Source organism: Sciurus vulgaris (genome assembly GCF_902686455.1).
Source record: "Sciurus vulgaris genome assembly, chromosome: 17".
NCBI lineage: Eukaryota > Metazoa > Chordata > Mammalia > Rodentia > Sciuridae > Sciurus > Sciurus vulgaris.
This window is the reverse complement of record NC_136478.1, coordinates 30,733,313-30,855,208: the sequence shown is the minus strand read 5'-3', so window position 1 is coordinate 30,855,208 and position 121,896 is coordinate 30,733,313. Positions and strand designations below refer to the sequence as shown.

The following is a 121,896-nucleotide window of genomic DNA, read 5'->3' as shown; positions in this document are numbered from 1 at the left end:
GCTTGACTGGAAGGCTGGAGCATCTACTTCCAAACTGGCCTATTCCGCATAGCTGGGGTTGAAGGCTAGGGGGCCTTGGGTCCTCAACACATGGTGAGAACTGCAGAATTCTTGGTACATAAAGACACCTTCCAAAAGACCACCAAACTCCTGCATGGCTTCTAGCATCTTAAGGCTGAATCCCTAGAATGATGCCCCCTCTTAATCCCCATCAAATATCTGGTAGAAAAAGCTCAACAATGCTAGGAAAATTTATCATTTATACCAACCAAAACCTAAATTTAGGTCTTTGACTTCCCTTTCATAGTACATTTGTAGAAAGGACTTATAACTGTGAATTCTTCCTCTGTCCTTTTGAGATACATGTGAACCTCTTACAACACAGGAGGTCTTAAGGACCTGAAAGCCCTTGTTTTGAAATGTAATCATCAGGAAGGCTAGGGCCTTCTTCTAGTCTCTGTGGGAGGATAGCATCCTGATTTTTATAACAGCTAGCAGATCCAGCTGGCCTAAGGCATTAACAACATCAACCCTTTGTCATTTTTCACTTGAGCCCTGTGTCCCCCTCCCCCTGCCCCACTTCACCTCTCTACTCCTTCCTTCTCCCTTTTAAATACCTGGCATCTTTGTACAAATTGGAATGAAACTCAGCTCTTTCCCTTTACCATCAGCAGCTACTGAGTAAAATCCGTTTTCATGTTTTAACCAATGTCCAGCTTGGTTTATCTTTGACAATAGGTTTACTAATGTGACCTGGGCTTCTGGTATACTGTGGTATGGCAGATAAATTCAGAGCAGTGGGGATAGAGGAGGGAGAGAGAGAGAGAAAGAAAATGAACATGTGTTAGCCAGGTGAAAGACCTGATGCATTTTATATGCCTGTGCAAATCCAAGTCCAAAACAGTTACTAATTTCTGTGAATTTTGCTGAAGGTTTCATTGTGTCAAAATTGTTCCTGAGGTAAGTTGTTACTTATTTCCACTTCCCTCTTTATTTGAAGATTTCTGTCCCCTCTTCTTCTTCCTGCCATTATAGCTTCCATACTCCGCCTTTTGTCCCAGTACTTCTTTCCTTCAGTTTACATACCTAACTTAACAAAACAAAAAATAGCAAAAAAGCAATGCCTTACAGCTGTTTTCCATGAAAGCGTTTTATACTATACCTAATAATAAAGAGGACTGGCAATTTTAAAACTTTTTTATTTGGAAAAAAAGAAGATAGGAAATAAAGTGATTCAAGTTCACTAGAAAAGTGAAAAGAAAAAGTAAAAGAATAAAAATAAAGAGGAAATAAAGTTAAACCAATTGAGTGGTTGAGGATAGCACACATGTAACAGTGAATGCAAATTTGTCATGGTGGGGAGGGGATGGAGAATTACTGCATTAAAAAAAATCCAATAATTACTTGAAAGGTTCACACAATATTAAAACATAGGAAGAACTAGAAATTAGGAGCGGTGCCGAAGTTTGAATTTAGGCGACATGCTCTTCCTATTATATTTTGGACAAGGACATCCAGACGATAAGCAGTATTTCTGGGAACAGTTTGGATACTAAATCTTCTCCTGTCAATGTTTCTTGAACTTTTCCCCTTCAGAACAGCCTTCTGAATGGTCTCACGATGGGGATATACTTAATATACTGAGAAGTACCTTGTATTTCATTCCCAATAAAGCAACACAAGCTGATTTTTTTTTTTTTCTTTCTCATGATTTTTGGCCTCCGTGAGCTTCCGGCTTGGACTACATTTCCCAGCAGGCCCGGCTCAATACTACGGGTGCCTGCATGAAGTCAATCGCCGGTGGCTGCGACGCAGTCGCGGTACAGGCGACTGACGGGCGGGCGCTTCGCTGTTTGAATGGCTACGGGCCCTGGCCCTCACCTCACCTGAGGACCAGCTGTCCAGGGGTGCGCTATGCCGTCCGGAGGCGACCAGTCGCCGCCGCCCCCACCTCCTCCTCCAGCGGCTGCAGGCTCGGATGAAGAGGAGGAGGACGACGGCGAGGCAGAGGACGCCGCGCAGCCGGCTGGGTCGCCGACCCCTCAGATCCAGCAGCGGTTCGACGAGCTGTGTAGCCGCCTCAACATGGACGAGGCGGCGCGGGCCGAGGCCTGGGACAGCTACCGGAGCATGAGCGAGAGCTACACTCTGGAGGTGCGCTCGGGGGAGGAGGCGAGGGGCTTCCTGGGCCTAGTCGGCGCGCCCCGCCGCGGGGATGGGTTGCCGTCTCGGTCGGTGTCGGACCCCGCCCGGCAGGGACCCCCCGACCGACCCGGGATTCCGGGGCCCTCGGGTCTCCGGGCCCCGGGGAGCGTGTGTTCCTCTCTGCGCACCGTAGTGCTGGAAACCGGCTCTTAAAGGGCTCTCGGCTGCTCTGGAGGTGGACTCTCTCTCGTCGCTCCTGTGTTTAGGATGGGGGTACACCTTTGTCCCCCAAAGAGCACAACCAAGTTGAGGTGGCGCTGGGGTCACGATTACCAAAAGTGGGCCTGTGTGATCATCTCAGCCCCCCACCCACCACGTTGGGGGAACGAACAGGTGTCGTTGTCGGGACCGTGGGAAGAGTGGGAGAGATGGGTCCCTGCTGGCGCAGCGATGGGCCGGATTACAGGGCTGGGGTCTCTAGTCCTCCCTCAGTCGTTTTCAGTTTCGGCCCTACCGGATTACCTTTGTCGGGGTGTTGCATCTATTTAAGTAAAGCTGCTGTTAAGTGTCGGGCTACGTGTAAACAAATTAAGACAGCTCTTCCCCTGGCCAAGAAGTGGACTTTCTGGCTGCCCGGACGTAGGCATACGCCTCCATTTGTTGCTAGGAATCGGGACCGCGACTACCTTGAGGATCTTTGTGGTTGTCGCCGTGATACAAACGTGTTTTGTCCCTTTCTTCAGACGGGGGCTTGCAGATGAGAAAAATAGCCTTTCTAGCCAGTGGCTGTCAACTCTGTAGGCGCCTCCCCTTCACGGGCCAATGGGAAGTGACACGGAAGTCCGGACTGTTTGTCGGCTTTTTGCCTGTGCGTGTGGCATTCAAACGTGAGGCCATTTGATTTTCTCCAGTAGTTTTACTTGTAGCTTGTGGAGAGAGTAGGGCAAATAGACTCAGAATACGAAGGCCTACCTCCCAAGGTGTAATTAACTGTGACATGCTGCTTTGGGTATGTGTCTTAAATCTATTGACTACTTAAAAGAAAAAAAAAATCTGATAGGGGCTGGGGATGTAGCTCAGTTAGTAGAGTGCTTGCCTTGCATGCACAAGGCACAAGGCCCTGGGTTCAATCCCTAGTAACACACACACACACACACACACACACACACACACACACAAATCTGATATTAATAGAATTTCTTTTTTATTTTTGCGGTGCTGGGGATTGAACTCAGGGCCTTAGTGCTTGCGAGGCGAGCACTCTACCAACTGAGCTATCTCCCCAGCCCTAGAATTTTTTTTTTTGGTGCTGGGGATCGAACCCAGGGCCTTGTGCTTACAAGGCAAGCACTCTACCGACTGAGCTATCTCCCCAGCCCCTTTAACAGAATTTCAATCCGATCATTCGTTCCCTCTCCCCATTGCTCTATCTATAGAGAAAAGACAGTAATGATGCTTTAGAACCTGACAGATATGGGTGACTTTGGACAAATTACTTGACCACTGGAAAAATTCAATTTTGTTATTATGTGAACTAGAGATATTTGTACTCACCCCACAAAACTGTCTTTAAGGTTAACTAAGGTAATGTGTGGCACATAGAGCACTCATGCATACTGCTTCAGAGTTTACTAAATATATTGAGGTGAATGTGGCAGAAGAGGCTACTTCTCTGGGTGCTTTCCTATAGAAGACTCTTATGGCTTAAAGGACATAAATGCCTCCAAACAAGCTCTAATTTTACCCTCAAGATATTCCTATAAATTAGAACAAACATTACCACCATACAGTTTAGGTATTTCAACTCATAAAGACTGTCATGTTAATTCTAGTTAGCTAAGCAATAGATGTTAGTGAATTATTATTTTTGGTACTAGGAATTGATCGCAGAACCTTGCACATGCTAAGCAAGGGCTCTACTACAGAGCTTTGTCCCCAACCCCTTTTTAAAAAAAAAATATTTTGAGACATGGTCTCACTAAATTGCTCAGTCTGGCCTCAAACTTGTGGTCCTTCTGCCTCAGCCTCCACAGCTGGGATTATAGGCATGTGCCATCCACACCAGGCTTAGTAAATTAATTTTGAAAATAGATTTGATTAGACTTTAATCTCCCTTCTTGGCCCAGAGTACCTGATAAATGCATGAATATTTATTTATGTACCAAATATTTCTTCAGTATACATTACTTGCCACAGTATTCTAGGTGCTAGGAATATATTAGTGAACAAAACCTAAAATTCCCTGCCCCTGTAGAACTTATAGTCTGTATGGCTGAAAGGTAACATGGGATGGGAATCTCATGGAAGTGTACAATGGAAAAACAAAGCTCACATGATATATTTAATACAGAATAATGGTTATAGAATTTTATCTTTGATTTTAATTTTTTGGTACCAGGAATTGAACTCAAGAGTCACTTAACCACTCAGCCATATCCCTAGCCCTTTTAAATAAAATCATTTTATTTTGAGACAGGGTCTTGCTAAGACCTTAGGGCCTTGCTAAATTGCTGAGGTTGGTCTCAAACTTGTAATTCTCCTGCCTCAGCCTTCCAAATTATTAGGATTACAGGGTGTGCCACTGTGCCTGGCTCTTTGATATTTTTATATTTTCTTTCCTTATTCCTTTTTTTCCCCCTTCAGTACTGGGGATTAAATTCAAGGTACTTTACCACTAAGCTACTTCCTCAGCCCTCTTTATTTTAAATTTTGTGTTAAAATTGTGTATTGCCCCGACAGGCCTCAAACTTGCTACCCTGCTACAGCGTCCTGAGTCACTGGCAGAGTAGCTAAGGACTGAGCTGCTAAGGATTGGCACAGCTGGAGGGCTCTTTGGGCATCTCTCTATGTATGCCTGACCACATTGTATAATCCCTCTCCAGCATTTTGACTTAAGGTAGTCAGACTTCTTACATGTTGGTTTAGGACTCACAAGCATGTGTCCTGGAAGACTGCGGTGGTATCACTTCCACCTGTGTTATTAGTTGAGGTAGTTAATCAATTTAAGGGGACTCAGACCCCTGCCCAGGTTCAAGGTGAGGAAACACAGACCCCCTACCACTCATGGAAGAATGTGTCACATTTTATAAAGAGCATGTGGGATAGTACCATCTTTTGAGAATACAGTTTCTGTAAGCATACTCTTTCAATTTAAACAAGAAATTTTGTATTGAAATATGTATAGTTTATTATCTAAAAATCTACTTTATTTTACAGGGAAATGATCTTCACTGGTTAGCATGTGCCTTATATGTGGCTTGCAGAAAATCTGTTCCAACTGTAAGCAAAGGGACTGTTGAAGGGAATTATGTATCTTTAACAAGAATCCTGCGATGTTCAGAGCAGAGGTAATTATATTAGTTTGAAAAGTAGAGTATAACTAATAAAAAAAACTTATAAATCATAGTGATGAAAAGAATTCTTTGTTATTCTCTGAGCCTCCGGATTGCTGTATTTGGAAACTAGGTCATGATTTTCCTTTAGCACTTCAAAGTTAGTATCCATTATATTTTACTAATTTGGTGAAAATATTTGCATTAAATGTATTAGGCACTTGTGTGGAAGAATTTGCTTTTGAAGGTCATGTGTAGTAGGTGGAGAAATCTAAATAAGAATATTAAGAAACTTTAGGAAACCCTCCAGATTGAAAAGGTAAATAAAATATTAGTAATATGGTATTATGCTTATAACTATATATACAGGACTTGTATCTTAATGTATATACATGGAACAGGTATTAAAATGAAAGGGTGCATATTCTCTGACTCTACTTCTTGGGATGGCCCCTAAATAAATTCTTGAATGCATGAAAAAGGATGTGTATTACAGCATTTTTGTTATGAAAAATTAGAAACAATCTAAATTTCACTTGGTTATAGAATGAATGCAAAAAGTCATGGTATGTTCATAAGTAGGAATGTTAGCAATTGAATGAATTAAATCTGTATCAACATTAATGAGTCTCATAAGTGTTGACTTGAAAAACAAGTTGCAGAAAACTACTTAAAGTGATTCCTTATATATAAAATATGAAACGCATGCAAAAGATATTACTTAAGTTTATGGATCTGCATATTTGTGTTCTAACTATGAAAACACAGATGAATAGGAAGTAGACTAACTTCAGAATGGTGGTTATCTTTAGGGAAGAAGGACTAAGGAGGGAAATGGGACTAAAAGGAGTAGTACAAATGGGAATTTTGACTGCTTATATAACGTTTTTAGTTCTTAAATCTGAATTAAACATGGCAAAATGTATTTAATATGTTAATATTTGTTAATCCTGGAAGTTGGATACATGTTTGCTGGTTATGTTACCTTTGTTCATTTTTTTTTTTATGTTTTAAAATATTTCATAATTTAAAAGACAAACCTCAGGTAGCCAGATACAGTGACACGACCCTGTAACCCCAGTTAGTTAAGATACTCTCAAGTTCAAGACCAGCCCGAGCAATTTAGCAAGACCTTGTCTTACATTAAATAAAAAGAAATTTTTTCATACCAATGATTGAACCCAGGGACACTTAACCACTACGCCACATCCCCAGCCCTTTTTTATATTTTATTTAGAGACAGGCAGGGTCTTATTAAGTTGCTGAGGCTGGCTTTGAACTGGCAATTGTCCTACCTCGACCTCCTGAACTGCTAGGATTACAGGTGTGCACCACTGCACCCAGCTCAACCTAAAAAATTTTTATAAGGGCTAGGAATGAAGCTTAGTGGCAGAGTGTATGCCTAGTTTGCATGAGGCTGTGGGATCAATCCCCAGTACCAAAACAAAACAAAACAAACAAAGAAAAACTTACAAAAAAAAATTCCCTCAGGGTAAGAATCAGAGTAATGAACCAATCTGTAAGATATTAAACTAAGTCAAAGACATGAGTTGTGACTTTATGTCACTGTCTAAATGTAATATTATTTATTTTTTATTTTACTTTATTTTATATTATTATATTTTATTTTTTGTGGTATTGGGGACACTGTACTATTGAGCTACATCCCCAGCCAGTTTTTTGTTTTTGTTTGTTTGTTTGAGACACGGCCTCACTAAGTTGCTTAGGACCTCACTAAATTGCCTTGGCTCCTCTTGCCTCTGCCTCGAATATCACTGGGATTACAGGCATGCGCCATCACACCCAGCTAAATGTAATATAATTTAGTGCAATAATTTTGGTTTACTTTTAACTGTTTATATTGATATAAATATACTTCACTTTTGTGTTAGTTATGAAAATGCCTCATTTATATCTTTAATATCAGCTTAATTGAATTTTTTAACAAGATGAAGAAATGGGAAGACATGGCAAATCTACCCCCACATTTCAGAGAACGTACTGAGAGATTAGAAAGAAACTTCACTGTTTCTGCTGTAATTTTTAAGAAATATGAACCCATTTTTCAAGACATTTTTAAATATCCCCAAGAGGAGCAACCTCGTCAACAGAGAGGAAGAAAACAGAGGTAGGGTTTTATATCTGTTTCTTGGAAATAAGTGTTTGTCTTTTTGTGTTACAGTTTTGATACCTCTGTTAATTTTGCTAGTCTTAAAAAAGAAATGTGATTTCATAAATAATCTTTTCCCCAAGAGTTTTCTTTTAATAATAATTTTTACTTTTTATTGTGTGTTAGCTATGAAGAGTTTGACTTCTTTCATTTTGCACATGTATGGAATCTTTGTTTATATAAACTTTGCCATTTTATTTAGTCAACCAAAAATTCAAACTGCACAAGTCAGAGGTTAGGGATTTTCAGCAATTAGGTATCCTTGGTATATACCACATATTGACTGTTATATTTTCTATTATTGACTAGGCTGTTCTTTAATTTGACTTTTATGTCAAACTGAGTAAAAAATAATCCCTTGAAATGACTTCTATGTATTTTAATATTTATTATCAATAAGAGTACAGAAACTGGCCTGGAGGAGAGGCTAGAAGAACTAAAATGATTATGAATTTGTGCTTTCTGATGAGCTCTGCAAAGTCAGTAACTTACTCTGACTCATTGTCTTGTATCTTATAGCTTTGGGCAATCAGAAAGAATTTTTTTGTAAAATAGAAATGGAAATTTGTTTTTAAAATAGAACTTGATAAAGAAAGTACAGGAAAAGGTCTTATGTTTGACTAGAATGAATAATGTTTGCCTCTCATTATATGGAAAAGTTTTCCTAAGCTGTGAAGGATGTTTACAATAAGTACAAACTTTTGAAATTATAACAAACCACAGTTTTATATAGTTGACACTGCTGACATGGAAGCAGCTGGTCTAGTTTGCTTGAAGTTTGGGAGAGTTGACTATTTACAAATTGTTATTCTAAACTTTAGATACCAGCTTTGTTTTGAGTTTCAGCAAGACCAGTGTGATTGTTTATAGAAAGATAAAAAAATATCTTTTTTTCTTTGGAGTGTCTAGAAACTGATTTTATATTGCACATGATTTGGTATTTATTAGGATATATACACTACCTACTTCTATTTAAGAAAATTAAAACTGGGCACTGTGGTGCATGCCTGTAATTCCAGAGACTCTGGAGGCTGAGACAGGAGGATTACAAATTCAAGGCCAGTCTTGGGAATTTAGTGAGACCCTGTCTCAAAACAAAAAAATAAAAAGAGCTAGGGATGTGACTCAGTGGTAGAGTACTTCTGAGTCCAGTTCCCAGTACCACAAAAAAAGGAGGGATACAGAGAGAGATATAGAGAAAATAAAATTATAAAATTAATTTAAATTTTTGTGTTTGGTGGGGTACTATGGATTAAAGGCAGGAGCACTCTAACACTGAACTACATACCCTGCCCTTTTATTTTTTATTTTGAGTCAGGGTCTGGCTAAGTTGCCCAGACCGACTTTAAACTTGTGATCCTCTTTCCTTAACCTCCTGAGTAAATGGGATTACAAGTCTGCACCACCTTGTCTGGTTTTTTAAGATTTTTATATCACTTTCTTTTCTGGTGCTGGGCATTGAACCCAGGCCCATGCACATGCTCTACCAGTGGACTATACCCCCTAGTTCTATAACACTCTATACTTTTTATTATCACTTTCTTCTTAAAATAATACTAGCAATGCATGGTATTTACAGAGCATTTATTATGGGGAGCAAGGACTCTTATAAAACATAAACATACATCACTCAGGTAATCTTCATGACAGTCTTATGAGGCTGATATTGTTGTTACAGATGGGGAAAATAAGCCCCTGGGAAGTAATATGGCCAAGTTCACACAACTGATGAGTGTGGAGTTATCACTGAAACTAAGGTAGTCTGATGGCAGAATCCTGTGCTTCACTATGACCATATGCTGCATCTCACACTATAATTTGAAAGTCACTGAGTATTTATTGAACACTTACCTACAGGAAGTACTTTGTTAGGTTTTATGTAGAACACAATATTCAAAAACAAAACCCCATAGATTCTGTCTTTCAAGAGTTTACAGTGTTGTCAAGGTAATAAGGCAGATAAAAAGACTCCAGTTTGTACAATACATCATATAACAAAAGAAACCTGAATGCAGTAGATAAGAAAAATATAGGATTCCTCAAGTAAAAATAAATCTAGATGAGTCAGTCAGGTAAAGAATGAGCTAAGTAAAATAGGTCTTGAGGGATAGGCAGGATTTTGACAGGTAAATTTGGGGATAATAGATAGCCTCTATGCAAAGGAGAAACAATAGACAGAAACAGCAAAGCAAGAAGAAATTTGGCAGCAAGTAGGTTAGTCAAGTTTTTTCTGGGTTCTCAAGTTACAGATCCAGAATTTAGAGAGACTTAAATATTAAGCTGAAAATTTTGAATTTTATCTTAATGGGCAACCAAAGCTAAAAATAATGTATCATGTGCTGTGGTAGGGAAGTTACTTTAAAGCAGAGCACCAACTTAATTCTTGCCATGGACTGCTGAAGTAAGTACAGTATTATACCCAAGTAGAATAATCTTTTGACAGATGAAGGACTAATGCCCAGGGAGAGAAGTATACCCAGCTAATGATGGTGCTGCAACTAAACCCAGTCTCCTGATCATCTTCAGGTATTTTGCTCTTCTTGGCACCCTGTTAGAATAAGACTTGGAATGTGGAGATCACAGATATCTTGCCTAAACATTGGCAGAGGTTTTGTTAGAAAAGCCAAATTTAAAGCAGATCTGATCAGACAACTTGGCGAACATAACAAGTACTGTCAATGAATGGAAGTGTAGGGCTTGTAGGAAGACCAGAATTTATCTTAGCAAGATCATGTATGATTTGACACTGTCGGGATTATTTTTAGGGAGATATATTCTCAGCTATGAAATAGGGGATATGGGGAAATATCTTGCTGCCTGCAGGGATCTTAAAGCAGCATTAGCTCCGATAATGTCATAAAAATAATAATTGTTTTTCATTTTATTTCCTACCTTATGTATATTGACCTCAAAACTTTAAAAATTTTTCAGATATTTTTCTTTCTGAGATGAGCTATTTCCCTGACTCCCAGTTATTTCCTCCTGGTGTTCAGTTGAGGCAGAATTTCTTGCACATTTTCCCTGTGAGGCTGAATCTGGTATCACTCCTCTAACCGTGGGTTTTGTTTCACACCTAATTTGCAGTCATTTGGGATGTCTTTTTCTAATTCTTCTGTTGTCTCATGACCTTTTTTTCCTCCCCCAAAGGCGACAGCCCTGTACGGTGTCTGAAATTTTCCATTTTTGTTGGGTGCTTTTTATATATGCAAAAGGTAAGAAAGAGTAATACTTATTTACATATTAAGTAGTTTATTTAAATTTTCAGGTATTTATTTTATCAGCCTGTAATATGTATTAGGAAGAGATCCTCACTGAAAATTTTCCCAAGCATTTTAATCCTAGATTCTTTTTTTAAAAAGGTGTTTTTTTAAAAGGATCTTTTGTAATTCTTTACACCATACAGATCTTCTCTTATTAAATGGAGAATCTTTTAATTTTGTTCTTACTCAACATCTTTTTGACCCAAAGTTGTCTTCTGAATTTCAAACTGAAAACACCTTATTCTTTATATGCTTGTAATTTGAGCTATATTTTCATGCTGAGTGGGACTGATCAACCTAGAATAGTTCAGATTGCTTTTTGCATCTTGTTCAGATAAATATATTTAACCAAAGGTTAAGTGAGATTTATTTTCTCTCCCTTTCTTATCCCATTTCACTTATTCAAGATCTGCAATTACAAAAGTACATTTCTGTTAGGTTTTTTCCTCTGTATTTCCACTTAGGAATAATTCTTAGATAGCTAAAGGAGAAAAAGAACGTACAGCTAGTTATGTAGCTTTTTTATATTATGTGGTATATCTTTGCTCATAAGATAGCCCAATTAAATGTAAAGTTAAAAACAAAGTATCATAGAGCTGGAAGGATTTTCACAGATAAGGTGGTTCGCCTTTATCTGTGGGGGATTTGTTCCAAGACCTCCAAGTGGATGCTTGAACCCACGAATAGTTCTGTATCTCATGTGTACTGTTTTTTCTTTTACATACCAACATAAAATTTAATTTGTAAATTAGGTACAATAAGAGATTAACAATAATAACATAATAAATTAAAACAGTTATATAAGAGTTACATGAATGTGGTCTCTCTCAAAATATCTTATTGTACTCTAGATCTTAGCAACTTCAGCATAAAATTTTTTTTTCTTATTAAGAACTTTCATCTTTTCACTTAAAGGTAGCACTTTAGGGCTTCTCTTTGGCATATCCAGGTTGCTGGCATCACTACTTTTGCTCTTTGAGGTTATTATTAAGTAAAATGAAGGTGAACAGAAAAACTGTTATACTGTGACAGTGGATCTGATAACCAAGAAGCCTACTAGTGGATGGATAATGCATACAGCATGGATACACTGGACAAAGGGAGCATTCGTGTCCTGGGTGGAACAGCCAAACAGCAAAACAGACTTCATCATATTATTCAGTACAGTATGCAGTTTAAAACTTATAAACTGTTTATTTCTGGAACTTTTCCATTTAATATTTTGAGACTGTTGACTTAATTTCTGAAATTGCAGACAGTGAAACCATGGATAAGGGGGGATTTTTATAGAAGAGGTCCTCATTATTAGATCATGTATATCAATTTACTCACTTTAAGATTAGGCAACTAAGGCTCAGAGACTAGGAACAGAGTTAGAATTTGAACCCAGACCTCCTGGCTCCTGGTTTCATACTGAATATGAAGGCTTCTAACAAGGTTGTGTCATGCTGTCATCCAGATGTGGTTTGTTTATTACAACTGGTCTTCTCTAGTTAGGTGACAGGCATCCTTACTTCCTTGAGCTGTGTGCTTGATTGAAAAGTCTTTCTTCTGTCAAATGTGAGCTGTATGCTATCCATCACTGTGGCAGCTTTCTCTAGTAGAGATAAAGGGGATGTGATCTAGGGTGTGAAATAAAGGCTTAGGAGTCTATGAACCATTTTTATAATGGCTGCAACAAGTTTTAGCTTGTGTGGCTGATATTATATGTGATAGTAATCTTTTCAGATGATTGTATTGGGAAGGTATGTGTGACTCAGGAGTTTTATCTGTTGTTTATGTGTGCTTAAGAGTAAATGTATTTGGTACCATATAAACTATTAAAATAATATTTATTGCCTTACTTGATCAACTGAGGTGGTGTATTTTTTGTCACTTCAGTTAACTCAGTGTTTGAATCTTATTAATTCAGTCTATAACAACTTTATCATAGCTTTGTCCTTTCACAAATCCACCACTGTGGGTTTTTTTGTTTTTGTTTAGGGTTGTTTGTTTTTGCTTTTTGAGATAAAGTCTTGCTATATTGTCCAGGCTATCCTTGAACTCATGGTTCTCCTTCCTCAAGTAGCTGGGATTACAGTTCCGTGCCCCAGCTCCACTATGATCTTTTTTTCTTTCTTTCTTTTTTTTTTTTTTTAAGATACTTTTAGTTGTAGATGAATACAATATCTTTATTTTTTATGTGGTGCTGAGAATTGGACCCAGTGCCTCACATGTAGCAGGCACTCCACCACTAAACCACAAGCCCAGCCCTCCACTATGATCTTTTATGATGCAGTAGAATCTTTACTCAGAAAGCAGCTTAATTAATTTTATTTGGTTCTTGACTTATTTGGGGGTATGATGGCTTCTATAGCCACTTTTCCTCATGACTTTCTCTGCAGCATATGGGTATCCCAGACTCTCTCATTCCTGAAAACTAAGTAACTTTTTGCTTGCTATCTTTGTTGACTTCATATGGTTAAGTACACACCAGTGACAAGTTTGGGCTTGTCACATGAAGAGCCTTGTGGTCAGAAAATCAATAGGTACCGCTTCTTATTTTACAGGAAATCTCAAATCTTCTCATTCCTGATAAATGAGCCAAGTATAGAGGTTAAACAGCTTTTCATCTAGCTGTTCTTTGTTGATTGAAAGATACAGTATCTCACAGGTGAGATTTATTTGTAAGGTCAGGATTTGAAATAGAAAGTATGTCACATTGAAACAGACCTAGAATTTAAATTAGAAGCTGATCCTCAGGGACATTTCAGCTTTTTGTCAGAAATTACAGTGGTTTTTCCTCCTCTGGCAAGTCCATGTGAGTGACAAGTTTAGACTTGTCAGTGTGATGGGCTTTGTAGCTTGAAACCTGTAGGTGCCACTTCCTGTTTTATATATGAGGCGCTAAGTCTACTTTAGTATTAAAACTTTGTAAAGCCAAGAAAGTTGGTTTGGATATACCAATACGGAATTTAATCCATTAATGATCATTTGCCACATGGCACCAGAAGATTCTTTTTTTCTTTCTAATTCACTTAAGTTGAGTTGCTGAATATTTTCATTTATATGAAAAAAGAATTGTATATCCCGTTATGCTGAGGTAAGTGGTAATTTTATTTGGAAGAAAGGAGAGGAAAACCTGAAATGAAGCTCTGTGTGGGTACATGCATGTATTTGGGTAGGTATTAAATATGAAAATGCTGAGGTTTGGAAATAATTCTCCAGATAATGTTAGCCATTTACATTGAATTTATCTGATAGTATAAGAAAGTAAAATCAATATGAAGTGTATATAGACAGTATTTGACTAAAAAGGGAACAGACTTCAAGTTGTAAAAAAAACAACTACTAGATATATTTTTTAATTTATGAGAATTGTAAAATCATTTAACAGTATCTACAACTTGCTTTCAGTATTAGACTTAAACAGCACTGCTGACACAGTTCTGTAGATTTAGATTTAAGTTTCTTATGTATTTGTTACCAGACACCAGCAATTATCCTTGGATAGTAACTCTAGAATTTAAATATCTTTAATTGTGTTCCCGTTGCATTAATTTGTATGAGTTTCTATTATTATGTAGAAAAATATTTAAAATGTCACATCAGGGTTCTGATTGTTTTAAAGTATACACATGTGAAAATTATAAATCATATTTTCAGCTGTCCCCTTCTAAATACTTCTAGTGATTTTTCATAACAGAAAAGTGTTTTCATGTCAATTGTTTTTTACAGTTTGAGGTAACTTATAAACTTTTTTTTTTAATCTTGGGCATTTTATCATCGAGTCATATCACCAGCCATTTTTATTATTTATTTCCAGACAGGGTCTCCTTAAGTTACTAAGGGCCTTGCTAAATTGCTGAAGCTGGCTGTTTGCCACCTCACCCATGTGCCACTATGCCCAACTTATAATTCTTTTCAGAATTTTCAAAACCTAATGATAATAAAATTTTAGTTATCTACCAGGTATTTAGTAAATGCTTATTTAATGAATACTGAATGAATGCATGGCATTTTTAGTAAGGTTTTAGTTTTCATTAAACCCTTAGAAATTTATTAAAATATGTGAGTAATATCTCAAAATGTGAACTTGCCAAAACATTTAATGAACTCTGAGTTAACTTTGTACGATATTGTACAATGTCATTAAAATAGAGGAAATTATCTTTAAAACATTGTAAAGTTGATGCTAATTTAACTCTATAACTGTCTAAAATCCTGTAGGTAATTTCCCCATGATTAGTGATGATTTAGTCAATTCTTATCACCTTCTCCTGTGTGCTTTGGACTTGGTTTATGGAAATGCCCTACAGTGTTCTAATCGTAAAGAACTAGTGAACCCTAATTTTAAAGGTAAGTGTTTATATAAAAGATTCTTGGGCAAGCCAGATTTCTACATTGTTTATTACTCTTGGAGGTTGTATACATAATACAGATTTTCCAGCATCAGAAAACATGGATATTTGAAAAGCTTCCATCATCATAGTTATCCAGGACATGATGAAGAGTCAAAGCTATCTTTAAATTTTTGTTTTTGGAAAAGCAAATGGAGATATCACAAAGTTTAAAGTCTTAAATGATAACTTTAGAAGTTTTTGAAATATATACTCAATAAGGAGAAGACATTTAGAAATTCAGAGTAGCAAATAGAAGATTACCCATGTTAAATATCATGTGTATTTGTCATATAAAAATATTAAAATATTATATATTTGTTGCACAATTTTATAAAAAGAAAGAAACTTAGCAAAGATGGTATTAAAGCTGGTAGTCTTTTTCAACATTGGCAAGGTTTGTGCCTGACACACTCTGTGGAGGCAAAAAGGGATTTACTGTTAGAATTTCTTTCTAATTTTTTGCTATATAAAACTAGTTATGGTTCTAAAATAAGTAAAATGAGCCAGGCACAATGGCACATACCTGTAATCCCAGTGACTCAATAGGATTACAAGTTTGAGATCAGCCTCAATAATTCAGTAAAACCTTGTCTCAAACTAAAATTTTAAAAAGGACTGGGGGTATAGTTCAGATAGAACTTTCCTGGGTTCAATCCACAGTACCACTACCACTACCCAAAAAAGAAAAAGGGGAAAATGAACTTTCACCTCCTAAACCAACAAAGGTACAGGAATGTTAATTATTTTGGCAGTGCACTTAGTGTGCTTTAAGTTATATAATTTCTATGAAATCACAGTTCAGAGTCCAAATTCTAATTTATAAAGTATATATTAAAAATATTTATGGAACTAATACATAAACTGCTTTTAGTTGAATAATACCATAGTAGGATTCTAGAGAATTATTGTCAATTTTGGGGTGGTTCCAGATAGAATTTTACCTTGTCTATCAGGAGCATTTTATTAAATTAGTCTACCAGGAGCATTTTATTAAATTCGATTTTTTAAATTAGTGGAGTTCATTACTTCAGTTGCTCCTGATTTGGTAAATTAATTTTCCTTGTACACGTTGAGTATCCCTAATCTGAAAATATAAAATCTGATGTGATTGGAAATCTGAAGCTTTCTGTACAGACGTGGTGCTCGAAAAGTTTCATATACAGTACTTCCCTAACATGTACAAGGCCCTGGGTTTAATCTCCAGCACTACCAAACAAAAAATAAATTGAGGTTTTGGAGCATTTTAGGTTTTATAGTTTTGGATTAGGGATGCTTATCTGGTAAAATCTATGCAGATATTCCAAAATTCAGAAAACTCCAAAATCTAAAACACTTTTGGTCCCAAGCACTTTGGAAAAGGAAATCAATCTACATTCTTTTTTGTCCTTTCTCTCATTCCTTCATAACTCCTTCCTTTCTTTTTTTTCTTTTCTTCTCTTCTCTTTTCTGTCTCTTTCGCTCTCTCTTCCTTCCTTTATTCCTCTCTCCCTCCCTCCCTCCCTTCCTCCCTTCTTTCCTTCTCTCTCTCTTTCTCTCTTGTGCTGGGGATTGAACCCTGGACCTCACTCATCTGTGTTCTATCCCTGAACCATACCCATAGCTCCCTTTTATATTTTTTTATGGTTGCTTCCCTCATTTTTTTTCTTTTAATCTTCTTTTATATTTCTTTGACTTCTTTTTTTTTTGCTCTTATCCTGAGTCTACAGCAAGAATAAACTATAAATTAATATGATAACTAATCTAATATAATTAAATGTAAGTTTATAATCCTTCAATCGTGTAATATTTTTTGAAGTGGTGTTTTTTGTTTGAATGTAAGCTTATTTGCAAAGTTTTATTTTATTTTATTTTTTTTGGTCTTAGAGCAATATACTAAAATTAATTTTTTAGTTTTCTCTTTTAACCATATCAAAATAGATGATCAAATGAAATCTTTTAAGTTGTAATATGCTTTTTTTAGAGTTGAATTAGGAATATATACACTATTAACTGTACATTCGTATGCTATTCAGATCTTGTTCAGATTCTGTATTTTAGTTTATTAGAATTTAATTTATTGAGTACTGATAGCTCCATTTTATTATTCTATTCATCACAGGCCTATGTGAAGATTTTCACACTAAGGATTCTAAACCTTCCTCCGACCCACCTTGTGTCATTGAGAAACTCTGTTCGTTACATGATGGTCTGGTTTTGGAAGCAAAGGGAATAAAGGAACATTTCTGGAAGCCCTATATTAGGAAACTTTACGAGAAAAAGGTTTGTAAGTAAAAAGAAATAACAGGAAATTATTTTCTGGAGAAAGACTTGATTTCATATGATAATTTTAAATCTCTTCTTTCATTATAGCTCCTCAGAGGAAAAGAAGAAAATCTTACAGGGTTTCTGGAACCTGGGAACTTTGGAGAGAGTTTGTGAGTACATCTGTTAAAATGTTTTAATATTTTAAATTGTGTACTTAGGAAACCTCAGAGCTCTGTGTTTTTATTATTTTACTCTCTGGGAATTTAGAATGTTTTATGGGAGAAAACAGGAAGCAATAAAATTCTGTTTTTAAATTTAGTGAAAATTGTTCTTTGAACACATCAGGCAGGCTTTTGCAACTTTATGGATGAAAAGTGATAATGTGGAAATATCAGGGTTTTCAGAGGTGCCTACAACAGCTGGGAAAGACAATCAAGGTTTTCACCAGGAGCTGCATCTACCAGGCAGACTGGTACAGGGTACACACTCTGAAACACTGTCAGCAAAATTCACTCCCTGTTTAGTGGATGCACATAGTGTGGCAATCTTATGTTTTATTCTCTTCAGTTTTTATAATTAACAGTGATCTTAAATGAAATTTAACTTTCAAAAATTATTAGAACTTTTAGTAAATAAAAAATGAAATAATTAAATGGCCTGAAACATTACCTGAAATGGCAATTCTTTGAGAGAGTGCATTTTGTTTGTTTGTTTGTTTTTCCATACAGTAAAGCCATCAATAAGGCCTATGAAGAGTATGTTTTATCTGTTGGGAATTTAGATGAAAGAATATTTCTTGGAGAGGATGCTGAAGAGGAAATTGGGACTCTGTCAAGGTGCCTGAACACTGGTTCAGGAACAGAGAGTGCTGAAAGAGTACAGATGAAAAACATCTTGCAGCAGCATTTTGACAAGGTGAGTTGAGCCATGTCAGAAGAGAACAAATACAGGAGCAGATAAACTGAGGGTTCAGTTTTATTTATTGTAGTTCTCTGTATGTTTTATTTTTTTATTGGGTGAAAAAGAATAGTTCCATCATACTTCTCTTAATTAAAAGTTATCTTATGAATTTACTTTTTGTTAATATCAACTTTGAAAGGCTTTAGTTAGGTCTGAGAAAAAGAATTTACTGTAAGTTTAAACAAAACTATCATGCTGATAATTTTTGGTTTTGAAAAGATGGGCCAATAGTATACAGCCTATGCATGAAATGAACATAGTAGGGATTTATGAAATGTTAATTAACCTGAATTGGGGCCTTTATTGAAGAGACTGGAGAAACAGACTCTAAAAGAAAATTCTGTTAAACTGAGTTTCAGCATTGTGTGGTGTTAGACTGATAAAGATGAAAAGTTTCCCTTTTCTAAAAGTGAGTTGCTTCAGATTTGAGACCCATCTGCCTTTTCATTTAGTAATGTTCTGAAGATATTTTATATACCATATTGTATTTTGGACACTGGCAAATATAGCAGTGAACAAAACAGCCATGAATATGCTGTTTTAAAGAAGCTTATAGCTAGAGTAGGAAGATGGACTTTAGATAATTGAAGAGTTAAATATAGGTTGAATGATAATATATGAAGAAAATAGATTCATAATACAAAGTATGGGGATAGGGGAGAATGGATGGTCAGACAGGGCTACTATAGATAATGTGGTTAGGAAAGGTGTTTGAGGAGGTAATATTAACAGAGACCTAAATAAGTGTGGAAGCAAGTCATAGAAATAGCTGCAGAGTTATGTTTGAAGCCAAGAGAATAGCAGATGCAAGGCTCTGAGATAGGAACACGATTGTCATTTCTGAGGAACAGTGAGAACACTAGTGGAGTAGGTAGAGCGAGGGAGGGAAGAGTGCTAAGAAGTGAAGGGAGTGTGGAGCAAGGGACGGACAGGATCATGCAGGCTCTGGAGGCCATTGTAAGGACTTTTCTTTTGCTCTGATTGAGACGAAAGGTTTTAAGAGGGTGTTTTTGAGGAGTGACCCCCTATGTGATCTGACTGGCCTTTTTAAAGGTCTTGTGGGGAAATGGCTTTTGGGGGAAGGGTGAAAGTAAGGAGTAAGAAGCTATTGCAGTGATTCTAGTGATAATTCATGGTACCTTGATTGAGAGAGATGGATGTATTTGGGCCACATTTTGGAGATAGCACCCATAGGATTTACTGATGTTTTGGATTAAGATGTGACACATGAAAAAATAATGACCATAGAGTGAATGATATAAAAACCAATGTCTTGGTTTAGGATATAACTCAATTATAGAGCACTTGCCTAGCACATGTGAGGCACTGGGTTCAATCCTCAGCACTGCATACAAATGAATAAATGAAATAAAGCATTGTGTCCATCTACAACTGAAAAATAACCCCTAATGTCCTTATAAATGCCTGTATGATCATAGGTGATCTGGCCTTGTTACCACTCCGAATTCATCTATTTCTGTCCTCCTTACCCATTCCATTCATGCCACTTCCTTTTTCATTTTTCAGATATGCCAAGCATGCTGCCAACTCAAAGCCTTTGGCCTTGCTGTTTCCTCTGCCTAAAACATGTTTCTTCAAGATATTCATGTGGCTTACTTCCTTACTTCCTCACTTCGTTCTGATCTCTGATAACTTGACTACTATGTAAAATAATAACTACCAAAATCCCCCAACCCTCAGGACTTCCTTTCTTCCTTACTCTGCTATTGGTGTCATCTCAGTATTTATTGCTAGCAGTAAATAAGTAGGTAGGTAGGTAGATAGAAAGAATTGCTTGTTATCTATCTCCCTACATTAGAATATAAACTTCATGAGGGATGTGACCATATTGTTTACAGTGTCCAACATATAGTAGGCATTTCAAAAATATTTAAAGTTGACATTTAGTGAAAGGGAAGAACAAGTCTTGGTGGTGGATCAAAAGTTAGGGTTACTGATAGAGAACTGAGGATGTAGCTCAGCGGCAGAGCACTGCCTAGCGTGTGTAAGGCCTTGGGTTCCATCTCTAGCACTGCAAAAAAGAAAGGAGTTAAGGTTTAGCATGTTAAATCTGAGGTGTCTCTTAGACATCCTAGTAGGCATTGAATAGGCAGTTTAGAAATTCATCACTGGAGTTTACAACAGAGGTTAAGGTTATATATACATACATTCGTACACACATATGCATACATACCTACATATATATGTATATACATATTTTTTTCTGGAGTCATCAGGATGTGGATGGCTTTTAAAGTCATGGAATGAAGAGAGATTACTTGGCAGTGTGAGCTGATAAAAGAATAAAACAGGTTTAAGGACAGCCCCATTGTAAATTTTATGTCTTCACTTGTAGAAGTGAAGTGGGTGTGTGCGTTTTGCTTTATTTTTGCAGTACTGGTATTTGAATCCAGAGTACTGTACCGCTGAGCTACATCCCCAGCCTTTTTTTATTTTATATTTTGATTCAAGGTCTCGCTAAGTTGCCCATGTTAGCCTTGAACTTGAGATCTTCCTGCCTTTGCTTCCTGAGTAGCTAGGATTACAGGAGCACCACTGTGCTCAGCAACATCCTAGTATTTTTAAACTATCAACTTCACATTCATACCTGAGTTAAAAATTCCTCTTGGTCAAAATGCACAGGGAGTTAAACACTTACACTGTGCTACCAAGTAACTCCATGTTGACCTTGAAGAGAATGGACAGGAAACTGGTTACATTCTAGTTTCCTCTATGAATATGCTGCCTGTGGGTGCTGTGGTTATGTACTGCTGGCTGCTGTTGACTTCTTACATGCGGCAGGTGTTTTCCTCTCTTGATTCAGGCACAGGTTAATATATAGTGAAGAAGTTGGCTGCAAGAGACCTAACGCAGGACTTAATGCAGTTCATCTACCCGGGTCATGTTATGGACTTAAAAAAAAAAATGATAGGATGAATTTCCTCTAAACAAAACAAAATGAAGGTCTTTGCTCTACTTTTTTTCTTTTTTTTTTTTCTTTTTTTTTTTTTTTTTTTTTTTTTTTAAGTCATAGGGTCTTGCTAAGTTGCTTAAGGCCTCACTAAGTCGCTGAGGCTGGCTTTGAACTTGTGATTCTCCCTCCTCAGCCTCCTTGGCATTACAGGTGTGTGCTGGCATGTGCTGCCATGCCCAGCTAGCTCTACTGCTATTTGAGACATACAGAAAGCATACTGATTTAATATAGAAGCCATATGGATTTATTTCTGAACTTTTCTGTATCAGGTGAGATTTGGTAGCTTGTTCTAATGCCAGATGAAAATTGTGCTAGGTGTTTTAAAAATTCTCTAGAATAAGTACATTTAATACTCAGGGAAATGCAGTTTGTCTTTTTTAAATATTAAAAGATGCTACTTGGGACTGGGATTATAGCTCAGTGATGGACTACTTGCTCTGCATGCACAAGACCCTTGGTTTCATCTCTGTACCACCACATACATACACACACAAAAAATAAGTAAAATAATAATGATAGTGTTAAGCCACTTTAACTACCTTAACTTTTCAAAGTTTATTTGAAAAATCTGAAAAGATGCTTTATTGGTGTATGTATTTATGCTTAAATTTTTTGTCTCTAAGTTTTTCATATTATATACAAGAATATTGACTAATTTATTTCTCCAAAGACTTTCTATTTTAGAGGGAAAAACTGTGATAGAGTCCAATAACTAAAGATAGAGAGGAGGCAAAAAGATTGATGAAGACTGTTCTTCCTCAGATTGCCCTGTTGGAGAATGTTTAATCATCTCTCTGAAGCAGATTCGATTTGACTTTTGTTGACTTTTGGATTTTACTTGGACCAGATTTAATTCATAGCTTTCATTTGTCAATCTTTTGAGTATTTACAGACATGATGGTGAATGAGAGCTATGAAATTCTGTTTCTCAGAGATAGAGTAATATTCTTAATTTTTAAAAACATAATGTTTATCTTTCCTCTGAGTTAAAGTTTTAAAGGAGGAATAACAGGAAGATACACCTTGGGATTGAATCTGGGGCACTTTACTGCTTAACCACATCCTCAGCCCTTTTTCTTTTTTAATTTAAGACAGGGTCTTTCTGAGGTGCTTAAAGCCTCAGTGAGTTGCTACGGCTAGCCTCAAACTTGTGATTCTCCTGCCTCAGCCTCCTAAGTAACCAGGATTACAGGCAATGTGCCACCCTACGGGGCTTAAAGTTTTAACTTTTAAGACACAAACATACAGTTAACTAAAATAGTGTTACACATCTTTATATGGATAATGGTGGCTCTTAGTGGTGTTATGTTTAAGTTACAGGAATGATGATATTTGAGTTGCTAAATTTATTAATATTGTAAGGATAATATCTGACTGACTTAAATTTCTATTTTTGAAGTAATATAAAGTCTTATCTAAATAATGTTTTATTTTGTTTTAAAAAAATCTACTTAATTTTTTCCCACTAGTCTAAAGCACTTAGAATCTCCACACCACTTACTGGTGTGAGGTACATTAAGGAGAACAGCCCTTGTGTGACCCCCATTTCTACAACCACACATAGCTTGAGTCGTCTTCACACCATGCTGACGGGCCTCAGGAATGCACCAAGTGAGAAACTGGAACAGATTCTCAGGTTAGTTTGAGCTCTGTCTACCTTGCCAAGATTGGTTGTTGACCATTTTCCAATTAACTATATCTATTTTTCACTATTAGTACTTCATTTTAATAATTTTATAGCATTTGCATACTCAGTCAGAGGACATAGCAATATAAGATGGATAAGTAGAAGATCATCTTTGCTCAGATTTCCCTAATGTGATAAAGGAAATGATAAACTAACAGTGCAAGACCCTATATAATGAAATACCAAACCTCATTATTAACTATTTTATAATTTTAAAAAAGGGGGCTATGTGGTCAGTGTAGATGAGAGTTGACATAGAACTTCATGAAAGGGATTGGAACTGAACAAAGTTGTGAAGGGTGGATCAGATTTGAATAGATAAGATGAAACTTTATGTGTTCATAAAGCAAGAGCAAAACCATTGTTGCTTTTGAAAGCTCTTTTATATTTACTCTTAGCCTGTAAAGAAATTAAATGCCTCCCAACTTTCATCTTAAATACCCTCAGTGGGTTTAACTATTACCAATAAATACTAGGTAAAACCAAAGAGTCTTACTTTTGTACAAAGGTAAGTGTGTGTTCATAAATAAAATTCTGGTTACATATGATATTCAGTAATTATCTCTAGCAGAATTGTAACTTCTTTTTAAATACTTTTTTGGTTGTTAATGGACCTTTATTTTTATTTATTTATATGCGGTGCTGAGAATCAAATCCAGTGCCTCAAACATGCTAGGTGAGTGCTCTACCACTGAGCCACAACGCTAGCCCTATAACTGGTTTTTTTTTTTTTTCCAAGCTTATTATGTTTTTACAGTGAATGTGTATATTTATGATCAAGATAAATACACAGTGGTTATAAAAGCCCTATGGTAATAATTTGTATAATCCTTCTGCACTGAATTTATATTGCTTTCTAATAAAAAAGAATCAATGAAATAAACCTCATTTTGGAGAAAAAAAGAATGTCAGTAATGGTTTATATGGGTCTGTAGCATAGGTTACATACCTCTTCCTAGTTTCTTTTAGGAGTTCTTAAAAGCACCTCTGTCCTCAGTTGAGGGCAGTTTTTGGTTGTCATCAGTGATTGAGGATGTGCAAGTTGAGTCTGGGCCAGTCAGGGCATTAGGTGGGCTCCCGGGCCAAGACTGCTAAATTTACCAAAGTGAAATGTACAGCGCCACACAAGAAATGCACATATATTCCACTTCAAATTGTAATACAGCCACCTCTGTAAAGGAAGTATGGGATCTCCTGAATTAACCTGCAAAGTATATATAGTGTCTGTTCAAAGTTTTTTTTTTTTTTATTTACATGTTAATGAAATTACAGAGTTGTTGTAAACATTTGGCCCCTTTGTGACTTGGTAAGACATTTACATTAGACAGTTTCATATTACTTTTTAGGACATGTTCCAGGGATCCAACCCATGCTATTGCTAACAGATTAAAAGAAATGTATGAAATATATTCTCAGCATTCCCAGCCAGAAGAGGATTTCAGTAATTGTAATAAAGGTAAGGTTTATTACTCTGTTTAACTATGTGGAGTCCTTGGTAACCCAGTCATAAACATGAGGAAAAGACCTATGACTAAACTGAGGGATATAGTGTGGCTATTTTTTCTTTCACCCTAGTGATTTCTGGGCCCCTCTCAGAAATAAATTTTAGATTAATATCTGCATTATATTGGACTTTTGTTCTTTTTTATTGGTATATTCTTTGTGTGTGTGTGTTATCAGGGATTTAACCCAGGGGCACTTAACACTGAGCAACAACCCCAGAGTCTCACTAAGTTGCTTAGGGCCTCGCTAAGTTGCTGAGGTGGGCTTTGAATTTGCAGTCCTCCTGCCTCAGCCCCCTGAGCCTCAGGAATTACAGGCATGTACCACCATGCTTGGCCTATTGGCAAATTCTTTAGTTTTCATTTGTAAACTAGAAATTAAATAAAACTATAGTGATTCTTCAACATAGTAAGAACAAGGACAGATAAATGAGTTGACTCTCTTTTTTCTGAAATGCTTGGGACTAGAAGTGTTTTAGATTTCAGATTTTTGTCAGATTTTTTGAGTATTGAATGTACAAATTGAAATATCTTGGGGATGGAACACAAATCTGAACACAAATCTTATTCATGCTTCATATATACTTGATAGCCTAATTTTTTTATGCAGTAAAATGAAGTTTTAGTGCTTCTGCGTTTTGACTGACCTATCGCATGAATTCAGGTGTCGAATTTTCAAATAGTGAATTCATCCTGGTTCTCATGTTTCAGATTTTGGATCATTTTGGATTTCCATGTTAGGCATGTTCAACCTGTAACTAGTACTTATGCCCAAATCTGGCCTGGGAATTGTTTGATGTCACAAATTGGAACTAATTATGTGCAATAGTAAATTAATTACATATCTCCTAGCATTTGTAAGCTTTCCATTGTGGTAACAAAATACCTGAGATTATTAACTTAGAAAAAGTTTATTCCTCTCACTGTTTTGAAGGTTCCAGTCCATGATCGAGTAGCTCCATTGTTTGGGGCCTCTTGTGGGGATGCTGGATAACAATGTCAGGGAGTATGTGGTGAGGCAAACTCATATGATGAGCCAGAAAACAGAGAAAGACAAGAAGAGACAGGGCTCCCAGAGTCCCCTTTGAGGACATGCGTCCAGTGACTTAAGGACTTCCAATTAGGCCCCATCTACTGAAGGTCCCACCACCTTACCATAGAGCCACTCTTAGGACCATACTCTTTAATACATGGGTGTTTAGAGGATATTCAACATCCAAACTATAGCATCATAGAACTTTTTTTTTTCAAACAGAACAAAATGGTGTGAATCTTAATGCAGTGATATTATAGTTCTTTATATGCAAATTTCAATTCCCAATTTTAGAGAAATATGAATGTTACCATGAAGAATATAAGGAATATTAGGGATAATTGAACAAGCAATTAAAGGGCATATATCTGAAGTGTGGGTTTGGTTTTTAAATTTTATTTTGTGGTTAGAGAGGGAGTGATGGGCCTTCATTTTCCATGTTGTTTATTTTCTTTGTATTTGATTTTTGTGTTTTTAAAATTATTTCTACAGAAATTGCCAGCAAACATTTTCGTTTTGCAGAGATGCTTTACTATAAAGTATTAGAATCTGTTATTGAGCAAGAACAAAAAAGACTGGGAGACATGGATTTATCTGTGAGTAAAACAGTTTCCTTCCTCTTTACTCAAAAAAAAAAAAAAAAAAAGGTGGGAGGAAGGGAGAAAGGGGGAGAGGGGGAGGAGAAAGGGAGGGGAGGGAGAGAGAGGACAGAAGAGGGAGGAAGGAAAGGAGGGAAGAGGGAGAGCCATTACAAAGAAATGATGTATGACTCTAGGGAGTAAAATTGGCATCTCAGGAAACTTATCTGAGCCCTCTCACCTTCATCCTAGATATAAGATGTGTAAGGAGAAGAAACCAGTGTTTCTCAGTGTAGCAGGTCATGTATTGTAACTCATACTTTCTCAGATAGGAAGAGGACTCAGGTCAAGGATTAAAACATTCAAACTTAATTTTGAGTTGTTAAATAATATAGAATTGTTATTCAATGAAGCCTTATATAGCAAGAATAAATGAGTATTGACTGGTGACACTTCAACATAAATGCTTAACCATTCTTTTGCTAAGATGATTATTTTCCCTAGATTTTTACTAGTCAAGAAATAGAGTTTTATATAAATTATATTTACTTATACTAAGAAAAGTATTTTTTAAAAGTTATATTTTAAATTTTGTACAATTTGTATGTGTTAATTGAAAAATAGAATTTAAAATAACACGGGCTATATAGCCAGCACTCAGAATTTAAAATAAATGGCCATTTTATGAAGATGAAACTCTAGGGAAAACTGGAAGAGATCAATTTGTGAGGTCAGGTTGTCACTTTTTCTTATAAACCTCCTGGGAACCTTCCAGCTGTCTTTTTGTGGACAGTGGCCTCTTACTATGAAAACCGTTTTATAACATCTTTTTACAATATTCTAAGCATCCCTATGCATATGTATTTTGGTAAGCAAAGTCACATTTCACAATACATAAGATTTTTGAAAGTTCTTATACATTCCTTTATGTTTTTGATTAAAATGAGCTTCTTTATGGAGTTAAGAAAGGTTCTATAAGAAAGTAAGCACATAATTCCACTAACTCAGAAAACGAGACCTTATCTGGTATTTTTATTTAAATATGAAATGTCCTTTTAGAGTAGGCTAATGTTTCTAAATGTCATTAACTTTGTTTTATAGGGTGTTCTGGAACAAGATGCATTCCATAGATCACTCTTAGCTTGCTGCCTTGAGGTTGTCACTTTTTCTTATAAACCTCCTGGGAACTTTCCATTCATTACTGAAATATTTGATGTACCACTTTATCATTTTTATAAGGTACTTTTTTTCTTTTCACATTTTTTATTGGTGCATTATAGTTTTATACAATGATGGGATTTGTTTTATATTCAAACATGATATTATAAGTTTTTTTTTTTAAGTATGATACTAATAATTGTGGATGAGATGAACTTCCTGTTGTTAGTTAGGGTTTTTGTTTGTTTTATGGTACTGGGGATTGAACCAGTGCCTTGCATGTGCTAACCAAGCACTCTATCACTGATACGTAGCCCCAGCACTTTTTATTTTATTTGAGATAGGATCTCATTAAGTGGTCCAGGCTGACCTCAGTCTCCTGAGTAGCTGGAATTGCAGATGTGTACCACCAGACCCAACTGATAAAGGATTTTTAGAATACTGTGATTCAGGAGCCTTTTAAAAGGTTTTAAAAATCGTGCCCATCTCTAGCTAATCTTGTATAGCATCCCTTTTTTTGTTGTTGTTATGAGAGTTAAATAACATTGAGAGTACGTTGAAAAAGTATGTTCTTTAGCTGGGTATGGTGGCACATGCCTGTAATCCCAGGGGCTTGGGAGGCTGAGGCAGGAGGATTGCAAGCTCAAGGCAAGCCTCAGCAATTTAGCAAGGCCCTGAGCAACTTGGTTAGATGCTGTCTCAAAATAAAATACATAAAGGGTTGGAGATGTGGCTCAGTGGTTAAACGACCCAGGGTTCACTTCCTGGTACCACATATTAATCAACAAATAAGTTTCCTGTCACATTTTATACAGAGGCATTAATCCTGTAGCTATTTCCTTCTTTTGTTTTGGTACTAGGGGTTGAACATAGGGGCACTGTACCACTGAACTACTTCCCCAATCCTTCCCCAATCCTTCTTGATGTTGACTTAGGATATGCTCAAATTTAATTACTGTAGTGTCATATATTGAATGTTTAAAGGGCTTTAATATGATTTTTGTGTGTGTGCTGAGGCACACACGAGGCCCTTTAGTATAAAATATTAACAGTAATGTTTTCAAATTCAATATACAAAGGATATTTTTTCATTTATAAATTTTGAAATATATCACTGTACAAAATATTTTATATAATTGACAGATGTACATGATTATTTACAAGATAGTAAAAGAGCAGCTGTTTCAAAATCATACTTTTGTTAAATTTGTAATTTGTTTTTTTTGTACCAGGAATTTTTTTTTGAGCCTCATCCCCACCCTTTTAGCTGTCTCTAACAGCAAGGGCTTAGGGCTTGCTAAGTTGCTGAGGCTAGCTTCGAACGAGGTCCTTCTACCTCAGTTTCCCAAGTCACTGGGATTACAGGCAGGTGCCACTATGCCTGGCAAATTTGTAATTTTTGGTTTTTGTCTAAATATTGAAAAATATTTAAATAGATGTACTCATTTTACTCTTATACTTAGTAAAAGTTTTTTTGTGTGAAAAATCATAGTAATTATTATTATTAAATTAACGATGGCCTTTTTATTTCAGGTAATAGAAGTATTCATTAGAGCAGAAGATGGTCTTTGTAGAGAGGTGGTAAAACACCTTAATCAGATTGAAGAACAGATCTTAGATCATTTGGCATGGAAACCAGAGTCTCCACTCTGGGACAGAATTAGAGACAATGAAAACAGAGTTCCTACATGTGAAGAGGTTTGTGAAAATATCTTAACATCTTTTTATAAAAAAAATACAGCAATATCTATTCTATTCATAATCCCCTTTTATCAGACAGCGATTAAGCTTAGTATTTTCTACGTACAGTGTGAGAGGTTGACAGTTCGTGTTAATATTTTACACCCATAAATATTAAAAAAAGTCAGGAATAATTTGAGATTGCCCCAGAGTTTCAGTGACAGTAAAATTCAGTGGTTTTTCTCTACTTCCTGATCAAGTTTCTGTTCATTAGCATAGATGCCATTCTAATGCTCCAAATGCTTTATTTTATTTGAGATAGGATCTCATTAAGTGGTCCAGGCTGACCTCAGTAATAAAGGTTGATTCATATTTACTATCCAATTTTCAGGTTTGGAAGGCTTTTTAGTTTTAGTATGAAAATGGAAAAAGACAACTGAAAAGTATAATAACTAATGAGCCAAGATAGTTTTCTTCTGCCTTGGAGTATTACTGTATTTCTAAAGAAAATGCTTTTTTGAATATTACCATTTTGTGTGAACAATTGTTTATAGGTCATGCCACCTCAGAACCTGGAAAGAACAGATGAAATTTGTATCACTGCCTCCCCTTTGACTCCTAGGAGGGTGAGTGAAGTCCGTGCTGATACTGGAGGGCTCGGAAGAAGTAAGTTTAAAATATTAGAAGGAATATTTAAAAAAAAAATTTTTTTTTAAATTTTTTTATTTTTTGATTTTGATTCATTGTACACAAATGGGGTAACAACTTTTGTTTCTCTGGTTGTACACAATAGAAGGAATATTTTGGAGCCTTGCATCTATGTTTTGGTGCTACATGAATCACTTAAAATTAATAGTTTTAAAGAATATCTAATAAGGAAAATATAGGACAGAACAAGTGTCCTCTTGTTAGTTTCCGGTGCTGGGGGTGGAACCCAGGGCCTGACACGTGGTAGGCAAGCACTCTACTTCTGAGTTATATCCCCAGCCCTTAAGTAACCTTTTAAAAGGATAGGATGCCTTATATTTAATGTGATCCTTATTTTTTAAGTGAATGTTTACCTGTAAGCATAAAAATGGGCAAAAGTGGAAAAAACCATCTTTAAGAGTAATTATGATTGGGTGATAGAATTCTAAGTGATTTCTATAAATTTTTAAAGGCAAATGGGCATTATATTTAAAGTCAGAAGTAGAGAAATCTTAAGGATAGAGCTGTATGAACCAATTAGGTACAAACAAACCAGTGGGATAGCTCAGTGACCTGAGAATGTTAAGCTTTGTCACTTGAGCTGTGCTGCCTGGATTAATGTGACAGCAGTGCTGGTCTAAGAAGTACAGAAAAGAACAGGTTTGCTATGCATCGGGTTTATATTTTAAGCAGCTTCTTAGATCTATTAGGTGCAAGATTTAAATTTATCTTATTTACCGACAACATGATTCTATATTTAGAAGATCCAAAAAACTCCACCAGAAAACTTGTAGAACTCATGAATTCTAAATGAATTCAGTAAAGTAGGAGGATATAAAATTAACACCCATAAATCTATTATGTTCCTATACACCAATGATGAATCAAATGAGAGATAAATTAGGAAAACAACCCCATTTACAATAGCCTCAAAAAAAAAAAAAACAAAAAAAACTTGGGAATCAATCTAACAAAAGAGGTGAAAGACCTCTACAATGAAAACTACAGCACACTGAAGAAATAAATTGAAGAAGACCTTAGAAGATGGAAAGATCTCCCATGTTCTTGGATAGGCAGAATTAATACTGCCAAAATGGCCATACTATCAAAAGTGCTATACAGATTTAATGCAATTCCTATTAAAATTCTAATGATATTCTTCATAGAAATAGAAAAACCAGTCATGAAATTCATTTGGAAAAATTAGAGGCCCAGACTAGCCAAAGCAACCCTCAGTGAGAAAAGTGAAGCAGGAGACCTCACAATACCCCAGGCCTTAAATTGTACTACAGAGCTTTAGTAAAAAAAACAGCATCGTACTGGCACCAAAACACACTTGAAGACCAATGGAACAGAATAGAAGACAGAGACAAACCCACATAAATATAGTTATCTCATACTCTACAAAGGCACCATAAACATAATTGGAGGAAAGATAATCTCTTCAACAAGTCGTGCTGGGAAAATTGGAAATCCATATGTAGCCGATTGAAAGTGAATCCCTCTCTCTCACCCTGCACAAAACTCAACTCAAAGTAGGTCAAGGACCTAGGCATTAGACAAGAGACCCTGCACTTACTAGAAAAAAACGTAGGCCCAACTCTCCATCTTATCAGTTTGGGAACTGACGTTCCTCAATAAGTCTCCTAAAGCACAAGAAGTAAAATCAATAATCAATCAGTGGGATGCTATCAAACTAAAAAGCTTCTTCACAGCAAAGGAAACAATTAAGAGCATGAACAGAGAACCAGTAGAATGGGAGAAAATCTTTGCCACCTGCACCTTGGAGCATTAATCTCCAGGTTATACAAAGAACTCAAAAAACCTAACAACAACAACAAAACAACCCAGTCAATAAATGGGCAAAGAAACTGAACAGATACTTCACAGATGAAGAAATATGATCAGTAAACAAATATATGAAAAAATGTTCAACATCACTAGCAATTAGAGAAATATAAATTAAAAACTACTCTGAGATTTCATCTCACTCCAGTCAGAATGGCAGTTATAAAGAATACAAATAACAATAAACGTTGGTGAGGATGTGGGGGAAAAGGTAGACTCATACATTGCTGGTGGGACTGCAAATTGGTGCAACCACTATGGAAAGCAGTATGGAGATCCCTTAGAAAACTTGGAATGGAACCGCCATTTGACTCCTCGGTATATATCCAAAGGACTTAAAATCAGCATACTACAGTGACATGGCCACATCAATATTTATCGCAGCTCAATTCACAATAGCTAAGCTATGGAACTAACTTGGTGCCCTTCAATAGATGAATGGATAAAGAAAATGTGGCATATATACACAATGGAATATTACTCAGTCTTAAAGAAGAATGAAATCATGGCATTTTCTAGTAGAAGGATGAACTGGAGACTGTCATGCTAAATTTAATAAGCCAATCCCAAAAAACCAAATGCCAAATGTTCTCTCACATGTGGATACACAATAAGTGGGGAGAACAGAAGAATAGAAGTTCATCAGATTAGACCAGGGGGAAGGGAGAAGGGATGGGAATAGGAAAGACAGTAGAATGCATAGACATAACTTTCTTATGTTCATATACGAATACATGACCAGTATAACTCCACATCATGTTCAACCACAAGGATGGGATCCTAATTAGAATAAGTTACACTCCATGTATGTATAATATGTTAAAATACACTGTACTGTCATGTATATGTAAAAAGCAAATAAAATTCACACACAAAAAAATTTACATGTAGGAGATAAAACTACTTTTTTATTTTTTTAAATTTTATTTTATTTTTTATTTATTTATTTTTTTATTTTTTATTTATTTATTTTTTTGCGGTGCTGGGAATCAAACCCGTGGCCTTGTGCTTGCAAGGCAAGCACTTTACCAACTGAGCTATCTCCCCAGCCCCTTTATTTGTTTTTAATTTTTGGTGCTGGGGATTGAACCCAGGGCCTTGCATGGGGTAAGCACATGCTCTGCCACTGAGCTATACCCCTAGCCCCACAACTACTTACAGAAAAAGTCATGTGAATTCAGAGAGTCCTGTATTATTGAATGCTATTAGAATATTATTCTAGATTTATGATGTTATTGATAAGCACTATCTGTAGAAGGATTCGTGTTTTGTTTTTTTGCAATACTGGAGATTGAACCCAGGGCCTCACTTATGCTAGGCAAATTGCTCTACCACTAAGCTACATCCCCAGCACTTTTTGAAATTTTGTTTTGAGACAGGGTCTTGCTGAGTTTCCCAGGCTGGCCTTGAACTTGCCATTCTCCTGCCTCAGTCTCCTGAGATTACAGGTGTGTGCCTCTGTGCTCATTTTAGGGGGATCAGTTTTAAAGTCAAGAATCACTCTAAGTCAGTGCATAATCAATAAATATGGATGATCCAAAACTTGAAGAGTATTCATAGTGGCTTAACTATTTTCCTGCTTATTATCCACTCAGATCCATCTATAAATCTTGATACCTGGTCTTTCTCAGTCCTGTTTCTGTAGTTTTTCCTTCCCTAATCTATGGATTAGGATTTGACATTAAACTTCATTTTCCTTTTACTTGTCACCCATCCATTTTTCTCAGTATTTTTAAAAATATTTCACACATTCTTGCTGATTTTGCAGCTTTGTACCAAATGCAGACCTAGTAAGTTTATTTTTGTATCATCAGACAATGTTAAGTCACAGTTTCTCAGTGTAAATCCTCTTATGATATCCCTGCATATATTTTTAAATTTAAAAACCTTCTGATGTACAGTTTTTACAGGTGGACATGGAAGAGGGAAAGGAATGCTTACTTCTTAGAAATAGACATTGGTTTGCATATTTAAAAATAAACTGTAATGATTAAAGTTTTGGGAGTAATGAAAAGTTTTGGAAATAGTGTTAATGGTTGAACAATGTTGTAGATGTACTTAATGCTACTGAGTCGTACACTTAAAAATGGTTTAAAGTGTCTAATTTTATGTTACATATATTACCACAATTTAGAAAAATTAATAATATACCAAAAACCCATTGGTTTATGCAACTTAAATGGGTGAAATATATGGTATGTGATCCATAACTCAGTAAAGGTGTTTAAAAAAAAAAAAGTTGGTGGCTCACCCCTATAATCCTAGGAACTTGGGAGGCTAAGACAGGAGGATCACAGGTTCACAGCCAGCCTCAGCAACTTACTGAGACTGTCTCAAAATAAAAGGGCTGGGGTGTAGCTCAGGGGAAAGGACCCCTGGGTTCACTCCCCAGGAGTCAGGGGAAAAAAAACCTTGTAAACTTAATTGAATCTAAACCATATATGTCCACCTGACGGAAGAACATAATATTGAGTTTCAGTAATTTTTTTATGTAGAAAAACACTAAGGTGAAAATCCATACAAAACTAGAAAATGCTGCCAGATGAGGTACTACCATCATGTCCTCTTAGCAAGTAATGACCACAGTGAGATCACACTACACACGAATGTTAGAATTTCAGTATAGTAAGAAATAGTATGTAGAAAAATAGAGTGATTCCTTAAATTTCCTCTATATCATGGGATACTTGTAGTAGAAGACAAAGCCTAGTTTTAGTGGAAGATGGAATAGAGAAGGTACCACAGAGAGACAAATAGAGAAAAATTTCTTCATGATTTTGCTTTCAGTAGTTTTCACTTGAATTTTCATTAGTTGAATGCAGGTATATTATGACTTTTGTAAGTTTTATTTGCTTTTTAAGCTATTAATTATTTCAAATACTGTAGTTATTTTGAACATAAGAGCTTGGATGGAAGTCAAATCTGTCTTGTGTTAAATGGTTTGTTTGATTTGTCTTGGCCTAGGCATGACATCTCCAACTTCACTGTACGATAGGTACAGCTCCCCAACAGCCAGCACTACTAGAAGGCGGCTGTTTCCTGAGAATGATAGCCCCTCTGATGGAGGGACACCTGGGCGCATTCCTCCACAGCCCCTAGTCAATGCTGTGCCTGTGCAGAATGTATCTGGGGAGGCTGTTTCTGTCACCCCAGTTCCAGGACAGACCTTAGTCACCATGGCAACTGCCACTGTCACGGCCAACAATGGACAGACAGTGACCATTCCTGTACAAGGTAAGGAGGAGTTGGATATTGAGTTCTCTGGCATTTATTGGAAAGTTGCCTGAGATTTGGCTACAGTGATGATGTTTGGATAGAGAAATGATGGGGAGAGGAGGCTTGGGAGGAAAGAAATGGGAACCTCTGCCAGGAGAGCCTTATATTTCTAACATTTTCTTCATGTCTTTGTTTCCCATGCTGTAACAAACTGATGTAGGTATAGCCAATGAAAATGGAGGGATCACATTCTTCCCAGTGCAAGTCAATGTTGGGGGGCAGGCACAGGCTGTGACTGGCTCCATTCAGCCCCTCAGTGCTCAAGCCCTGACTGGAAGTCTGAGCTCTCAACAGGTGACAGGAACAACTTTGCAAGTCCCTGGTCAAGTGGCCATTCAACAGATTTCCCCAAGTGGACAACAGCAGAAACAAGGCCAGCCTTTAGCCAGCAGCAGTGTGAGGTCCAGGAAAACAAGCTCATTATCACTTTTCTTTAGAAAGGTAATTTTTTATGTACCGTTACCAAAACATGAGCTGGGGAAATATAAGTATTAAACAAAATTTTAAATATTCTTGTTTATCTATTAGGTGTACCACTTAGCAGGTGTCCGCCTTCGGGATCTTTGTGCTAAACTAGATATTTCAGATGAACTGAGGAAAAAAATTTGGACCTGCTTTGAATTCTCCATAATTCAGTGTACTGAACTTATGATGGACAGACATCTGGACCAATTGTTAATGTGTGCCATTTATGTGATGGCAAAGGTGAGCACATTCAGAGCTGAAAAGCAAGGGCAACGAGGTTACATCATTTCTCCAAAAATTTACTTAGCAGCTTTAGAGATATCATCTGTCTATTTAAAATATACAACTTAATGGATCTTAGTATATTCACAGTAATCTTCACAATTTTAGAGTATTCAGTTGTATAGATATGTGGCATTATTTTTATTCATCAAGTGATGGGCATTTGGGTTGTTTCTACTCTTTGGTTATTACAAATAACTGCTATTAGCATTTGTTTTTGTGGGGGCACAAGCTTTGATTTTTCTTGGTTATATACCTAGGAATGGACTAATGGATTATATAGTTAATTGCCAGACTGTTTTCCAATGTACTGTACCATTTTACCACCAGCAGTATAAGAGCCTTAATTTCATAACAATACTTAAAAAAAATTTTTTTAGTTGTAGATGGACACAATACCTTTATTTATTTTTATGTGATGGTGAGGACTGAATCCAGTGCCTCACAGATAGTGAGTGTTCTACCACTGAACTATAAGCCCAGCCCCACAATTCTTTTTATCTTTGTTTTTTAAAAAATATTTTAACTTATTGAGGTGAAATTCACATTACATAAAGTTAACCATTTAAAGTTTTTTTTGTTTTTGTTTTTTTTTTTTGAGGTGCTGGGGATCGAACTCAGGGCCTCGTGCTTGACAGGCAAGCACTCTACCAACTGAGCTATCTCCCCAGCCCAAGTTAACCATTTTAACGTGAACAATTCAGTAACTTTTAGACATTCACACCCACCACGTCTATCTAGTTCTAAAACATTTTCATCCTTGCACAGTAAAATCCCTTACTGAGTAAGTGGTTTCTTCCCATTCATTCTCCCATGGCCCCTGCAAACAGTGATCTATGTTCTGGCTCTATGGATTGACCTGTTTTGATATTTCATATAAATGGGATGGTATAACATTGACCTTTTGTGTATGGCTTCTTTTGTTTAGGATAATATTTCCAAAGTATATCCATGTTACAATACTCCATTCCTTTTTACAGTTGAATGATCATCCACTGTATGGATATATCAGAATTTATCCATTTATCCATTGAGGAACATTTGGGCTCCTTCCAACCCTTGGCTGTTGTAAATAGTGCTGTTGTGAATATTTGTCTACATGTACTTGTTTTGAGTGCCTATTTTCAATTTTTATTTAAATTTTTAAATTTTAAGATAAGGTCTAAGTTGCTGAGGCTGGCTTTAAACTTGCAATCCTTCTGGTCTCAGTCTCTCAAATTGCTGAGATTACAGGTGGGTGTGGATTACCATGCGGGCTCTGTTTTCAGTTCTTTAGAATTTATATCTAGAAGTGGAATTGCAGGGTTATATGGTAATTCTGGTTAACATTTTGAGGAACATCATTTTACATTGCTACCCGTAATGCAAGAGAGTTCCAATTTCTCTATATCCTTGCCACCTTATTTTATATATATATATATATATATATATGTGTATGTATATATATATATATATATATGTAATTTTTAGTTTGGGGTATTGAGTGGTATCTCATTGTGGTTTTGAATTGTATTTGCTTAATGATGAATGATGTTGACCATCTTTTTTTTTTTTTTTTTTTTTTTTTTGCGGTGCTGGGGATTTGAACCCAGGACTTTGTGCTTGCGAGACAAACACTCTACCAACGGAGCTATATCCCCAACCCCTGTTGACCGTCTTTTATTGTGCCTTGTTGGCCTTTATATCAGAATTTTGATTCCTTCCTTTCTAGTAGATATGGAAGGTATTATCTTTTTGTGGTTTTGATTTTTTTGCATTTGTCTGATGATGTTAAACATCTTGTAATTTGCTTACCGACCATTTGTGTATTTTTGGAGAAATATCTATTTAAATTCTTTGCTCATTTTTTAAATTGGATTATTTATTTTTGAGTTGTTGGAGTTCTTTATATGCAACTGGACACAATTACCTTGTCATACATATGATTTGCAAATATTTTCTCCTGTTCTCTGTGTTATTTTTTCTTTTCTTTTTGGTGATACTTGAAGACTGAACCCAGTGCTTCAAGCATGCTTGGCAAGTGCTCTATTACTGAGCTCCACCCCCAGTCCAGTGTGTTATCTTTTTACTTGATAGTGTTATTTGAAGCTTTTACTAAAGTTTTTAATTTTTAATATATTTTATTTGTTCTAATTAGTTATATGTGGCAGTAGAATGCATTTTGACACATCATACATAAATGGAGTATAACTTCTCATTCATCTGGTTGTACATGATGTAGAGTTACACAGGTCATGTAATCATATATGCACATAGGGTAATAATGTCTCATTCAATCTACTATCATTCCTACCCCCATGCTTTCACCCCTCTCTTCACTCTCCTCTTTCTAGTCCAGCATATCTCTATTCTTTGCCCCCACCATCCTTATTGTGAATTAGCATCTGCATATCCAAGTAAACATTTGACCTTTGGGTCTTTGGGACTGGTTTATTTCGCTTAGCAAAATATTCTCCAGTTCCATTCATTTACCAGCAAATGCCGTAATTTCATTCTTCTTTAAAGCTGAGTAATATTCCACTGTAAATATATACCAGAGTTTCTTTATCCATTCATCCATTGAAGGGCACATAGAGGTTCCATAGTTTAGCTATTATGAATTGAGCTGCTATAAACAGTGATGTGGCCAGGTCACATCAGTATGCTGATTTTACGTCCTTTGGGTATAAACCTAGGGGTGAGATGACTGGGTCAAATGGTGGTTCCATTCCAAGTTTTCTTAGGAATCTCCATACTGCTTGCCATTGTGGTTGCACCAATTTGCAGTCCCACCAGCAATGTATGAGTGAAAAGATTTTAATTTTGATGAAGTCCAGATGCTTATTTATTTATTTATTTATTTTTTGGTTTGTTGTCATGTCTAAGAACCCATTGCCAAATCTTGAGAACCAATATCATGAAGTTTTATTTCTGTGCTTTCTTCTGAATTTTTTAATCTTTTAGACTTAGATCTTTTATCCATTGAGTAATTTTCAGATATGCTATGAAATAGAAATCCAGTTTCATTCTTTTGTGGCTTTCCAGCTTTTCCAACACCATTATTAAAGTGACCATTTTTTCCCCATTCAGTAATATTGGCACCTTTATGGAAAATCAGTTGAGCAGACACAGAGGCTTATTTCTGGACAATCAGTTCTGTTCCATCCATCTGTACATCTATCCTTTGGAGCACCATATTCTCTTGATGACTATTGCTTTTTTATGTTTTTTAACTGGGAAATGCAAGTCCTCCTACTTTTATTTTTCAATTATTTTGGCTATGTCAAATTCCATTGAATTCCTGAAGTTCCATATGAATTGTAGAATCAAGTCGTCAATTTAACAGTCATCTGAGATTCTGGTAGGTTACACTGAATCTATAGATTGGTTTAGGGAGTTTTGCCATCTTAATTTTAAGTCATTTGATCCTTGAATATGGCATGCTTTTACATTTATTTAGATCTTCTTTAATGGTCTTTCAAGAATGTTTTACACTTTGAAAAGTATGACTTTGCCCTTTGTTGCATTCATTCCCACATATTCTTTTTGATGCTACTGTAAATGTAACTTTCATTTTTGATATGTTCACTACAAGTATGTAGAAATAACTGATTTTTGTATATTGGTCTAATATCCAGGAACCTATCTCAACTTACTAGTTCTAATAGATTTTTTGGTATATATCTTAGAATTTTCCATAAGACTGTACAAACTTATAATTTTACTTCTTGTCCAAATTAGATACTTTTTATTTCCTTTTTCTTTCCCAGGTACCTTTCTCAACTACCTTGGCTAAAACCTACGGTGTTAAATATAAAAGTTGAAAACAGAAATCTTGTCTTTTTCCTGATCTTAGTAAGAAAACATTTAGTCTCTCATCACTACTAAAGTATGATACTTGACTATGAAGTCTGACTTTTAGTATATTTTCTTGTATACCGTGTATCAGATTGTGGAAGTTCCTTTATATTCTTAGTTTGTTGATTTATCATAAAAAGGTGTTATATTTTGTGTTTTTTTTTCCTGATTTTATTCTTTTACTTATTCTAATTGATTTTCTTAAATTAGGCCAGCCTTGCATTCCCAATCTTAAGTCCCTTATAGTTACATTATATAATTATTATATGTTGCTAGGTTTAGTTTACTTGTAGTTTGTTGAGTTTTGTCATTAATGAGCTCTTGGCCTATAGTTCTGTTGTTACCGTTTTTATATTAGGATAATACTGGCCTCACAGAATGAGTAGAGAAATATTCTCTCCTCTTGTATTTATTGATTTTAATTTTTTAAAAGTTTGGTATCCACCAGAGCCTGGACTTTTTTTTGTGGCAGATTTATTGATGAATAATTTAGTCTCTATTGTGATAGGTCAATTCAGATAGTCTATTTCTTTTAGAATCAGTTGTTAAAGAGTTTGGCTGCACATGGCAGTGCATGTCTATAATCCCAACTACTTGGAAGGCTAAAGCAGGAGGATTGCAAGTTTGAGGATGGCCTCTACAACCTAGTGAGACTGAGACCCTGTCTCAAAATAAATAATAAAAGAGTGTTTCCTCTGGGCTACTTTGTTGGCATATAATTGTTCATAATATTCCCTTACAGTCCATTTATTTTTATGTAGTGCTAGAGATTAAAATCAGGGCCTCGTGCATGCTGGGCAAGTGCTGTACTACTGAGCTACATACCCAGCCCCTTCATGGTCCTTTTTATCCTTTAAGAGCATTAATAATGTCCTCTTTCATTTTTTTATCTGTTCTAATTAGTTATACATGGCGAGATGCATTTCTGTTCATTGCACACGAATGGAGCACAACTCTTCATTTCTCTGGTTGTACATGATGTAGAGTCATCCATTCGTGTGATCATCCAACTACCTAGGGTAATGATTGTCTCATTCCACCATCTTTCCCACTCCCCTCTGCCCAATCCAGAGTTCCTCCCTTCATAACCCCCCACCCTAGTTATGGATCAGCATCCCACATGTCAAACAATTTGGCCTTTGTTTTTTTGGGATTGGCTTATTTTGCTTAACATGATATTCTCCAACTCCATTCATTTACCTGAAAATGCCATAACTTTATTCTCCCTTAAGGCTGAATAATATTCCATTGTATATATATCACCTTTCACTTTCTTATGTTTGTGTGGGGACTTGTGCATGTGAGACAAGCACTCTACCACCTTTCATTTCTGATTGTAGTAATTTGAATCTTCTCCCTTATTTCTCTCAGTCTAAAGGTTTGTCAGTTTTGATCTTTTCAAAGGACTAGCTATTCAGTTTCATTTATTTTCTCTTTAATTTATACTGTTTCTTATTTCTGCTTATTTTAGGCTTAGTTTTTGCTCTTTCTAGTGTCTTCAGATGGACTTTAAGGTCTTTGTAAAGATATTTCTAATATCTTAACATCTTTTATAATGTAGGCATTAACAATTATAATTGTTAGCTTCATCTCCTAAGCATGCTCTATATTCATCTGAATTTCCCTTTTGGTTTCTTTTTGACTCATTTTTTATCTTTGAATATGTTAATTTCTACATTTTTCCTGAATTTCTTCCTTTACTGACCTCTAGTTTCATTTCACTGTTGCTTAAAAAAGAAAACATTGTATTATTTCAGTCCTTTTAAATGTATCAAGGTTTTATAGCCTAGTACAGAGAATTTCGACACACATTGGAGAATGTGTATTGTCACCTTTGGGTGTTCTATAGATCTGTTATGTCTGATTGTTTCATAGTATTAAAGTCTGTTTCTTTTTTGAGTTTCTGCATTATTGAAAGTAAATTGAAATCTTCAAATGTTGAAATTTTCTATTTTCCCCTTCATTTCTGAGTTTTTGTTTAGTGGTACAAGGGATTGAACGGAGCGCCTTCCACAGCTAGGCAAGCACTCTACCACAGAGCTACACCCCTAGCCTTGGTTCATGTAATTTAATGCCCTGTTAATATGTGTGCTTGTGTTTATTACTTCCTAGTATAGCTTCCTGATGGATTGGTCATTTTGACAACTTTTTTGTTCTAAAATTTGTTTTATATAGTGTGATATTTATGTACTTGCAACCTCGTATTTTTGTGGTTGTGGTCTTCTAAGTCTTTTTACTTCAAAGTATGTGTGTGTCTATACACATGTATATATTTTTGTACTGGGCATTAAATTCAGAGCCACTTTATCACTGAGCTATCCCCCAGCCTTTTTTGAGACAGGGTCTTGCTAAGTTGCTGAGGCTGGCCTTGAACTTGAGATTCTTCCAAGTTACTGTGATTACAGGCATGTACCACTGCACCCAGCTTGTATTTTTAAATCTAACATCTCCTGTAAACAATACAGTTGGATCTCATTTCTTATCTAGTCTGACAGTCTCCACTTTTGGGGGGGCAGTACCGGGGACTGAACTCAGGGGCACTTGACCACTGAGCCACATCCCCAGCCCTATTTTGTATTTAATTTAGAGACAGGGTCTCACTGAGTTGCTAAGTGCTTCAGTTTTGCTGAGGCTGGCTTTGAACTCGAGATCCTCCTGCCTCAGCCTCCTGAGCTACTGGGAATACAGGCATGTGCCACCACACCCAGCGTCTTTCTGCATTTTTACTATGATATACTGGATTGGAGCATGGATCTCTGAGTATCCTACTTGGAGTTTTTTGAGCTTCATGTGTGTACATTAAAACCAATTGGGAAGATTTCACTATTTCTCTGAACACTTTTTTGCTTCTCTCCCCCTTGGTATTCCCATTACACATAGGATGGTGTGTATATTTCTCTTTTTTTCTATCTGTTCTTTGGATCATACAATCTCTTTATTCAATTTTGCTAATTATTTTTTTTTCCTTCCTGGTTCAAATTTACTATTCTATAGTCAATTTTTCCTTTCAGTTATTGTGCTTTTCTACACTGGGTCTTGGTTCACATACCACAATCCTCTGCTTTAGATTTTCTTGAATAGACGTTTTTTCATTTGCTATATGCCCTCAGGACCAATTCTAGAGATTTTAGATATGTTTTTAAATACAATTTTTACTACTTGCAGTGGATAGCAGAATCACTGAGCTCCTCACTTGATCATGCCAGAATTTGATTTGAGTACTCTCATTTTTTGCCAGGTCACAAAAGAAGACAAGTCCTTTCAGAATATCATGCGTTGTTATAGGACTCAGCCACAGGCCAGAAGCCAGGTAACTACGCACTGAACATAAAGCTTAAAGTCTGTGATGAATACATAGATTAACTACTTTAAGGGAAGTTGCTACTTTCATCTCTCTTTAGTCATAGACAAAGAATTTCACATGTTGGTTAAGTCCCTTTTTCCTTCAAGGGCAACAATATGGAATATTAATTCACAGAACCACTAGATAGAAATTATCTTGATTTAGTAAACATTACATTTAACCAAGATAATGTTAAATTGTTGCTCCCTGTCGGGCAACAAGGTCCCATGTACCTCCTCAGGGCCTGCCTGAGGAGAATACAAGGCCACGCAGGATGATGCACACCAGAGCCGGGAGGTCTGTCAGCGCACGAGGCACAGCAGGAACTCATTTATTGAGGAAGTCACACAGCTTTTATGTAGGGTGGGGGCTAGGCGGGAGCCAATCAGCTTAAAGGTCAGCAAGGCATGGGGGGGTTCACACAGGCGAGAGTCCCATAGGACTCTATGGCAAGCAGGAGCTGATCACGTTCGCGGAACCAATCCCTGATGGTGGTCCAATTCATCGTCATTAACTATTGAAACCGCCTTTGAGGCCTTGATCTAGCTCTCTCGCCAGGGAGTAAGGAGTCAGCCTGAGTTAGTTAACATGTCATTAGTCCCAACAGTTAAATGAAAATTTAAAACCCATTTTTTCTTCTAATACCATTTATCTCAAAGGCAAGAATGCTAGATCTCTGTAGATGACTTAGAATGAATTGAATTTTATGGTTGGGTGCTATTATGCTCTGTAGTAATTTTAGGCAGTACATGGCATATGAAGCTAGACAGGCTCTGATGTAAATCCAGGATTTGTTATTTAATAGCCGTGTGACCTTGTCTGCATTTCTTAGACAAAACCCACTTACTGTTGTGAGAATTAAGTAACATGCCAAGATTCTATCATTTAGGATGCATTTAATAAATACTAGTTTCAGTCATTCTTTCTCTTTAAAGGTGTATAGAAGTGTTTTGATAAAAGGGAAAAGAAAAAGAAGAAATTCTGGCAGCAGTGAGAACAGAAGCCATCAGAATTCTCCAACAGAACTAAATAAAGATAGAAGTAAGCAGATCTTTTTGAACTCAAAAACAAAATTAGGAGCTTTTCTGTTTTTTAGACCTAAGAGACTAAGGATTACTACATGAAGTAAATATTGTAGCAAGTGTTTTATTGGCAAAGAATCTGCTAGAAAAATAAATTCTAAATTTAGTGGCAAAGTTGTCCATTCCATCATTCTGAGGCACAAAGTGCATAACATTTTTCTCCAGGGGAATTAGAAAAGGCTTCAGACAGGAATCTGCTGGCCTGAGTTCCAGAAAGAACTGGCATGTCAATTGGAGCCATGCTACGGCAGTGCCATTTCTAGTTACTCAAGGCACCACTTACAGCAGGGCTCAGATCCTACAAAACTTGGTGTAACTTATGAATGGAAACTAACCTGTAAACCTGTGCTGCAGTTATGGCGTGGGAGTAAAGTTATTTTCTGAGCTTTGCTTATTATTGGTATGAAGAATAAACTTCCCACTTAAGTAATGCAGGTAGCTGTTCAGCTTTTTGCTACTGAATTTTCTTTTTTAAAACAATCAGTACTAGCAAACTCTATGTTTAACACTCTCTGTTCTACCGGCTGCAGCCAGTAGAGACTCCAGCCCAGTCATGAGGTCAAGCAGCACCTTGCCAGTTCCACAGCCTAGCAGCGCCCCTCCTACGCCTACTCGTCTCACAGGCGCCAACAGTGACATGGAAGAGGAGGAGCGAGGAGACCTCATTCAGTTCTACAACAACATCTACATAAAACAAATCAAAACATTTGCCATGAAGTACTCACAGGCAAACACAGTAGGTTTCATAGTATTTCCTTCATGCTTTTTTGACTCCGGAGGAATGAATAATCATTTATGTTTGACCTGTTCATATATAGACTAGATTTATAAGCAGCTATTAAGTAAAACTAAGGAAGTCTTCAAGAGAAGAAATTTGCCTCTCCAATATCATTGATACTATTAAGCATTAAGAATAAGATTGTATTTGGATTCCCTATGAAGTACAAGACAGTTATATGGATTCAAATTGCTCAGTATTTAATGGTGACAGTGATCTTAGCAATTATTTAATTTTCTTTATACCTCATTTTCTCATAAAATAGTAAGAGATGTAGTTTCTAGCTTTATAGGGTTGTTGTGAGGATGAGATGACAATAATGGATTTAAAAATGCTTAAAACAGTTATGGCATAAACTAAGCACTTAAAATGTTTGTTACTAAGTAAGATTTCCTTTAGGTTTGATCGTTGCTACTAATACATCACTGTTTACCTTTCATAAAACTACAGGCTTATTTCACCTCTTAATAAAAACTTTCTAATCAGGTATTTTTATTAAAATGATTTTCTTAGAATTACTGATTTTGTTTTTAACAGATGGAAGCACCTCCACTCTCCCCCTATCCATTTGTCAGAACAGGCTCCCCTCGCCGAATACAGTTATCTCAAAATCATCCTGTCTATATTTCCCCACATAAAAATGAAACAATGCTTTCACCACGAGAAAAGATTTTTTACTACTTCAGCAACAGTCCATCAAAGGTAAGACTGACATAAATGTTGGCCTTTACGAGCCCTAAAATGCATTTAGGATGCTACAAATGGGGTTTGTGCTAATCCTAGGTACTCGCTAGAGTGATGAGAACTGCCAGGGAACAGTGGACAGTAAGTCACAATGCAGCAAAAACCAGGGTTGGTTGGTTTGATTTTTGAGCTTTGTGGTTAGAAATAGGTAAGGGATTCCGATTTATCTTTATCCACCCCCCACCATCACTTTTATTTGTGCATTTTGAACATTCGGCTATAAATTATTTGTAAAGTTTATTTTTCCAAATTTGTTATTTAGAGATCCAAATGTTCTGTTTTTGATTAGAGAGTTCCTAATTTGTAGGACAGACAGTCCTCTGGACTCTGGACTCTGTCAAAGGGAAGAAACGAGAGTGCAGTGTGATAGTCCTAAATTTATGTGGTAGCAATCTGCCTCTATCTGAGAAGAGCAGAAAGGATTCAGGCTTAATGGTGAAAAGTTAGAAAGTTTCAGAGCAGCAGATGAAAACAATATCCTGGGGGCAATAAGGTCAGAATATTGGGAATCCTCTAACAGTGGTAGAGAGTGAGGGAGGGGCTATCAAAGAGAATAAAGAGGAATGTCTATCAAACCAATGCATGATCTGTGGGTCCTGTGTAGGATCTACACCAGTTACATAAAACAAATCAAAACATTCGCCATGGAGTACTCACCAGCAAACACAGTAGGTTTCATAGTATTTCCTTCATGCTTTTTTGACTCCGTAGGAATGAATAATCGTTTATGTTTGACCTATTCATACATAGACTGCATTTATAAGCATCTATTAAGTAATAAATCTGAATCCCTAGTTATTGGGACAACTAGGAAAATTTAAATGTAGACTTCAATGTAATATTTATCTTAAAACTTCTTAAATTTCTTTGGTATTGATAATACTGGATTATGTAGGGAGACTGTACTCAAAGTATTCAGTGGTGAAATGTCCCAGTGTCAAGACAGCAGCTTAGGAAATACACATATGTGCACACACACATACACCCGCCCCCCCAATTTATACAGCAAGAACAAATATGATTAAATACTGTTAATTGATAATGGGAATGCAACATACTAGTCTTTGAACTTTATAGGCTTGGAATCTTAAAAGTATCCCATACCTTGGAAGAAATTTATACCTTGTTGAAAATTAGTATACATGAAGACACACCAGTGCTTCTGAATAGGAAGCTCAAGCCGTAGGATTCCTCCTACCATTATATGAGTTTAGTCAAATTCCAATGATATTCCAAGTTGGATTTTTTATGGAACTCAAATTGGCAATTATAACCTTTAAAAAAAAATGAGGGGAAAAAATAACAGAATGAATCAAACAACATTACACTATGTAATTTATGATTACACAAACGGTATGCCTTTACGCCATGTACAAACAGAGAAACAACATGTATCCCATTTGTTTACAATAAAAAAAGAGAAAAAAATGGAGTGGGAGGAAATCATTAATATTTTTATAAAATTGACTCTCAACTTATAGCCAAATAAATTCCAAATGGATTAGGGCGTTAAAAGAGAAAAAAAGGAATCATAAAACTAGTAGGTGATACACATCACTGCTTTTCTGACCACTAATATTTTCTAAATACAAAAATGTATAGGTATTAGACAAAGGAGATGATGAACTGGAATAATTCAAAAGAAGGTAAAAAAGGAGGGAAAAGGCAAGAATATATAGGAAAATGATAAACAGCAATTAAATGTAAGTGGTCTAAATACACCAAAAAAATAAATTATCAGATTGAAAAAGACCAAACAATATGCTGCTTCTAAATAACCTCTTTTAAATGTAAAGACACACAGTTTAAAAGAATAACTCAGATGTTCAGTAACTGATGAAAAAAATGTACATCCATAAAATGGATTATTACATGGCAATAAAAAGGAATGATCTACTCATATATACTTCAGTATGGATGGACCTGGAAAACACTGTTAGATGAAAGAAGGCAGTTGCCAAAGACCACATGTTGTATGATTCCATTTATGAGCACTGTACAGAATGGGCATGTATAGTGGCAGAAAGTAGATTAGTGTTTGCCTGGAAGGGAAGAGTTTCCAATCGTCAACCTAGATAGCAGCTACTTGCCCAGGAGTCCACAACTCTGGGAACATACCAAAAGCCATGAAGTTGTTACACTTTATGTGGGTGAACTGTATCTCAATAAGGTTGTTTTTATCTCAATAAGGCTGTTAAAGAATGGAAAAAGCTATACCATGCTTTCACTAATTAAAAGAAAACTAGAGTAGCTGTATTAATAAGCGTTTAAGTAGATTTGAGTACATGATCAGTGATATTTTCTTAGTGATAGTGCAGTTATACAGTTCTCAACAGAACAGTTAATAGCCTGGTGGCACGCACCTGTCATCACAGCTACTATTACGGAGACTGAAGCAGGAGGATTGCAACTTGGGCAATTTAGCAAGACACCATCTTGAAATAAAATGAAAAGGACTGGGGATGCAGCTAAGTGGTAGACTACCCTCTGTTAATTCCCCACTACCACAAGAAAGAAAAAGATTCAGAGATTCAACGTAATTGATAAAATTGGAAAATCAGTAAGGCTATAAACATTATCAAGCGGATTAGCTAACTGACATCTGTAGAACACTCCAATAGCATCGACTGTACATGGAATACTTGAAAACACAGACTACATTCTGGACCAATAGACCACTCTAAAAACATTTTTGGTAGTGCTGGGGATTGAACCCAGGGACTGACACATGCTACATCCTCAGTCCTAACAACAAATTTAAAAATTATTTATTTCTGGTACTGGATATTGAACCCAGGGACACTTAACCACTGGGCCACATCTCTAGCCCCTTTTATTTCTGAGACAGGACCTTGCTTGCTAAGTTACTGAGGTCCGAGGCTGGCTTTGTGCGACTACGATCCTTCTGCCTTTGCCTCTACAGTCATTGGGACTGTAGGTATGCACCACTGTGCCTGGTTATCAATACATTTTAATGTATTTTTTCAACTTTTTTTTCTGGTTATGGTGATATCAAATCAGATATTAAAGAGAAAGGATATCTGGCAAATCCAGTTTTTGAGAACTAAATCAGAATTCTGTGGGTCAAAGAAGAAACAAGAGAAACTGGAAAGTATTTTAGACTAAATGAAAATGAGAATCCAAACTAATTTGTGGGACACAGCTCATGTGGTGCTCAAAGGAAAATGTAAAGCACTAAGAACATCTCTATTAGAAAAGAAGATAGATTTCAAATTAGCGATCTCAGATTTAAGCTTAAAAAACTAAAAAGAAACTAGGAATCATTGAAATAGAAAATAAAACAAAACCCCACCCAGAAAAATCAAGGCAATCAAAGACTAGGTTTTTGTGGGTTTTTTTAAATTTGGTTTTGTGTGTGTGTGTGTGTTGCTGGAGATTGAACCCATGGCCTTGTGCAGGTGAGGCAAGCACTCTACCAACTGACCTATATTCCCAGCCCAAAGACTAGGTTTTTTTGAAGAAAAAAATTTGAAAAATTGATATATTTCTGTGCACTCATCAGGAAAAAGTGACATTATCAATATACACTAAAGGTATAATGAGGATTAAGAAACATTTTTTTTTTTTTGCCAAAAAATGATAAGGCAGATGAAATGGACCTAAAGTAATAAAACTCACTCAATAATAAGTAGCCTCAAAACTGTGGGCCCAGACAGCTTTACTGGTCAGTTCTACCAAACATGTAAGGAAGAAATAATGCTACTGTATAAACAATGGAAGAAAACAAATGACAAAACTCAGTATTCAGTCATGTAAAAACTATGGGAATGTCCTGAGAGAGGCTGAGAATGAACACATGCCAAAATATCTATAGACAACATTATTCTTAATGTGAACGACTGAGTACCTTCCCCCAAGATAAGGCAAGGATGTCCATTCTCACTCCTCCTATTCAGCATTATAACTAGAGGTCACACCATGTACAATCAGGCAACATAAGGCATACAGACTGAACTATGTACACAAAAGCCACAAAGAACTGACAGTTTCTGGAACTAATGAGATTTAAGGAGTTTATGAAAATCCATACGGAAAAATAAGATTTCTATGTGCTACTAATGAAGAATAAGAATTTAAACCCCCAAAATAACATTAAGAAATTAAATAGGTGTGAGACTTAAAACTACAGAACCTTGTTGAAAGAAACTAAAGCCTGAGAAGAGAGAAATGTTGTGTTCATGATCTGAAAAACAAGATACGAGTTTTCTCTAAGTTGATCTACAAATTAAACCCAATTTCACCCCAAATCCTAGCATATTATATATTTATTTGTATAAATTAAACTATGCTAAAATGTGTATGGAAAGGCAATGGAAATACAATAACTAAAATAATTTTGGAAAAGTTGGAGGAGTCACACTATCTGATTTCAAGACTCAATAGTCATAGCAGTTACAACAAGCATACTGCTTCTCAAGGTGTAGACAGAGCACTGGAACATCCAGAAGTGGAGCAGGTGTATGAGGTCAACTGATTTTCAATAGGTGGAAAAAGGATAGCTTTTTTAACGGATGGTGCTGAAATAATTGGGTATCTGTATACTGTGATAGTAAACTTATACCCATTATCCTGTACCACATATAAAAACAAACCAAAGATGACACCTAGGAAATAAAAAACCTTGATTGACATATGTTATGGAAAGACTTCTGAGATACATCAAAGTATAATCCATTAAGTATTTTATCAAAATTAAGAACTTCTCCTTAAAAGACACTGTTAAGAGAATGAAGGGGGGGGGGGGAACTTCATGGTAACTGAGAAGGTAATTACAAATCCCAAATCTAATAAAAGACATATTTACAACATATAAAGAATTCTCAAATTCCAATGGCAAAATAAACTACCTAAGATAAAAAGTTGGCAAAAGATCTGAACACACTTCACCCATTACATGCCTGTTGGAATGGCTTCTATCAATGACAAGGTGGAGCAACTAGAACTTTTCTATGCTGTTGGCGAGAATGCAAAATGGTATAGCCGCTCTGGAATTTAGTGTGGCGGTCTTCCTTACTATACAACCAGTAATCTCATTCCTAGGTATTTACTCAAGTGAAAATTTATGTTTATAAATGAACCTGAATGTTTATGGTGACTTTATTCCTAACCAAAAAGTATAAAACAGTGGAAATGTCCTTTGGCTGGTTAATGGATAGACCTGCAGTGCAGCAGAGAATGAACTATAATACAATAAAAAAGAAACAGCTGATACATAACAACTTGTATGATCTCAAATGCATTAATGCCCAAGAGAAAAATATGTACTCAGGCTACTTTTATGATTCCATTTCTGTGACATTCTAGAAAATGCAAAACCAGAGGACAGGAAACATCAGTGGTTGCTTAGAAGTAGGTGGACCACAGGAAGGTATGAAATAATTAGAAAAGAGGAAATGTTTTAAGTTTCTCTTATGGTATTCATACAACTAAGTATTTGTTCAAATGTGCAGATGTACTAAAAAGGGTATTGTACTGCATATAAACCCAAGGTAGGGAGCCAGTATTTTGCGTGAAAAGGGATTAAGCATCCTGATCAGTGAATCCTGCATCTGCAGTATCACCAAAAGAAATTCCAACCCAGAAATGGGAGTTTCTTCAGTAAATGATAGTAACTATTAGGCTGCTGGGTGGAGAAATATGCATCATGATTACTTAATAGATGATAACTGAGACCAGGGCAGAACATTACAAAGCACGAAGTAACTTGGGTCTGCAGCCAACTTATAATAAATGGACATTTACACTACCAGGAGAAAATAATCAAGTATCACACAAGTCAGTTAAGATGAAGACTTATCATTAGTAATAACTGTAAGAGGAATTTCAGTGAATTGCTACAGTTAGTTGAAGAATAAGTCAAATATTATATATTTAATTATAGTAGTGTAGTATAGTTGTTTAACAGCATTAAGTAATACTGCTATAATGAAGTAGTATACAATACATCACTAGAGGATTAGTCTGTGATAGAGACATACCACAAAATATTGTATAGCTGTTAAGAGATGTGATGGACCATATGTATGATGTGGGAAGATCTAAGGTGGTTGTCGACTGTATATAAGTATACTATTTTAAAACTCCATTACCCCAGTAATGTAATATTTCTAGGAATAAGTGCATTCCTAGAAAAAAGGAGGATATAAAGCACGCCAGTTTGTTTAGTGGAATAATAGGTCTCCCTGGGGAATGGGTGAGGAGAAAGTTGAGGTGGATTCTGTATGAATTTTCTTTGGAATAAGAATTTATATATGTTTAACCTATTTTGTATTGTGTAAATGAATTACGATGTACAAAATACCGTGTTAATTTGTATATATATAATTAACATCACAATATATGTTAATGTGCTATGTATATCTATACATTTTATAATAACCTTTGTACAATCATATGATTAGCATTATACGGTTAGTGTATTCAGTAAAAAACATAAGGAGTACCTGGGTAAGTGGGACACTACAGAGACAGCAAATGCAGACCAGTTCTTTTAGGAAGGCAGAATAGAAAGGGTCCAAGGAAGCTTTCTTAAGATGTTAAGATTTGTGAAAATGCATATGCTGATAAAAAACATTTTGTGATTTTATTTAATTTTATTGGTTATTGCAAAGTAAATAAAGTGATAACTGTGAATATGTGCAGGGGATGAGAAGTGAATGGGGTATAGATCAAATAAGACCAGCCGGAGTTTCTGAAGTGGGGTGAGGAGCACGTGAGGATTCATTATACTTGTTTGTCTACTTTATGTTTGAAATTTCCTAAACTACATGTACACGAATATGCTCAGTATGATTTTTATAAAGAAACATGGATAATGAAGCAACACAATGAAATGAAAATTTACCAAGAAGCTACCAGAAAATAGTATTGATAAAAGGCTTTTAGGACTCTGGAGAAAATGCCGAAGGCACCCGAATGTCTCTAGCACTGCAGCACTGCCTTTAATACTAGACTTGAAAAAAAGGGCATAATACTACTGAAAAACCATGCTGTCTTTAAAAAAGGAAAATAGATGTGCATCTAAGTGATTAAGTGTGGCATGGCAATGTGATGCTCTACAGCTATTAAAAAATTCACAAATTTGTACATTGTAGAGACATGCATAGCAAAACCATCTGTGAAGTATGTTAAACACTCTGTCCCTACCCAAAGTGTCAGTCTCAGCCCTCTGATCTAGTGAAGTTGGCAGGACATATCATTCTTTGTAAAGGTTTTTTTTTTTTTTTTTTTCTGTAAAAGCATTCAAATTCTTAGAGGTAAGCTGATTTAAGTCATTTGAGATTCTTTAATACCAAGCTGTATGTATTAGAATTTTTAAGTTCTTATGTCTGTTTTCTCCCTCACCATAGAGACTGAGAGAAATTAACAGTATGATACGGACAGGAGAAACTCCAACTAAAAAGAGAGGGATTCTTTTGGAAGATGGAAGTGAATCACCTGCAAAAAGAATCTGCCCTGAAAATCATTCTGCCTTATTACGCCGTCTCCAAGACGTAGCTAATGACCGAGGTTCTCACTGAGGTTAGTCCCTGGTATTCAAACTGTCTGTTCACAAACTGTTTAGCAGCATCATTTAATGCATGCTAGATTATGGAGCCCTTTTCCTTAATCCAGCTAATTAAGAGTCTGTTAGAAATAGGAAGGGACATTTTTATGAGAACTAGACTCTTCAGTCTCCTGTCCCCTCTGTGCACTTCTCCCCTTCCCCTAGTAGGTGTGGCAGTGTGAAAAGTGATTGTTCAGTTGTGCAATGTCTGAATGAACCTGTATAAGTGGCGGCACTTTAGGGCTGTAAAATGCATGATTTTGTAACCCAGATTTTGCTGTATATTTCTGATGGCACTTTCTACAATGTGAACTTTATTAAGTACAAAACTTCTAGGCTAAATAGCCAATATTTTCTTTAACATTTTTGTACTTTTTTAAGCTGTTTTATGCCTGAGTAAGCCACCTTTTTTGGGCATGCTTTTTAAATTCTCCAGTTGTTATACAGGGATCAGCTGGCTAAGGAAACATTTTTAAATCAAGTTGAATTGAGATAATTAATATGAAAAATTATGACCTCTTTCTTTAGGAGGTAGTTAGCCAAAAGACATGTAAAATATTTGGGTGTGTTCCTAGCAGTCTAAAAAAATAGGTTGGAGAATTTAGGTTTTTATTAGTACATAGTACCATTTATACAAATTAGAAAATATTATTTAACAGCTATTGAACTCTCTCTATATATACCTTTATTAATCACTATTACTCCAGCAGTTTTAAAGTTGAATTAATAATCTTATTAGGGAAAAAATTCAATTGTAAATTGAATCAGTATAAACAAAGTTACTAGGTAACTTCATATTGCTCTAAAAGAAATATGAAACTTACACTGTTCAATTAGAATAGTGTTCTGCAAAATATTTATAAAAACCTCAAGATACTGCTACTGTAATTTTATATCAAAATAAGTGTATTTTTCAATAAAGCATTTATAAATTCGTCTTTGTTTAGTTATATTGAGAAAGGGTGTTTAGTTTCCTGTAGAAATGACAAAACACAATCATTTATTGGTTTATTTTCATCTCTAAACACATTAGTCAATCATCATTTAAATATCTCACTTCATTAGAAACCGTTTTAACACTTTTTCTCCCTCCTGCCATAAAAATACAGTTAAGTAATTTGCCTTTAAAAAAAAAAAAAAAAAAACCAACAAGTGTTCTGGTTTCCTCTCTAATACAGAGATAGCAGTCATAAATCAGTAAGACAGTAGGCTGAAGACTGAAACAATCTTCCACTTACAAGTGCCAAGCTCTAGAGTCTGCTCTCTCTACACCCATTCCTGTCCTCTCCATACGCTAGCACATGTACAACTGAAACCACCAATTTAAGAACTATTAAATAGTGCTGATTTCTGTCTGCTCAGTTTAAATGAGTGCAACTTACCTTTAGCATTATATTCAGAAAAATACATAAGCCTCAAGGTCCCCAATAATTTGGAGTACTGAACTAGATAACCACCCTAAGACACTTCTGACAGAAGTAATGCATTACTTAAAGAGAGGTTTCCAAAACCTGCTGTTAGAACCTACACATACAGGGAAAACACTGATACCCAGTTATGGATCACACGGTTTACTCTTCAGGCAGTCCTTTGCCATTAGTCTGCTTTAACTAGGCCAGAGTCCAGCAGGAAAGTGCACAGTGCACCAGATTCACCATCTCTTAAGTTGCTACTGTTTTCTCTTCTTTACTGAAGGGTTGTACTGAGCCAGGCTTTACCCATGACAGGCCAGCAACATGAACACTTTTATTGTGCTGTTCTTCAGGCTTCTTCTAGGCACAATCAAAAACAGACATTAAAACAAGGTGACTGATGAGGAGAGTTCAGCATGATACAGACTTGCTTCCCCCAAAGTTATTTATATGTAATGAAGGTCTCCAGTGAAGATGTTTTAGAAACAGCAAGTTAACCATTTCAAAGATGGTTTCTACTTACTTTCTGAGTCAGCATCTTCTCTCTGGCTTCATCATGTATAGAAGGATTCCATGGAGAAAAACTGAAGAAGCAGAAAATATTAAAAACAATCTGTGACTTTACAAATGTGCATAACCTCTATTTTTCAAAAATTAAGCCAATTCTAAAAATCTTAAGGAATATTTTTAAAGAATCTTTCCTCTGTTGTCACCATGTTTTAGATGTTATAAATGATTTTCTCATAGTAACTATTCCTTACACGTGGATAAGCTTCACATCAGCCCCTAAAATACTATTAGTTATAACTATTTAAAATACTAAATAGTATTTTAAATGAAGAAAGCAAGGTACAACAAAATTAAATAATTGCTCTGGGTCACCAAAGATAAAAAGTACCAAAGCAGCCAATCAGCTGCCAAGCCCACGCTCTTAACTGTACCACACTGCCTTCCCAGCAGTGCCAATGTTGCCAAAGAACTAACTCACCAATTCTTTAGTTCTTCAAATTCTTTCGGTTGCTTTTCCCCCAAGACCTAACACCACAGTGCCATAGGAACCCGCCATCCTCACACTACTCGCTTTCCCTCTTTTTCCAAATCTGAGTGTTGGTGGGGGTATGGCAGTTGAAGACAACAGCTAACACTGCCAACTGAAAAGTCTTCACATGGGAATGAATTAGCACATTACAAGGGTCCTTAGGAAAAGTCACTCAATATCTTGCCATTGGCACAACATGCTGACAATGTGACGCTTCAGGGAAAGAGGCCGCAAGGCATTGGAAATCAAGTTGACACCAAGGTAGAAAGGCTATTGGCTAACAGAGTGTACAAATTCCTTTTAAATCTTCATTTGAAGGCCACCTGGAAACTGGAAGTGCAGTACTGAAAAGAACAGTTCATCAAGACATCGTACCACTTACCTAATTGCATAGGGGTCTTCTATTTTAGGTTGGTCAAACAAACGAGCAGTGCACACCTTAACACTGTCAACCACTTTACTCTTAAAAAGCTGAATATCCTTTTCATACCTGTGTTCAAAGTTTAAAATCAAAAAATTATCAACCTAATCTACCTAACTGAATTTTAAAATCTATCTTAAAGAACAAAGCAAAAGTCACTTACAGTACTGCAGCCTCTGGGTTTAGGGGGCTTGCTGTATCAATCTTGTAGAAAACTCTCCTTGCATACATTAATACTTGCCAAATATGATTATGGTTCCGCCTAAAGGGAAACATGGCATGATTACTCAGGCTTGCTCCTGTGGTCTCACATCACTAAAAGGGACACTGATTTACTGACCTCCACTTTGCAAATGCTCTCTTCACATCCAGTTCACCTGAGGTGGGATCAACTAGCGGGTGAAAGACGGGAATATCAAACACCAAGCGCTGTATGTAAAGAGAGACATGTTCTTTACTGGACGCACTGGAACTTACAAGACAGACCCCTAAAGAGAGTCACAAAAGGAGCTTCAAGGCAACATGGCAGGCATGTTGTTTAAAGTCACAAAGCCGCTGCAAGAAGGGCACTTAGCTACTTTTAACCGTTCAGTGGTGGAAAAGGCCTCTCACTGCAGCACGACAACTGCCATTCACGTGTAAGTGCTGCAGTACAACCTCCAGCCTCACCTGAACACCCTGCGCAGAGGAAGAATGGAGCTGGAGGCAGAGCGGGCAGACCTGAAGAGGCAACAGAGCACTAAAACCCCACTGGAAAGACAAATGCTCTGGAAAGCCGAAATTGTTAAAAAGATTAGATCAGGAAGAGAACCAACCCAGGAAATCTGTAGGCCCTTTAGTCCCCCCTTGGTTGAATGGAGCCCCACAAACAAAGCCACACTGTCTCCTACTTACTGGACAGTCACCGTCTGGATAGTTATCAGGGATGTAAACTGTGAACTTGAACACACCATCCTGATAAAGCCCATGCCGTATGAATATTACTCCAAACCACACTGCAGGAAAAAAATAAAAATGGTTAAGGCCTGACTTTGTGTCAGAGGAACCAAATATGCTATAAATTAAGAATGAATCCTTATCTTACTTAATGCAGAGCGATAAGATGGCTGCACATAGACGCCTGGCAACTTCTGCTTCACAACCAAGGTACTAAAACAAAAGAGTACAATCATTAACTTGTACAAATCCCAATAACATACACAAATCAAACCATCCTACACTGAGACTAGGAGTCATCCCTCAAGGGACAGCTGACACCCAAACCATACAGGCTGAGTCATCCGTCTCTCACCTGACAACTCTGATCACTGCCCACCTACTGGCTTCATAACCAACTCACAGAATCTTTCAAGCCAACAAAGGAGCCCATATTAAGAAAGCCAGTGAGGGATACACAAAGAATCAGGTTTTACTGCCAGAAATCAGCTTCCCAAAAATATCATCCTGGAAAAAAAAAATCAGCCTATGGATAGTTTTGAACAATTAAATTCAATGTAAATGAGAATATCAATAAAATTGTTGCTTTTGTTATTGTAAATGATGGATCTTACACACATTCAGAAGTTGTTTTTAGCCAGACATGGTGGTACATGCCTGTAATCTCAGCTACTTGAGGAGACTGAGGCAGGAGGATCTCGCTTCAGTTCAAAGCCAGCCTCAGCAGATTATCAAAGCACTTAGCAACTTGGCAAGACCCATTCTCTAAATAAAATATAAAAAAGGGTGGGGAGGTGGCTGTGGTTAAGCACCCCTGGGTTCAAGCTCCAGTACCAAAAAAAACCTAAAGGTGTTTTTAAAACATGATTAATATTTTCCTTTTAGGCTCCAGTAAATTATACTACTGATACAAACAGATGAGTTGTATTAGAATAAAACATGAGATAGAAATAAGATTTTTAAAACTTTTTAAATGCAATTTTAGGTAATTAGTAAGTTAAGATTCCAAGGACTCGTCACATAGTTGTCCTTTTCAGCTTGAATCACCAGATCCACAGTGTCACTTGATGAAGACAGAACTCATTGTGAGTTCTCATGTTGGACTCTACTCCCAAATAAGCCCCTAACTCAGACACTTGAACTTGTGGTCCTTGCTAGGGAGTGAGAAACAGTGCTGAAAACAAGGAAGGACAAGTCTAATGATACAGAGGTATCACTGTCTTTTCTGGGGCCCAGTATCCCACCAATAGCCATTCTGTTCTCTTGCAACTGGAGCTACATGCTGTGATCTGACCTTGAAAAAATACACTGTTCACCTAGGGCTTAAGCCATGTTCACCTGCCATCCTGAATTTTATCAAGTAGTTTATTGGGCCATATTACTTGTATTACCTAGTTGTCATCACATTTCTTTTTAATCATTTAAGTTGTTATCTATTCTAAGTCACTAAAATGCAGCATGTCAACAGCAGGATGGCTGGCAGATGTATCTGCCACAATGAGGTTTACCAGAAAAGGCAATTTTGTGTTCTAATACACAGCAGATTTAACCACCACAATAGGAGCTTGTCTAACTCACTGCCCAGCCTCACACACAAGGCCTCCATTATAAAACTAAAGGGATTGTTGCTACCCAATCACACCCAGCCAATTACACTGGGGCCTCTCATCATGACAACATTAGTACATTGAGAGAACGATCAAGGATGCTTTTAAAATAGCTTCATATACAAAGGAATTTTAAAATGATGGAGACTAAGAATTCTCTGGTTTTTCTGTCCTTTAAACAAACAAATGAACAAAAAAAGCCACCTGAATCCATGTGCTACTTAAGCACCTCGATGCAAGGGCAGACTTCTGTGACCACTCAGTCCTTACCCACATAGAGCCCAAATCTTGATCTCCCTATAATTGCCAAGCCCTGCCTTTGGGGATTATACAAAATAAGTCAAATCCCTTCTAATAACAGACCTCTTAGTATATGAAAACAGCTTTAATAAGTACTTAAGTTGTCTCAAAGCTGGCAGTTCCAGTTTTTTAATTGCTGACCCCTGAACTTCCATATACCCAACCCTACCCTACCAGGACCATCTCCTCAGTCTGCCAGGATGCCTCCAACAAAGTGTTAACCAAAACGGAGCACAATCTTCCAGATGGATCTGACCCAAGGAAGAAAACACTGCCAAATACCTTCCCTCTACAAAAACCTTCTGGAGAGCAGTTCCTCACCTTGCTTAAAGAAAGACTAAACTTAAATTGCTAATTTTCTGATCCACTGTAGGTTCTTCAAGAAAAGAGTAACTTTTTTTCCTGTTCTTGTTCTCCAAAATGGAGCAAGAGGGGGATGGAATTGAGTTTTAAGATTAATTTATAGGTCCATCAGAACACATTTCATTCTTTACCTGCAAGGATCTTTCATAACTGAACCAAACAGTCTGTTAAGAACTTACAATTCTGCAAGAAGAGAGTACTCCAGGTAGAAGGGTCCATACGAAGCATGGGTGCCATTTGCTGACTGTGCTGCTGGGGCAGGAGATGTAGGCTTAGTTATGGGCAAAGCATTTTTGGGAATAGAAGGTAGCTGTTTTTTTGGTGCAGTTCGTGGAGGACTGGTTTTCACATCCCCTGTTAATGTCTTCTCTTCACCATCAGATCGCTATTCAAAATGAAGAACATTTGTTAAGATAATTCTTAAATCACAAGAGTACAGTATTATTAGCTCCATGACCTAAAAGCCAGAATTACTCTCTTGCATGGACACTCTAATGCCATGCTTGAGATCTGAAAGTCCTCTGAGCAAGCAAGTCATATCCAGGCTAAGGGAAGAGCAAAGAATAGGAACTCTTTTTTCTTAGCTGCACCTCAGAAGGACAATGGTCAATATTTATAGCATTAACAAACAGAAAGAAATGGTTTCTTTCAGTGGTACAAAGAAGAAAATGTTTTTTGAAAATGTATTTTTAAACTAAATTTTATTTAGAAAAATTAAATGGTTTCTCCTGGTGACAAGCGGTTACTAAGCCATTAGACAACTGAATAAGTCTAGAAAACTCACTCTGCACATATAAATGCTGGAGAAAGGCAGATGCTGAGAAGTTCAAAATAGTGTGGGTGACTAAAATTAGCCACTATGCAATGTTAGCACTTAGAAACAAAAGAATGAAGATATCTTCTCACTTGCTTGGGTCTGAATTTGATCTTGTCCCTAATGGATAATATTCTAAGTGTGGAAATACATCAGCATACACTGTCATCCTCAGTCAGTGAAAGGGTTAAAATGAGTCAGAAACTAGGTACTTTCCTTGGCACAAGTACAATCAAAGGCTGTTTAATGAGCTGTATAAAAAGTAATGTTCTCTTAGAAGTGGAATTAAGGGTTTATTTTTTATTTTTCTGCTGTTTGCATATTTTAAGTTTTCCTAAAATGAAAATGTTTTCAAAAGAAATATTTAGAAAAATTAATTAGTGCCCCTTTAAAAAAAAGGGCTGATTTGACCATATTGGACTAGCATTTTCAAAAGCTGCTTTAACCACTGACACTTGAAGTTTAATAGAGATACTACTACAATGATTTGTTTCATCATGGGTAAATGTAATCTAAGTGAAAATAATTTTACTTTTTTATTTTTATTTAAAATTTTTTATATGTTGATAGACCTTTATTTTTATTCATTTATTTATATGTGGTGCTGAGAATCGAACCCAGGGCCTCACACACTGAGCCACAACCCCAGCCCCTTGAAAATAATTTTAGAATTGTGATTACAACAATGATTTCTATTCAACAAGCAATCTCAGCATCAGAAACTGACTTTAATGGAAAAACTTATTTCTTCTCACAAATAAAACCTAAACTGGACTGGGGTTATGGCTCAGTGGTAAAGTGGTAAATGCTTAGCATGTGTGAGGCAATGGGTTCAATTCTCAGCACTGCGTATGAATAAAAAATAAAGGTCCATCAATGACTGAAAAAAAAATAAAAATAAAACCTAAACTAGACAAACCAAGTAATTCTGTTAAGATTACAGGTGACATTGGTTGATATGACATTCACCTTCATTCTGACCCTCTTTTCTGACAGAGGCAAACGGGTTTCCTCACTGCACTTACTGACTATACCTACTTTCCGTATGGAGCTTGTAGACATGCTCCAGAAAGGGTTCATAACGTGCACTCCAGAGAAGTTCAGTGGTCCGTGTCATCCAACTCTTCTGTCCTCAGCATTCACTTTACCTTAAAACGATATGGGAAAACACATTCTAATGCCAATAGTTAAAACTTCTGAAATGGTGAGAAACAAATCTGATACCCCAGAGATAAGATATAACGTTATATAATATATAGTTACAAAAGCCTAGGAAATGTCTTCCGTCACCTTCAGAAATAATTTCCTTCTATACCCACTTCCTCCTCTGGCTCCAATTTCTTTTGCACCTTTAGATGCCTACAAGAATCTGCTTGGCAAAGTCTCTGGCTAGGATTCAGAGTATTCAGTGACATGGTTCAGCTTTAGTGCCAGAAATTCTGAAAATATGGACTGCAACAGTAGATACTAGCATAATATCTAGGCATTTAACCAATGGGAAAGCCAGATTCAGAATGCACTGTACCCATCTACACAAGAGTCATATCACTGTTCCCAGGGTCATGGGGACAAATGGTAAAAGACCATGCAGGCTAGCTGATTTAAGAGTGTCTTCAAGTGAGCTGTCTCAAGGACAAAATGATTCCCTCCAGCAAAACTATTAGCCAAGAAATAAGAAAAAACAAGACAGAGCATACCTATGTCAGTAAAGAGGGGGGACATCCCTGCATCCAGGCAGGACCACCCTCAAGAAATTGTGTTTTTTAAACTGGTAAAAATATAGAAATTTTACAGGATTAGGCATTTAAGGAATTACCCAACATTATAGGCAAATGGAAGGAAGAAGACACAAAAAGCATTTCACAAACACAAATCTTCCACTCAAATCTTCAAGTTGTGGATAAGAAAGCATGTCTCAAAGGTCACAGAGTCAGTGGGTCATTTACTAAAAATAAAAAGAAGCAAAGGAAAACCAGCCAAACCCAGCTATAAGGACAGCAACTTCTCTGCTCTGGCGATTCCCCCAGGCTCTGTTGAGTTTAAAGAAAAGCTCCATTCTCTGAATTCCTATTTGTACCATTCAAAAGGCTGAAGGTGAAAAGGGGCAAAATTTAGCAAAAAATTTAGCAAGATTTCCTAAATTCCTAAGAAGCAAAACCATTAGCAAATCATGTACCAAGCGTTTGTTTTCTCTCTGATGAGCCTATGTCATCCACTGGTGGGTACCAAGTCTACCATATACAACCAGTGCCTATCACTTGCCAAGATTTAATGCCACCCAGTAATTAGAGGATGAGGGTCCTAGTTCTAACACTAACATGTTGACAAAATGAATTACCTAGCAACAGCTCTCCACAAATCTGCCTTTAGAGGTTACCGACAGATGAAAATCAAAAATTAGGGGTGTGGGGTGGTGGTGGTCCTGTTTGGCCCAAATGAAAACATTGATTTTCTTACCGAGCACTCCACTGTTCCTTTACACACACCTCATTTAACAGGGACCCACATTCTTGGGATCCAGTGGTGCTCCCGGAGTAGTAAATTTTCTATAAAATCTCACTCAAGTCTAACAACACATTGTGATTCTGTGACTATGCCCTTTAAGAATCCTATAAAACTGGCCCCAGTTCCCATCTTTAAGCAAAAGGTATTTGTTGCTGCCTAGCTTTGTGATGAATTTTTTTAACCCAATGGTTCCAGCAGCAACACAATCGTAAAACTTCGGCCCAGAAATTACACCATTTATTAGATGTCTAATCCACAGCAGAAACAATGACATTCCAATAGGAATGACACAAATGGAGGGGAAAAACAAAAAAACAAAAAACAAAACAAAAAAAAACACTATATCCTTGGCATCAGGAAAAAAATTTAGAATTTCTGCTGGTTCGGGCTCTAAGAACAAAATATGATTACTTCCTTTATAACAGCTGAGAAGTCAGTACCCTTGGCCTGTGCGGATGCTTCCTTACATAGCACAGCCCAAACTAGATCCACTGCTGCTCCTAACTTACCCTGAAATGGGTTTAAATTCCAGGTTAAGAGGAGACAGGGCTTGGCCCAGGGAAGAAGACAAACAGCTCCGGCCCCGGACAAGCTCGCCGGGCACAGTCGAGGCGGGCATCCATCTGGCTGGGTCGGGCACCCTTGCCCGGGGCAGAAATCCATTTCAGAGCACGCAGAGAATCTGGACAAACCTGTCTCGAGGTGACGCAAGGCAGGGGCCGTGTCCTGGCCTTGCAGTTAGCTTGAAGCCAGTCAGGGGTCCTCAAGCCTCTGGGGCGGGGGCTGAGGGCCTCCTGGTCTCAGCGACCACTCGACCACCCTCCCATCCCCCGCCGCCGGGAGCACGGGCCTCGGCCTGGGAGGGCGGGCCCCGGACGAGTCTAGCCGCTGGGCCCGCCTTCCTTCCTCGGGCCAGCCCAGCCCAGCCCATTAGCAGCCCCAAACATGGACTGCAGGCTCCAAGACCGCCGCGCAGCAGGTGCCTGCAAGGCGCACAGGTGCCCGGCCCCGCCCCCGTGTCCCATCGCGGGCCGCCCGTCGCTGTGGAATCAAGAACGCTCAAAAGGGAGACGAATGCCAGGCCCAAAGAAGCTGGGGGCCCGGGCTTATGTACTTCTCAGTCCCCGCGTACTACCAACTGGTTTTCCCCAGAGCCTTCAACGCAGAGTCCCCGGCTGCCGAGCGCCGTCGCCGCCCGACAGCATCTCTGGCTGCAGCGCCAGCCCGGCCCCTGCCCTGTCCCCGCCCCGCTCTGCCCTCAGTGCCGGGCCCCGCCCCCCGCCCACTCCCCTGGACCGGGACTCTTTCCGCCCAGCCTCCAGGCGCCGAGTGGCTTCCACACCTGTCCATCAAGGACGCTCTTCCGGGAGTGTCTGGACGACAGCAAGGCGTCCTGCCAATCAAATCAGTTCCTCTCGGGTGGGGCAGCACTTGACCCTCCCCTTACGTAACAGGGCCTGGAGCGAACTGTCAGTCACGGAAGTGCCTGCCCCTGGGGAGGCATGGGGCGGAAACAAACAAGTACCGGGATACAATTGGCCGCAGCGTCAGCCAGTCACCATGGAGACCCGCCCCCGGGTTTGTGCCGGCAGTGCCTGCCGCCATTCAGGGGTTGTGACTGCGGCGTTTTCTCAGCCCGGCGTCGGGCTGGTTCCCGAGTGGAGGCGGGGCACCTCTGTCGGTGTTGGTTCTCGGCTGCTGCCAGGCCGGGCTGCCACGTGGGGACCACCTGGGTCCCGGAGGCCGGAACGAGAGGGCCGGGGTAGCCGTCAGAGGGAAAGAAAGGACGCTCAGCCGCGCTGAGAAACGCCCATTTTCTACACCAGAGGTGGAGGAGTTAATGGCTGTAGGCGGACGGGAGGTGAACTCCGCGTCATCCCTTGGCTCTGGTGCAGCAAGAGCAGCTTCTGAAATTGAACGGGTCGGCCCCAGACCCGTAGAGGGCGGGATGAGCACCAGGAATCCACAGCTGTCCCAAGTTCCCCGGGCGACTCTGCCCCACAGGGACGGGGGCGCCCGGCCCTCCCCGCCGCCACTCGCGCACTTTGATCTGAAACACCTTTGACCTTTTACTGCTCAAAAGCCTAGCCCAGGGCTCATTCACGCCGGATAAACCCAGACTACCCGGGCCTCCTTCCCGTGGTCGCATCCTCTCCCATGTCTGTCTCCCTAGCCTAATCTTGTGAATATAGGCTGCCCTTGGTGTAATGCCTCTGTTTTAATGTCTGGGACAGACAGATGTGAATGGTGGGAACACCTGGTTGAGAGACTAATTCTATAAAAATGGGCCCACAGTGCTGCCCCAACCCCGACATGCGTTCTTTTCCAAGAAGAAATTGAGCTGCAGCCCTGCCTGGCCTAGGTGGACAGGCTGTGTCACATTCCTCCGCAGACTACCTGTTCACTGCAGGAGACATGCAGGCCCAAAATAATGTTGATAAGAGGATCCCAAGTCACTCTGAAGGAGGACTTTTTGTTACCAGATCCTAAAACTCTAGGAGATAAAGAATAGCTTCTTCCAACCGTAAAATCTGTAAGCATGTATGGTTAGGAATCCAATTAGAACCGGTCAGCATGGGCCAAGATGACCTAGAGTTGCCATGACAGTTGGGACTTAAAAGTCTGATGTCACCCTGTCAATCAAAAGTTAAGCGTTGGGCCTGGACACCTCTGGAAACTTTTCTGGTATCCCCAATAAAACTGGAATGTAGAAGTAGCACATTGTCCCTCTCCTGAGAGCATCCACTCTCGAGAATGTCCCCCTTTCTTATTCCTTCAATAAACTCATTCTTGTTACTCTGAGTGATAGGTCCAAAATCTTTCTGACTTGATAGCAAGAAGCAGGGTTTGAAGAGGGGGTCTTTGCTTTGCCTCAGTTTCTCATAAGGCCCCAACTCTAACAACTCCCCACCAAAACCTTTCCTCAAAATGATTCCTCTCTATTGGATACCCCTCAACAGTCCTAAATACCCTTGGCCACTCCCACAACTTTCTGCCCCTTCTCTAAGTCACCAATGGCACAGACTTTCTCTGATATCTTATACTCAAGAGAAGAGAGATTCTCTAACCAGCTTGTTTGTTCCAATTTGGTTGCCTCTGAGTTTCTGGTAAATGACTTACTTATTAAATGGCAGGAAGCCAAACTCTTCTGATGTTAATCCCGAGGGGTGGTTCTGAAATCCAGCTTCCTCCCCAAGTTGAAAACAGTCCTGAGCCACTTCCTTTTGTCCCATTTGGATCCACTTAGGAATGTTATAATGCCCTTAAATATCGATCCACAGGAAAGAAGTCTCTGTTGACATCTCTTTATCCTAGTTCCACCCAGTCTTCTCTGCAGGCTGGCCATCCTCATCCTCCCAAGATTTTTTTTCTGATCTTATCCCTTTACCAAGCTTCAGTTTTCTCTGAGAACTCACATATTTCTCCAGCTCAGATCTCACCTCTGAGTTCAGATGCAGGTACCCAGTGGCCCTCTTGGCAGTGGATGCCTCAGACACGTACCAACGTCAGAGTGCCCTGACTGAACACACCAGAAACCCCAGCTCAAACTGGCTCATGTAGCTAGGGCATGCTGCCGGTGGCACCATGCTTTCAGCGGCACCATGCTTTCAGCGCTGCTGTCCTTGCCATCTCTGGAATTGCCCTTCTGGGCTGCTAGCAGTGGCTGCTACCATTCAGGCACGTCCGGTGTCTAGCAAAATAAAGAGTATCCCTTTCTTCCAGGGTCCCCTTTGAAGTTCAAGAATTCCTTTCCCAGAAGCTCCCAGAAGAAATGTCCACATGTTTCAATGACCAGAAATGCACCACTGGGTCTCTGCATACAACTGAAGCAGCCAAAGGCCAAGGGAACAAGTCTGCCATGATTGATTTGAGCTCATTGAGATTTACTCTGGATCCCTGGACTTTAGGCAGAAGAGAGACATGATTCAGTTTGTAGTTTGAAAACATCACTTTCTTGGAGAACAGATGGTTGGAGCCTGAGCGTTCAGGCGAGAGATGAATAGTGAGTGTGATGGTGGAGATGGAGAACTGAATGAGTTCCAGGTATATTTAAGAGATGGAGAGGACAAACCTTGGTCATGGACTGGATATGGGGATGGAGGAATAAAGAAGGGGTATCATGGATGATGCCTAGATGTTTGGGTTGGGCTACTGGATGGACGAACCCACTCAGTAAGATGAGAAAAGGAGGAACCATCAGCAGGTGTGAGCGGGTGGGAAATGGGAAGAAAATGAGTTTCGTGTGGGGTAGGTGCTATCTGGGGAGTTTCTGTAGAAACTAGAGTTATGTACCTGTTGTGGTTAAGCTATTAAGTATCCCCCAGAAGTGTGATGGGCTGACAGATCTGGCTCCATGAGAATGTTCTAGGCCAGACTCTAAGGGAAATGACTAAACAGACTCCATTTTGCTCTGAGACTCCATGTTATGTAGGAAATAAGCTTCTCCCATGGGAACACCCTGCCTCTGTACTCATCAGTTACTTAGTGTGACATGTTTAACAACACAGAATGATAATTCCTATGTAAAGAAAAATTGCTCTCTTTTGATTCCTATTGCTCCTAAACAATGTACCATGTGAACCATGATTGTGTGGACATTAGTAACCACTCTTTAGTTTATACCTAGGTAAGGGTCCTTTTGACCCACTTCCCCCTCTGTCAATGATCTCATAATGTTAATGTGGATTTCAAATCATAGCAACAGATACTTACGATTAATGTGATTTTTGGTATACGAACCCCTACAACCCTGTGGTTGGGGCTGTTCTCCCAATAGCCATTTTTTGGGGCATTGTGTGAGATAGTCAGCTGGCCGGCTTAATAAAGACTCTCAAATTTGGACTTCTCAGTGGTGATCGGTCTGTTCTTAAGTTGCGCCCCATAACAAGAAGTTCACGTGAGACAATGCAAGAAGGTTTGGAGGGGAAATGATCAGGTTATGAACGCCTTAACCTACTCAGTGAGTTAGTCCATGAATAGGGGTTAACTGGTGGTAACTGTAGGCAGGTAAGGTGAGGCTGGTGGAGGTGGGTCATTGGGGGGCATGACTTTGGGGTTTACATTCTATCTGTGGTGAGGGGGTCTCTCCCTACTTCCTGGTGCCATGTCCCCGGCCGCTTTCCTCTGCCACTCCCTTCTGCCGTGATGTTCTGCCTCAGCAGGGGAGTCAGCCGCCTCAGGACGCAGACCTCTGAAACCATAAGCCAAATAAACTTCCTCCTATAAAATTATTGTCAGGTTCTTTTGGTCACAGTGGCAAAAAAAAATTACAAGAACTATCTAATATTCATTTCCCCTTCTTCATTGTTGCCGGAACCTCAGTTTTGTTGAGCTCAAGCCCTTCGCTGGGTCCCTATTAGGCAAAGACCAACATCCTCACGGTGGCTGTTCGTTCAGTCCTTGGAGGTGTCACGTTTTCCCATCCTGCCCCACAAGATGGGGCCTTTGCTTGGATGAGTCTCTTCTCTCCTCCCGCAGCTCTCAGCTCATACACAACTTCTTCAGGCAACATGCCGTTTCTTTGGGAGATGACTTGACCGCTGTGCATCCCCCACACTATCCTTTAAGCTTGTGAGGGAGGAGCCGCGTCTGGCTCTCCATTATCTCCCCGGCATCCAGCCCCATGCCTGGACGGAGTAGGGATACAGTGCTTTGCAAACTGAGGAAAGAAGCAACCAAGTTGTATTTGAAATAGCAGAGAATACACCTCCAGCTCTGCACCAAGAAAGTTGCTTGCTGTGGTCTGTCCCTTCCAAAGCGCATGATAAAATCTGCTTTCCAATCTAGCCGCGTTAAGGGGTGGTGGACCTTTAATGGGCCATTAGATCAAGGGATTAAGGCAGTTCTCCTGAGCCTGGATCAGTCATCCCTATAGTGGGTCGTTATAGAGCGAGCCCAAGCCTCACATTTTCCTTCTCCCACACCCACCAGCCTGCCCTGTCTTCTGCCATGCGGCAAAACAGCACAAGGTCCTTGCCAGGCACAGGTGCCATGCTCTTAGACTTCCCAGACTCTGGAACCAGGAGCCAAATAAATCTCTTATGACTTAGATATGAGGTGTCCCCCAAAAGCTCACGTGCAAGACAATGCAAGGAAGTTTAGAGGTGAAATGATAGGGTTATGCGAGTTTTAACCTAATCAGCATTAATCTACTTGAAAGGATTATGTGGGTGGTAACTGTGGGCAGACAGGTTGTGGCGGGAGGAAGTATGTCACTGGTAGCAAGTCTTTAGGGCTCTCTCTGCTTCCTTCCATCACACCCTCCCACCATGATTTTCTGCCTCATCTTGGGCCCAGAGCAGTGGAGCCTGCCATGTATGAACTGAGACCTCAGAAAAGAACCCCAAATAAACTTTTCCTCCTGTAAAATTGTTCTTTCAGATTTTTTTCTTTTTTTGGTCATAGCAATGTAAAGCTGACTAAAACGACGTCTATTCTTTATAAATCACCTAGTGTCAGGTATTCTGTTACAGCAACAGAAAATCGACTAAAACAGCTCACTATGAAAGTCAGGATGACTGATTCAAAAGGAAATGAGGCAGCCTCAAAAACTATCACTTAAGACTAAGGAAAAAAAATCAATTTACCCTAAGACTTACCTATAAAAAACTAATCACACAGCCACATCAATGTTCATAGCTGCTCAATTCACAATAGCCAGATTATGGAACCAACCTAGATGCCCTTCAATTGATGAATGGATAAAGAAACTGTGGTATATATATATACACAATGGAATATTACTCCACCATAAAGAATGATAAAATTATGGCATTTTCAGGCAAATGGATATCATGCTAAGTGAGATATGCCAATCTCAAAAAACCAAAGGACGAATGATCTCGCTGATAAGCAGATGATGACACATAATGGGGGGTGGGAGGGGCTAGTGTTAGGGTTAGGGTTAGGTTTAGGTTTAGGGTTAGGGTTAGGGAGGGTGGCAAGAATGAAGTAAGGAAGGACTGTATAGAGGGAAAAGAGGGGTGGGAGGGTTGGGGGGGAAGGGAAAAAAATAACAGAATGAATCAAACAACATTACCCTATGTAAATTTATGATTACACAAGTGGTATGCCTTTACTCCATGTACAAACAGAGAAACAACATGTATCCCATTTGTTTACAATAAAAAAAAAAACTAATCACTTCATAGTACATTTGCTATTCAAAATTCTTTGGAGTATTATCTGTTTATTTGGGTCAAAACCTTTGTGCACCAGGACCTCATAGATACGTAATCTCTGAGTACTTATATGCTGATCATGTTCTAATCATCAAAACATTCATTGAATCCATTATTTTTATCTCTGGAAAACTGTATAAAGCAATTTAGATCACTGACTTACCACTAACAACCTTAACCTTTCAGTTAAGGTCCAAAACAAAGGCATTTGAAATGTGTGTGTTTTATACATTTGTATACACAGGGCCAATGTTTTAGCCCAACCCATTTGCCTCTAAATCTTTCTCTGAAAGGTAGATTCCTATATATGCATTACTGATTACACATATTATTTAATACATGAGGCAATTACCTAGCTATGCATTTATTTCAATATGTCAGAAAAAAATGTAATGAGCACATGAAAACCATAATTTTATGGATAGTAATCATTAGAATGAGACCGATGTGGGAGGATATTAAGTAATGGTCCTATAGTTGATGATTCTAAAATATGGCAGAAACCATGGATTTTTGAGTATCACTGAAGTTCAGGAAACACTGCTATAGAGAGATGTGGTTCCTGTCTCTTCTACATCGTCGCTGATTATAAGCTCAAATTGTAACAACCTCACAAACGAGCTTCCAGTTTTAGGTCACATCATATTTTCTTCCCTGACTTATCATGAGTGGGTGGATGGATGGAGAGGCAAGGGATGAATCTCATAGAGAACAGCATTTCAAAATGAAGTCAGAGTAGTTGATGGTCCACAGTGAATATTTATGCCTTAAGGAAGAGCAACCAATATATAAGACTGCTGATACAGGACTGGAAGAGAACTGGTTTCCTTCTATAATCAAACAGCATCTTGAAAATGGCATGACACTACAAGTAACCACCCACTCAGCATGCTGATGATTGTACCACGAGCCACAAGAGCAACCTTCTCTTTGATTGACGATATCTTTGGAAAAGCACCTCACTCTGTGGTTTAAAGCATTTGGAAAGATGATAAACACGAAGGTCAGTTTTAGCTCGAGCGGCAGACTCAGAAACAGAAAACCAAAGAGAGAAAGCAATCTTCATTCAGCGATAAATAATTCATGCTCTACTATTTCAGGCAGAGAAACCTTCCTTTCTTGCAATAGGTAAAGGCAAGGATCTCCGCTTTCCAGAGTGGCCCACCTACAGCAAATCATATTGCTGCCACCCCCAATTCCAACATTAAGAAATGTTTCAGTTCCGTAGAAGAATGCAACGAACACCCCCATACTTATTATCATCTTTCCTCCTAAGTCGTTTAAAAATAGTCGCAGTCATCATGACCTTCACCTCTAAATACTTGTTTGTATCTCCTAAGAGAAAGGACATGCCCCTTCCCAGAACTACAGACCCACACTCACCCAAGAAAATTCATTCAGAAGAGAAAGCTTCTAGAACTATTATGCGTGTGTGTACACAGGGCCAGTGTTTTAGCCCATAATCTATAACTATTGCTTTGGACTGAATGTTTGGGTCTCACCCCCACCCCAGCCAAATTCAAATGTTGAAAACCTAATAAGTCATGTAATGACAGAGGTGTGGGCTATTTAGGAGGTGACTGGTCATGAAGGAGGAGTCCTCGTGAATAGGATTAGTGCCCTTCCACAAGGCCCCAGATGCCTTCCCCCTTCATGTGAGGAAACAGCAAGAAATGGCCAGAACCAGAAGCGGGCCCTCACCAGACCCCGAATCTTAGACTTCCCAGCCTCCAGACTGAGAAATAAGTTTACAAGCTGCCGGGTATTTTGTTATAGCAGCCCAACCAGACTCAGCCAGTTATTTTTCTAAACCAGGATCCAATCAAGAGTCAGTCATTTGCATTTGATTATTAGGTCTCTTTAATCTGCGTTCTGCAATAGCCACCTTTCCCCGGCCCCCCAACAACGTGGGTGTGAACAGAACAGGATGGTCTACCGTCTGTGTTTGACTGTTTCCTGTGATGTTGTTTAATAGATCCTCCAACCCTCTATTTCTCATAAACTGAAGGCTTGATTAGATTCCGCACCTTGGGCAGGAAGACTTCGTGGGTGAGAAGTTTATTATGACTCTTTGAGCGACTGATTAGGAATTCCATCCTAACAGTTATGCAAGAACCAAGGATTAAAAAAATTAACATACACTATGCTAACAAAAGTCATTTGGCTGATACTGTACGTGGTCATCAGCCTTGAAGCTTCCATCTGGGTCATCTCTGCTTCCCATTCCTGAGGCTAACTTATCATCGGTGACCATTCTCACAAACGTCAGTGAGGCCACAAATCACACTTGTCCTCGCGGCCACTGCTGGATGCTTACTGCTAATTATATTGAATTGGTTCAAAAATTGAAAAAATAAATAAATAAATAAATAAATAAACCAAATGTGGTTCAGAAGATGCCAGGTCCTGAAGTGTGGTTGCCATATTAGTAAATGTCAGGGAGGACAAGCAGCAGACCTGGAGGGCGGACGTCTGCGCCTTCCCAGAATTTGCTACATCCCACTTGTAGTCAAGCCAAGGCCTCAGGTCCCTGGTACACAGTGAGCTCTTTAAGAACATCTTCTCTCTTTGATGTGACAAGGTACTAGGAAATTTTCCCCCCAAAACATTTCTTAATGTGCCCCAAAAGAGGAAATGAAGTCCGTGAAGGATTGTTAAAACCAGGTCTCCCATGACTTGCCCTGGGAATGTGACTCTAAAACAAAGGTGACAGTAAGGAGTTCATCCTAACGAGTTCACACAAATGTAACTTGTGTTTTCCCCAGTCACAGGCGGCAGCCCCTCCTGACACGGTCCCGTGGCCCTCCCCTCTCAGGAAAGCCTCTTCTGAGCCTGGAAAGGCGCTGGGTCAATTTAACTCAAGGGGAGGCGACCTTAGCGCCTCCTGGTGCGTGGCTGAGTGCCCTCTGGTGGGCATTGGGAAGAATGCAAGCAGCCAAATTAAGTACCCAAGTGTATTTCTCACAGAGAACATTTACACGTACAATGTAAAACAAATCCACACTCTAAAAAAAAAAAAAAAAAAAAAAAAAAAAAAAAAAAACTGAGTCTGTTTGCATTCCTGAAAAAAATATTCCTAAAAGCGTTTTCTGTTTTCCTTAAACAGTCTCAAGGACAGTTGGGTCCCCAGCTGGACGTTCAAGTACCCAGAGATGAGGCGTGGATTTGAGGAAATATTTTCACCTAGCCCTTCCTCTAAAATGCTCTAAACATGATAATCTCAAAAACCATTCCTCGGGATGTCCCTCAAGAAAATCCATGCCTTTAATGCCCCCACCACAGTCCTCCTACCCCCATCCAAAAGAAACTTGGAATCTTCATTCCCTAAACTAAAAATGACTGTAGTTTATTCTGCACACACTAGGGCCCAATGTCATGAATTAAAGGGATGAAGCATGGATGAGGGTGTTTCCAGTTGGCCCAGAACACAGTGAGGAATTTAGTCCTCTACGGGACTGGTCAGGGAAAGGACTGGGAGAAGAAGGGATGGCTGCACCTCACTAGACGTGCCCAGTGTTGGATATGGAAAATGATAAACCCCCAATAGTGTGGCCCCAGGGAGAGGGAATGCAGGAGAAGGCAGTACATTGATCCTTTGCCAGTGACAAGACAGGCCCCCGGGGGGAGATAACCATCAAGTCTGAAATGACAAGTCTCTGGGAAGAGGCCAAAGCATTGATCCTTCTCCAAACAAATCCTTTCCCAGATTCTGAACACTAACCCTAGACCCTCCATCTGGCCCAATAAAGATAAACTGCAGACACTGACGGCTGACCCCAGACCCCCTCCCATCTCTCCCAGTAAAACAGAAGCCAAATTCCTAAGCGCCCAAACTGACACGCTCATTAAGTCACCTCTCAGTGTAACCTCTACGAGCCCAGCCTCCTCCTTTGGCCAGTGACTTATTTTCCCTCGGAGGTGTAATTCCGTTCCTGTATAAAGGCTCTGCTGATCTGCGAAGTTTGTACCCTGCCCGGTCCTTTTGTGCTGACCCCCAGGAACACACGGACAGTGCCTAGGGGTACAGCTGTCCCCACATCTGCATGCGTGAGTTAGGGCAAGGCTTACGTACCGGGGCACGTCGCCTCTGATAGAGGGTGAGTTTAGGTGGGAATGTGGGGAGGTGGCATCTCCAGGAGGTGCAGCACCTCTGGTGACACAGGCCCAGTAAGAGCTAGGCCATCAACCAAGAGCCGAGTGACAAAGCTTCTCAGGATAAATACTTGCTTTAATTCTGGGGTGGGCGAGGTGCACCGTCTCCTGGAACACGCAGACTCAGGTGGGAAAGCCGAGGGGCCAGCCGGGAAACCCCAACCATCCTGTGGTCTTAGGAGGAACCCTCACCCACTAACCGTCACCACTCACAGCTGCACAACGCCCATTGGGGTCCAGATGTTTCTACCACAAATCCCACGGCAGGCGGGGAGCGGCAGGAGGCCCCTGCTCCTGGGAGGGCCATCATCATCTAACCCTGAGCCACCTGTGTGAAATGTAACCCTGTGGAAATGTGGGCTAATCAGAGGGTGTGTCACGATTGCTTCCTGACCGGAAAGATCAGCCAGCAGCAATATGCCAGGTCACACAGAGATGGACGCGGGGACCTAGGGGTCACCCTGAAAAACATTATCCCAAAGCGTGGGCTGGCCTCTGGCCCGGTCTCCCCACCCCGCTCAGTTTGGTTCGTCCTCAGCATGGAAGGCAGAGTGAGCGGGCTACGCTTTGGTCAGGTCAAGCCACTGGTTCCCACCCAGCACGGAAGACCTAGAGGGTCCCCGGAAACCTAACCACCATCCCTGCCCCTGGAGCTCAGCTCCCTCTTGGGCCCCACCCCCGCCTCTTCTCCCCTCCAGCTTCCATGGACTCTGTTCCTGGGACGGTCCAGACACACTCTTGCCTGGGGCCTTTGCCCTTGCTGTGTGTCCTGCTGGGACCATGCTTCCCTGGGCTAGTGCTCAGTTCACCCTGGCAACCTCCTGGTTTTCGGCTTGATGCTCCCTTGCCGGGAGCCCCCCTGACCACTGCATCTAAGAGCCTCTCCTTGCCCACCCTGCAGCACCCACTGAATTCTGCTCCATAACATTTACCACCATCGAACATACTGAGCAACCACACTAGCTTGTGACCTAGCGCCTCCATCCAGTCCCATCCTTGAACCACATGAAGCCAAGGAGGCGGGGATTTTTTCTCTCTTCTATACTGGACCCTTCTATCACCCCTATGGCACTTCCTGGCAATGGTTCCTCGTGTAGAAGCGCGTTCCCATAGGAAGCAAAGGGTACCTGGTTTCAACACGTATCCAAGCAGCGCCTAATATTCATGGCACACACGGGGGCCCTGTGCCCAAATCCACGTGATGAATCCCCGATTCCTGGCACATCTGAATGTGACTGCATCTGGAGACAAGGCCTTTGAAGAGGAGACGATGGAGCCACGGGGTCAGATGGTGGATCTCAGCCAACGTGACTGATGTCCTTGCAAGAGGAGACCTGGGCCCCCGAGAGACCTCAGAGCCCTCCTCTCACGGAGTGACAAACACATGAAGAGGGACAAGGGGAGCGAGAACTGAGGAGACCCGCCCTGCCCACACCTCCATCTTGGACTCCAGCCTCCAAAGCCTTGAGAAAACAAGTGTCTCGTTGGTTAAGAAACCCGGTCTGCGCCCCTTTGCCGTGGTGGCCCTGGCGAGCCGGCCTGGCTCAGAGACGCTTGCTGACTGGATGAGCGCCTCGGGCAGATTGGAAATGGTTGCTCTCTCTGCAGCTGTGGGCTGGCCTCCTGTTTCTCTCCTTCCCATGTGAACGGGAGTGTCCCCCGGGCAGCGCTCCTTCCTGGAGGGATCTGCTGACCCACAGCTTGTAGCAACATGTAGATGGGCCGCATTGACAAGTCTCAGCAGGGTCACCAAGTGCTTCTCATCAATGGTCAGAGAGTCAGCTGTCACCTTTGAAGGCTCTCTGACCACATCCAGAGTCAGAAAACCCTGTGCCAGAAGGACCCACGAAGGTCACTGTCAACAGCAATGTGACATCCGTGGTCCAAGCTGACATGCACTGCTCACTCAGGGCTGCCTGCTAAGCACTTCGTACATCTTGGTTCCCGAGTCTCTACAAGAGCCCCGTGAGACGGGCACTCCTCCTGCCCCCACCACACAGATGAGGAAACTGAGGCTCAGAGGAGGAGGCCACAGTCTCCAGGTAGAAGCAGAAGTGAATCTTTATTTCCCCCTCACCAGGTTCCTGCTCTGCCATCTAACTTGTTCGGATGGACTGGCTCCATGCCCACCCTGAACCCCAGTTCCGAGTGAATCAGGACTGACCAATCAGAGCGCTCCACTCCGTCCCACCCTTGCCCGTTGGTTCAAGGATCCTCACGGTACCAGTTATAAGACACAGGTTGTCCCTTGACTCATGATGGGGTTCTGCCCCAATAAACCCCTCGTAGGTTGAAAGTATCGTACGTGGACAACGCGTCTGCTGCCCCTCTCCTCCTGGACATCCTCACTCAGAACCACAGTCCTCTGTGGAGTCCGTTCTTTCCCCTCACGAGTGTGGGGCTGGCCCGAGCCGAGGCTCACCACCCCTGCCCAGCATCATGGGGTGACTGTACCGTACCTCATTAGCTGCGAAAAGGTCAAAATTCAAAGTAGGATTTCTACTGACTGTGTTGCTGCACACTGAGTCAAAAAATTCTGAGTCGAACATGATGAGTTGGGGACATCTGTAGCCTAAGAGGTCTGGAGTCTGCAGAAGTCCTGGGATCCTTGTGGCTGAGAAGACATGAGTCCTGAACTAGTCATGTGACTCCTCCCCTGTAGCAGGGAAACCTTCCCCTACCCAGCGAGCCTCAGTTCCCAGCAGGGGACTCTGATGGCACTAGCCAGGCCTCCACTCTGGAGGTGGGGAGGGCCACACAACACCACTTAGCATCAGTCACACATGCTGCAAAGACATGGGCTGATGAAACGAAGGTGGAGGCTCTTGTTGGTACGACTTCTCTGTGGCCGAACATGGGCCCTACATCTCCAATTCTTATTTTTGGTGTGTGTGGGGTTGTACTAGGGATTGAACCCACTGAATCACATCCCATCCCTTTTTGTATCTCATTTTGAGACAGAGTCTCACCAAGTTGCTGAGGCTGGCTTTGAACCTGTGATCCTTCTGACTCAGCCTCCTGAGCTGCTGGGATTGTAGGCGCGGGCCACCACGCCTGACCTACACCTCCGATTCTGCGAGCAGTCCTTGCCAATGGTTTGTTAACACAATTCTCTAAGCAGGAGGCACAATGTGCCTGGCTCTAGGGGACCAGAAGGTCGAGTGCTGAGAATCCAGCCAGGTGTGAGCCAGCTGATCTGAAACTCCTGGTGCTGTGATCAGGCCAAATGCCTGTCTGATTATGTTGCTTCGAAACCGACACAGGCAAAGAACAAATAATCAAAAAACGGTTCCCAGGCTGTCGGCTAGCAACCTTGCAGCTAGATATTGTCCACCCTGGCTAGAAGTGTACATTCCTATGAGGGACTCTGGGCAATTATTAGCCATCAATCCCCATGTGGGCAGTGGCACCAAGGAAACAGACCGAGAAGACATGCCTTTTTTGGGGGAGGGATAAATAAGAGTGGATATGGTATTTGACTTCAAAAAGCTTGCAATCTAAGTCAAGGGAAGTGATAAATGCAAGAGAGAGCAGTTCATCCAGTCCCTTCCTGGCTGGGCCCCCTCTCGAGGGTTCAAAAGGTGGCACAGGAAGGTGGCCACAACAGCCCTTTGGGTCATTTACGGGTGAGTCTTGCACTGCTGAGAAATGCATCGCTTCAGCTAATGAGGGCTCTCTCCCCCACAGTCCTCTTGGTTTGGCTGAGTGGCCCCTACAGGCACCCACGGTCTCCCCGTCTTACTCAGGAGAAGGACCACATTTCATTACTCAGCACTCTGCACACAAACCTGTGGGCGAGCGCCGCGGTCGGTATTGAGGTGAAGGAGCGAACAGCGCCCTCAAGCACAGAGGATCTGTCAGTCACCTGGCGTTGGCCTTTGTGGCAGTTCTGCCGCCGGAGCCCAGAGCCAGTTGCCGGGAGTTGACAAGGACGGTGGCATCTCGGTAAAGACTCTGGGGCCCTCGGGGACGCCTCCGACTGCCAGGGAGATTCTCCGCTCCTAGGTCACCGCTCTCCTCTCTGCTTGCTGGCGGGACAGCAGAGCTTGGAGGAGGCGGACGCCGGCGGTCAGGCGGCTGGTAACCGCGAGGCCCTCGGTGACACTGGGCCTGGCTCCACGGTCATGGCACCACGTGAAGAGCGTCGAGTGACACAAGTCCCTCTGCTTGCCCCTCCCTTCTGCAAGTCACCCCCTCAAGAAGCCCACCCCACAGTGGAAGCAAAGGCAGCAGCCCCCCTGGAGACGAGACCACCAGAAGCCACTCGCGCGTTGGCCCCCAGAGCCCCCCGAGCAGGAAGTCGGGCTTCCTGCGGAGTTCAGGCTGGCCACGTCTCTGGACGGCCAGGGAAGTGAGTTACTGATGTACAGAGAAGGTGGGGGACGCTCGGGACAGACCCAGGCAAAGCCCGGGCTCATCCGCTCAGTGCCTGCCAGCCTCCCGCACACCCACCCGCGGGGCCCCAAGAGCAAGAGCCCCGCTTCGGGTTGGCAGATGGCAGGGCCCTTCCGAGGGCACACAGCTGCCACACCCTCCACCGGCCTCCCGTTTTTCAGGACGTTCCTCTCCTCCAGGGCCTCTCTACCCGCCCATTGCAAACCACAGGAGCAACCTACCAGTCCCCCCACTCCCGGAGGGCCCCAGAGAAAGGGCTTTCCTTTTTCAAAACAGAAAAAGAATCCCAGGTTTGAAGAAGAGGAACGCAAACATGGTCGGGATCCCCGACCTGCCACGAGGGCCGCTCTGCAGGGGTCCCATCGCCTCCAGGAAAAGCCTCAGCTTTTTTTTGGGGGGGGTAGTGTGGAGATCGGACTGAACCCTAACCCTTTCCAGCTCGCCGCTCTTGGGTTTTAAGACCAAGTTAGAAAGGATTTTAAAGACAAGCTATCGCAACTCTTAGATTTTGCAGAAGAAAGGAAAATCCAGGAAGATGAAGTGAGGTACACACAGGTAACCAGCTGCCCTCCACGGGGTCGGGGAGGCACGCGGTTCGAGTGTGCAGGGTGTGCACACGTGTGTGCAAGGGAAGGTGGTGGTGGGGCCTGCCGCAAATGTTTCTCCTCAAGATCACCCCAGAGATTTTTCTTGACTTTACAGGTGGAACTGAAGATAAATGGATTAGCCAGGTGAATAAACCTGTATTAAAAACTTTCTGAAAAATCAATTTGAGAGAGAAGATCTGGGAAAATAAAATATGATCAACTGTGTCAGATAGCTTGAATAAATCGATGCCTGCAACTCTGGTAAACAATTTCTGATCTACGGCTCCCACCGCCTCCTCACTGGTGATGGTTACCTCAGTAATTGGACCGTGGCATGAAGCCAGGCCAGAATGAAAGGCATTAAAAACGATGTTTCTTCATGTGAAAATTAATTTATTTGCTGACCAACAAAGACCAAACTAATTTCAGAATTTTAAGGCTGGTGAGACATCATAAGATTGTTTACACTTTTCACTCCCTCTTTAAATTAGACATGGAAACGAGAAAGAGGCAGGCCCCTCTGTCCACGCACCAAGCGCAGAGGCTACAGACTGGTCATTAGTCTGTTGCAGGAGCAAAAGGGGGAAGGGCAGGCTCCCCTGTGGCGGGAAAGAACCTGTGCCCACAGCACAGGTGGAACAGAAGAGGGATTTTCCTTTCCACTTGGGACCTTCTCCAGACTCAACGGCACAGGGAGTTCAGAGGTGGGGCTTTCCACACCAGAATAAATCAGCCTCCAGAAAACAACCCAGTTCATTGTTGAACCACAATGCAGACCTCAGGTTGTGATAGGCAGAACAGGCAGGTAGACTGGGGGGAGGAAATGAAACCGCTGGTGAAGGTGGCATGGCACCCTGGGGTTTGAAGGGCGGAGAAGGTCCGCGCAGGGCTGGGGTGTAGCTCAGAGGCAGAGTGTGTGTTTAGCAGTGTGCACGGTCCTGGGTTCAAGTCATAGCGCCAAAGAGAATAAAGCTCCACACACCAGCCAGAATGATGTTTGGAGACAGGGTCTTGCTCTGTTGCTCAGGCTGGGCTCACACGGCCAGGTTCGAGCAATCCTGTGACCTCAGCCTCCTGAGTAGCTGGGACTGCGGGTTGTGTCACCATGCCCAGCAAGCACAGAGTTCAAAATGCTCATGTCCTCAAAGCCCAACAGACATCCACTCAGTACGGTCATGTACCACGTGATGACTTCTTGATCCGCAACGGGCCACATATATGACAGGGGTCCCCAGTACTACCCAGTGACATCCTAGCCATCTGAGTCTGTGTAAGCACACGAGGACATTCACACAACAGTGAAGTTGCCTAATGATGCTTCTGTCAGACGTATTTCTGCTCTTAAGCTACTCGTGACTGTGGTTGCTGAACGGAACGAATGAATGGTTCAGAGCCTTGTACTCTCACCAACAAGCTACCCCTTTGGGGAAATATTGCTTCTCCATTCCTTTTTTCCTCCTCAGTACTGGGGATTGAACCCAGGGGTGCTCTACCAGGGAGCCAGGGAGACAGGATCTCACTAAGGTGTGCAGCCTGGCCTCACACTTGTAGTCCTCCTGCCTCAGCCTCCTGAGTAGCTGTGATTACAGGTGTGCACCACTACACCTGGTTTCCATTTCTTAAAGTAAATGACTTCAGGGAATATCCCATTTTTAGGAACTAAAACCCCTGAGGGAATAAGTTTCTCCGTTTCCTCCCTGGCCAAAGGAGGAAACAGCATGGGGCACTGGAAGAAGAAAATCGAAGGTCATCAAGGGCAAATGCCACTCACAGGTTGCTCTGCAAAGTGCCATGTCTGGGAACTGTCATGAACGACAGGTGACCTCACCCATCATAAAACACATGCAAGCTAAAACTTCTCTTAAAACTCTCAGATGGAAAGGACAGAATAATTCGTTGGACAATGTGTTTCAAAACAGGCACTTTTAACTTATGGGAGCTCGAATCAGCACATCACTGTGATCTCTCAAAAATACAAATGCACATATGCTTTGGCCTGACAGTCCATGCCTCGGAATCCAGCCAACAGACTCATACTCACGCAGGACTGCAGGGTTATTAATTACAGCGAAAGATCGGAAACAATGTCAGGTCCAGGTGGGTGAGGCCGGGCTGGCTAATAAGAAAACTCCAGCAGATTCAGAAAATGAAGTACAGGACAAACAGAATGAGGAAGTTTTTTATGTATTAATGCGGAATGATCAACACAGGGAATACCCGGCCGTTGTGTAAAAATGGGTGAAGGGAGCTGTGTACAAACACACCCATGGACATACAGTCACGTGTCCCACAACATCTCAGCCAAAGATGAGCCACATGCAAATGGTGGTCCATCAGAACGGACTGAGAGAATTCCCACTGCTTGGTGCCAGCCAGCCCTTGGCACACTGCAGTGTGCCATGTTCCTGCATTTGTGGCAACACTGGTGCCAACCAACTTACTGTGCTGCCAGCCCTATAAGAGGACACCTCGTGTGCTGGGTGCAGTGGTGCACACCCGAAACCCCCGCAGCCGAGGCAGCAGGGTCGCGAGTTCAAAGCCAGCTTCAGCAACTTAGCGAGTTCCTGTTTCAAAATAAAAAAGAGCTGGGGATGTGGTTCAGTGGTTAAGAACGTCTGGGTTCAATTCCCACTTTAAAAAAAAAAAAGTACAGCACATACAATTACATCCAGAACATAAATATTGCTAGCGATAGTAAAGGACTAAGGCGCTGGTTTATGTACTTGCTATAATTTTATCGTTATGTTAGGGTGTACTCCTACTCATAAATACAACATTTACCATAAAACACCTAACACGCGCTGGGCCAGCAGCAGCCCCGACAGCCCCTGTTGGCCAGACCTCTGTTGAGGGGCCCTCAGTGAGTGGCCCACCCACCCACCCTTTGGGGTCTGAACAGGTGCATGCTGTCATTTTTGCACAATGGCACATTTGTCAACACATTCCCATCGTTGGACAACATGCAAATGTCTACACCAAGAACAGCTCTAGAATATTCATGCAACTGGGGACCTGGCTGACTCTGGGGAAGGAGCCATGTGGCTGAGGGACGTGGGTAAGAGGAACACTCTGCTGAACACTCTTCTGAACTTGAACCTTGTGGTGCCTGTATCTCCCATCCAAAATACATTTTAAAAACTCAGGCTATAAGTTGGAACCACAGCAGTTAAAGCGCCGGGAATTCTGTAGTTGAGTCATATAAATAAGTCAGTGGGAACTTTTTTCCCTACATTCCTCCCCATGGAGGGGACTCCCCCAATTCAATGGGAACGCCTAACCCAGGGCATGAATGGCCAGCCACTCCTAGTGTTGCTGGGGCCTCCGCATGTCCCTGGCCTCCATGTTGGGTATCTCAGGACAGTCTGGGCCTACGTCCATGTGCTCGGTGACCGCAGACATTCTGCACGCCCATGGCTTCCAGCCTGGGTCTCCAGCCGGGACCTCCCTTCTGAACCCCTGGTTCCCTTGAGCGTCTTCCCTCAGATGCAGCCATCTCGGGGCCAACAGGGCCGTCTGCCTCCAGGTGCCAGCTCCTGTCTTACACATGGCCATGCTCCCTTCCAGTTAATCAGGTCCCCAACCTTACAGTCATCTTCTCCTCTCTCACCCACCTTCGTCAGCAAATCAGGGTCAGCCCCACCTTACGCCATATCTAGGATTGTATCTAGGATACAATCTCTGCTGGCCACCAAGCTTGCTTCATCCTGCCCTCCTTGCCCTCCCTGCTCACCTGGATTAGTGACGTCCTCCTGATTGGTCTCTCGTGTTTGCTCTGTAAACACTGTCAACGTGATCCTGTTAAAAACTAACCCACATTGTGTCACCCATCTGTTCAAACTCCCACTCTTCCCCCTCTCGGAGTCAAATCCAATGTTGCTATCCTTTTGATGTCCCTTAAGGCCCCATGTGGTTCCTCCCTCATGCTGTGCCAAGCCACAGTGACCTCTGTGCTCTTCCCAGATTGCAGCAAAAACAGGGCCTTTGCACTTGCTGTTCTGCCTGGAAATTCCTTCTTCCAGACAACCGTGCGGTTTGCTTCCTCACGCCCTCCAGACCTGCATCCCAACATCACCTTCCAGTGAGGTGGGCCACCCTGCACTCGCAGCCCGCCCACGCTCCCTCCACCCCCACCATGCTCCCCTTCCTCCCGCTTTTCCATAGCCCACCTCACCTGAGCAAACCACCTGTTGACTTCTCTCATATTTATCCATCTCTCCCATTTGAAAATCCTCCCCAGACAAGCAGGAGGGCTTATCTGTTTTGTTCACAGGGCCCCTGAATCTGGAATCTGCAGAGTGGATGCTCACTAAGTACTTGTGGAATAAACAAGCTGTCCACTTGGTTGGCGCTCCGGGAGGCTGTGTCCCTGCTGCACGGGTTACGCCGCGGCATGGCTGCTTCCCAGGGCTCCCTTGCCCGCAGCTCCACTCCCCACCCTGCACAGGGTCCCCAGTAACCACCTGGCCACATTCAACAGGCAGCGCCCTGCCCACTCCTCACACCTGCTCTCTTCTGTGCAGGTATCACTCAGGGTCATCCCAGAAAGGGCACAGAAGCGAGGGGTGTGGGCCAGCCAGGGGCTGGGTGAGGTACAGCCCCAACCCAAGGGTCCACCTGGCTCTAGCCTACTGGTGCCAAGCATGGATGTGGGCGACCGATGTTGGGGCTTTGGGCTTTTCAAGGGAAACTGGGAATTTGTAATTGTTTTTGAAAGGCAGCCTTCCTAACTTCTAATAGAAAAGCCAAACATCCTTAAAACCGAGGGTTTAATCGCTAGTCTGAGCCCCCTGTGTAAACCTCGACCAGGGGGCTGAGCCCTCCTGAAAGGCTGAAGGAGGCAGATGTCCTGACAGAATCATAGGTAGCTCGATACGGTAAGAAAAATTTGATCCTATCTCCCATAGTTTTCCGGGGGGCTTCTGGTAACTCAAGAATCTTGTTTACGGAGTTCAGGATTGTCCTATGTCACATGGCTTTCGATGGCCTTTTCTCTGCTTCAAAGAGTAATCAGGGCTGGGGTTGTGGCTCAGCGAGAGCGCTTGACTAGCATGTGAGAGTCACTGGGTTGGATTCATACGAATAAAGGTCTATTGACCAATAAATATTTAAAATTAAAAAGATACCCACCCACAGGCCAGTCGCCAATGACCTCAGACTATGTGCTCAGTTTCCTCGAACTGTCCTGGGTAGGCATCTATTGGAACAGAAAGTAAATAGTGGTTGCTTTTGGCTGGGAGGGGCCTTGGAGAGCCAAAGGGATGAGGGAGGTTTTTTTATATATATATATTTTCTTAGTTGTCCACAGACCTTTATTCTACTTATTTATATGCAGTGCTGAGAATCGAACCCAGGGCCTCACACGGGCTAGACAAGTGCTCTACCACTGAGCCCCAGCCCAGGCCACGCGGGAGCTCTTGAGGTAATGAAAATGGTCTCAGGTTGACTTGGGTGACATTTGCACAATTCTGTGAGTAGACAAAGTCTGCTGAATGGCGTGCTTTCACCGGGAGGGTTGTGCGGCTTGTTGCATCTAACATACCTTCCTTACATCAATAAAGTCGAACATTTAGAAGGTGGTGGCACCCTGGGGACAATTCACAGCCCCCATCTGCTCATCGATGCTCAGGCAGGGGAGGGCCGAGGTTAGAGGCTCCCTAAAGGGACCCCTGCTTTGCCCCAAGAACTATGTGATCCAGGACAAGGCTACCAGCCTCTTCGCTATGTCACTGCAAGGAAGGGGCACAGAAAAAAGTGTCACCTTCTCCCTGCCCAAGGCCCAGGGAAGAGCCCCCCGCCTTCCACAGCCACTGTGTTCGCGGACAGGCTCTGTCATAAACTCAAGTTGGCACCCAAGACGGCGCGTGTGCGTTTAGAATTAAGGCCCTTTTAATACTAGCGATTAGGAGGGATCAGTCAAGAGCAGGAGGGACTCCAACGCTCCCATTTGCCTCACGGTGCTCTTGAAACCTGGGGATGGGCATCAAAGTGGCAGCAGCATAGGTTTATCTGGGTGGTCCTACTTGGTAGGGAATAAAGGGGCTAGAGAGCCAGACCCGGGATCCTGTGTCTACTTCCGAGTTTAACGAGCGGCAGGGAACACCTGGAAGTCCCAGGACACGGCTGTAAACCTTGAACGCTCCCGTCTGGGGTGCTGGCACGAGTTGCCCTTGGGGTTGGCCTGACCCTGGCTTCCTGAACTCTGGACCTTCTGGGAGGGCAAACATAGCCTAGACCCTGAGGGGCAACCTGGTGGCAAGATAGTGGTCCCTAGGCTGCTAGCGGCACCGCCTCCTGCTGGCAGCCCTGGCTTGGCCTGGGGGCCTCCTCCTGCAAAGCCCTTTCCCTTTCCCTCTGGGCTTCCAGAGCCGCCAGCATCTTAGCCTTAAGTCTCGCATCTTCACCTCCCTCAGCTGGACCAGCGCATCCCAGACGCCTCTTTACAGACTCCTAATAAGCTCCTTCACAGAAGCGCCGGCCACTCTTCCTAAATGGCTGCCTGGAGAGCAACTGAGTGGGAAGTTGTGGTCCCTGGGTTCCCTGCCACCCTCACAACCGGGCTCCAAGCTGGCAGGATAACACCTCAGGTGTGCTGTCCGACTTTCAAATGCCATTTGATGCTCCATGGAGAGCATCCGCTCCCTCTGTGGCCATACCAAGGTACACCTGCCAACGACTGGCATCTCCCCAGCCACACTGCCTGGGGAGCCCTGACTTCCGCGAGGGCTATGCAACAGAGCTGGACTCCAAGCCAGGCCGTTCCAGGGCACCGCGGAGGCCAGTCCCTCCTGCTCCTGCAGGCTGGCCTCCCCAGGAAGCCGCTGTGGCTGTCAACGCGGGACCCCACCCCCGGGACTCTCTCCAAGCAACCTGGCAGGCTCCAACGCAGGTGTGGCCGGCCAGCGCAGCTCCAGGCCCACGGCCACCTGCACAGCCCTCCCTCTGCTTGCCGACCTGGGTGTCCGGCCACCGTCGGGGTGATTATGAAGAACTAAGGCTGTGTGCTTTCCTTTCCACAAAAATAATCACCGGGAGGCCTTTGATTTCCAGGGAAATCGGGGCTTCCTGCTGCACTTCCCGTCAGACCGGCCCTTTGAATGAGCTCACTCCATAATTTAGAGTTTGAATCTCGTTTTAAATGGCAGTTAAAAATTGTATGTGGCAGTTCACAATGAAATTTAGCTTGACAGCTTGGACATAAAACTAAAAATAAATGACTTCACATCCAAATAATAAGTAATAACAATGTTAGCCTGCATAAGAATAGCAGGGCTGGATTCAAATACAATATTAATTTTAGGAATATGAGTGACTGGGGAGAGACAGAGGCAAAGAAACAAATCCTTCATATAGCAATCGTCTCCTCTTATCCCCCGGGCAACTGGCTGCCTTTCACCTCCGCGGCACAGCAATTATGTGGTGTAATGGAGGCAGCGCAAATAAGCAGAAAGATTTTATTAAACCAAATGAGCAAATCATCTGCGTATTATTGCGATTTGATTGACACTGACAAGTGTCGAGCAGACGCGGATGTGAATATGATAAAAAAGCTTGCAGAAAAGCTCTTGATAATGTTACTCTTGATAAAGTTGCCTGGCCACCCTCTCTAGGTAAATAAAGGGGAGAGGAATACGACGCATATTAATTCACCCCGTTTGCAGCCTACTGGAGGACGAGAGGGGGGAAAAGAAGTTGCATTGGGTTCAGCGTGTGGCATTTTATATGAATACCAAAATTGCATTCATGATTCACACAGACTTTACGATAATATATTAATATTAAAACTAAAGGTCATTCCACATAACAGTTAAGCTGCCTGAGCTTCAACCTTTATACCAATAACAGACTCTGGGAAGTAAGTGAGAAATATTTGAATACTCTAAAAAAAAAAAATTTTTTTTTTTTTTAATTTTTTTTATTTGGGAGGATTGCTGGCTGACGTTAGCTCAGGTGGCCCCTCACCCACCTGCCCTCTCCAGGGACAATTAAAGGGCTACCTCGAGGATGGCTGCATCTGAGACAGCTGGTGCTGCCGAGGGAGGAAAGGTGATTAATTGCCACAGGCCTTCGGGCCCGCGTACACTGCTGCGTCTCACTAATGATTCCCTTATGAGCCTGCGGAGCGCGCGCCACCGTCCCTGCTCGACGGGCGGCGTCAGCACAAAACTTAACTCGGCTGTTGGGGCGCTCGGAGCAAAGGGTCCAGCAGGGGGAGGCTCTGTCTAGGACGATTTAGGGGGAGACCTGCCTGGAGGCAGGGGGCTGGCCACGATGACCTCTTGAGCGCCCTCCAGGGGGTGGTTTGCTCTGATTCTGTCAGTAGGCTGGCAGTGTCCTGGGTGGGTGGTTGGGACCTGAAAATTTTCCTGGAAGAGAAACTTAGAGAAGAAAATGGGGACAGGTGAGGTCTGCTGGTTCCCACTGAGGTGCTGTCTGCATGGGGTAGAAAGTCATTGCTGTAGTCAATTAAACCAGCCTCTAGAGAAAGGAATTCTTAGTGCTAGAAAGAATATCTGACCCTTGGTCACAAAGTCTGGGCTCATAAGTCAGGGTAGACAAAGCCTGGTGGTAGGGACGGCTCCCACAGGCCGGAGCCCATGTTCCTCTGAGGCATCTCCTGGCCTCAGTGGTGGCTTGAAGTTGGCCATGCTGGGAGTATTTACACCACAGAAATTGGCAAATGCGACAGACCTTCCACCCCCAGCCAGTGCTGACCACTGGTTGGATCGCCACGTTTACCAACATTGCCTCCTAACAGTACAGAAGAATGATTTATTTTATCTAGAACTGATTGAGTCTTCATGAATCTCAATTTGATGCCAACTCGGGGGGCTCAACTCTAACCTAACTTCATAATTTAATAATATCAATAATTTGCTACCTCTTTTGGGGAAATAATTTGGGCTCTGATTTCTCAGACTTCCACTTGCCCCATCGGTTCCTCTTTGTGTACCTGGGCTTCCCTGAAGGCATCCCTTCCTTGCCCCCTGGCTATTGCCCTGTTTGCTGGGCATCTGTGGACGCATGACCTGCTCTCCCGTGACCCTGCTCATGCTCGGTCTTCCTGACAGGTGGGCACTGCACAGCGCCCCCTCGGCCCCAGCCTTCTGGCCGTTGTAGGTCTCCCTCATCTCCTGCTGTGGGTCTCCTTGTCCTCCTGCAGGGGAGCTCTGGGCTGCACCCACACTTCCGAGAATGGAGAGCAGCTGGGGAGGCTGCAGGCCTCCCACTCACCTTTGCAAATATTGTGGTCAAGGAAAGACACGTTTGAAAGTCACTCTTAATAATCTATCATAGAACAACATAGTGCTTATCCCAAGGGACATTGGGGACATTTTCTCCACCCTGGGAGATCTCCAAGCACTGTGCTTTCCAAGCTTGGCTCTTGGTATACTGAGGAAATTAAAATAATTTAAAAAGTCAAAAAAATCTTTAAGACAACTCTGACTTGCCATGAAAAATTCAATTTTGAATGTCACGAACTGAGCATAATTCTTTCTCTTGTGTTCCTCCGTAAACACTGTGACCTCTCCTTGCTCCAAGAGGCTCGATGCCTCCAGTCAACTAGAGAGAAGATCAAATTCAGAAAGGCCGAGAAAAAAATGTAATTGATATTTTTTCAAACTACTCCTGCTACGAGAGGTGGTTTTGCGAAGCCCTCCCCTTACTCTGCCAGGAGACAGGCTTGTGCTTCCTCCAGTGTTATTCAGAGCCCAGGTGATTCACCTGAGAGGCCACTACCCTCCATCCTGGTTGCTCAGGCCTACAAGAGTCACTCTTGGTTTTAATGATCAAATCTGTCAAATGGCCCCCCTCACCAGGACTAGATTGAGACCTCTGTTGCTTTTTGCCATCTCCCCTCTAGCCTATGAACTTCATGAGGACAAAGTGGTGCATTTCCTCTGTGGACATGCCCAGTTCTAGCACAGCATCCGGGGCACTTGGGAGGTGCTTGATGAAGCTGATAAGGCCATATGGAATGAATGAGCATAGACTTAGGTGAGAAAAGTGCCAAATTTCCTGTATTTCTTTCAATTGTGCCTGTTAGCCAGGCATGGTGGTGCACGCCTGTAATTCCAGTGACTCAGGAGGCTGAGGCAGGAGGATCTCAAGTTCGAGGCCAGCCTCAGAAATTTAGCAAGACCCTGTCTCAAAACAAAAATAAAAACAGCGAGGGATATGTAGCTCAGTGATGGAGTGCTCCTGAGTTCGATCCCCAGTGCTACAAGAACTAAAAAATAAAGTATATGTAATGGTTCCAGGAAAATTTGTTAAATTTAGAAGCCTGACAATGTCACCTTGTTAAATAAGTCCCAAACACTTTTTGTATATTTATGAATTTGAGACAAAGCAAGTTGGTTTGTATTTTTTTTCAGCAGTACTAGAAATTGAATGCAGAGCCTTACATGTGCTAGGCAAGCACTCTCCCACTGAACTACATCTCCAGTGCCCCATTTCCCTGCTTCCCCCTCTCCACACTCCCTTTTGAGACAGGGTCTCACTAAATTGCTGAACACTTCGTTAAGTTGTCCAGGCTGGCCTCAAACTTGCAAATCTCCTGCCTCAGCCTCCCAAGTGGCTGGCGTCACAGGTGGGTTCCACTGCATCTGGCTGTTAATCTTTTAACGTGTTATCACTTGTGTTTGTTTTTGGTTCAGAAGAGTGTTTTGGGACCCCGCCACTTCCAAGTGTATCTCACAGTGTGACACAGAGGAACCTTGTATGTTCTTTTTATACACATTCCATTACTGCTAGTAAAAGAGATACGCCCACTAATATATTTATACACCTGTCTATTCAAGAAAATATCCAATGGTAACATCATCTCTATTTTAAATGCTGGTTTGAAGGAAAAATAAATATAGCTATAGATTTGTGGAGTAGGTCTCTCGATTCTGCGACACGTCAAGGGATAAGATCAGTCAGATTCGCTTTAAATAGAAACTGCCATTTCCCTCTGTTCTGTCCACAGGAGTGGAATCCACAGCTGAAGGTCAGTCCGTGTCTGAAGATGTATGTACTTTCGTCCTTGCGCCATGGCCTGCTGTAACCAACACTTTATTCGGAATGAACAGACTACTTGCACAAGGTACGCTTTCCTCATTACCTGTGTGTACCAAGGACTTCGTATCCTGGCACTCACAACTTAAAAGCGGAGCCCAAGTTACCGTCCCTATATTATTTACTCAAACACCTACCAGACACCAGAACCCCAGCTAAGATTTTAACTGGATGGACAAGGACCCTCCCCTCAAGAAGCAAAACAAGCAAGCAAAACTGCGCCTTGGGATGGGCACTATGGAGGAATTACATGGGGCCAGGGGACAGCCTGCGCCTAATGGGCAGGGGTCTTTGGGTTGAGATGTCGGGTAGGCTAGGGAGGCGGGCTTGGCTAAGGGAAGCCAGAGGCCCAAGGCCAGGGGAGGGGCACTCAGCCTTTGCCCAGAGGCAAGGGGACAGGGAGTGCCCAGACAAGAGATGGGCGTGGTCTGTGGCAGGAACCAGCTCACCCAGGGCCTCGAGAATCACAGTGCGAAATATTGCCTTTGTTAAGGGAAATTTGAAGTTAAATATTACTTTTGAAGTTAAAAATTACTTATTTGAAATTTAATATGTAATGGCTTTTTTCCAAAATTGCCAGAAGATAAGGAAAAATGCAAATGTTCCTGGCGGGCGAATAGGTCACACACTGTGCTACGTGGGTTAAAGGCATACCACAGTGCTCAGCGAGAAAAAGGAGCTGCGGGTTCCAGCGACAAAGTGGATGAACCTGAAATGCTTAATGCCGAGTGACAAAAGCCAGACTTTGAGGCCGAGGTGTAGCTCAGTGGTCAAGTGCTTGCTGAGCAGGCACAAGGCCTTGGTTCCATCCCCAGTGCTGTCCCCTGCCCGAGGCTTAATGTTTGTTACCTATTATTGCAGAGTGAAATTATCCCCGACATAGCAGGGGCAGGGGAATAAAATAAATCCTACGGCTTGTTTGAAAGGAAAGCTTGAGGAGCAGCCTGGTAGGTGTTGCAACCATGTTGCTGTCTTACTTCTAGAGAGAAAAAGTTCTGGGATTTTCCCCAAATGGTCCTTCTTCTGAGAACTTTGTGAAATCAGACTGAGCCATGGGATCCACAGGACTCTCTCTTCACATTCCCGGGGCAAGACGTTCTGTCTCACTGAGTCACCCAGAGAAGAGAAGCACCCTGTGACATGCAACCCTGCAGGGGGTACCCAACCATGAAGCCCAGTTCCGATTCCCCCACAGACGCCTGCAATCACCCGACGTTTGAGAACCTGTTTCCTTCCCTTGCAGGATGTGGGCTAGGACCCATCTCCAGGTCTTCTCCGTCTATTCATTCTTGGCCTTCATTCTGTGATTTAATCACGTGCTGCTTCTTGTGCAGCAAGCTGGGGTTCCCTCAGCCCCTGAAGCCCACCAGGTGCCCGTCCCAGGGTCATTTGGATGCCACCTGCACCATTCCCACCACATCTGCTGACCACCTGCTCTACTATTGACTTAATCTTTTCCTTCAAACAAACTCACTTTTTTAAAACTCAAATTTAAATGTGTGTATTTTTAAAGTAAACTTTATATCACGACGGTAAATGGGAGAAAAAAAAAATTCAACGAGACGCGCCAAGTACAAGACAACTGTAAAATAAATACAGGGAAAGCAAAACAATGTTGGCGACTTCTGGCTCAATCGTGTTACAGTTAGAGATGCGGGTTTACGTCTGCGTTTGTTGGAAGGAGGTATGATTGAAGAGAGGCATTAAAGACCTATTAGCACCAAACTGAGACGTTCTCCTTGCTTTATCCAAAGGCTTAAAAGATAATTGAAAAGGGAATAACTGTCCTTTGGTGATTTAGTGTTATTTAATGCCACATCTACGTCCTCCCTAATGCCATTTCCCATTTCACACTGATGTGCCTCCCAGAGCTGGAGAAATGTGGAATTGGCGTGCACTAGAACTATTTACTTAGGAGTTGGTTTCTCTGCTTCCCTTGACTGAGCTCCCAGAGACCAGGTGGGTTCTGGTTTATCTGCCTCTGCATCTAGAGTCCTCCTCTCAGAAAACTCGGCAGTTCAAGCGGTCCAGCCAGAGGGAGGCGAGCCAGGAGGGCAAGGTCATGGGACAGGACAGCTGTCATCGGCAGCTGGGGGTGCCGTTTTGGGGAGGACAGGATTGGGGAGTAATGGAGTGCTCCAACATCGGTCGTGATGATGATTGGAAAACACTGAATGTATTTACAACCCCTGAATGCTACATTCAAATGGGTGAATTGACGGGATGCGAACGACCTCAAAGCTCTTACAAAAGCAAACGAAGTTTTGGAAACCAGGTGTGCCTGCGTGGGTGGTGGGTTACACATCCTGGTGATGGTGGCGGGAAGCAGGGGCTCCCAGCCCTGGCCACACAGAAGAATCAAAGGGGGCTTCAGCCTACAAACGCTGGCCAACCTAGAAGGCTCACGTCAGCCGCTCTGGGCTGCTGCTCTCTGCCAGTGTCTTCAAAGTTCCCCAGGTGATTCTACAACAGCTAAGCCTGAGACCACTGCATCAGAAAAGTTGCCAAGGAAGAGGTCCACTCGGCACAGATGACTGTCTTTGCTTGTTACCAGAGGGACCCTCTTGTACTGGATAACTCCTTATCCCACCACCCCACACGCAATCCTTCTGTTTTGTGACCTTTGAACTTAAGTCAGCTACATGTCAAGTTCCATGCTCGCTCACCATCAGTAGTCATTAAGGAAATGCAAATAAGAACAAAGATATCACCTTCATTCCTGGTGGAATGGCTGTGATCAAAAAAATGAAAAAATAGCCTTGGTAAGGACGTGGAAGCATCGGAACCCTTGCGCATGGCTGGTGGTATTGCCAAACGGTGCAGCTGCCGTGGAGAACAGTACGGTGGTGCTTACAAAAGCTAACCAGAGAATTACCACGAGACCTTCCAACCCCACTCCTAGATCCATACCCAAAAGATCTGAGAACAGCACCCAAATGAGTGAGCGAACACTCACGACAGCCAAGAAGAGGAAAGGTCCCAAGGGCCCAGCAACAAATGAAAGGATCAACAAAATGTGTTTCATACGGAACTCTCCAGTCATAAAAAGAAATGTACTTCCAATACATACTACAAAACGGGTGACCCTGAAAACACTGTGCTAAGTGAAATAAGCCACACAGAAGGACAAATATTGTACAATTCCACTTATAGGAGGTGCTGAGACGAAAACAAATTATAGGTAGAATAGGCTACTGTATTGGTTCACCTTTCATCATGAAGGCAGGCTACTTAAGAAGAAAAAAGGTTTATTTAACTCACTGTTCTGGAGGCACAGTGCAAACGGCATGGCACTGACTGGGGCAAGGGCTCCCCTTGACTGTGTCACCTCATGGCAGGCGGCAATGGCAGGAACTTGGATGGAAGAGAGAGATCACATCTTGAAACAGGAAGCCAGAGAGCTAGGACTCCCAGTACCTTCCAAGGGCAGGGCTCCCGGGTGACCCAAGAACCTCCCTCTAGGCCCACCACTTCCTGACTTTACCAATCTGGGGAACAAGCTTCCAAAGTCATGGCTACGGTCCAAAAAAGCCTGCATGCGGATAGTGCAGAAGAAGAGGTGGCGGGGAGCAGCCAGGGCTGAGGCCCACGGGCCTAATTACCACGGTTCACTTAGGGCACTGAGAGGCCACTGCATGGGCCCCTTCCCTTGCAGTAACCGTGATGACCTCTTGTTTAGCCACAGTGGCACCAGGCTTGGAAAGCGGTCAGTGCAATCTTGAGGCCTGAGCACCGGCACTTACTACAGTGTGAGTCCTGCCTCTCAGCAGGCATTGTGCAAAACAGGTGACGTTTCCAAGAAAAAGTCCAAAGATTTGGGACTAGCCATCTCCTGCCTGGGTCTGTCCAACCACAGATTTGGGACCATCCAGGTCCAGCTCTTTAGTTGCAACCTGAGCAGAAAAGGTAGAATGTAGACCTTTGTGGTGGCAAAATCCAACACCCTCCACCCCGATGGAAGAATGTGCACCCATGATGAAAGAGTCCACTTCCACTGCCCTGCTTCACACATACCACCCCCAGTTTTTCTGTCACCTCCTCCACGGGAAGCCAGGAAACCTCTTCCTCTGGGCTCAGTTGTCTGGATAAATCTACCTGAGGCACAAAAGGAGCGGACACTAACCAGGCCTCCTGGCCTGGGCTGCCTCATTCTTAACCAGGGAAGGACAATCCTGGCTTTGGAAGACACCTGGGAGGAATAAGCAAGATAATGCCAGTCACCCAGGAGATCTCAGCCGACATTAAGTAAATTCTCAGAAGGGGCCCCTGCTTCTTGATGTTACCAAGGGACAGCATCTGCCTCCACTGGTCACAGCACTGGGGAGCATTTCCTCTCTGGGTGACTCAGGGCGCAACCCTGGGACCCAAGTAGAGGCAGGCCGGGCCCTCACTGGAGGGTTGTGTGCAGCGGGAAGTATTGGGTACATGGTATGGGAAGAGGGGAGCCATGAGCAGGGTGGATTCTACGGTTTCTCACAACTGAGACTCTGGGATTTTACGAATGAGTTGAAACAGTTTCCTTCTGGGGCAGGAGAAACCACTCTTACTCACAGTGATTGCTAGATAAGAAGGAAATCTAGCAACAGCTGACCCAGTTCCTTCCCAAGAATCGTCAATGGAAATGTTCAGGGACTCAGTCAAGAGAAAGGGAGAAAGAAGACCAACAACCTTGTCAGTCTGGAGCATAATCTCTGAGGCCCAAATATAGGCATTCGGGGAAAAATTGCCCACAGCAATGAAAACTTCAATGTTATTACGGTTATTGAGGAAGGAAATCATTTAAACATTCAGTTTATTATATGCCAATCATACCTCAAAGCACTTGAAATTTAAAAAGTAAGCTATTATGGGCCACCTGTCCTTTGTAGTTTACGCATCAGGTCTCATTTACTTCTCAAAACAGGGAGAAAAGGCAGGTGTAACACAGGCCAGGAGCTCCTGGTGTTCAGGTGATGTGCTGGAGGTGGGGCAGACAGAGGGCTGAATCTGGCCATCTGATTCCAGCCCCTGTGAAGTTCTAGGACGATTTATGAGACTTTTGTCCACTGAACGGTGGGGAAAGTCTCAGAGAGAAATTCCAGGTGTCGTCAAGAGTATCGCCCTCAGGGATTCGCTCTCACTTCAGGTGTAACTGACCAGCTGATTTCTCTCTGGGCCTCACTTTCCTCATCTGTTTTCCGAGATACCTCTTTGCTCTGGGAACTCACTGAGGACTTGTGCATAGTTTTTTGAATTTCAAAAGCAATGTAGCTTCCCCTGCCACCTGGATATTGGGACGAAAGATCTTTCCCAAGTGAACCAACACTTTTTCCTCCTAATTACATGTTGTGCTCTGAAATCAGCTTCTAATTTCTCTTAACTCAGGATTCTAAAGTAAGGAGTTTTCTAATTCCAAGGTCTTGGTCACTGACCAGTGCTGGTGAGTGATGTTGATACAAATCAAAATATGCTTTTGACTTTAAGATTTAAATGGTTTGAATAGTTGGGTGTGTGTGTGTGTGTGTGTGTATGAAGAAAAATGGCGAATATTAGCCCTTAAAAAATCAGCTCACTTTGAGACCTCTATGGCATTATTGCCTCCTTTAATATTGCTGACAGTCTCTTGCAAATGTATCACAAGTTGGCATTTATTAGTGCGAGGCACAAGTAAGGGGCATGTTATTTGATTTGAATAACAGCTCGGAGCTACAGTTTGAGTCCAGAAATATATTAGTCAGAAACAATCTCATTTAATAACACAGAAACTAATAAAAGAAAAGTATTCCAACTGATTCAGAATTGAATTTATGAATATTGCTTTAGCAGGATTAATGATCAAAACCCCAACCTGTTTGTCACGTTATAACTGACTTTTCCATTTAAATGCAAAACCAGAAGTCAATGAGTCCAAAAGATTGTATATTGCTTTGAAGAAAATCAGTTCATTTTACATGTAAGCTTCCAAATTGGCAATAAACTTTAATTACAGGGTCAGATAATCAAATTATAATCAAATAGCCTCACATAAAAACCTATGTTTGAAATTAATGAGACACAAGCCTGCCACTTGGTATCACCACACCTCTGTAACTTACTAACTGACATTTCATTTCCATTTAAAAGTCACCTTAAGGACTTTCTCCTCAATTTCCACCATGTAGCTTAATTTGATTTAGAAAACATTTCATTCTTAGACCATGCAGTCCTTTGGATTTTCATATTCCTCTCTACATTTTCCCTCCTCCTCTTACCTTGGGGAAGGTCTGTTTTATAATTGACAATGGGGTTTCGAAATTGGCACTGTTGTAACCGGGGAATTGAATCTATCCCTGTCGGGGCTGGGAGGACCCTTCTCCCTGGGTTCAGGTGTCCTCACTCAGAAGCAGCATCCATACCATGGGGCTAAGGGTCCCAAAAAGTTTGCACACAGGAAAAAATGCGTATAGCTTAGAAATACTTAAGTTATTTTGAAATCAACATACATGTTGGTAAGAGAACAGCATTAACACTTACATCTGCTTAACTGTCTCATTAGATTTGAATGGCAGAATGCTGTTACCTTTTAAACCCTTGTATGTCTGCTTTAAAAGTGATCTCTTTGTCTTCAGTTACAGTAATTTTTGGTTTTTGTTGTTGTTGTTTTTTAAAATCAGCATAACGAAGAACGAGGATAATGAGGCTTCCTCTTCCTGGCTGGTAGGCAAGCGGTCACCGAGTAAGAAGTGATGAGCTGAAAGCTCACACAGAGTTTAGAACAGCCCCTCCTGGCACTGATGTGCTTACTCAGGAGGCTGAGGTAGGAAGATAGGTGGAGTGGAGTTCAAGACCAGCCTGGTCTTGAATAAATAAAAAAATTTTTTTTTAAAATAGATTTTGCTTTAGCTTTTCCATACCACAAAATAAATGGGGGTGCAAGAGCTTCTGACAGGGCTTCCAGGCAAAACTGAACTTTTAATATAATATACATCCCAGATATTGCCCAGTATGTACCCCCACACACACAAACACACAAATCCTTGTTTGCCTGAATTTTTATTTGCTAAACTGGCAATCCTAGTCTGCCATTACAAATGAATAATGGATGCTCCTTCACATGTTCTGATCCTGATGTCTTTTGAAACATTAAAGGATTTTGTGGTGAACGAACTCTATGTTTTCCAAACTTGCCAGATCACCCAATCGTAAGGACCAGCTGGGGACTCTCTAGACTCTAGATGCCCAGGTCCCTCCTGCAACTGCTGATCCAGTGAGTCCAGGGGTTGGCCTGTTGGTATTTTGACAAGTTTCCCAGGTGATTTTTTTTTTTTTTTTTTCCCTGCAGTACTGGGGATTGAACCCAGGGCCTTGTGCCAAGGCAAGCACTCTACCAACCAAGTTATATCCCCAGCCCCCCAGGTGATTCTTGACATTGAACAAGTTTGGAAAACACTACCAGCATCTCTTGTCACTCCACCCTGAGAAGCAGGTGGTATGGAGTGTGGGAGTTTAGGCAGAATTATTAACCTTCATTTCCAGCTGGGGAAATCACAGCCCAGGAAAGTGCTTGGCTGTATCTGTAACCTGGGACCTGCTGAAATGCCAGCCAGCCTAAAAATATTTTATTTCATTGCTGCATAAAGTAAAAGGTCAGGTGGCCTAGAGACAGACGGGAAGACGATGGCTGACCGTGGAAGTCACTCCTACCAATGTCATTATGAGCTGTGCTGTTTTGTCTGGCATGCTCCCGGGCTCCACTGTGAGCTACTAGGAATGGAGTAGTGGTCATCTCTGCTTTGGGTTTTTCTTCTGCAATGAGGAGATCCTTGTTGCTTCCAGCCTTCCCCAGGATTTTACCACCTGGACCAGAAAGCACAGAGAGAGAGGTAGGGGGGAGGGGTGGAAAACCCATGAGAAGTTCCATCTATCAAAGGCATGAAGGGTGGAGGAGGGTGCACTGCTGGTTAGCAGCTGACTCCTGGCTAGCGGTCATTTAGCCCTCCCCCCAGACACAGGAAAGATGGAGAACAGGCAGGGAGGCACGGCACCCCTTGATAGTGCCGGGACCTGTGGGCACACAAGTGCTTTCGATGGAAACTGCAAGGATTCTCGTGATGGAAATATTCAGTAAAAGCAGACTGATGCATTACGCCACTCTCCCCTGCTCTGCAGTGACCACCAGGGCAGGAGCTGTGGGTTCAAGGTCAACCACCCATCTTCTCTTCGCAAGAGGTCTTTACCTGCAGGCGGTGTTCAGAAGAAAGCTGGAACTTATTTCTTCCTAAGACTCCAGCCTCCAGGACATAGTTCCTGGTTCCCCTGGTCCACACTTTTGGGGGTCTTCTTGCTTTCCAACAACTAAAGCAGTCAGGTTTTATGCTCAGAGTAAAACCACCCTCTTTGGAATGATCACTGGACTAGTGGTGAGAAAGCCTCCACCCCAGCTTCAGCCATGACCCTGACCTGCAGGCCCTGGCCTCTTCTTTACCTCCGCTCAGGTAGTTACAGTAGGCCTGAACGTTCTGGGGCTCTCTGCTGTGTTCTTCCTGGTTATTGTTTTGTTTTGTTTGTTTGTTTATGGGTGACTGAAGAGACTCAGTAGGCACATGCTAAAACTGAAGACACAAAATTCAGTTTTCCTTCCCACTAATTACTTTTCTGTTCCTTCTCTTTCAAAACGGACCAGATGACTTCTGCTGTGCAATGCTCACTGTTGGAAGATCTGCTTTTCACTATGTCTTATTTTCACAACTCTCTGTGAACCCAATGACTGAAGGAATAACAAGGAAAATGTTTCGATTCCCAAGATGAAAGATCATGGAGTCTTCTCTAAACCAGCATCTCAAGAGTTCTGAGACCACATCCCATATTTGAGAGGAGCCAGATTTTTTTTTCAAAGACCTAATGAACATATAGCTGGTCCTCTTTATTCTGAGGGTTTCACATCTATGAATTCGACCGAGATTGAGTTGAAAGTATTTGAAAACGAAATTGTGTCTGCACTGAACACATACAGGCTGTTTACTTGTTATTCCCTAAACCATCCAATATAATAACCTTTTGCATAGGATTTACATTATATGTAATCTGGAGTTGGAGGATGTAGGTTCCGTGCAAACACTATACCATTTTATATAAAGGACTTGAACATCTTCAGACTTTGGGGTGTGTGTGTGTGTGTGGGGGGGGAGGTTCCTGGTATCCCATGGATACCAAGGGAGAACTGTAGGTGCCTCTGGGACAAAGTATCCATGGGAACACACCATGGACGGAAGGTGGAGAAGGAATACAAGGCAGGGCGCTATTACTCAGGGCAAGTGGGCTTCAGGTGACCAGGATGGGGAAAATGATCCATCTCTCTTAATCTCCCAAGCCCATGGGGCTGCCATATTGACTACATACTTACCAGGTCAGAAACGTGGCTTGCTGCCTGTTCTCCCAGAGGCATTTTCGTCTAAATTACCTGCAAGGTAAAGAACAGATGAGAAACCGTTCTGAACCACTCTGGCTGCCTCCCGCTGTGACACTCTGCAAGGCTGCCCGTGGCACCCACGAGCCTGAGGGTCAGGGTTTTCTGGGACAGTGAGTACTCTGAGCTCCTCAAGTTAGATTTTTGGTTCAGATATGATGTAAAATTCTTGGAGGTCGAACCCGGACGGCAACTCGAGCTATATCTCCGAGGGCTCAAAGGCACAGGCTCTTTTTCATCTAGAAATTTCATGGTTAGATGTTTATCTTAAGGAACATCATCTGTTCAAAACTTACAATTGTGAAAAATCACGAATTGCTCATGGCCTCAATTATGGCTTGGTTATGTGAAAGGTCACTCTGCAGTCATTCAAAATCACACAGGAGACTAGAGTGGCATGAGAGAATGCCCATCTCCTGTGGGTTGGTGAAAATATGCAGCCTATGTGTAAAGACAAACTACAATGGTTAATAGTGGTCACCTTTGGATGATAGGACTTTGACAGATTATTCTTTTTTTGTCTTGTTTTCCAAGTTTTCTGCACTAATACCCACTACTTTTACATGGCCTTTTTATTTAGGACAAAACTAAAGACACTTCTTTTTCTCTCTTTTCATATTTTTATTGGTGCATTATAGCTGTGCATAACAATGGGATTTGTTGTTACTATTTGCACCTGGACACACCATGACAATAGAATCTGGCCAATTCACTCCCCAGCACTTTCCCCTAAAGACACTTCTGAGGGAAAAGATAATAGAACAGAACAAAAGTTTTGTCACTATGGGTCTGACTTCTAGCTTTCATTTTGTTCTGAGTCAAGGGATCCTATGTCCACTCTGTTTCTAAGTTGCCCCAAACTCTAAATTCACTGGTTGTCTTAGCTTTCTCCATTCTTTCTCCACCCATGTGGAAATGTTCCAGCCAATAAGGAGCAAAAGGGGTGTGGGGATTGGGGGGGAAGGAAAAAATAACAGAATGAATCAAACATCATCACCCTATGTAAATGTATGATTACGCAAATGGTACGCTGTTACTCCATGTACAAACAGAAACAACAGGTATCCCATTTGTTTACAATAAAAATAAATTAAAATAAAAAAATCCACACCCATATACACAATTACACCTGTGGGATGGCTCCCAAGATGGGTCATTTCTAACTGCTTTGATGTTACTTGAAATTTACTGGGGAATGACAAAAATTGAGGGGGGGGGGAATAAGGAGCAAAAAATTCTCTCTAATGAGTAAACTATGGGATGTATCCAGGCCGGACTTATTGTGCATAACTTGGTACCAGCCATAGAGTAGGTGCTAATTAAATGTTTGTTGAGTGAGTAAAAGAAAATGCAATCTTGGTATTTTAAGGACTTTACTGTGTTTCATTGTTACAATAGAAAAACAAAGTGGTAAAAAAAAAAAAAAAAAAGATCCATTTAACTCAATTCATAACAAACAGTGGTTTAAAATAGAGATTCCAAACCAATTTTGGCTAAAAGTGTTTTAGTATATTCCTAACAGCTGCTGTTTTAGACATAGTCTGAAATAAATAACTTCCAGGGTTGTTCCAAGTCTGCATTGAATAAGCACACAGATAGAGGAAAAGGCTTAATTAGCATTAATTGCAGTGAGCCTGTGCAGCTCCAAGCCTGGACCCTGTTGCTCGGAGAAGCCTGGCGCCGATGCTCCTTCCTCAGGCTGTAGATGGAGCCATAACATTGCTAAATATCATCAGGGCTGAGTGTCGGGGGTTCTGTGCTGTAAAAGCCAGATGTTTGGAAGTTCTCCGGCTTTAGTTTCTAAGTGTGAACAACCAGAAAACTCAGACCTTTCTATTTTCTCCGGAGCCGATTGGGCTTGGGGAAGCTAACAGCCTGGCCCGGGTGGCTTCAGCTCTCATTCGCCCGGCAATTATCACCTGCTCTCTGTCTTCTCGGCCGATTTCTCTGCTTGAGGGCATCCCGGGGCTGTCAGTCCTGCCTCGGCTGCTGAATTCATTTAGAAAGTCAGACCTCGATCTGTCTTGTCTTCCCATTCTTCTGCCTTCTTCTCGTAAGAGCCAGGCCAGGTCAGAGGCCTGGGACTCCGCTGCCTTTCTGTGACACCACAGATGCGGTCTCCTTCAAGAGCTCCCTGGCTCAGTCTGGTTTTCTTTCTCTTCTGACTCCTGTCTTCTCTGCCCCTGGAGTTCCTTCTCCTCCTTTCTCCCTCTCTTCTCTGCCCGCCCCTCTTCTTTCTTCCCCTCTTCTCTTCTCTTTCTGCACACAGATCCTCGTAGCCAGAGTCGGGACACGACGGCCTTCGTCTATTGTGCCTTCCCACTGGCCAGTGACATCTTACTCCAAAATGCCCCGTGGCTTCCTCTCCGCTCTCGTTTCGGCGACCTGGGCTCACCGGCCAGGTTCTGGCTCTCCCTCTCCCTCCCCTGCCACATGCCTGGGACCTTCCCATCCTCTGAGGCCAGGTCACAGGCCCCCGCCTCCATGCAGCCGTCTCCACGTGGCTTCAGTGGGAATGTCTCTCTCTCTTCTGAAGGACTTCATGATTACACGCACCCTATTTGCCTTGGACTCTGACTCCCCGGTGTGTGCCTATCTGTGTGATCAGGTGACCAGTGGATGGGGCCCTCGTATTCCCTTGTCAGCTGCGGCCTTTCCCATCCACTTGTTGAACTATTGCTGGACTTATTGTTGCAAGAGAAGAGAAGGGTAGACCATAGGGACAGAGAGTTCTCTTCCCTGGCGCTTGAGCTGCTAAGGTGACTCCCCCATCAGGGGATAAGAAAGTCCCTGGGGACAATGTTGATGTGGGTGACTGTGTGCAATGAGAGAGGGTGTCTTCACATCCCTGGGGCGAGACGTGGCCCTTTCACTGGGTGGGGGAAGGCAGGAGGAGCGTGCAAGAAGAAGGCAGTGCAGACACTGGTGGGTCCGAGGGAAGCATCCTGTCCAAATCCCAGAGCCCTGACCCCCAGACAGCTCCGCCAAGACAGAGCTTGGCTAGGCGAAGAGACTATAGAGGCAGCTCTGCTGCAGGATGGGCTTGGGTAGAAAAGACCTTGGTCTTCCAAGTTTCCAGTCACCTATAGTAGCACAAAGGGACTCGGGGACATACAGAGCCAAGGCAGCCAAGGCAGGGGATGCCCCAGCCCTTTGGCCCTTGGACTGTCCTTTTCTCTTTGCCAGACAGTCTGACACCCAGTGGCCAGCACTTGCGTCTTTGCCAGAGGGATTTCTCTGGTTGCCAGAGCCGGATATGCCCGTGCACATGGCCAGCCAAAGTGCCGGGAACTCGATGCCACAGCAGCACCAGCCAAATGACTCAGAGGTGGCGAAAATACCCCAGCTCCTCCCAGGGGCTAAGCGTGTTCTGCCTGTTTTCCAGAATTCTCCCCAGATGCTGAGCCCTGGGTGCCCACAAGGTGACTTGCTGATAAATACTTTCGGCTTCTTTCCTGTCCCACTTCCCTACCAACTTGGGTGGGTAGGGAGGTCACTTCCAAATTGACAATCTTGTGTTCTGATTCTGAGGGAACCAGACCAGACACAAACTCAAGAGAGGCTTCTGGAAAGGCCCAAGGAATGATGGGGAGGATCCCCTGGGGACCAACAACAGGGGTGGGGGACTCCCACATTGGATTTCATCAGACAGGTCAAAACCTCTTCCGAACAGCTGGAGAGAAAGGGAAGGGGCCCTCCGGCCTTAGGTGGGGTTGATTTGTCTGAAGAGGAAAATTGCAGGTTTTCCCATCCGATTTCCTGGTGCATCCTTCATCTGTGTGCCGCTCCTCCTCTCTCTGCTGCTCCAGGGCAGAGAATGAGCTCATCTCAGTCTGCAACCTCCTACAAAAGGGGCTTATTGAGCCAAATTCAGTCCACCTGGCAAAGTGACAAGGACTGCAGATGGCCTTGAGGTGCCAAGAGTAGCCTCAGCCACAGCCAGCAGGGGAGCAGGACCTCGGCCTACAATGGCAGAAAAAAGAATTCTGCCAACGACCTGAACGAATTCCGAAGTGGATTCTTCCCAGAGCCTCCAGATAAGACGCAGGCCAGCCAATACCTTCTTTCGGCACTGGGAGGCGCTGAGCGGAGGGGCCAGACAAGCCCACCCAGCCTTCCGACCTATAGCATGGAGAGATATTAAACTTAGGCTGTTTAAGCCACTCAGTTTGGAGTAAGTTGTTACAGCAGCGAGAGGAAACTTAGGGTCAGTGAGGACGGCGGTTTGTGACCACTTCCATTAAAGTACTGGAAAGCAAGATTGGTAGAAATGCCCAGATCTGCCCTTCCTCCAGGGCTGCAAGTCCGCTGCGGTGAGCTTCCCATAGGAGGGCTGGTTAACAGTAGTGAATGGATGAAGAGAGTTGACCCCTTTTGGATCTAAAGCAGGGGGAGATGGCTGCACATCCTGGTGGCTTTAGGTAGCACTGGGGTAACTTGAGGCGAGCTGGGTGCGTTAGTCAGAATTCCATCACTGTGACAAAATATCTAAAACAAGTCAACATATAAGGAAGAAAGCTTTCTTCTGGCTCACAGTTTCCTTCTGGGGTTGCTTGGCTCCATCACTTTGGGCCTATGACAGGTCAGCATGTCATGGTGGAAGCACATTGTGGGTGGGACTTCTCAGCAATTGAGAAGTTAAGAAAGAGAGGAAGGAACAGAGTTCCAACACTCCTTCAAGGGCACACCCCCATGACCTAACTTTCTCCCATTAGACCCCGCCTCTTAAAGGTACCACCACCTCCCAACAGCACCACAGGATGTGGATAAGCCCTTCATGGGCATTTGGGGAGAACTTCCCAAATCTAAGCTAGAACTCTGGGGAGGAGGAGACCTTTGGGATGGTTTTGCATGGTAGAGTTTGAGGAGTCCTTGGCTGCTTGATTTTCAGTCTGGAATCTGTCAGGAGGCCTGGTTGTGTGCACATGAGCAACATTCTGTGAGTATGATTGGCAGCGCCCCATCCACTTCATTTTTCAGTCCAGGTGGTGTGATGTGGCACCAAGTTTAGCTTCAGGTTTACTTAAACTCTTTTGCTCCTCTTCCTCCCAGCAAAGGGAACTTGGAACCCTTTGCCTTCCCCCCTCAGCTACGTTTTAATGTTTCAATAGGTTTCAAGCTCATGGTAGCGACAGCTGCCAACTGGAACTATTTGCATGTGTCCTGGGGTTTGTGGTAGGGACAGGAGTTTACACGTTCATCTCCGCAGTGAGGGTAAATAGCACTGTTCAGTCCCCAAAATGGAGAAAGGGGAGCTGCTTTCCTGCCTTAATCACAGAGCTCTGGAATCTACTTCTGGTTTGGGATGGGAAGACTTATACTTTTGGCTTGTCTTCCATGTTTCTCACTGGATAATACAGCAAGACTGAGCTGGAAAAGTGACCACGTCTTCTCCTTTGGTCATGGAAAATTCCAAACATATTCAAAGGTAGAGAGCATGAGATGATGAACTACCCCATGACTCAGCTTCAACAGCTGCTCACAGCCCATTTTGTTCCAGCTGTACCCTCACCTATGCAAAGACATCCAGTTATGTCACCCACAAATATTCAGTAAGCATGTAGCACCTTTGCAATTAGAAGTGAAAAGAAATACCTGACCCATTCTAAACTAACTTCCCCAAATTCTCCTGGAAATAAAATGTGACTCAGTCTTGGGGATTCAGAAGAAGTATGTTCTCTATTCATAATTGTTAATACTTATGTTTACTGCAAAGGAAATTATTTGTTTAATCCAAAGGAAAGAATCTCTAATAGTGAATTTTTTACTATTTAAGGGAGAGGCTGCATTTTGGGGCAGGGAATAGGAAAATGTGGTCAACTACTTCACTGTAGTAGTGCCAGCCGGGGTAGGAAAATTGCTGAGCCTATCTCCCTCAGCTCTTTTTGCACCTCATACACCAAAACCCTTAGTATTGAGAAAATTATTTTGCATTATGTCTCGGGAGTTCATCAGCCTCTCTGCCCTCTTCAAACAATGGAAAGTTTGGGAATTCCTGGGGGTATGGCACGTCATCTCATCATCCAATGTGCTTATTGGATGTCTACTGGACTCCCGGCTCTACCTGTGGCCCACTGGGATCTCTCTTTGACTTAATACCAGGTGTGAATTATTCTCCTGCCTTGTTCATTTGGATTAGAAACCCCATGATATTAAACGGGGCTCATATTTTTTCCTGTTCCTTTTGAAGCAATATAGATGCTTTGGAGGGATTCTGGATTGCATTAGTTGATAGTGTCCAATTTTCATGTGAGACATATGGAAAGACTCACCTCCACTTAAGGCTTATTTCCTAGGACTGGCTGGCTCACGGTGGGGCGAGGGGGCGGGCATCACTACAAAATGCTAGAGGCCTTCCAGGCAGCTGTCCTTGAAGCACACCTCTATCCTGGTCTTGCACTGAACTCGGCACAAGTAGAAACTCAGTACATCGAGGACTGTCGCTGAGGATCCGGACCATGGGAAACTTTCAGGCCTGGGCTTTTCCCTCCTTGTAACACTGGAAAGCCAGCTCCTTTGTTTTCTGTGATGGAGGGTGTGATGCTGTGGTGCTTCCTTTTTGCTTATTTGAGTTACTGGAGAAAAGCAGTTCTGCGCTGCCCACCAGTTAGGCTGTGTTTTCCTGGCAAATACGATTACCCCAGCACAGAGAGTTTGAGTAAAGTTTTTTTAACATATTTTTTTAGTTGTCAATGGATCTTTTGCTTATTTGTTTGTTTGTTTATTTATTTATGTATTTACCTGTGGGGCTAAGGATCAAACCCAGGAGGGCCTCCACATGCCAGGCAAGCGCTCTACCACTGAGCCACACCTCCAGCCCCCTGAGTAAATGTTTGACCTTCAGTAAGAGTCCAGAATTGAGGTGTGTGCATCGTGAGAAAAGAGGACAAGCTCAGGGGTGACAGATGGATGAGATTGTTCCTATACCACAGGGCCACAGGTGGGGGGGGGCTGGAAAATTTGGGGTCTAATTAGGATTCTCTGCAGAATAAGCCTGCTGAAGATTTCTGGGGAAGATTCTCCTGGTGGGAGAAAAGTCCCCATGGGTGGAAGTTCGTGATGCTCTTTGGCAAAGAAGGGCGAGAGGTTTCGGGGTGTAAAGAGAAGCAGAACTGCTTTTGAGCTTGGGGACTGAGGGAAAGATTGAGGGGGACAGGAACAGAGGAATGCTTACTAACGAACTGGCTAGGGATCAACCTTGAACCTTGGGTGTTTTCCAAGATCTTGCCGTGAGGAGCTGCTTTCTGCTCAGTTGCTCTTGGTCCCACCAGATATTGATTGGCCGTGATGCGATGGCAGCCTGGGACCTGAGGTCACCCTGATATATTTGGGTTACAGAAGTTCTGAGGGCCCAGCCTTTGGGAAGAAGAGGGGAGGAGAGCAAAGCACTTCCCTGAGGAATTACAGGACAGTTGTCGCTAAGGAATCAGCTTCGGCCTTGGGCGGGCAGAAAGGGCCTCGGGAGCAGGTCGGGTTGGCTGTGTGCGGGCGGGTGGACCGGCCTGCTGTGCTGAGACCCTTGCTGCAGCAGGCGGAGCTGGGGAAGGAGCAGAGCCATGCAGGACCAAGACACATGTCAGCAAGTCTTCCATCCCTCCGTCCTGGGGACTGGGCGGGCCGGCCAGAGTTTCCTGGCATTTGGTCATGAAGTAGGTAAGGCCAGCTGGCTCCGGAGCGTTTCATAAAGCCTGTGTCAGCCTTGTTTGGGGGTCTTGTTTGCTGCCTGGGAGGTGACACTGCTGCCTGGCCGAGGCCCAGCGGTTCCTCTGGGGCGCATGTGGAGGCGCTGGATGGTGATAGGATCTTACAAGCCAGGAAAGGATGGGGGACAGGAAGGTAGGGCTGGGGATGGAACACAGGGTGGGTCTCAGCCAGAGCGGGTCCTCTGGGCTTCAGCTAGTCATCCTCCCTGGCAGGGAAGAATTCTTAGTGACCCAGAGGCCACATGAGTGTTCCTTCTCCCTCCTACTGTGAAGTATTCTGCGTGAACCTCGGCCCCCTGGGGGCTCTTCCATATGGGATGCAGGGCATGCTTTGGAAAGGCATCCGTGACCCAGTACACCCACAAAGCCTTCTTCCCTGGAAACAAAAAACTGCTCTAAAGCCCAAGTTTTATGCAAACACTTAAGAAGGCAGTCTTCCTGCCTCTTTGCATTACTGTCACTTCAACACATCTCTCCCAGGTCCTTGCAGCAGGGAGCTGGGTTTGCCTCTGAAGCCAGGGATCCATTTCCAGAAAGGTTTCTGCACCCTTGACTCCCCTTGCTCAGGTCTTTTTAAACGTCATTTGCACTTGAGGTTTCCCCATCTTGGGAGCACAGGAGTCTTTTCCAGAGAACTTCTGATGCTACCAGGAATAAAAACACCCAGTCAACCAGGAGTGGCCTGGGGAGCATCCTGGATGCAGTGTCTCAGGTGCACTTCTCTTCCCTGCGAGAGGGAACAAGGGTGGCTGACGTCCACCGGGTGTGTGACGTGCGCACTCTTCTAGGTGCTTAGCTAGTCCTATCTAATTTAGCCTCACGGTGCTCAGCGCGGGGGCTAGCAGAGGGTTGGTGAGACTAACACACACAGGCTTCATCCCAGGTCTTCTCTCCCCAGGTGGGCAAACTCAGGGACTTGGGTTCTGTGCTGTGCAATTGGGAGCTCAGCATCCTCTGGGGTGGAGTTTTGATGTGGGGGATGGGGTGCAAGCATTTCCAGGGAGGAGGGGGCAGAACTGGTTCTTCCTGGAAGCCCCTGGGGCTCTGGTACCAAAGAACTCAGAATGAGCTGCACCATGGCTGTGAGCATGTCCATGATTTTCTACCCCTGGCAATGATGGACCCACGTGGTTGCTTAGAGCAGCCTCACCCAGGAGTCATTCCACACCAGGCCCATCTCTTGGAGCTGAGGATGGAGATGAAAATGTCTCAGTCTTTACTCCTGGTGACTCTAAGACCCTGGTGCAGGTGATGCAATCCAGAAACGAATGGGAGGGATCAAAGGGTTGGGGTAAAAGTTGCAGATGCAGCCAGTAAGCCTCCTGGCAGAATTCCACACACACAAGTCCCAAGTCTCGCCCATTCTTGGAGAGCCCTCTTTCATGGGTCTGTTGGCAAGAAATGCAGATGCCCCGGACATGATCTAGAGGAAGAAGTTTGGACATGAAGAGCTCACCTGTGCATCAGAGGGAGAGCAGGGTTTTGGAGTTCTCCAGTGAGGCCTTGAGAAGGAGCTTGGGGTCTTGGAATCGAGATGGGAATAAAGGCTCCCCAGTAGTGTACCATCCTGCTCGGACCTGCGCAGGTTCTCAGGCAGGCATTAATTGAGGAATCTAGGAAGAGTGAAGAAGAGAAATTTCCAGATTAAAGCTGTTTCCTGCCAGCACAGTAATTATTTGACTATTTTCACTCTGTCTCCCTGAGCTGCAATTCCAAAGACCTTAAGTGAAAACATGGGTCACAAAGAATAGTGTGCACTAAAAATGAAGGTGAGATTCCAGGGAGCCATAAACCTGGGAGGCCCAAGGCAGAGCAGGGACGTGGGTTAGGGGATGATTAACCAAACAGGAAAGGACTGTGGCGCCCTGAAGGAGGACAGATCTGCAACCGCTCCACCCTCCTGGGAAGGTGAGGCTCACAGCGTGGGTTGGAGAGGGGAGGTGAGATCCTCCTGCTGCATGGCCTGGGCAAGCAAGTGAGGCCCTTGCTTTGGACACAACAGGTCAGGGAGTGCCCAAAACCCATCAAGTCATGTCTTAATGTGATATTATAAAGAAATATATAAAAAGGAATGCAAATCACTTCCTTTATAAATGAGGAAAGAGGCCCAGATGCGCACACTGGCTGCCCCCCAACTCCCCACACTATCCCCCTACCCCCGCCTTCCTCACACTGATTACATTTAAACACCAACCTAGGAGACTAGAAGCACAAGAAAGGGAGGAAAGGAACCGGTCATTGTGCTTGCATTTACGCCGCGGATCATTTATGTGTACGTGTTTTAACGAAAAGTTTGGTCTTTCTGGTAGAATTTAGCAAAGCAAAATCTATTCCTCCTTTCATTAAACCTTGAATTCCCCAGGAAAAAAAATGAATGGAAAAGTCCATAATGAACAAAACATCAAAATTTTACATAAAGACAAAATCAGCATTACTGATTTTTCCTTTTGCCGCAGGTTCCAATGTAGCTGAGCAATGCCAAGTTATAACCATTTATTTAAAAATCTGATTGCTTATTTATTTTTTGCTTTATTTTATTTCAGTACTGGGGATTAAACTGAGTTAAACTCCCAACATTGTGCTACATTTCCAGCCCTGTTTTAATTTGATGTTTGAGACAGGTTTTTGCTAAGTTGCCCAGACTGGCTTTAAACCTGTAATCCTTCTGCCTCCACTGGACCCTGGAGCTGGAATAATAATAGGTCTGTGCCCCCCTCTCCCAACCTGGCTGCATTAATTTCCTTTTTTTTTTTTTTTTTTTAAGTACCAGGGATTGAGCTCAGGGACACTCAAACACTGAGCCACATCCCCAGCCCTATTTCGTATTTTATTTAGAGATAGGGGCTCACTGAGCCTGCTTAGTGAGGCTGACTTTGAACTCGAGATACTCCTGCCTCAGCCTCTGGAGCTGCTGGGATTATAGGCATGAGCCACTGTGTCTGGTTTAATTTTGATTCTTTTTTAAAAAATCAAACATGACTTATCCTGATCTCTGAGTTTGTGGGCGCACCCCTTAGTGGTATCTATTACTCTCCTCACTCAGTCCTGGCCCTGCACAGGGCTGGAGACATTTGTATTTGGCTGTGAAGGAGAGCGATCCATGGGCCTGTGGGTTCACAGGGAAGGGTGGTTGCCTGGGTGATGTCCACTCTTGCAGAATATTATTAGGGCTCAGAAAAGGAAACCCCAAAGTGTGGCGCTTTGGCATGCTGAACGCGGAAATGGAGCAGCAGCCTGAAGGTCTCTGTGACTCCCCCCAACCCCTACCCCCACCTGGGGATCCTCTTTTTTTCCAGAAGTGCAGGGAAGGGCTTCCTCTGAGGTTTTCCTTGTCCTCCTAAGGGAAGTTCCTAAGGAAGGAATGCCATTGTTGGTTGTCATGGATTCTCTCCCTGAAATCCACATTAGCCAGAGATTAACTGGCACAAGAAAAGACGGAAAGTCAAACACCACTCTCAGAGCCCAGGTGAACTTTGTCCCAGGCTATGGTCCATTCTTTCAGCCTCTAAAATTGCCTTTGGCTTTCACTTCCCTCCTCTAAGTACAGGGTACTTTAGTTTCAACCATCTGGCCCTTTGTATTAGTCCATTTTCTGCTACTCTGATAAAATACCTGATTCTGACGACTTTATAAGGAAAAAGACTTAGCTCACAGTTCTGGAGGTGCAAGGGCATGATGCCAGCATCAACTCTGATCCGGTGAGGACCTCGTGGTCAATGACCTTACGGTGAAGCATGCGGGAAGAGGGGGTGAAGCATGCGGGAAGAGGAAGAGATCACACCGTGAGGCTGGAAGTCAGAGATCTGGGGGATCCAGGCTTGCCCTTTCATAACAACCCACTTCCCACTAAACCACACCTCTTACCATACTGGGGACCAAACTTCCAACACCTGAAACTTTAGAGGGACACACTCAAACTGTACCCAAACCATAGCACCTTTCCTTGAATTTCACACTTCATGGGACTCTTGTGCACACATACAATTAATAAATGTGTAAGCTTTTCTCCTGTTAATCTGTTTTTGGTTTGTTTCTGCAGATTCTATTGTCAAACCTTTGGATGGGGGGAGGAGATGATCCGTTTATCACTCTAATACCTCCAGAGATCCTGGATCACCATTGAGAAAATATGCCTTTCCTCCTGCCCATGAGTGCCCCTGACTGGGGGCAAGTCTCGTGTTCACACATCACTGCAGGCCGCCAAGCTGGGGCCTCACTGGGACTCTGGTCCCAGATGGTGGGCAGAGAGCCAGGGGGCCCACTGGTCCAAGAGGGAAGTATTTGGGGAGCGGTGGGTTGATTTGATTTTGTCTCAATGGGAACTTTCTTTGGATCTCTTTCCCTGACTTCACCTGCTCATTTCAAAACAACATTCTTTTATGAACCCGGGCATCAAATACTTCCACACCCTATGCTAGAAGTGCTGCAGGCCATGTTGTTCTTTTTCTTTTAAAGAGTTCCATGTAAAATCAGATGTTAACTCTCTGAATAAACCCAAGTGGAAAGGGTTTTTTTCCCCCCACTCTTTAATAACACCAATGACAATCAGAGCAGGTGGAAAGAATATGTGCCCCTCACTGAACCATGTTAGGATAGTTAAGAAGAAAAACACCAAGTTGTTACATATGTAACCAACAGTTCTTATTTATTGATGGTGAGAAAAATGAATACCAAAGCTTCAAGGGAAACTGCGGCCGCCGGGGAATCGTTAGCGCCAAGGATGACTGATTTCTTTGAAGGGGCCTATTACTTTTATAAGTGGATTTTATTTTGGATTTGGTCAACACCAACTTCTCCCGCTTTTTCCTTGTTGAAGCTTGTGTCGGCCCATCATTTATTTTGGCCATCTAACCAAACTAGGAAGGAAGACCAGGATTCGGGACTTCAGTGATGAGCATGCATCCCCCAAATTCTGAAGTTATGGAGTGTGGAGCTGGCTGGGATCTTGGAAGTCGACTGGTTGAATGGTACGGTACCCACTTTGGCCATGTCTACACTTTCTTTGTTATATGGTGATTGGAAAAGGAGACTGAGAAGGAAATGAATTTAAGCTGGGATCACACTGTAGGCTGGTGATGGAAATGGATCATTTCTTTTTTTTTTTTTTTTTGTTTTTTGGTAGTGGGGATTGAACCCAGGGGTACTTAACCATGGGGCCATATCCCCAACTCTTTATTTTTCATTTTGAGACAGTCTTGCTAAGTTGCTTAGGGCCTCGCTAAGGTGCTCAGGCTGGCCTTGAACTTGTGATCCTCCTGCCTCAGCCTCCTGAGTCACTGGAATTATAGATGTGCACTATTGTGCCCAGCTGGATCATTTCTTAAAGAGATGCTTTGTGAGGAGACTCAAGGACTAGATTTCCAGTCTTTGTTTCTTTAATTTTTTTCCCTAAAATACTATGTGAAAGAACAGCTTCATTAATTGTTATTGACTAGAGTGCAGGTGGCTTTGATAGTCACTCATAAAACCCCCAGGAGCATTCTAATACCTGTTTCCTTCCAAAGATCATCTTCCCCACATTAGTGTTGCACTGCAATTTCAAACACTTGAACTTCACACAGAGGGCTGGAAGGAGCCTCAGGAACCTTAATTGTTGCTGGTGGTGATCAAAGTGAATGTTAAGATCTGCCTACTGCTGCAGGGCAAGATAAAGTAGATCATCTTTGATGATCTCTCTGCCTGCAGCCCTGGGCCTGACAGAGCTCCAAACATGTTTGTCTCAAACACTGTTGAATCTGGAAAAATTCACACTGAGCAACTGCTTCCTGTCGCAGTCACATGCATAGCAAGCAGAGGAGGAAAGGTCCCCACCTGCATTCTTACAGATTTTTCCCAGGCTCTGAGGTTCAGCTCCTGCCGGGTGGCTGGGTGGCTCAGCGCACTGACCCAGTGCCTTCTCCCCAGATGGGGTTTATCTGATACCTGAGTTTCTGGGCGAGTTCCCTTCTTACCTTTTGTTGTTATGGCGGTTGTTCATTTGCTTTGCTTGAAAAACTTTTATTTCACATGTATTCATGTTAGAATCAGAAAAGAGAGATAAAGAAAAAAATAGATATTACACACAACCATGACCATAAGTAGCTTATAAATATATATATATATATATATATATATATATATTCTTCTGATATGAACATGTACACAATCCAGTCTATCTTTTTAACAACAAAGATGGAAGCATAGGGTGTATACTGTTGGGCTACTGTTCTTTTCTTTTTTTGCTTTTTGTGGTGCTGGGTATTGAATCCTTGTGCATGCGAGGCAAGCACTCTCCCAACTGAGTTACATTTCCCAGCCCTCTTCCCCCGCCCCCCGCTAGTTCTTGGGATTGAACCCAGGGGTGCTGTACCACTGAACTACATCTCCAGCACTTTTTACTTTTATTTTGATATAGGGTCTCCCTAAATTGCTGAGGCTGATCTCAAATTTGTGATCCTCCTGCCTTAGCCTTCCAAGTTGCTGGGATTACAGGCATGTGCCACATATTTTAAGTCATTTCTAGATTACTTATAATATCTAATACAATGTACATGATATGTTAATAATTGTTATATTATTTAGGGACTAATGATGGGGGGCAAAGTCTACATGTTCAGTACAGACACATTTTTTTTTCTGAATATTTGCGATCCACAGCTGCCCTGACTCTTGTATCTTGAAATTTTTCTCTTTGTATTGAAAAGAATTAAAATAAGAACCCAGCTCAGAGTAGAGTCACTGTCAATCTTGGCAGGTTCTAAAACAAGAACACGGTGTGTGAAAAGAATGACTACCCAGCCAGGCATAGTGGTGGCATGCACATTAAAAAAAAAAAAAAAAAAAAAATCAGTAATTTTTGCAGAAATATAACGAATTCAGGATCTTTTACAACATATCATTCATAAAATAAGGACTAGTATCTAAAACTGCTATACATAGAAAGACACAGGAAAACATTCTCTATCTATACTCAAGAGAGAAGATAACAAGTGGAGGCTAATACCCAAATTACCCAATGTTGGAATTGGTAGACAGGATTTTAAAGCAGCTGAATAATGTGAAGAAAATATGTTTGTAATGAAGAAGCTAATGGGAAATCTCAGCAGAGATATGAAATAATAAAATGAACAAAGTAAACATTTTAGAACCAAAAAACAAAATGTCTGAAATTAAAAAAGTACAGCTGAGAGTACAAGGGAGATCAGTTGGGGTAGAGGAAAGGAATCACAGGAGGGAGGAAAGAAGAGTAAGGGGAGGTACTGGGGAATGAAACTGACCAAATTCTGTCCCACGCATGTATGATTATGCCACAGTGAAACCCACTACTCTGTATAATTAATGTGCATCAATAAAAAGATACCAAGAAGGCGGGGGTTATGGTAGAGCACTTGCCTAGCGTGTATGAGGCACTGGGTTTGATTCTCAGCACTGCATATAAATAAATGAATAAACGCATACATAAATGTCCACTGACAACCAAAAAATATTTTTTTTTTTTTAAAAAAGATACCAAGAAAGAAGTTGTTTTGAACAAACAAGTTGTTTTGATGGGAATAAAACGTTGTCAGAGGTTTAAAAAAAATGCACAGTTGATTATAGATAACAGAAGAGTACATGAAATTAAAGATGCATCAATAGAAACTATCTAATCTAAGGAACACAGAGATAAAAAGATTTTTAAAAAATGAACAGAGAATGAACGATCTGTGGGAAAATATGAAAAGATCTAATATGCATGTAATTGGAATTCTAAAGAGAAAAGAGACGAAAATGAAGCCAGAAAAAAAAATTTGAAGAAACCAAAAAAAAAAAAAAAAAGGATAAGTACAGAATAAATTATATCTAAGCATGTCATAGTCAAACTGCAGAAAACCACCATAAAGAGATACTCTTGAGTAGCCAAAGCAAAGAGGAACATTACATGCAGCAGGGAACAAAAGTTCAAATGCCCTTATCACTAGAAAATATGGATGCAAGACAGTGAAATCACACCTTTAAATTGTTGAGAAAGAAAAACGTCAACTCACAATTCTATAGCCAGCAAAAATATCCTTCAAGAGTAAAGCAAAATGAAAGCATTTTCTACAACTAAAATCAAGAGAGTCTGTCACCAGCAGATCTATACAACGAAGAATACTAGAGGAAGTTCTCCAGGCTGAAGGGAGACAATACTAGATGAAACCTGTCATTAATAAGGTACAACAGCCACGACCGGACTTCTCCTTGGGCCCACTGATCCCATAATGGAGGTAATAAAAGGTGAGGTAAGCGTTAGTGTTATTCACCAAAGAGTTCCAGTTTTCTTCTTTAGGCAAATGGCGGCATTGCCAACTTCACTTCCTGGGGTTGTGTATGGCAATATGACTCGCTTTGGTCAATGAAATGTGACAAAGTATTAGAGTGTGAGATTTGCCTTGTGCCCTTTTCTCTGGCCTTAGCAATCATGGTTATTAACCAAGGTTCTCTGGAGAAACAGAACCTATATATACACACTCTTCTAGTTTATGCTTGTTTTGGGGTTTCTCATGTGCCTTCAGATTTTTGTTTCTGATATTCCATCTAGAAGTTGTAGCTATTATTCCTCCATTACTAGAAGCACAAGCCTCTTTTTATGATTATAAAATTTGGGGCTGGGAAGATAGCTTACTTGGTAGAGTGCTTGCCTTGTAAGCACAAGGCCCTGGGTTCGATCCCCAGCACCCACAAAAAAAAAAAAAAAAAAAAAAAAAAAAAAGACAAAACAATTATAAAATTTGACACATATTTGTGGCATTTTTTACCTTCCATTATACAGAGGTTTTTGAACCCAGGGGTGTTTTACCACTGAGTTACACCCCCAGCCTTTTTATTATTTATTTTTTTTAATTTTGAGACAAGGCCTCCCTCACTAAGTTGCCCAGGCTGGTTTGAATGTGCGATCCTCCTGCCTCAGCCTTCCTGGCTTACAGAGCTCTTCCTGCCTCTGTGTGCTCCCTGCGTTCTTGTAGGATACCCAGGCTGCAGCAATCTCAGTTCCTCCCAAATGGAAGTCTGTCCTTTTATTATTATTTTTGCGGTGCTGGGGATCAAACCCAGGGCCTTGTGCATGCAAGGCAAGCACTCTACCGACTGAGCTATCTCCCCAGCCCTGGAAGCCTGTCCTTGAGCAGCTCTCAGTGATCTTCCAGTGGATCTTCCGTCTGCTCCAGCACCCTCTTCTGTGAGGGCAGAGCACACCAGGCCACGTGTGCCGGCTGAAGTCTCCTGACTGAATACACCGTCTCCAGGCCACTCTTCCCTCCTTTGATCCAGTATAAGCGGAGACCAGGATCCAAGATGGCGGACTAGAGGGAGGCTGCGTTCCTTGTCGCTCCAGTATAAGCTGTTGCTGACTTCTTAAATTATAACCCCTCTGGAAGAACTGGGTCTAGTGTGACAGTGGCCCGGAAGGGTTAGCACCCTCTGACTGTGAAAATAAGAAATAAAAAATGGAAATAAAAGCATTCCATTTTAAAGGTGTGCATGGTTTTAGAACCACCAAGTCCAATCTTTTCATATTCACGTTGAGGTGCAAGATCCAAGGAATTTGGCCTAATTATGGATGTCTGCTCACTTCGTGGCAGAACCAGTGGACCTTGATCCGTGGACTCAGGATTTTATGTAGTTTGAGCTGTATTTTGCTACTGTCATCCAGCAGTCTTGTATGGAAGACCCTCTTAACATCCAAACAGCTTCAGGAAGTGTGTGAGGACAGATGAAAAGGCTCTCCAGAAGATTTTTTTAAAAAAATAGGCTTTATTTTTTTAGAATGGTTTTAAGTTCATGGCAAAACGGAACAGAAAGTACAGAGTTCCCATAAGCTGCCTTCCCCCACACATATAGCTCCCTCCACTACTAACATCTGGCTCCAGCATGGTAGAATTATTACAACCGGTGAAACTGCCTCCTCTTATCATTATTACTCAAAGCCCACAGCTTGCGTGAGGGTTCACTCTTGGTTTTATGTCCACTATTAGCATCGAATGAACAGTTCCACTGCCCTAAGAATCCTCTGTGCTCCACTTTCTCATCTCTTTTGTCCCCCCTAGCTCTGGTAACCATGCATGTTTTTACTGTCCCCATAGTTTCACCTTTTAAAGGATGGCATTTTATTGGAATCATGCAATGACTTCCTCAGATTGGCTTCTTTCACTTGGGAATAGACGTTTAAGTTTCCTCCATGTCTGTTCATGGCTTGACAGCTCATCTTTTTACTAAGGAATGACATGCCATTGTCTGGACACACCACAGTTTATTATTCACCTATATGATAGTTATGGACATCTTGGTTGCTCCCAAGTATTGACAATTACATATAAAGTTGCTGTAAACACTCTGTGTAGGTTTTTGTGTGGACGTAAGTTTTCAACTTCTTTGGGTAAATGCCAAGAGTGTGATCGCTGGATTGCATTGTAAGAGAATGTTTAGCTTTGTAAGAAACTGCCAAACTGCTTTCCAGTGTGGCTCTACCATTTTATATTCCCACCAGCAATGAATCTGAGTCTACAACCTTACCAGCATTTGGTGTTGTCAGGGTTTTGCATTTTGTCTATTCTAATGTGTGTGTAGAAGTACCTTGTTTTTGTGGATCAAACCCAGGGCCTCAAGCATGCTAGGCAAGCACTCTTCCACTAAGCTATAACCTCAGCCAACCTCATGGATGTTTTAATTTGCAATTCCCTCATGACATATGATTGTTCAGCATCTTTTCATATGCTTATTTGCCATCTGTATATTGTCTTTGGTGAGGTGTCTGCTCAGGATTCTTTTTTTCTCATTTTAAATCATGTTGCTCATTTTCCTACTGGTGTGTGTGTGTGTGTGTGTGTGTGTGTGTGTGTGTGTGTGTGTTGGATAATAAGTCCTTTACCAGATATCTCTTCTGCAAATATTTTCTCCCAATCTGTGGCTTGTCTTCTTATTCTCTTGACACTGTCTTTCACAGAGGAGAGGCTTTTAATTTTAATGAAGTCCAGCTTATTATTTCTTTCATGAATCCTGGCTTTGGTGTTGTGCAGTTGGTTTTAATAACAAAAACAATGACAATAACAAGATTGAACCAAAGTGGGATGTTAATTGCCATAAAAGCAATCATTTGGTATGAGCTTGAGCTCGATGGTAATGTTTTATTTGGCATTTAAGGATCCTTCCATGCAAATCATTTCCATGGACATGTAATATGAAAACATGAATATTTACAATTACGTTGTGTATCACTGGAACGATTTCAAGTGAAATGTCTGCAGTGGAAACAGACTAGCCTGCATTTGTTGGTCCTGACGTGGGGCTAACAGGGAATAACCATTTCTTAAACCGCTGCTCCTAATATCTTGCTTGACCGAGACCAGGAATTTGTCGTGAGAGGCGCTGCTCCGTCCACTGGGAGGTGTTCCATAGAACTCCTTCCTTCATATCCTCAGTGGCAAAGACCATGGCTGCTAATGATTATACTCCTTAGACATTTTGAACATGGGGATTTGTACTATGTCCTAGCAGGAAATGACAATGATACTGACCAGACAGTGGTATTCGAGGAGGGAATCCCTTTTTGAGAGCTGGCACCATGTCGAGAACTTCGGTGTCTGTTTTGCAGGCTGAGCAGTTAGCAGTGCTAGAAACAGCCTTGCTGAGAGGGGCCCCATTTTATCCCGGCTTCCCTGGGAAGTCCATCCACGATCTTTTCGAGTTAGCATTCCGGGGCCAAGGAAAGAAATCAACTAGCACCTGCCACCACATCGACAGGGTTCTTGCGGGCCTACTTTGTGGTAGATACTTTCTGATGTGCATTGACACCAGGCACAAAGATGGCCACTCTTTCTGCCCATTCCCTTGCTTCTTCTTCAGACCTCTTTGGGTTTGATCTGTTTATTTGTTTCCTATTCTGCCTCTTCCAGGTCCTTGACCAATCTATCAGCCACTTGCCACTACCTAGGAGTCAGGCCACTTCCTCCTCCATCAAATGATGAGGGGTTGCTGCTCACAGATCTGTCCTCCACTGTCCTTTGGGGCCATCCTTTAGTGAGGCTGTAGTGTGGCAGCAATCCATTGCCAGCTCACACTGACAAATGGATCCATAAACCAAATCTGATATTTTTATTTCTTTCTTCCTCTGATGTTTGGTTGCAGGGACCACCCTTCCTGTCCCATGAACCCAGAGCTGAGTTGAGGAAGAGGCATTGGTGTATCACAGTCTAAGCCATCTGTTTGTGTATTTCTCTCTGCTTCAGGCTCTTGGACATGTTCCTGAATGTGCCATTTCCATCATGGGATGGCTGGCTGTAGTGTGTGTACAAGTTAAGTAAACTACAGGTGCACACAGCTTCAAAGATGTTCCAGACAGAAAGCAAAGAACACAGCATGCACTTGAGGCAAGGTGCTGTCAGGGCGAAGAGAGCTGAAGCCTTTGCAGAATTGGCCACCAAAGCTACAGCTGGAATTAGAGATGTGATGGGGATGGGGGTGGGGGATGGGGGCATGAGCAAGGCCCTAATATATGCACCCCATCTGCTTTGGTTCTATTACTAGAACAAATTTAAATTCCCTGCCCCTGATTCTCATTTATGTTTTGGAGGAAAGACAAGCATCAGACTGGGAAAGCTGAACAAGAGATCTTGTAGGATCTATCTCTAACCCTTGAGAAGTCATGGAGCATCCATTATGTTCCCATAGACTGTGCCCATTGCTGAACACTTTTTTCCCCCAACTCATCGAGAAAGCTTGACTTTCATTCAAGTTCCTGTTTAAGATGCATGAAAAGAAAATACAAATATTATGTACCTTTCCCTCCTCCCCCCAACACACACATAGCTTTGGCAGCAGAACAAGTAAGTTTCCTGGAAAACACCATTATGGAACCAGACTGCCCTCTGATAACTTGGTTCTTTCAGCAGCTTCTGGTGGGGGGGTTCTCTGACTTTCCCTATGTCTACAACTTATTAGAATCTTGGGCTTCTTGGTTTGAAGGGGGCTTCTTGGTTTGAAAGGCCTAGCCATCCACCTCCAAAGAGGCTTGGTGAGAAGATACATGCTGGGAGTGACATGCAGGGCTGTGAGCCAACAGAATGGGAACGTCTTGTTCTTACAGCAACGCCAAGCCCAGGCTTTTCCGAGGCCAGAGCTTTTCCCTCCTGGCTTTAGATAATCGCAGGATGACCTTGGCAAGGTGAATGTGAAGCTCAGGCTTGCTGTAGAGCATGGCCTGTCATCAGGAAAAGGCCCTGCTGCACAGTAGGGTGTGTGTGCCTCTGCTTCTCTGGAACGCTGCCGCTGTGCCCTCTCTACTCCTTGAAACAGGCAGACGAATCTGCTTCCAAACTGTGCCTTCAGGGCTGGGGATATAGCTCAGTTGGTAGAGTGCTTGCCTCGCATGCACAAGGCCCTGGGTTCATTCTGCAGCACCAAAAAATCCAACCAACCAAACAAACAAACAAAAAAAAAACCCAAAATTGTGCCTTCATGTAAGCTGAGGAAACATAATATTCATTATCTCTGAACAGAAAGTTACTGCTGACCAAGGACTCTGGAGTTTGTGAGCTGCTTTCCTGGGTAGAAATGATACCCCCACAAGGATTCATGGAACAGGGTGCAGGACAGTGGACCACGCCCCAACCTGGAAGCTCCCTGGAGGCGCCAGTGTCCTAGCCGCCAAGCTCATTTGAAGATGGACCCCAGCCCCCACCCCATGCTAGGATGGGCTCTTAGGAGATGAGGGTCTAGGACATACTCATGTCTCAATTACCCACAAGCTGCCAAACCTGAGCCTCTGACCCCCGTCTTCTTGCCTGTATGCTAGAATGTGTCCCGGTTTCAGCCTTAGGTGATGAATTCAGTATTTTACTTTCTCTCCCCTCCCCCACTCATCTTTTCCCTTCGTTTCCAAGTCTTTGTTGGCACTCTTGGGTGCATCCTTCCAGACATTTCTCCTTGCTCACATAATCTTTCATTTTTATGTACATGGTGTCCTCCTTGGGAGAATCCTGACTTTATTTGCAATGCAACGTGCTTAGCATTGGCAATGGATCAAGATTGGTTGAAACCAATAATGATAATGCTTTCCCCATATTCTCTAGTCTACCATGGGGTAGCTGTGTGATCCACGTTGGGCAATGAGATGTCAGTGGAAGTTAGATAGCTAGGGCTTCTAAGAAAATGTTTGCTGGCTCATTTAGCAGGGTCTTTTGCCCTTTGCCCTTCTCATTCATAGAAAGCATATGTGGCCTGTTAGTGTTCATCTTGTGGCCATGGAATGACAAATCAACACATTAAGGATGGTGGAGTAGAAATATAAAAAGAATGAGTCCTTCAGGGTCCTACTGAACTACTGAACTGATGCTAGAAACTATCTTTACACTAACAATCATGGTAGAAAAGCAAATCCCTATTTGCTTTAAATCATGGTTAGGGAGGTTTACTGTTATTTTTCACCCAAAAGTTTTTGTAGTGGATACAAAATGCATAGGCATGCACATGCATGAACTTTTTGGTCTTCAATTTACAAAAGTACATTGTTTTTACATAAAGAGCCATGTGTCATATAATATTTTGGTCAAAGACAAACTGCATATGATGGTGGTCCCATAAGAGTCTCTTGCCTAGCAATGTTGCAGCCATCAGTTTGTGTGGGTACACTCTACAATGGTTCCACGATGACAAAATCACCCAATAGTGCATTTCTCAAAATGTATCCCTTCATTAAGTGTCGCATGACTATTTCTCTCACTTGATAGTATCTTTCTTTAGATCACATCTAAATAGAAACCTCTCCAAGTCAAGGACCATAGCTCTTATTTATCATTTAAAAATATTTTACTTATTGTCTTGAATAGGTAATACTAGTATATGACTTAAAATTCAAAATGTATACATGGAAAATAGTTCAGTCACTTTGGAAAACTGGTAGCTCCACAAAAAGTTAACTATATATTTTCCATAAAACCCTGAATTTTCATGCCCAGTTATATACCCAAGAGAATGAAAACATATTAGTCA

General features: G+C 41.9%; 2 protein-coding genes and 2 long non-coding RNA genes across 10 annotated transcripts; 3 read left to right on the top strand and 1 right to left on the bottom strand.

The window, feature by feature from the left end:
* Positions 1–593: 593 nt before the first annotated feature.
* RBL2 (RB transcriptional corepressor like 2) lies at positions 594–53,949 on the top strand. Of its 4 annotated transcripts, none has more exons than XM_079118526.1 (22): positions 594–2,154; positions 5,362–5,492; positions 7,405–7,605; positions 10,795–10,859; positions 15,117–15,245; positions 17,388–17,548; positions 17,639–17,703; positions 18,262–18,448; positions 22,937–23,103; positions 24,501–24,610; positions 26,182–26,285; positions 27,369–27,506; positions 28,959–29,123; positions 29,660–29,771; positions 34,605–34,874; positions 35,077–35,357; positions 35,445–35,621; positions 42,739–42,810; positions 43,779–43,884; positions 44,456–44,661; positions 45,241–45,405; positions 52,818–53,949. In XM_079118526.1, the coding sequence occupies exons 1-22, from the start codon at positions 1,915–1,917 to the stop codon at positions 52,986–52,988; spliced, it is 3,423 nt and encodes a 1,140-aa protein (XP_078974652.1). In that variant the 5' UTR covers positions 594–1,914; the 3' UTR covers positions 52,989–53,949. The 4 variants fall into 4 exon arrangements, with proteins under 4 accessions (XP_078974652.1, XP_078974653.1, XP_078974654.1 ...); XM_079118527.1 differs by lacking the exon at positions 594–2,154 and adding an exon at positions 2,176–2,538; XM_079118528.1 differs by lacking the exon at positions 594–2,154 and adding an exon at positions 2,584–3,154.
* A 60-nt stretch (positions 53,950–54,009) lies between these two features.
* On the bottom strand, positions 54,010–63,679 carry AKTIP (AKT interacting protein). Of its 4 annotated transcripts, none has more exons than XM_079118535.1 (10): positions 63,547–63,679; positions 60,945–61,054; positions 59,272–59,477; positions 56,971–57,035; positions 56,781–56,881; positions 56,227–56,315; positions 56,050–56,148; positions 55,848–55,955; positions 54,950–55,010; positions 54,010–54,786 (listed from the first exon to the last, which is right to left on the bottom strand). In XM_079118535.1, exons 2-10 carry the CDS (start codon positions 60,984–60,986, stop codon positions 54,676–54,678), a joined length of 882 nt encoding a protein of 293 aa, XP_078974661.1. In that variant the 5' UTR covers positions 60,987–61,054; positions 63,547–63,679; the 3' UTR covers positions 54,010–54,675. The 4 variants fall into 4 exon arrangements, with proteins under 4 accessions (XP_078974661.1, XP_078974664.1, XP_078974663.1 ...); XM_079118538.1 differs by having other exon boundaries at positions 54,010–54,783; XM_079118537.1 differs by lacking the exon at positions 63,547–63,679 and adding an exon at positions 63,104–63,480.
* Positions 63,680–101,927: 38,248 nt separating this feature from the next.
* LOC306647747 lies at positions 101,928–103,616 on the top strand. The gene is made up of 3 exons (XR_013760152.1): positions 101,928–101,967; positions 102,594–102,630; positions 103,018–103,616. It is a non-coding gene; the product is annotated as an uncharacterized lncRNA (long non-coding RNA).
* Positions 103,617–106,554: 2,938 nt separating this feature from the next.
* Positions 106,555–112,684, top strand: LOC306647966. The gene is made up of 3 exons (XR_013760231.1): positions 106,555–106,861; positions 109,533–109,613; positions 110,951–112,684. It is a non-coding gene; the product is annotated as an uncharacterized lncRNA (long non-coding RNA).
* The last annotated feature ends 9,212 nt before the right edge of the window (positions 112,685–121,896 follow it).

Coding starts and splice junctions, on each gene's coding strand:
- AKTIP (XM_079118535.1), bottom strand. CDS start 60,986: ATGAACCCTTTCTGGAGCATGTCTACAAGCTCCATACGGAAA. Junction 57,036..59,271: donor TACTCTCTTCTTGCAGAATT/GTAAGTTCTTAA, acceptor CTTTTGTTTTAG/TACCTTGGTTGTGAAGCAGA. Junction 56,882..56,970: donor ATCTTATCGCTCTGCATTAA/GTAAGATAAGGA, acceptor TTTTTCCTGCAG/TGTGGTTTGGAGTAATATTC.
- RBL2 (XM_079118526.1), top strand. CDS start 1,915: ATGCCGTCCGGAGGCGACCAGTCGCCGCCGCCCCCACCTCCTCCTCCA. Junction 5,493..7,404: donor CTGCGATGTTCAGAGCAGAG/GTAATTATATTA, acceptor CTTTAATATCAG/CTTAATTGAATTTTTTAACA. Junction 35,622..42,738: donor CCATTTATGTGATGGCAAAG/GTGAGCACATTC, acceptor ATTTTTTGCCAG/GTCACAAAAGAAGACAAGTC.